The sequence below is a fragment of the Branchiostoma belcheri genome, unplaced genomic scaffold, assembly GCF_001625305.1.
Source record: "Branchiostoma belcheri isolate BF01 breed outbred unplaced genomic scaffold, Haploidv18h27 scaffold29, whole genome shotgun sequence".
In the NCBI taxonomy this organism is placed as follows: Eukaryota; Metazoa; Chordata; class Leptocardii; order Amphioxiformes; family Branchiostomatidae; genus Branchiostoma; species Branchiostoma belcheri.
This window is the reverse complement of record NW_017803898.1, coordinates 2948205-3092383: the sequence shown is the minus strand read 5'-3', so window position 1 is coordinate 3092383 and position 144179 is coordinate 2948205. Positions and strand designations below refer to the sequence as shown.

Here is a 144179-nt window from a genome sequence, read left to right as displayed (position 1 = left end):
CTGAGGTCGGGAGAATTTGGCGTCCAATCGGGGTGCTGGGTACAGCCTTACTGTCTGTGTAACCATTGGGATGAAACAACAGAAAACATCATTTATTTATTCATTTCATCTTATAAACACCTGAGTAGCTTTTACAACAGTAAAATTGTTGATTTCCAAAAGGGCCCAGGGACACATAAGCAGCACCAAGGACAGCGATACCAATTTACTGTGGACATCATTCAGTACCAAGGACAGGGATTGCAATGTTATTGTGAACATCATTTAGTACCAAGGACAGGTATTGCAACCATGCATTTTACTGTGTTACTGTGTTCCGACTTGTTTTTCGTCTTAATTTTTATGGAATTGTTTGTACCCTCTTTTCTCCCCCAATAACCCTGTAACCAATACGAATTGGGTGTTAGAAAGCTACCATACCATAAAGCAGGTTAATATAGAACATTGAGTTACCTCAGAGCTGCTTCTAACTCTACTAGTAGCAGAAGATGTGCTCTCTGTCTTCTTCTTTGGCTGTTTCTCTGGCTTGCTTCGTGGTTGGTTGTTGCTGACGGAAGAGGCTGTGCCGACAGAGTGATGCTCCTCTCTCCTGTAGGAACTCAGATGCTGCTCGTTCGATTTGTACCTCTGGTAGCTGGGCGTCAGAATGTCCTCCAGATCCTGAGAAGAAGAAGAATTATTAGCATAAGCGTCTAACGTTTGTTTGCTTGTTAATTCAAAGGAGGTAGAAGGTTAAACTTGAGTCCAGACGTAAGAGAAAGACTTAAGTTTAAGATCTGTTACCTGAGTGGCTATAGGACCACTATGGGTATTGTGAGAAATAGAAAACGTAAAGAAATATACTAGACGCATCCTACTGCAAAAGGCTGGATCATCATCTACATTAGACCTTAATGATTGAAAGAACAATTCAATGGGCAATCGATTGTATCCTCCGTGATCAAGATGTACAGTCGACGTCGAAAATTTGGAGGTATGTGTTTTAACCTTTCAAAAACAGTCACTGATTGAAGAATATTCTACTAACTGCAATCGTATACAAAATTCTTCATATCCCGTCTGTACAAGTCCTCAAATAACATTATCAGATTCTTCCGTAATATCTGGGCCAGACTGTACTAAATAAGTCTTAACATAATTTTATTGCTGTCATTGTGTGTATTTTTTCATCTGTATGTTTTATATGGGCGAGTTAAACCTGAAATAAAGAAATAAATTAAGAAAATAGACACCAGTAACTTTTTCCTGCCGTACCTCTGTGTGCAGAAGCTGTCTCATGGAGGCCAGCCTCCTGTCCAGCGCGGGGATTCCCGTGTCCCTGTTGATCTGGTACCGCATCTGCTCCTGCCGGCTGCGGGCAGGGTACGTGCCCCTCCCGAAGGACGCCGTCCCCGCGGCCCCGGAGCCCTCCTCGCTCGCCGCCGCCGCCGCCCTGGCGAGTCTGTTCCCCTCCCGGTACCTCTCCTCCGCAACCGCCAGCTTCCTGGTCGCCAGCGTCCCTCCGTCTGGGAACCTATATTATAGTTTGAAGAGAGAACTGTGTGAGAGGGAAATGTGTGTTAAGTGCCTTTCCCAAGGGCACAACGTCTGGGTGCATGTCCGGACATGTCTGGGTCCAACCCTGGGGATTGAACCTGGGTCTGCTTGCTTGACAGTCGGGCGCTCTATCCACTACACCACACGGATGCCACACAACAAAAGTACAGCGACTTTCATAAGGTCTAAGACATGTAGATATACAGACAAATATACATGGCTACAACGAAAATATCCTACGTACAAAACAATAGATAGGTCAACTAATACTACTTGTTATAAGGTCTAAACATTCTTTGATATATTTACCTATTTGTACACAGTAAGGGTTATTACCTTCTTGGATTAAATTAAATTTGATAGTAAGGCTTCAATATTATTTCCGGGAATCTATATGATAGTAAGGCTTCAATATTGTTTCCGGGAACCTATATGATAGTAAGGCTTCAATATTGTTTCCGGGAACCTATATGATAGTAAGGCTTCAATATTATCTTGAAAGTTCATCTGTTTTGGACGAGGGATTAAAGAGGTCATCTACATCAGGGCATTGCAATCATCTCTCAACAGAGACGGGGGGCGTCACAGACTTTCTGCAACCTATGATCCACTGCTCACGGGGTCACGTGTGTTATCGGCGTGACGTCACGATAGCGGTGGATTGATCATTCCTTGACGAAGACTGGATCCGGAGTTGTACAGTTGAAAATTTGGGTGAGTGCATCTTCTTGTGTTGGACATTACATTACAGATTCATAAGGCTTCAATATTGTTTCTCTTATTTTGGTCGTGTGATTATGTGTGTTATTTAAGTCACTTTTAAATAGATTTTTGTGTCAAGTTGTAATTTGCGTAACTTTATTTGATACCTTTGTTATTTCTGAGTTCATTTTGTTGTTGATTGGTTTTGTTTGGGGTTTTCAGCCCAGGAACCATTGAAAAACGCCATCGGGCCATATAAATTTCCTGGATAAATAAATAAATAAATGAATAAGTAAACAAATAAACAAACCTGATGGAATCGCTGCTGATCTCTCCTGCAAGTCGCCTGCGCGACATGTTGGGCGACACGGGTGACATTGACCTCTCCGGGTCAGGGGTCAGACGTGAGGGGTCAGGGGTCAGACGTCCGGTAGGTGAAGGTGACCTGACCCTCTCCGGGTAGACAGGTCGCGGAGGTTTGCTTGTGAGCCGCGTCGACTCGTCCAGGTGAAGTTCCAGATGTCTCGTCGGTGGTGCTGACCTTGACCTTTCAACCATGACCCTTTCCTCGGGAAAGGTTAAACTCTTTACCAAGCTTTCACCGCGTTTCACAGGTGCTTCCTCGATGCGTTCCGTTTTGGTCCTACTTTCTGCCAACCTCGCGTAAAAGTCGTCCGCGCCGCGACGACCTCTTGAAAGATGCGAATCAACGCTCTTGGATCTGTCCATTTGCAGGTAGGAGGGTGTGTCTTGTGTCTGTTGGCGCCCTGGTGGCCGCGATGCAATGTCAGAGTTTCCATAACTGTCCACAAGGGAAAGAGAATGTCGGGAGTAAGTGTCTTTCTCGGAGGGCAACTGTTTGATTGGAGGTTCGGAGTGGAGAGCTGATTCGTGATGGGCTAAGCTCACATTTTGAATTCTAGCTGGCTCGTGATTGGCTAAGCTAACATTTTGAATTCTGGACTGACCAAGCCAGGACGCCACGTTTTCGTACGGACCAGAACTCTGCAACGGTGCTGCCGACTTAGGAACGAAAGGCTCAGAAGCTGGTGGCCCCCTCTCCGGAGAAACCACCCGGACGTTCTGCGCGACCAGCTTGGGGGAGCTCCGGTCTGAGGCAGGTGAAGGCGTCCGCTGGTCGTCTGATCGCCGCAGCAATATCTCGTCCAGCAATTCCTGTGTCACTGACGTTTCTTCGCTCGTGGTCGACCTGTAAAAACACATGCTGTAAACCAAAACACATATACAGAAAAGGACTGCTACAGAAACTCATACTTCCCAAGAACAGTTTCGCATTTAAGTACCAAAATACCAGAACCAGCAAAGTTCAGAAAGAAGGTCCCCAACGCCCAAGAAACTCGATCTTCTATATTTCAGTATTGTTCAACTTACTTTAATCCTTATGTATAGCGGCATTAGATATTCCACACGTCAGTAATAAATATCCCACACAAGGAAACAAACAGAATTTTCTATCACTAAATGAAACATTTTAATTGTTAAAAAAAAAGTAAACCTAATTGATAATTGGATCACTGTATAACTGAATTTTGTATCACTAATGGGATTCAAACCAACCTGTCCGTGGAGTCTCTGGGAGAATCTAACGACACGGACGGTGAATGTTTCATCCCCGGCTCCATTCTCGCGTTCCTCTCATCCCTCTCGGCCTGAGCCTTCATGGCCTCCTTCTCCCGCACGAGCTTGGACAGGCCGCGCACGGGAATGCCGAGAACAGGCACGGCGCCGACAGGAACTATGCTGCTGCCCGGCAGAAGGGGCACGGACGGGGGGGAATCACCTACGCGGAGCTGCTGCACGTCCCACTTCCGCAAACGCCTCACCGGCTCCTCCTCACCCTTCCCCGTTGCCATGCCAACAGACCTCTTCGGCACAACAACATACGGTCCTGTCGCGCCGTTTGCGAAGTTCATCGGCTTGATGAGGCCACCGTGGCCGACTTGTGTCCGAGCCTCGAACAACTGCTTCAGCGCCTTGAACTGCGACGGGTGCATCAGGTCATCTCCGTTCAGCTTACCGTTCACTACCTGAGGGGAGGAATGAAAGAAAGAAAGAATGAATGAATGAATGAACAACTGCTTCAGCGCCTTGAACTGCGACGGGTGCATCAGGTCATCTCCGTTCAGCTTACCGTTCACTACCTGAGGGGAGGAAAGAGTGAGTGAGTGGTTTGTCGATGAAGGTTAGGTTAGGTTAGGTTTGGTTTGGTTTGGTTTGGTTTGGTTGGGTAAAAAAGTTATGGATCTATACGATAGGGCTAAGTTTCAAATTTTCAACTTTTTCCTACCTCTCTCCTGTCCGGAATGGGCGCCGTGTGGCTTCTCTTGCTGTACTTCTTCGGTTTCCGGTCCACCGGCTTCTGTGCCGCCTTGACCTCGCCGTAACCTTCGGTCGCCATCCGAAAGGACGTTGACCTCGGAGGGGCAGGCGGACCACTGACGTCATCGACGCGCCCTCTGTAGGGAACCTCCGTCGCGTAGCGGTAGTATCCTCTGTTCTGATTGGACGAGGAGCACAGCGTTTGTGCTGACGTCACGTTGGGATGCCTGTTGCTGTAGCTGGCGGTGTAGCCGGCATCTTGTGACGCGCCGCTCGTGTGGTACAGAGTCTCCATAGCGGAATCCAGTTCTTGTAGGGACCGCAGGTCACTTTGAGACTTAGACCTGAGAAAACAAAACAGTTTTGCTTCTGTAACAGATTTAAAAGAAAACAAAAGCAAACAAGCAAAAAAAAGGGGAAAGATGAAGAAAACTGGTCGCCAGGTCTTCTGTGTTGCCCCACCGGTCAAATAATTATACCGAGGGAAAGAAAAAGGATTAACGCGTGCATGATTTTCCAACATCAATAAGATTTAATCACTCTCACTATGCTTTATATAACATCTAGTAAAACCATACTCTTACAAAATATTGATAATTGATCACGAAAGAACTGTAGTTTATTTCAAGCGAGATTTGGTAATAAATGCTTATCTTCAAGATACATGTACAGAATATAGTCCAGAAACCTTTCCTGTGTAAAAAAGGTTATAATGACAACCGCAGTAGTGAAACAAGGCTTTAAAGCTGACTGACATTCAGTCTGCCGGGTTGAGCATCTGAGCATAAGATAAAGACTCACCTTTTAAGAGGGCCGATCCCTCTGACCTTGTAAGTCTGAAGGTCGTCTGTGACGGAGGCGATTTGCCTTAAAGCCTGTCGAACAAATGTCAGAGACGTCAGTGGCCTTTACAACTACATCTGGTTATGCCAAAATGTCACTACAAATGTCAGAAGGTGTACGGGCCATTATTAGTGAAATGCTTGGGTTGGCAATTTCAGTTTGTCGTTATATATTTGCAAACCATAATTATATTTCAGTCCATACCATATGGTATGGATGAAATATATTGTGTTCTCTCATGTTTCTTCTTCTGCTCCTCCTTCTCCTGCCACACAGTCAAAGGGATTCAACTCTGTCACTTTTTACCCAAATGACCTGAAATTTGACATGGAAGTAGAGTGGGCCAATACCAATGCCTTTGAAAAATTTTTTATTAATTTTTTTTGGGGCATTTTTCGACGAAAAAATGGATTTTTGGATTCTGAGCCCTGGTATTACAACCTAATGATCTGAAATTTGGTATAATAGTACATTGAACGTGAGTCTACAGAACAGCAGTCACATATTTGGCATACACCACTTCCAAATGACTCATTTAGGGGACTTTAATGGCTATTTTCAGCCTAAAAAAGGGCCAAAAGTGCTATACCCTAACGTCATACGTCAAGTGAGTGCAAACTATGACGTACCTCGTCTAACGTCCTTTTGAGCTGCCGCTTCTCGATTTCCCAGCGCAGGATCTCCTCCGTGTTGGCGTTGTGCTTCTGCGCCTGCGTCAGCCCCGAGCTGTCCAGCTGCTTCCGTTTGGGCACGGGGTCGTCAAACACAGGCGAGAACGGCCGGAGGGCCTGGAACTGTGTACGGGGAAGATACGGTAAGATGATAGGATTATCAACGGATAAGCTCCGTACCAGAGGTGTGGCCAAAAATTTGCAGCAACAGCAGAACTACGCAGAAGAATTTGGATCACAAATGGGAGAGATCCGCCCAAGAGGCGTGGTCGAAATAAGAATAATGGAATTGTACGCAGGGAAGATAGGGTTAGATACGGGAAAGCTCCGCATCAGAGGCGTGGCCAAAAATTAGTTGCTATTTTGGGTTGGCCTGGGTAAATGGAAGACTACGTCCCAATGGCGTCATCAAAATTAATACCAGTAACTAAAACAAATACTAAGTACAGTCAAACCTGTCGGTAGTGGCCACATAGGGAAATTGAAGAAATTTGTCATAGGAGACAGGTGGTCATTTTATGCAGCTTTCTTAATGGTTTCGTCAATAGGAGAATAATCCAGAGAGCAATAATGACCGTTTGGTCTTTATATGCGAAGTTGGCTACTACAACAGGTTAAACTGTAAATACAGGAAGAAGATGGTAACCCAAATGGTCTTAGATCTAATCTAGAAAACATTTAGTCACTGAAGCTGCAGTAAATACAGAAACACAATGGATCACACAGAAGCCTAGAGAAAAACAAAGCGATTAAAAACACAACGCATACATATGGTAATTATGATCATACTACCTCCCCTCCACACACACAAACACAACATAACGTCCTCGAGCTATTCTTCCTATGATCTGATTCGTGGTTAGGCTACCATGACCGAGCTATAAAGGTTGAATTATATAGACCATGTACCATTAGTGCTGTTCGTAACTGCAATACCCATAGGGAATATAACAAAGGGTGACTCATAACATTTCAATGCCAAGATATTACATAGAATAACAGACTAAATACACCATTGTATGACGAAGAGTCACGTTGCTAGAATACCCCTTACACACAATTGATGTCTATATAGATGCTAAACGGCGATTAGTGGACATTAAAACGCACAAAGTACCTATTTAGTCAGCTACGGTACAGCTCCCACAAAAACAAACACGCAGCCAGACATTACGGAGTGCTCATAAATTATTCACAAGGACGGAGCCAGACAATTTAATTTTAGAGTAAAACGTTTCAGAGGCTGAAAGAAAGGAAAATAGCGGTCATTAATATTAATGAGGCGACAGAGAGAGTAGGTTCCACGAGTCATACGGAGAGAGAGAGAATGAGAGAACGAGAAAAAGAGGAGAAGGCGGAGATGTTTTTGTTACGTTTGCAGAGTGTTGAAATGTCATACTTCCGGAGGCCTGGCTTGCCAACTGGTCTCGGTAGGTGGCGCTTCTTTCTGGTCAGTCTCTAGATCCTCTGGAGGTTGTTGGAGAGGGTCTTCGCCCTTCAGTGGCAGGGAAACCGCTTTGTGCGCTTCCTGGACCAGCTTAGACTGAGCCACGTCCACGTTAGCTGCGCCGCCTGGTGAGATATTGTCGACCTGCCAGCTGTAGCCGACGTTGCACACGCCTAAGTGTGCAGGTGGCATTCCTTCTATTCGTCTCGTCTGCTCAAACATCTTGATGAGTTCTTTCTTTCGTCTGTTGCCGATTCTTGTTTCTTTGTAATCGTCTGTCTCTGGGCGATCATATATGTTAGCAGAATCCTCGTCGTCAGATCTACATCTACTGTCAACCTCGTTGTTGGCATTTTCCTTAGAAACGCCAGGTTCTTGATTCTTAAAGGTTTCTTCTTCTTCTTCTTTCTTATCGAGCAGTAGGGGATTCGTCCTCCAAGGAATCAGGTCAGCATCTTTGTCGCCGTCGTTTCTGGTTGCTGAGTCGGTCCAGGATACTGCTTTGCATTTCGCCTTCTTCTCTTCATTTGGTGCTTCATCACTTTTGGGGATTCTTTCTTCGATGTTTCTTGTCATTTCATCCAACCTTGGAGCTTTCCTTTCATCCTCCACTCTCTCTAGGAAAACCTCGCGATCATGTATGCTTTCTTTGTTTTTGTTTGCAGTTTCGTCCAACCTTGAAGCGCTTTTTTCCTCATGGGCGACCTCACCTGCCCTCCCTTGAAAAACATCACGAATGTCCTCGACGAATGGCCATTTCATCAGCTTACTCTCCTTCCTAGTTTTAGTTTCTTCCAGCCTCGTGGTGTCTACTTCCTCGTGAGGGAATTCCTCTCCTCTCCCCTGAAAAACCTCACGAATGTTTTCCACGGAGGGCCACTTCATCATTCTACTCTCTTTCAGAAAAGGACTTGTACAGATGTCATCATCTTCTTCTCTCTCATCCAAATCCTTCTCAACATCACTCCCACCCTCAATTTCTATACATTTAATCTTTAGATGACCTTTTCGCTTTCCAAACTTTTCTTTACCTTTCGTTTCTAGTTCCTTCTTTCTGTAACGGGTTCTTCCTTCCATGCTTTCATCATCAGTCGCAGACATAGAGCCTGCTGAAGATTTTCGCTGTCCAAACTTTTGTTTACCTGTCATTTCGAGTACCTCCTTTTTGTAACGGGGTCGCCTTTCCACAGTTTCGTCGTCAGTACCAGACATAGAGCCTGCTGAAGATGTTCTGCTTCTTGGTCGGTTATCATGCAAACCGCTTCGTGTGTGCTTTGAGGTTGTCTCAAACTGTTGGACAATGTTTGACACAGTCATTGGTGTAAACACTTCGTCAGCATCGTCATCCAGTACTGGAAGATTTACAACTTTTGGCCGCACTCGTCCATACTGACTTGTGTCTTCTAAGTGTTCATCATCTGTTGTTAATGATTCGACACCTAACTCTTCTCTTAGACTGGTTTTATCCTCTTTGTAATTTGATGCCTTCTCTACAGTCCGTGTTTTGTCACGTGATGCTTCCTTTGGCGCCAAACTCCGTCGCCATGACGACAGTTTCTTTTCGAACTTGCTGACGTCATAAGGTTCTAATTTGTCCTTATTTGGACGTAGTTTGTCTAAAAGCCTTGACTTATCCGTTCTATCACGTACTGTTGGCATCATATAAACTACTGGTTCCATTTTAGCCAAATGAATATCCTTCTCTTTATGTTGTACTGGACGGGATGGTTCTCTCGGTTCCATTGGCTGTGGCGCTGCCGTATTAATGTCTGTGCTAGTCTGTATCATCATGGTGTCTTTACTTTTGTCTGATGTCACAATGGCATCATCGTCGTTCTTGATAGTATCTCTCTCTTCAGGATATTCTATGTATTGACTTGCGTCTTTCTCTAGATTCTTTGTAACCTATAAAATCGTAAGACCATGCATGTTACAAACACCTGACGTATATATAAAAAAACGTTCTATCTAGATGTGAGTTGAGTCCTCAAGAATGATTTTACCTGCTCATTATACGTCTCATTATGGCTACGACATATCATTCTATTCTATAATCATAGACCCAAAGAGTTTCATTTTGATTCCAACTGTTAATATACAGGTAAAATGGGACAAATAAAAATGCCAAGTGTTGATACTTCGTATGTCTATCATAATACAACTAGAATTAGTATCTGAAGGTATCATTTTTTGCTACACTGACACCAAGACTACACAACTGCTACACTTACCTCGTGTATCTGACTGCTAAACAGAATTCTTAATTTAATTCCAACTCTAAAAGGCGTTGGTAAAAAGTAACCAGAGAAATAAATAATATGGGTTGACACTCAGGGTAAATATAATACACTTTATGTTAGTATCTTTGGGTAAGTGTCAATATTTTTGCTACACTGACCCAAGGATACATAACTGCTGCACTCACCTCGTGTATGCGTGACTGCATGCTACAAAGCACCTGACGTATGTAAAAAATGTTCTAGAGTCCTAAATAATGATTGTTTCCTACTGTAAAAGGATGTGGTAAAATGGGATAGTTAATAGTAACTGTCACACTCACCTCGTGTATCTTTGACTGCTTTCTCAATAGAATTCTCGATTCAATTCCAACACTAAAAGACGTTGGTAAGAAGTAACCAGAAAAACAAATACTTTGGTTTGACACTCGGGGCATATACTTTGTGTTAGTATCTTAAGTGGCAATTCGTTTGCTACACTGACCCAATGATACATTATAACTGCCACACTGACCTCGTGTATCTTTGACTGCATGCTGCTGAGTTGCTCCTGCCATTGGTTCCTCTCCTCCTCGAACATGTGCATCAGGTTCCGCTTCTCTTCCTCCCACTTCCGCACCAGCTCCGTGCGATACACGTACGGATCGCCAGGCGGCGCACTCTGGCACCGCTCCATGTCCGGGTCCATCACGTCCGCCATCTTGGTTTTCTGTTTCTCCTCCTGCTGAATGAACAATGTACAAGTGTAATTTGATACATTGCCGTATGCTACAGCATAAAATATTTTACAATTTCAAATGGGTAACTTACTGTGCCGTGTATCAAAGTATAGTAGAAGGCAAAAATTAATGATGTGATGCTCGCAGTCATGATAATATGAAATTGTCTACAAATACAAACAATGTACAAGTGTAATTTGATATCTTACCGAGTGTTGCAGCATAAAACAGTTTACAAATGGATACATTATTATGTCGTGTATCAAAGTACAGTAGGATGGAAAAATTAAACGTCGTGATGCTTGCAGTAATCACGATAATGTAAATTTGTCGACAAATATCCAATACCGACTCGAGTGTTACAGCATATTATACAATTTTACCAATCATAATGGGTAATTTGTTGTGTCGTGTATTAATATATAGTAGTAGGGAAAATTAAATATTGTAATACTCGCAGTCATCATGATAAGAAAATTGTCTTCAAATACATCATTGAAAATATTCAGTGCCGGCAAATGTACCTGACACAACTGTACGCATCTAGAATAAACTGCAAGTCCATATTTGCGTTCCATGCCCTGAGCAGATGTAGATTGTAATTGTTCACTTCTTCATCTACATATTCTTAGGCCACACTCTCAAGTGTTTTAGCTTTATTTTTTAACTCTTTAGGTGAGATGGTCTTGATCTCATCACTAGTAGTTACAACAACCAAAACATCATCTACTTTCCTATGAAGCATACATTACAAATGCCATGTTGCTATATAAAGTTTACGACTTTTGATCCATAGCCAGGACACTATCACATTCGTCGTCCGATCGTGGTCGGATCACAAACTATTATTCTTTTTTTTTTAGGAAACTCGTACAGGTGTTTTCTAAAATTTAACTGTCTTTTATCCTTGTCAGTGGTTGTCGATCTATTACTGCTTGTAACATTTTACGCCTTCAAAATCGTACGAAGTTCTACTTTGATTGTGACCATGTCGTAAGCAATCAAATGATATTGGCACAGTTTAAAAAAATACGAGAAATTAACGCGATAAAAATTGTAATTTCTGTGTATTTCACGTCCTACCAGTTTCAATGACCTGACGTGCCCCCTTATTTTCGAGGCTGTTTCGGGATGTTTTTCTGTCGTTGCCAAAGTTGGTGCGTTTGGGACCGTAAAACGTAACGTAACACCATCCAACCGGGACCAAAATAACCCGCTTTGTTTTCATTCTGCAACACGCGAAGGTTTCGTGCTTTGTTTTTCCTCACCAATTGTCCTTGTAGTTTGGGATTAACATATCTACACATTATGTGCAAATTTTGGTCCTTTTGGTAATAAAAGCTTGCAGATAATTTACAAAATGAGTTTGTGTAGTTTTGACCGCTTGCTCATCTTAAGCCCAAACACGCTACGTTATATGAGGGCTTACAGGGGGGTAGTGAATACGAATTACGCAAAAATTTACGAATTACGCCGCTGATTACGAATTACGTCACATTCTCAGAGCTGATTACGACTTTACGATTTGCGGCTAATGTACTGATTACGAATTATGTTGATTTTGGGGGAGGCTGCCAACGAATTACGAAGTCTAAAAAGGCCTGATTACGCCTTACGAAAAAGGGCATGTAGACCCTCTCTAACGTTATGTCGACCATAACCTCAGCAAGAATGGGCAAAATGTTCCGAATCAGCAGACCGCGGCCCTTCCCGGAATGCGATTGACCGAAAACAAACAGCCATTGCTGGCCTCAGAAGTTCAAGTTCAGAGCCGAGGCTTTATATAACCGGTCCGCCAGCTGGTCGCGGTGCTGACGGTTCAAAACATTGGACAGGAGGTCTGTTATATAGGTTAATGGGGGAGGGGGGCAGAAGAAGTCGGTGGTTGTAGCCACCTGGCATGATAAAGACTGGGATCACCTGTTCGTACGTCACCTGTCAGGGATTGTACTGGTGTATGTTTGTGTGTTTGCATGTTTGTTACCATGTATGTATTGGTGTGTTTTCGTGTATGTTTGTGTGTGTGATTGTGTGTGTTTTTCTAGCTATCTGGTGTATGTGTGTGTGTAAGTTTAAGAGCGAGAGCTAAGCAAAGGAAGTTAGGATGTCTCTGTCATCTCTGAAGTTAAAGCTTTGTCAATTGATACTTAACTCTAATACTTTCTTACAACATTTGTGAATGACCAATTTGAATACATAAAAGATTATTTTAATTTTTTTTCATCTATTTTATTCACATGGATTTTTAAGCATTAGATAGCTAGGAAGCACTTGTTGTGCTCATGTGAATCCGCCTCAGATTAATAAAAGATTATTTGGCATTGAATGATACATTTTTATCTTGGTAAATAGTCTCCATAAAGTAATGACACCAGTGGGGTGATAAAAATACAAGTGAACGTAAAGGATCCGTATAAGATATAGGCCAAGGGCAGGGTGTGTCCGTAACGTTAAGATCTGAGCTATCTCCGTGTGTGTTTACCATACCGCCCTGATCCCCGGGCAGGTCCGCAGAGTGAGTCCGTGGCCTTCTCGCCGTGGGTGTCCCCCAACCCGAGCCCTGCACCTGTCCCTGCCGCATAGCTCACATAGGCCCGCGGCCGCCCCGGGCCAGAGAAGGGCTGTTATTGGGTTCAGCCTGTAGAGGTTACTAACCTCTGCGGTATGAGTTTATCTCGATTTTATAGATGTTTTCTTCTCTCAGAAATAATCAAATAAATCTCCGAGCAGATCTTAATTGGAAAACTCCTACATGTAACTTACTGGCAAGACAGTATCCAACTGTCTACCAAAGACACTGTTTGGTCTGTTAGATAAGATGATTTAGTCTTTATAAACAGTAAATGAAAATGTCAGAGAAATTTACTCTTACCTGAGGCTGTGTCGCCTTAGTCTCCACCTGTAAAACAAAGAGAACATTACAATATGCGAATTGAACTAGTCTATCAAGAAATCTATAATCGGTTTGAATGCTTGATCTTCAATGGCATTATCAATTTGTTGTTTTGCGGTTTTACCTAATTCATTTTCTAGACGTACAAATTTTTGTAGCAAGAAATTCAATTTTTTTAAAGTTTTTTTTCAATAAAATAAAGACACTTCAAATGACACTCAGAGTGAACTGACATAATTAATGTATTTTTTTTCTACATCTGAAACTTACCACTTTGATTCTCTCCTCCAGCTTTTGTTTCTCATTGTCCCAGGCGGACTTTTCCGCCATGTACAGGTCATGGATGTCCTTCTTCCTCTTCTCCTCATTCTTCAGCTGTGTCCTCAGATCCTCCAACAAACCCCGGAACTCTGACAGCAGCCCCCGACTCTCATCCACCTGCGGATAGATCAATTATCAATCAATCAATCAATCAATCAATCAATAATAAATCAGCTGGGTCCTCAGGTCCTCCATCAAACCCCGGAACTCTGACAGCAGCCCCCGACTCTCATCCACCTAAAGATCAATCAATAATTAATCAGTAATCAATAATTGATCCATAATCACCTGTGTTCTCAGATCAACCAATTATCAATCAATCAATCAATTTATAAATCAACCAATATTTAGGTTTAAATCAAGCGAAAAGTCTGTAACGTGAGGCTGAATTACACAAGGCACCACTGCAACTTAGGCTGCTGAATCATACATCGTGATCTTATAATTAATTTATGCCATTAAGAAATTAATTTAGCATGAGTAGTGTAGAGCATGGTTACACATTAAGACTAATAATGTAAACTACCTAGCCCCCATAAAGTATGTATTTGACAATTTGATGATGCCTTGGTCAAAATAATAGTTAAAATAAGAAATGGTGGTCGCAGTCAGCCAGAAATTGCATAATGGCAAAACAACATCGCAATAAATCATGCATTTTTGCAGCAACTTGCAGGCTCCTTTATTCAGTGTCTGCATTGACAAATGCCTACCAGGAGTTTTGTGCTGCTAAATGGCATTTATTAGAGCCACGCAGTGCTCGTAACGATTGAAACCAGAACCTGACCACTAAGTTCCCACAACAAAATCAGAGAGCAACGACCGAAGTAAACATGGTCAAAATCGGCTGAGGGAAAGTTATTCGGACGAAACTTGAACCTCCCCGAGTCTGCTGTTTTGCTGGATGTCAGTCAACCCGCTCAGGGCACCCTGGCAACGGTTCAAATGGACTCACCAGCCTGGTAAACAGACGGTGACATATGGATGTTCCCAAGCCTCCGTATAGATACGGGATTGAGAGGTTTGGAATTTTAATGAACGTTTATTGCAAATACTTGCCCGAGGGCTAATTGCAGTTACAAACAAAATAAAGAAAATACAGTGGCATGTGAAACTATATCTACTATACGTCTAGCATTAAATACAGTGGTATGTGAGACTACTTCTAGCATTATACTATATAGCATTATACTATTTAATGACAACGCAAGGATTTAAGAAAATGGTACAGGAGGACCTCATTTTGCCATTGATTCGACTCGGAAGAGCACGAAATTATATCAAATTTTAACCCTCCAGACCAGACGGTGAAATATGGATTGTGGAGGCTCTCAAGCTTACTTGTAGATACGGTATCTAGAAGGTTGGAATCTTAATGACCATGATTAGGACTGATTTATTTATCCAGTAATACGTACAATCACATGTGGTACACATTTTGAGGCCATGACAGCCATGTCAGGGGCTTAATTCCGGACCCTTCTTACAAATCACCAGCTTTTAAAATACTCCACATATAAATTAAAAAACGTAATTATGTTGAATCTAGAGTGTTAACGCCCAATTTCCCGATGACATACAGTCATTCGGCGTTTAAAAAAGCATGATAGCCAAGTGATTTATATGACTTATTGTAAATGGACATGAGAGTAAGGATAACAGGGCGTCACTTTGTCATTGCTTCGACGCTGAGGAGCACGAATGCGCATAAAATTTAAACCCTCTAAAATTACGGATGTTTCCATACTTCGGTGTAGATACGAGATAGACAAGATTGGAATGCTAATGGCTTTAGAAAAGCCATTAGAAGATAGGATTATGTAACAAGACGTCATTTGCCATTGCTGCGACGCTAAAGAGCACGAATGTATTTAACTTAAACCCTCTAAAATTACCATTGACGCAATGGAATGATTTTAAAGCAGCGGATCAATATATGGGATCTACACGCCTGAAATTAGACCTAGAGCGTTTAAAGGCAATGCTAGTTTAGGGCGTCATTCTGACATTGCTTTTAGTTATAGAACGTCAAAGACCACGTATATATATCAAAGATAAACCCCCTCTCTACACACACATCCACATAAAGAGAAATTTGGCTACGATGCCAAGGAAGCATGTTTTGAGGCTGACATACGATATGGAAGACTGAATTAGACAATACACCGGGTAAGGACAGTGACACTAGTGGGGATTCATTTTGCAACTACAGTGTTAAATATCAAGACTATTCAAAAACACAAACTCTTTGAACGTAGATTTAGTATCGAAGCAAGGATAGCAAGGATAGCATATTTCAAAACTGTATCACATGTACAGAATCTAGATTGTATTTAGACCCTGCAACAGTTACGGGAAATGGCACCATCACGAGTTCGTTTGAAGTCACTTCTTCAAACACAACAAAAAATATCACGATTGTGGTGTAGTGGATAGAGCATCCGACTGTACGCTAAGCAAGGAGACCCAGGTTCAATCCCCACTCGAAAGGCAGTTTACACTGCTTTCCCCCCTCGGTCAGAGGGATCCTGGGCCCTACTAGGGTTTGGGTTGGTGTTAGGAAGGGCATCCAGCGGTAAAAATCTTGCTCCAAAAAAGACTTGCATTTGATGCAAGCACGTCTAACCCCAGTTTCGGGGAAAAATGACGTTGGAATTGGATTCAAAAGTGTATATCAAAGATAGATCCTCTAAAAGTACAACTGGCAATCGAGCAGAGATAGAATGTCTCTCCGCACGATTGTGTTTCCACAACATCCGAGGCCTGACGTCATCTAGCCTGCGAAAAGGCCATGGACACGGCCAAACTCGCGTCTCGCTCCAAATGGAGCTTTTAACAGATGACGAACATCGACAGAGAAAGGAAACGATCTAATACAGCGAGAGAAAAACAGCCTCGGGAGCTTATATCTCGCACGAAACGTACTGACTCGTGATCTAAACCTACATTCCGTAACCGGTGGTTGTTGGGCAAACGGTCTGTGCAGCTTTTGCTTCGCACGCAACGAGCCTTGTTGTGTCCAAAACGTGCTAACATGTACTTCGCCATGTTTTTGAAACAAGAGGCTTTGGGACACTCTTTATGATATTTGCCTACGGCTTGCAATGAAAATAGAACATCACTGAAACAAGTTCACACAAACACGGCGATCAACAACTCAGCTGCGAAGCGAGTTGGAATCTATTTACCAGTTGGAAATGAGGGCCACTTGTTCATAATATGATTCGGCTTGCAACCGATACAACCAAAACATAACCCTAGTGCCAGACCAACTGCGCCGACAACAACATTCGCCACTGTTCATTGGCAACAAAGTGCACAAAAAGATGAAAATAAATAACTAAGCAACGAACCAAGTCATGAAAACAAATTGGAGATCTTCCGACCGAATGCATTTTTATAATGCGAATCTGTTTCAGAACACTTACAGAAAAACAACGTATTTTCCGTTCCAAGAACAGCAGATCCGACAACAACAAGCCGCAAAAGCTGACGATGAAATTTATAAACATGACTCGAGTCCACATCATCGCTACACCACAGGCAAAACAAAGATGCAGATCAACAACGAACCAATTCGAGATTTTTCTACCAGATGCGAAGAAGATATAGAATCATAATCTCTACCAGCGTCTTTACACTAACAAAAACAAATAAAAAACATATTTCCTTTTTGTTACCTGATGGCTATTCCACAGGCTCATCGTCAAGCCATTCTTCCCTTCTATCACCATCTTTGCAGAATCCTCAAAGTCTCTGCCACAAATATCAACCTTTACGGAACCGCAGGACCAAACCGCCGGAAGGTAGGAAGGCGTAACTCCAAATGACGCTCTCTCCTGTCCACTAACGCACTTGTATACGTCTGTCTAGTCACCCACCGGAAGTGATGTATATGGTCATCCGCTTTTTGCGTCAGTTTATACGTACGTGATGGTAACAGTCATGCTAAAGCTATCGCCCATGCACGGACACTGGGCAAGGTCGTGGTGAAGAGATGGGTTTAATACATGGGTTGGCTATACAGGGAAACTCGTTAAAAACGGTGTGAGACTGGGTTTGGGGGGATAGGGAGTTAACCAACATTGCTGCAAACGGTCGGCTCGCTCGACTGTGATGGTAGCTGGTTTCCTCCGTCCCTAAAAATAGGGGTCAGGTCACATTAAATAGCTTCGCTCGACCCTAAAATAACCTGTTATGTGAACTATGGCTGTGCGGACGGACCAACGCTACAGCCTTCCGGCCTGACTCACTGTTTCACCATCAGTAAAGGTTTCAAACCAAAAACACCTTTATCCACTGCATTTCCTGGAACTTGCAATGATTTCTACATACACAACATCCGGTGAACACAGGCAGTGGCTACCTGACACCTTTGTCTCACAGTAGCCTGTACGTCTGATACGTATACGTGCGATATGGCCAGACGGGCCGATACGTCTGGTATGCGCAGGGGAGGGGCCACAAGTTCATATCAGGCGAAATCCATGCTGGATCATTAATTAAAGAGACAGCTTCAGTGTCTTTGTTTACTTCTGTGCAAGGAGACCCGACCACCAGGTTCTGGTGATCTTGCTCATAAGACGCGGCAATCTTGTCGTGCCGTAGCATAGTGCATTGCGGAATGTTTTCAAATGAAGAGACGTCGTTGGAACACTCTTAATGATCGTTGCCTACGGCTTGCAATGGAAATATAACATAATTGAAACAAGTGCACACAAACACGCCGTTCTGAGGCGAACAGTAGGTTCCTTATGTTCGTGAGACGCGGCAATCGTACAGCCACGTCAACAACCTTACAGCCAAGAACTCCGCTGACAGATGACATAATTGGTGATTTGTCTGCTATTCGTCATTGCCTACCTTACATAATGACTTTGGATATGGAGACCTTATAACTCTATAACATTAGCGAACGTTCCAGGTTACATAAGAATAAACATGCTTATAATGTAAACAACGTAACAGCAATAAATCATATTCCACATCCGTATGTTGCATGCAAGATAAACATTACAAAATTAAGATTTATTTTCCAACAAATGTGCTTCAAACTACTCATGGCAAAAGATGTGTCCTTGCAAAATGTTGTCATTACACAACACAAAGCCAATGTACCTGTTAAAAGTCAACATGTCGCTATCAAAAGCGATGGCGCATGTGGTAGACTACCACAACTGTCCATAACTTACCAGATGCCCGTTGCCAAGCTGCTTAGACGATTGCATGTCACAGTACCCTCGCGTAGTACGCCCCTGGGGTGGTGAATCTCTCCCGAGGGGGGTGGGGGAAGGTCGCGTCGTTCTAACACGTCACCAGGACGTGATGTTCACGCGTTCACACACCGATATCCGCGGTAGGTATCCGTCCAGACCCACTGCGCATGCGAGGGTAGGTTTCACTGAACTGTAGCCTCTTTGTTCAACAACTTGTGTCCACATACTCTCAGCAACTTACGCAATCTGGTCGATATACCACCACCTGATGCCATTCTCCAAAAGATATCACCACCGAGGGTATCTAACTCCATACTGAGTTGGATAATGGAGGATTTGAATCGGTGGTTAGTCCTACAGTAGAACAGTCCAGGGGCTGAGAATGTCGTGCGTTCTTCGCATAACAATGTATAGATGGTGACAGGCAATGGGGTCTTCATCATCAAGGGCGAGCTCACTTTTAAACTACTGAGGGGTGTTCCAACATCGCGTGGAGTTATAACACTACACACAAGCCAAAGTATGGACATTAACAGTTGTGTAGATATATATTAGGAAGAGTTTTATACAAGGTCAAATTCTGTATTGCTACTAAGTGGGGTAAGAATGTAACGAAGCGATGTATAGAATAGCTGATCTTCCCTTGGGGCATAGTTTGGTTGGTTCCATGGAAGCAGCCGGGATACCGATATGTTGTTGTCGGAAGATAAAAATACAAACATCGGCTTCCCGTCCGCACAACACAAATAAACTTCAACTCAACCAACACTAAAGGCGAATACTTCCTATATAGAGCGACGTTGTTAAAGTTTGACAGTGATTGTGCAAGAAATAGATGCAGAACGTCAACACAGATGTTCAACATGACAGGGAAGCGGTGATACTTTGATACGAAAGGTCAGAACGGCCCCCCTCGGCGTGGCCTATATCTGTGCAACCACATATATACGATCTTTTTTTTTCATTCTAAACATCCAAATCAAAAACACAACTAATGATAACAACAGTACTGTATGGCTTTGCAGCGACAAGTTCTAGTATCTCCCAACCATCCCCGTACGTGGGTCTTTACCAGGTCCTATGGTCAGGACTTCTCTGGTAAAGTGCGTGATGCTATCGAAGTACTATCATAACAATCCGTGCGGCGTTACGTGCCCATATTGCACCCCCGTACATGTACGTACATGTGCCTCATTCAGTACTGCTCTAACAGACTACACAGACTAGAAGAGCACTCTGCTATTAGTATTACCCAGCTTGTACTATCTACAAATGTGTGGGTTTTTGTTTCTTCTTACCTCCCGAGCTTTTCTCTCCAGCTCTCGCTTCTCCTTCAGCCACGCGTTTTTGTCCTGCCCTCCGCCGTACAGTTCGTTACTGGTAGTCCGGTCGAAGACGTCCATCGCATCCTTTCCTTCGTCTTCCTCCTTTTCCTCGTCGTCCAGACCTTCTTTAAGACGGTTGTCGATCTCTAGGCTTCCCTTCTCGCTCATATCCATGTATTCATGCCCGTCTAGGACGCTTCCAGCCGCGCCTGACGCCGCTTCTCGTCCCGCTTGTCCTTGTTTTCCGCTCCCGGGGTGGTACTGGGGGCCTACCAAGCCAGGCGGGCCGCTCTATATTTGGAGAGAGAAGAAGAAACACATTCCAGAGGCAGTAGGCTCAACAGGGGCGGACTGGCGATCGTTCCCGCCTTGTACTATTCAAACACAACCTAAACATATCTAAACATACATGTCCATGGCCACCATCACAAAGAAGCAAAGAGAAGCAGAACTCATTGATTAAACTATAGTTACTGTATCACTGCTAGCGTGGGAAATTGTACAGCTGTAAAATAACATTTTGTTGAGACTTGTACCAACAGAAAAACACAACCCGCGGTCCGGGCTCTAACCGTACTCAGCGTTACAACAATAATAAAACAATATTAATGCGACGTGTAAATGGGTATTTACTACGTCCTCGGGTGTCAAAAATAAGACTCCTGAAAACACCGCAGTGTTTAATGTTAGCCTTTCAACGCGAGCGATAAGTGGTTAAAAAAACAACTCCTCAGCTCCTCAGTAAGAGATTTACAACCGTGATTAAGTCAGGGTTAGACTGTGGGTTAGACGCTAAGTCTCCAACAGTCGTCACCCTAACTCCCGACCCTACGTGCCTGGAGGTTGCCCCTGAGCCCTGACTGTGTATCCTGAGCATTCCGCCTCTTCCCAACCCCATACCCTAACCTCACCTCACCAGCCCCAATCTGCCAAATACAGACCTAGCACAGCAACACCAGACGCCAACTTCTAAACATATCTAAACATACATGTCCACGGTCATCCAAACATATGTCCTCCATCACAGAAAAGCAATGATAATATTCACTGAGATAGTAGACTAAATTTACTGTATTGGTGATAGCATGAGAAATTGTACGGCAGTAAAGTATTATTTTGACGCCTCCATAACAGCTTCTAAACATATTTGTTCGTACATGTCCACTATCATCTAAACACTATCATGTCCAGCATCACAGAAAATCAAGGACAAGTAAAAACCACTCAATAGACTAAGGTTACCGTATTGGTGCTAGCTCGGTAAAGTTTACAGCCCTAAAGTTTCATTTTGTTGAGACCGGTACCTACCCCAGTTGGTATGCCCGTACAATAAAGGTCTCCATTCATTCATCCATTCAAAAGCTACAGACAGACTAACCTCACAATACAGCAGAGCGACGGTCGTCATGACTCTTCACAACACTCAATATAAAAATCCTGTCTGCACTATACTTGGCCTTGGTTAGTCGCTCTTCACTAGTATATATACTCCTATCCATCTGTCCCTGTAACAAGGGTACGTGCTTCACATAGATACTATTTTCACGTTGTCCGCTTCCGAGGCCTGGCACCAATGGCTCACCCCCAGTTTGCCACGTTCTGGAGGTTACTGAATATCGCCGGAATTGGAAGACTGCAACTCGACTCGAGTCCTTGATAAACCTAGAGTTGACGGGCCGTGGTAAGGTATGCTAAACACTCTGCCATAACTTGATGATATTGAAGCTATGCTAAAGACATTACCCCTAGAGACACTTTCAGTACAATAGGTTATCGTGGCTGAGAGTGAACTTCAGATTTGATTATCTTCATGTTGAAGACTGGAGCGTTATGTAGGGTGGTCATCAGAGGGAGTCGCTATGTCAACATGTCCTGGCAGGAATCCCTGGTATCATGATTGCATTCTTGTGATATGGGCCAGCATTGACGTCAACTGTCGATCTTAAGGTCTTTGATTTAAGCCGTTGTCTTTATATATAAAAGATCATACCGAATGCCTATGGCTTGGCTTTGCTTAAAAGGCCAAGGATAAAAACTCCTCAAGAGTTGTGCACCGAGCACCATCTCTACAGACATGTGCATCACTACATAAAATTGCACTCATTATAATACCATCTTAAGGTCTTTGATTTAAGCCGTTGTCTTTAATAGATTGCACCAAAAATGTTCATGAACCTGCTTTGAAGATCATCAAGTAAAAGACCGAAGAAAAAAGTCCACAAAAAAGTTGGACCACCATGTCTACAGACATTATGGGCACATAATTCACATCACTACATAAGATCAATTCTCCACATTACAATTATATCTATGATCGGTCTATGATTTAAGCCGTTGTCTTAAATAGATTGCACCAAACAATGTGAATGGCTATGCTTTGAAGTTCATCACATTAACGCCAAGAAAAATAAAAACTCTTCTAAATTTTGGAAGTTGTACATCGACCACCATGTCTACAGACATTATGGGCAAATAACTGACATCACTACATAAAATCACTCTCTTCACATTACAATAACATAGGCGTGGATGGGTGCTTTTCAAGTGGAACAGGATTATCAAAAGGAATTCCTCCTCGGTACAATATAGTTACGTTTAGTAACTGAAAAAGAGATGCAATAGCGAGACTGAAACAGACAATGAGCAATAAAAATCTATCTTTAACATCAAGAAACTACAAATACCTATTTTTACTAGTTTTATCATGTTCAATAGCAAGTCTAGACGCAGAACTCTTTGAGCGCTATAAACTTTTTATCACTGAAATGGATCTGGTGAATGGTTGATGGTGTATGGATAATCCAAAAACTACATATCTAAAAAAACGGCCATTATAACCCTATACAATTTCCAAAGCGTGAATTGGTAGTTAATTATTTGCTTGATTCACACTCGTAAGATGAATATTTTTGAATATTTTGCGTTTTAAAAGGATTGACATTCAAGCAATCTAAGTAAAAAAATCAGAGAACTAACATTTTGAAATAAGAAGACAGTGTCCAATTATCAATTCACCTTGCTGTCTATCTATCTTACCAAACTTGTTGTTTGTCCTCCCCCAGGCCGCACTTCATTTCACACATAGATGTACAGCCGAATTTACGATCTGCACTTGTAAATACTCTACCCGGCACGTTTTAGTACGAGCTATGTCTGTGCTAGTATATGCAAGTGTTGGGCTACAAGTGGGGCGGCCATAAGCGGAAAGGGAGCCCTTCAAATCATTTAGGACAAGAGAAATACCATCTGGAGTCAAAATACCAGCCAGTTTTTAACATCCCAGGGTCATTGAACGCTCTACTTTTAAATTATGGTTTGGTGAAGAGTAGGTTGTCAATGTCATTAAAAAAAGTATGTTTTATTACATTATGTTTTCCTGATGGACATAACTGGGGCGCAGCATAGCCTTGTACAGAAGGCGTACAAGGTTACAATGTAGCAGACGTCCTCGTTGTGTCATTTTCAAGGTAAAAACAAAGCCAACAGATCACTAGTGCGCTTGTGCAGTTAGGTCTGCGTTTTGTCATGAGCTAACAGCTAAATACCCATGGTTATATCTGTCAAAATAAAGGCAACGTTAAAGCTATTTATATTGAAGATAAAAACGTTCGTTTGCTTTAAGTTTGCTTGTGCTTCAGAATTTTTTTTGCATGCTTGGCAGGTCAAAGATCGAAGAAATGTTATAAAAAGGTTATGTCATCTCTTGTGGTAAAAAAAAATCGTGCACAAAAAAATCACAAAAAAACGGAGGAGTTTTTACATTTTCTTTAAATGTGGCATAGTGTTCCTTGTAAAACAATTTGAAATAGAAGAATTGCCATCCATCCAACATAAATAAAATGCATCTATACAGAATAGTTTGTCGAACACTGACAGCGATAAAATATGTATCAGCCACATAACACTAAGTAACATAGCCTCGATGCATGAAGTCGAAAGATGTATGAGACAAAAACTTCCCTAGAAAGAAATACCCCCAAACTACACACTACCAGCATCACAGTCGGTTTCTCACGGTCTCATGTAGAACGTGCTAACATCTGTGTCAGAACGCAGGCCAAACCGCCCGGGGCTCGTGTCAGTTCTCATATCCGGGCCAAGGATACGGGCATCCAGCTGACTGCACGGCTGTTAGAGTACAGCTACAAAGCTACAGGCATCAACATTCGTAGATAGAAACGATTTGCCATACAAGAAGGCCTCTGTGCTAAAAAAAAACCAAGCAAGCCAGCATGATTATGATTTTTTTTTCGTAGATCCTGTACCTCTTAGATCCCAAAACTTGATTTGGTTTTTTAGGCAATTAGATTTACATATTAAAACTGAATTGAATATTTTCTGAAAATTTTACGTACTGTATTTACATATACGTATTTTTACATATTACTTGCTAATAGACCATTAAAATCCAATGTAGGGCCTATGTGTGCTATTCAAAAGAATCATAGACAAGTACCATTTGCCCTAATGATTGTTAAGATCTGGTAAGAAGATTAGGTCTTTATCATAAGAGTAACACTCCAGCGAAATGGCTTATCTTAAATGCACATTGGCAATGGTTAAGAATACAAGACCTACAACAGAAGTATGTGAAAGGCACGTACAGCAGTCTCACTGTTGATAACATGATCAGGACATCATACAACATCAATCATCTCATAGACTGACGTGCTTCTGGCTTCAACCCAAACCTACAGAAAAATTCGCTGCTTGAAAACATCTTACAGGCTTCTGTACCAAAAAACATGCAAACCAGCAAACAAGAGAAAAACTGAAAAGATGGTGGCTAGGATGAAAAAAAATTCTTTTTTTTGTAGATCCTTGTACTGCTTAGATTTTGAATCTCAAATTGGTTTCAAAGGTACTAGAACTTAGATAAGAATATTTAAACTGAATTGAATATTTTCTTATATTATTATTTGCTAATAGGCCATTAAAATTCGGTGTCGTGTATTTGTTTGTTACTTCAAAGAATCCTACCCCGGTACCATTCTTCACTGTGATTGGTAAGAGGTCTTTTATCACAGGTTTTTCACTCCAGCGAAATGGGTTACCTCAAACTTGACACTGATCAAGAATACAAGATCTAGAGCAGAACTATGTGAAAGGCACGTACAGCGGTATCACTGTAGATAACATGATCAGGACATCAAACAACATCAATCATCCAGTAGCCTGACGAGCTGCTGGCTTCAACCCAAACCTGCTGGAAACATTCGCTGCTACAAACCATTCCTCCGGCAACCACATTCTTCTTCCTTAACAACTAATCTCAATTAACCTTCACCATGTTCAAGGTTAAACCCTTCTTTGTATCAAAGAATCTTGCAGATGTGCCCTAGGATTCGGAATTTCTACCCTGAAGTGCCTTTTGGTGTGTAAGTAAAACTGCCAAAATAATTAATGGTGTTTTGTATCAATTTGAACTACATTTTTGTATGAACTCAACTAATCTGACTTATTCCCTCCCATGTTCAAGACTAAGCCCTTCTTTATACCAAAAATATTTTGCAGAAGTACCCGAGAATTGGGAATTGTTATCCTGGAGTGGCTTTTGACAGTGAAGATTAAACTGTCAGAATGATGGATGATGTTTTGAATGAACTTGAACTTCCTCTTTGTAGAAGTTCAACTAATATGAATTTCCCTCCCATGTTCAAGGCTAAACCCTTCTTTGTATCAAAGAATCTTTCAGAAGTGCCTCAGGATTAGAACTCTCTATCCTGGAGTGACCATTGACAGTGGAGATCAAACTGTCAAAATGATGGATGGTGTTTTGTACGAACTTGAACTAGATCTCTGTATAAGCTTCAGGGAAGCGTGGGGCACCAGAAGTCAGCAGGACCCTGCCGAAAACATGCCGATATAAAAATACAGCGTGCTCTCAGCAGGGAGCCCCGGCCAATGTCAACTCGCAACCATGGATTAAATGGTGGTTCAACTGTTAATGGTTGTTTATGTCAATTATTTTTATGGACAATAACTATATACTCAAGGAGTGTTGACACTTCTTTGTATAAGATGCCAGTAGGAGGACGAATTATACAGAGGTCATTATATACCGTAAATTTTATTTATTTGAAAAATAAATATAATAAATACAAAAATAAAAACATGCTAAAAACAAGCACAATGTTATTTCAAATTGTCATAGGATTGTTAAAAACAATTATATGTTGACTTCAAAATATGGGTATTGGTTATGGTTAAATGTTCTTATTGAAATAACAGGCGATTAAAATATCCTAACTTCTGGCTATCAACAAATAGAATAGTCACACCAGTCACCTCTAATTGCAAATTTATGGCCTTCTGTCTGTCCTAATAACATTAAGCATTACAGCTATATTGTGTAGATTAGACATATGAAGCTAGAATTTCTGAGCACGGTAAATATAAAAGAAATACCTCTTAATGTCGAGATACATGTTTGTTAATTTTTCCCATAGTGTTGTTTGTAAGAAATGTGTTTTTGTGCAGAGATATATTACAGTCAGCAGGATGCATGATGACATCCATTAATCATGTCCATTTTGTCTCTGTTAGGCAGCGTCATCTCAGGACACTGGATTTCTGAGAAGGTCGAAGACTAGCAACCAATATTGCAATAGCCATGCTATATGGTTATGTGCCGATAGAATGTATTATGCAAAATTAAGCATAGTCTATGAGCAATGACTTTATAACAGCTGACTCATCCCAACAACAATATAAAATAGCTAAATATTTCCATGAAATTTTTGGGGGACTCTTTCAAAGTGAAATGACCTTTTAAAGTGAAATGACTCTTTCCTATAATAGAGGGAATGTGCCATGTCATGGTGTTTTATAAAGCACTACGAAAGGCCTTCTGTACATCTGTTATTTTTTTTTTCTGTTGGTCCTTCCGGTGTTGATGTATTTTTGAGAATATTTCAAAGTAAAATGACCTTCCACGAAATAAAAGCACTTATTTTTTAAATTAATTTTTGCGGTAGAAAGTGTCCTGTCATCGTTTTGATGGGTCTTGTGTACTTCTGTTTTTTTTTCTCCTGTTGGTCCTTCCGAACAACAAAGCCCAGTCAACGCCTTGATTTGCGACCCCCTTGTGCGAGCTATGCCGCGTCACGTGACGTCCAGCTGTGACCTTTCACTCGTAGAACATCCATCAAAACCAGTGACGTATCTAGACTATGTGCACATATCCGGAATAACTTCAGAACCGACCTTCAAAGAAAAACCTTCAGTCGAGGCTTACGGAGATCAGTGCTTGCTGCAAATTGGGGCGTATGTGATAGCGTCATGGGAATTCAATATCTTAGATATTATCAAAAGAAACCAGTCTCCCATTCCAAGCCTAATATATAAAGATAACCTTAGTCACTCAACAAAAGTGAAGTTCCACAGTGATATACATAAGTTGCTGTTGTATCAGTATTTTAAAACTTCAGCACTTATTGCATTTCATGATATTCCTTTTTTTCATTACCACGTGCTGTATAATAGATGTGCATTATGTCCATCAAAGCAGGCAGTGCTTCTACCAATGAAGAGACATATAAAGCATTTTGTAGGCAGTTGGGCATTTGGTAACAAGCTCTTACATATATACGTTAGACTATTGCCTTTGCTAGGTTATTTTACAAACATTTGAGTAGAGTAGTGGCACTGATAACGTAGAACTCGAAAAGTTAAGTTGCGATGGAATTATCTAAAAGTTTTTTGTCAAATATTCTGATAAAATCTTGGATTCAGAATCGTCTTATGAACACGTCAATCACAGTTTGCGCGGGAATTGTGATTACCGGAATCTGACGTGATGAGATTAAAGGCTTACAGGCTCCCCACCCGTGTTGAAACATTCCTTATATCTGTGAGATCACATGCTGACAGACAAGCAGCACCGAGGATAAGGATTTTCTTTTTGTGTACCCTTTGTTCTGGTTCCGCGATTCCTGATAAAAGAGTGTACTTTTTAGGCCTATAAAATGTCAATATAATTGTACAAAATATCCTGACTAGATCTCTGAATAAATTTTTAAAAATGACCAAAATTGGAAAAATACTTTATACAAGGCCTTTGGCTGGTCATTGAAGGACAGACTCGTCCGTTGGTTGCAAACTGCAATGTCAAATCCGGTTCCTTCATTTTTTTCTAGCCACTCATAATGTCTGGTAGAGTCTTTGCTAACCTTCAAACTTGTTCTATTAATTCTCTCCTCTTTTTGTTTGTATTCTTTAGGAATTGTGCACATCTGACTTGGCCATCAGTGCCCCGCCTCACATATAACCTTCTACAGCAGGGCTGATAAAAGAACGGGGTGATTTACCAAACATTTGACTAATTCTGGTGACTGTAGCGGCGCATTCTCCACATGTCAAACATGGGACACTAAATCCCTCTAACCTCGCAGTGTCTTTTATACTGCAATCTTAAACGGCTTCAAGTGCTGGAACTTCATTGTAGTCCTTTTTATCTAATAAGTGCATGTTCTAAAACTGCATTGCTTTTATGCCTTTTTATGATTGGGCGGCCCTGGACTTATAAATGTTCTGCAAGCCTCTAGGTCCATTTAATATTGTTACAGTAGCTTCTTTGAAATCTCCACACTAAAGTATTTGAAGTACTGTGTAATTAGGTCCTAGATGCCTTTGAAGGTACAATTACCGTTTCCTGACAACTGATAATGCTTTCATCATTTTGATTTATGTACATTTTAAATCATCCATAAATTGTCAGCTCCCTGATATATTTAGCCTTTTATTTACTTTTAAATGGCCACACTAAACGACTTGAAGTACTGCAAATTTAGCTCTAACACCTTTGCAAGTACAATCATCAATAATACTGAAAACCAGAGTGTTCATATTCAGACAGTGTTATCGTTGTTTATGTGATAGTTGCCTCCTTGTCCAAAAACTCTTAACTCCTTTTAGTATTGAAATGTCAGGCAGTCAAGTACTACAATTCGGACCACTGGTCCATACGAAGCTGTAATTAACTCATGCCCCCAAAACGTGCAGAACAAGTGATGATTTTATAGAGATTTACGAGGTTAAGGCTGCTGCTGCTCCAACCATTATTCTTTAGCGACAACATGGAGCTATTTGAACCCGCCTATGATGTGAAGGGCAGGTATTTTGGGGACTGGTTATTCTGTGTTCAAGGATAATAGGACTGTCTCAATAAGGCCTTCTCTACATGTGGTCAATGACAATAACAGGTGAAAACTATGAAGAGAATGGTAGCAAATAGAACGGCCAATATATGAAAGAAAAAATATAAGAAGCGAATATTGTGACCCTCTGTGATATTTTACATGTACGTGATGTTTTTATGTAACATCTTCTCTGTCCCAAATTTCAGGTCAGAAGTATTTTAACAGTGTATCCATAATGTGAATATCTTCCTGTTGAACTAATGTAGAAATTATAATTATAATGCATCCACTACCGGTTCCAGAGCACCATGTACAGTGCAATTTGACCATTATGTGAAATAGCTAACTAAGAGTTGGACAAAGGAATAAGCTTGTGTCCTTAAAGCTGAAGCATTGACGTGATTCTAAAGGAATGTCTGTGACAGAAATATACTAATATGTGATAGAAATATAGTTATGTCCTTCAGTTAGCCTATTTTTGGTAACATATTTTCGTCTCCCTTTTTCCGGTTAAAAACATCAAGGATTTGCTAGTCTAGGAATTCAAAGCCATCTATGGTACGGGAAGTCCTATAGCTAGTATAATAACATGTGGAAGTTACTTCTAGCCAACATCCATGAAGGTATATGGTCATCACCAACTTTGATGAACGGGCATCCTTGTCATTTTCATTGTGTAAGGAACAACAAAATGGTGGGGTCGTGTAGCATAACGGCATTCGGCTCAGAACCAAGAGATTCCGGGTTCAAATCCTTCCATGTCATTATGGCTTTACCACAAAGTGGTGAAGACATATTGTGTTCCCTCATGTTTCTCCTTCTCCTGCCATTTCTTTAAATGGATTCATCTCTGCCATTTTTAGGCCAAATAACATGGAATTTGGCATGAAGGTAGAGTGGGCAAATACCCTGACGCGTTTTTTTCATTTTTTTTCGAAAACTTGTTTTATTTGTTTTTTTTTTTGGCCATTTTCAGGCAAAAAATATACATTTTGAGATCTGGTTCCCAGGTACTAAAACCAAATGACCTGAAATTTGGTATGGGGATACCTTGGACATATGTCTACAAAAAAGGCATTCAAGTTTTTGACATACACCACTTTAAAATTGGAAAAAATAAGGCTTTTTGGCTATTTTCGGACCAAAAATGTACATTTTTGGCTCCTGTGCCCTAATATTAAATCTGAATGACCTGAAATTCGGTATGGGGATACCTTGGACACATGTCCAAAGAATGTCATTCACGATTTTGACATACACCACTTTAAAGTTATGTAGAATAGGGCTTTTTGGCTATTTCCGGCATTGGAAGGTTCCATTGCTGCATGGGGGTGTAGACTATTGGCAGCCATCGTAGGATAGATCCATTTTCGGTATGGGGGATGTGGTGAAGCCATCTGCTGCATTTGCTCTCAAGCAAATGTCGGCCTTTCTAGTTAACCTTGTGTTCTTGGGAACGGCACTTTAAACGACTTTCCTAAGGTGAAAATGAGTATGCCAGAATGATTATTATCATGATCATGGGCATCAAAAGAAAAAGAAAAAGCAAACAAAAAATAGCCAAAATAACAGACATGCTGCCCCTTCAACAGGCGCCATTGGTGGTCAAAACAGTATTTATTGGTTTTGTCTGGGTCTTTTAGCAGGCGACAAGACAGAAATAGTAGGTCTGCTACATTTGAGAATGTTCAATACTTTTATTACACTGTGACCAAATGATCACATTTTACACATGTATACAATATTTTCTCAGCAAAATGAGTTGTAATTACGTACGATCTAATACACGTAGCTTAACATTTATAACTTATCTAATTTTTTTTTTAAATTTTCTTCGGTTGATATAAGCCAGAGCTATTATCATTATCATCATACTTAAAAATATTTACATTTTAGATAACTATAAATTACAGATGTATGGCTGTTCAAGTCATTAAGCAATGTCAAGCTTTGACAGAAAATGGCTATGTTCTTTTTTACGTATAGATTTGGAAATGTCATTGTATGTTTTTTTTTACACGTTATCAATTAATGGCTCTAGACTGGTGCTGACTGCTGATGCAAGGACGGCGATCCGTAGCACTTAGCCCCTTTTATACAAATTGTGTGTAGTGACAAGGAGGTAAAAGTACTGCATGTTTTCGTGCTAAAAGCAAACGGAGAAGGTGACACACACGTTAACCCTCACCTTGACCATCAGCTAAAGAATCTTGGGAAAACAACGAATTGGTTGTAAGGGGATACGTGTTTGACGAATGTTAAGTTTTGGAATGTGTCTGCACGTTTTCTGAAGGCCGGTTGCTCTGAATGTAGTGACACAGTCTGCATTTGCTACTAGTACCTTTAATTTCCGTCATTTTTATACAGAGTGGCCCATTAAGTGATTTCACTTCTTTTCAATGGGGCCCAGTTTTACACAACAAAAACAACAAGTCACATACAAACAGTAAAATTAGGACACAGTTAATAATGATAATGGCAATGATAATCATTCACTGCCATTAACCTTTAACGGTTAATCTTCAACATGGCACGGAACGTAGACATAGCGTTTCTATATCGATTAAGCTTAAAGCGATAAAGCAGCTGCCCTCTTCGGTTCAAAGCAAATCTTTGTCAGCATAAGATATCTTTATCCGGCATACCTTAAGCGAAGGCATTCGAAACATCACACTCAGATTTACCTTGCCGGTGGAATCGGCTCGGGTATCGTCTTTAGCTGACGTCACGTCAGAAGACGTCTTACAGTTTTTGTCCTTGAAAGCGTCAAGGTCATCGCTGACTTGCGTCATCAACGTCTCAAGGATCTTCTTCATCTCCGCGTCCGCCATTCTGCCTTCTTGGAGGGTTTCCTCGATGAGAGAAGCTCCGCCTCCTTGCGACTCTTTCTGGTACTGCAGCGTGGCAGGTGCCAGTGGATCTGGGAAGGCGAGTTTAGCAATGGTAGTGCACAGTTCGCGGAGTCGGTCAAGCTCATAAGACAGCTGAAAGTTCTGCACAGTCCATTCGATCTCTCTTACTTCAAGCTCGTCTTGAAGTTTCAAGTTTTCTGCAAAGAGGTGGACTAAGTCTAAGTGTTCGCACGGGTAGACCTCCACGGGAGGTGTTAGGAAGGAATGCTCGGGGCTTTCGGCGTCCTCTTGGGCGGAATTTGCGGAGGAAATTGTTTCTAAATGTTGGGATTCCAGCTCGGAGCCACCCACGCTTTGGGAAGTGTCAGCTGCTGCTTGATCGGTTTGATCTTCCGACTCTATGGCAATGATGTCGCTTCCTTCGCTAACACTAGTATAATTCTGAACGGCAATGAAACAGCTTTTACCAGATTCCTTACGATTGTGGCAAACGCAGCCTTTTGTATCATCTGGAAATACTTTGTTCTCATTTTGGAGGGTGAGGGCTTCAGAGGCATCGCTGCATTCAATAATTCCACGCGAGTTTTCCTCGGCTTCGGTTTCAGGATCTTCAGTCGGCGCCATTAGTTTGGAATTCTCAACACATTCCTGGAAAATCGCAGATTCCAGGAACGGACTTTTGTCTCTGTCGGCACCCGGCTGGACCAAACAAGCAGCAACCTCCTCAATACCCTGCACAAGGCTTTGCAGGGACGAAAATGTCTGGTTATATGTTTGAAGTAAATTCGGGGCTTCTTCTGTACTGTTTTCATGAGTTTCTGATGGTCTGGGGGTAGCGTTGATGTCGGTAACGTTGCCGCTGATTCTGTCCAGGAATGGTTCTATGCTGGCTATGTGTTGTCGCAAGCTGGATGTGTTTGTGGATATCGTTGCGCAATGATCGGAGAGAGACTGAAGTAATGTATGAATTTCTCCCTGGCGGTCTTGTATCTGTAAAACACGGAGAAGATAAAACGTACACGGTTAATTTTCTTTATAATGACGATAGCAACTTTTGAGATTGCAAATGTTTTAATTAGATGTAGACCACGGACAACGGCTATATTTTAGTAAAAGCTCTAAGAAGACTTTTTTGGCTATGATACCAAAGTGTGTGCTCACCAAAGTAAAAACCACCAACTTTAATTGCAACCATCATTATTACCTCATTGTTCGCTTCCTAGGTTTCTCCAAAAAGCACCCCAAAAACTATAACAGGAAGTCTTGACTCTGATACCAGAGTGTATTGTTTAAAAAGTGAAACTGGCAAATTTATTTTCAACAATTATTTTGTGACTTTTTACCTCACTGTTTGGCTCCTGAGTTTCTTCACAAAGCAGTCCGTAGTCGGCACACACTTTGTGCAGACATTCACAGTCACGCTGCAGTTCATCAACTAGGCGCACGGTGGCGTTCCAATCTGGCGACTCTTCTGGCAGACCGCCATTTTCATCTTTGAGGTCCGAAGTTTCTGCTGAGCAGTCCAGTAGCAATTTTCTCGTGTCTTCAATCTGCAACTGGGAAAAATATAAACATTGCAACATCATTTATTAACAGTAGATATAGATAATAATAAATATATGCACTATAACATAAATAAAACAGTCATCAAGGTCAGTGCATGCTGGTGTCGATATTCTGAACATATCAAAATCACATTTCTTGCAGTCACCTAAAATGAATGAAGAAAAAAACAAACATGACAAGAACCAAAATAAATATATCTTTTCAGTGCTAAGCTTACCTTAGCCAGTCTGTCTTGCAACATTTCTAGTTTTCCACCAATAAAAGGCACTTGCTTCAAGTCGGCATCAAGGACGACATTCAGTTCCCATGGTGACGAGGTCATCCCTGATGACGTCATATTCCGACAAGAACGTCCGCCATCTTGTTCTAATATCCCAGCATCCCCGTTTGTTGTAGAGTTAAAGTCTTCAGAAGGGTCAAGGTTCATCTAAAAGGTGTGATACAAGTAAAAAGGAACAAAACAAGAACAGAGACTCAAATGAAATATAGATAATACGAAGAAAAAGAAAGGTAAAAATATATTCTCGTAAATATGGTAACATGAAATTTACTATAACAAAAACAAGACGGATATAAAACAAATAATCACAATCGTAGAGAGATTTATGTAAGAAAAAGAGTAAAGAAGTAATAAAACTATCAACAAAACAACAAGCAGGGGAATGAACTGGGAAGAAGAAAGAAAATCATCATCAATGTTTCTAACTTCTAACTCCAAAAAACAACGACTTCGCAATTCGCCTCAAATGAGAAAATTGATAGAGCATACATATAGTGTTTGCTGTGCATTTTACGCATGTTGCTTACTGTGCTTTGTACACTAAGGACATACATGGGACTTAGACTCTGCTGAGCTTGTTGCTGAGTTTGAGGTAGCCCAGGGTCGGGGTTGGACCTGGGAATGCAGCAGGTTAGGCCACTTAGACTCGATTTCATGGAAGTTACTGGTTCAAAATATTCAATAAAGACAGATAATAGAAATGATTAATAATAGAAATGCTAAATAGCATCCTTATGGCATATGTGATTCATGTTGTCAAGTTCGGCAATTCAAAGGTAAAGCTTTAATAAAAAAAATTGTGCTCCCATTAAAGTGAATCATACAATGTGTGGTGGGATCAACAAAGGGTAAAGACTAAACATTTTGCTTGGAGACACCTACAATATTATCAGCTTGGAGTTGTAACCAATGAGGAAATTGTTCTGTTTAGAATTTTATTTGGCCATAATGTACATGGTTGTCATCAATGAAATCGAGTTTTGGCGGCATGTGTGTGATATGTGTAGGGGTAGCCAGATAGAGACATGTAGTACCATTAGAACTCGCTAGGTGTGCGATCCACGTCTGCTCTGCAAAGATCAGATTGAGGTCAGAGGTTAGTGTAGAGGTCAGAGGTCAGTAGGAGGACGAAAGCTCATTGGCTAACCAGAACAGACCGAAGAACGTTTGCTTGTACCATGGAGGTAAAATTTACCTCCATGCTAGTACTATCACCAAGGACATTATATAATGCCCTTACTACCACACATTTGTATCAAGCTTTGCATTACCTAAGTGTGTTCTGGACTGGGCCCAGATGTAGAGGTATTGCTCATCACGTGATGTGACGTACAAACTCACACGAGATTAAACGAGATTTTGTGTATCTAAAAGCTGCTACTTCCGCAGGTGGTCGTACAGAAACGCTAGGGTAATGCCAAGCTTGAAATATGACCAATGGAAAATTATAAAAACATCCACAGACGACAAACTACTGTTAAAAGACTTAGTACAAGTACATTTTGACAAAGATTGTTATTATTTTTTTTAGAATTCAGTTGAACAAAGTATAATACAGCTATGGGTAAACATGTATGTTTACGGACATTGAAAACACAAGATGAAGATGTTGAAATACAAGGAAGTACCAAAAGTTCAGAAAATTCTGTTCTTGTTCTTCTTACTTTGCTCTTGTCCTGCGCCATCATGTCCTTTAGGGATCTGCTTCTAGTGGAGCCCGGGGACTTCTGGGTATCTTTGGAAGACTTGCTCTTTTTCTTCTCGTCGCTAGGCGGCGCTGTGAGACCGCTGGTGTCACGGGCAGGCTGTTTCCGCCACCTGACCTCGTCTCCCTCCTTCTTCAGTCCCGCTTCTGTCTTGAGGATTCTCAGTTCCTCCGCCATGACAGTTAGCTCCTTCTCTTGCCGCTTGCAGACTTCATCTTTACGGTCTAGACAGCTTTGGAGGTACTCTGAAAGTAGGAGAAGCAAATTCAAGGAACAGAATAAGTTTGCCTTTGTTCAAAGAGAAGTTCCACACAAACACACACACAAACACACACACACACAAACACACACACAAACCTAAGTGTGTCTGTAGTTCCTCGATGTTCTGCTCCAGCAGGCACATCTCCTCCAGACGCTGGAACTCGCTGATCTGCTTTTCCATGTCCTTCTCCATCCGAGCGGCCGCCATGTCATGCTCGTTATCCTCGCAGATTCTCGCGAGATCCTCGTTCCTCCCCTCCATGTCCGCGAGTTTGTTCCGCAGAAAGGTGACCTCCTCTTCGAGTTGTTTCTTGTTGATGTCCTCTTTGCTGCCCGAGTCGGGCGTCTTCGCGCTCTTTGCACACTTTATTTCTAATTCGTATTTCTGAATCGTTGAAACTAAGATTCTGTTATCGTATTCCATTGCAGCAAGTTTCTGTTTTAGTATAGAATTGTCCTCTTCGAGAAGTCTCAGCCTCGCTTTCAGGTCCTGGCCGCCATCTTTGCCTCGGGGTCGAAGGTTACCTGCCTTTTTCTCGGCCTGATATCGCGAGACTTGGGCAGTGAGATTTTGGTTCTGCTCCTCCAGATCTGACACAGTCCTGCGCAAGACATCAGCCTCCTCTTCTAAAAACTGTAGCTGTCTCCGAAGTTCTTCCACGTTTTCCGGCATGTCGCTTTCCGGGTAGCTTGCTTCCGATTCGCTACTGGAGGCAGACATGTTTTTACACCTACCGCGGTACTTTTGTAGCTCCGCCCCTAGCTTCTCATTTTTCACTTCCATTTCTATTAATTTTCTACCTAGCGTTGTAGCTTCTTCCTCTACTAGTTTGAGCTTTAGTTTCAGCTGTGCCTCTTTGCTAATGTTGCTAGACTCGGACTGTTCGGCTTGTTCGCTTTCGCTTGATTCAAACTCGCCGTATTTTCTTTTGTATTGTTCTAATTGGAACTGTAGACCGTCCCTGTCCTTCTCGACTTCGACGAGAGACTGTCGCATGAGGTTGGTTTCTTCCTCTACTAGCTCGAGTTGCCGGCGGACGTCGGATTGCGCCTCGGCGCTGGTGGCCTGGCTGGCCGCCGAGGGGGCCTCCTCCGAGTCGGAACCTTTACTGTGGTTCTTCGCCTTCTGAATCTGAGGAAGAAAAGAAGATAAATGTGTAACAGTTTGTTTTTAGTGCAAGCTAAGCGTTTGGAATATCTATGATACATGTAATTGTAATATTCGCATTCACTGTGGCTCTTTACCTTCTGAATCTGATTGAAAAAAGAGACAAACATGAAATAATTTACCTTAATCAATTTCAACGTTTCCAAGAACACATTTTTTGTGCAAGCTAGTCATAGGCTTCTTGAATACATGTGTCTTAATGTACCTATCAGTTCAGTTCAGTTCAGGTCATCCTCTATGTACCTATATCATGTAGATTAATGGCACCACCAATAATGATATTAATGGTATTAAATTTGATTATAGTTATTATTCACAAAGGCCGGGCCTATATACCTTTACATTGCAATCATTCTTATGGTAATCATACTTAATGTATCTTGTAAGTTTTAACGACTTAGATTTGTAACAATTACGAAATCCACTGAATTATTTGAAGAAGGTATGTCTATCGTAAGGTGTTTGGAATATTATACACGAATTGCATACATTGCATATCAATCAATAGTTTGTGCTTATAAACCTGCATTTTTCCTCTGGTCTCTCAGTCACTGACGAAAGCTAGTGGATACTAGCTGAAACGTCTGACGTTTCCAAAATCATATCCAGTTGCTTGAGGAACTGCTTTTTGGCGTATCTTATTACCTGGATGTCTAGCCTTCATCGACGAATTGCATACATGTTTTGCATAAACGTTTGTAATGAAGTTACAACCCTGCAGTAACCTATTCTTCATGTAAATTATAGTAAATTGCCTTGGACGAATTCGATTACGTTTCCAGCTAAATGAATTATAACCGGCTTATTGTTAGGTGACTCGGACCTCGGCTACATGACTCTACTTTGGACGGCCCAAATATGGGCACATCTGCGAAGGCCACGGTCAAAGGAGCTTTACTGGTCTTCTGGAAAGACCAGCTAAGACCAATCCACTTGAAATAATGATTCATTCATTTACTTACTCATTTAAAGATACAACTTTTGTCATAGAAACTACATGAGAATCTATCCGTTAATGCAAAACAAAACATATAATTAAATAAGTAAATCAATGATATATTCTATGGTAGCTTAAATAATAACCTTATTGCACTACCATTCCGAAGCCAGGGCGAATTCGAAACATATATTGTAGAAAAAAAAACTGGTTCGAAATGTGGTCATAGATTACGGATTATACATAACTATACCTTGCCTATTTGTTCACCTAAAGGGCTTGACAAATACAAGAGAAGAAAAAATATACTACCAAGTGTCTCAATGATAAGACGTAAGAATTTTCTCTAAATGTTTCAAGCAAGCGAAAGCAACAGTGAAACTCTCTTACGTCCAGTACATACACTCAACATCCAAGGGCTAATTAGGAATATGTGTTTGAGCAATAGAATAGTATGCAATGTTGTTATTCATAAGAGAAGAAATAATAATAGTAGGGAAGACGTTGCTCTACCTGTTTCCTAAGTTTCTCGACCTCTCCCTTGAGGGCCTGTCGAGATGTTTCAGACTTGACGAGTTTGTGTCTAAGATGCTGATTCTGTTCCTCCACTCTGGACCGCTTCTCCTCTACCTGCTCCAACTCGTGATGCAGGCGGACTGAAACATCCTTAGCAACCTGGGGGAGAAACAGTGATATTCACTATATACACTAGTATATACACTCTGTATCTGTATGGTTGGTATATTCATGCAGCCGGACGTAAACATCTTTCGCCACTTGTGGGAGCAATTATAGGAGCATATATAATATGCTTAATGTGTGGCCTCGATCATTAGACGACATAATAACTGTATTGGGCCCTATTTTTGCTGGCAAAGGTAACAGGAACATAGCTTATTTGGAAAGAGTGAGTATTTAGTACCGTGTGGCCCCCAACGATGATTTAATCTTTTATCAACCCCAGTCCGGGTGAGGTGTTCAAAAATTTAAAGCACGATAAGCGCATCCTCACTAGAATTTAAGGTGGTCCCATACACCTTGGTGCAAGAAATCAAACCCGTCAGAATATGTCAGAAAAAATTATTGCATCGGCCGGGAATCGAACCCGGGCCTCCCGCGTGGCAGGCGAGAATTCTACCACTGAACCACCGATGCTTGTGCCAATCAGGCTGACAACAGCCATTGTGTATCAGATCTGTAACTCATGGGATTTTTTCTCTGTGCAACATGATATGCTGAAATACTTACGTCTCTTAATGTATGAGCTCACATAATTTGATCTTTGAATAGAAATATTTTACGGCAACAGCATTCAGTGCTTTGCTGACTGTACAAGTATAATTCTTTGCTGCTTCTCTGACTTGACTTGTCTGATCTAAAACCCATGGGATTTTTTCTCTGTGCAACACAGTAATACACCCACATACTTGTGTGTTAATGTTGTATAAGTTCACATTGTGCCTTTTGATCTTTGACAAGAAAGATCAAAAAGATGTTTTACGCAACAGAATTCAGTACTTTGAGCGACATCACCTAAGGCTGATGTGTTGCGATGTTTCCCGGTTGAACACACAAGTTATTACTTTGCGAGCCAGAGATAGATCAAGAACCATTTTCGTTGCCTCCAGAGACGAGTCCAATGTTCTATTAAAGCCTTTTATCGATCGAGGAGGCAATCTCCATGTGTGAACTTCGCCATTCATATATACGTCAAGGGGCTGGTTTATATGTGTGAGGAAAATTACAATTCATGTATCTGTCTATTCTTTCTTAGTAACTGACACGTTGATAATGAAATAATTCTTTAGAAAAAAATTGCATTGCCGAATGGAACAAGATTACGCCACAAAGTCTAAATAGCAAATGGTAGTTTTCACAATTTTTCTCCATGTTAAAATCTTTATTTTAAAAGGAGAATTACATCACCTGAAATTAATTAATGCCTGGAATAATTATTTAGGAACAATTTTGTTATGCTGTTTTATCTGGCATTTAGAATTCAAACCTAAGATTAGCAAACAGATACAAGATAATTTGGTTTCTCTACTGGCTGTTGATGGCTGATAAGTGACACGCCTGTAGGATTATAAAATGCTGCACCGTAGGTAGCCTTTTCTTTGATTTATCAGCAAGAACTATTGGTGAGGAAAAAATACCAAGTGAATTAACCCACAAAATCTAATCTAAAAATATTCCATGTTTAAAATCCGCAGTGTCTTCAATGTAAAATTTAAAACTAAATAAATTATGTCTAAGAAGGATTGTCTAAGACAATTTTGCAAGTTTACATCAAGGCAACCCTAATGATTTTAACATCCCTGTTCAGATTTGGAATTTAGAATTTAAACCTGCAATTGGCAAACAGATACTAGATGTATAGGTATCTTTTACTGACTTTTGACGGATGATACCTTCAGAATTATAAAAAGCTTCACCGCAGGTAGCCTTTTCTGTGATTTATCAGCAAGCACCAGGCTCGCCTAGGGGCAAACACAAACCGACATGGGGCCGCCTCAGGCCGCCATGATGGATCGCAGGTCATCATGGGAGATCTGCCTATGACGTCAGAGCGCTGCAGACGGTAAAGCCTGACTGGTGATAAGGGAAAATAAGACCCAACCGGATTCTGCGGCAGTGTTCAGCCGGGCTTGGAAAGAAATGACAGCTTTATCAATATTAACCGGGATAGTCACAGTGATCCTTTTTCGTGTACTAAAAGCTAAGGCATCTTTACGATAATCTTTGTCATGGTAGATTGAACTCTAGCTATATATAATAAGAACATAAACTTCAGTACTAATTGTTACTGATGGCTTTGATAGCTATGCCTCCTATTGTGATATATTTGGAACCCTTGAAAATACACTGTGTTCTCTTAGGAGCTGGATTGTGAGGTTTGTATAACAGGATGCACTAGTGATGGATGGAAATAACCTTGGTATCAGTTTTAGCATTACTTTTATTTGTGTCTGGGCTAGACTTTATTCTTGATCTTGAGATCAAGAAAACTGTTGTATTTTTCAGCATTTTGTTGTTATTTTCATTTTGGTTGCGAGTATGATAAATGACCTTGTTCTGACCTTGAGATCCTGTTCGATCTCCCTCACGCGGCTGTAGTTCCCCCGGTCCGCCTCGACCTGCTCGTTTCTCTTCTCCGCCTTGCGCAGGCGCAGCTGCAGGATGCGGCAGTTCCTGGATGTTTGTTCGAGCTCTCGCTGCAGCTGCCGGAACTGCTCAAATTCCTCTTCCCGAAACGAGTCCTGGGAATATAACATAAATTATGTTAATATTATGTTAATAAGGAGCCACCCGTTCCTGGAATTTTGACCGAGTATACATTTGAAATCTTTTTCCGAGAACAACTCCTGTTGATGTAAAATAATCAATGGGGATTTATTATTTCTGACAAGTTTGTCTGATCTCCCACTCAAAACCTCTTCCAGGAACGAGTCCTGGAAATGTGACATAAATTATGTTCATGAGGAACCACCAGTTCCTGGAAGTTTGTTCGAGTCCTGGAAATGTGAAATAAATTATGTTAATGAGGAACCACCGGTTCCTGGAAGTTTGTTCGAGTCCTGGAAATGTGGCATAAATTATGTTAATGTGTAACCACCAGTTCCTTGAAGTTTGTTCGAGCTCCCGCTGGAACTCCTTTTCCCGGAACGAGTCCTGGGAATGTGACATAAATATGTTAATGAGGAGCCACCAGTTCCTGGAAAATCGTTCGAGTTTCTAAGGAAGCTCTCGGAATGTCCAGCGAGTGACGTTTGTCCCACGATATTTCAGATATTTTTTTTTAGATAATAAACTATACACAAAGAATGTAATTTTCCAAATCATGAAGTCAATCTCTTTGTCATATTAGGTGATATTGACTTTACTATAGTGTGTATGGAAAAACGTGATCTCATTACTAAAGGCAGACAGACATGGCATCACGATGATACAGATCTATTAGAAACCTTTAGGGACATGACATCGGCTACATGCTTTTAGCTTAAGTACTTTTGCGGGATCAGGTCACGTGATCGTGATGGAGTAGCCCGGTAATTCCTCTTAGCTGCTGCAGGGTGAAAGGTCACGGGACGCAAAATCGATAAATGTCGTAAAACCGGAATATTTACGACATGCGGCAGGACCCCCGGGGTTCTAAGCAAACACAGCATCTGTGGTATCGATCTGATATTCCAAAGAAGTAGCGACATATTTTCCCCGAAACTACAAGGAAGCTTTAAGGCTTTGATTTTTTGTCGTCTATTTTTGTGTGTGTTTTATTGGAGTTTCGTCTGGGTTATAGTATTTTGACAGCCTTTGGTGTCATATTGGATACTCCCCTGCAAACGATGCTGTCTTGCATGTTCAGTTTTGCTTTCAAAAGTTGTTTCCACAAGGAGATCTCCCTTCCTGTTGATGCAAATATCTTGATGTCTTGCTAATGCAAAATTGATTTCTTTTTACAATAATTTCGAAATCGAAGATGAAGTCACGAAATCAAATATTTGTGGCTTTACAAATACTGGCAGCTGCTTCGCACAAGCACTTATTCTGGATAATGTAAAAGGAAATGCCCTTCGCCGGGGAATTGTTGCAGATTCTGTTTTTCTTCATTGTTGTTGCAAATGACATAATATCTTGCTTATGCAACATTTCCTTTTACAATTGAGAATTCAAAGAGGAAGTCACAAACTGAATGGCTTAACAAATACTGACAGCTGCAACTTGCAAACACTTATTCTGGATAATGCAGACGGAAATGCCTTTCACAGGGGAATTGTTGCAGCTCCTGTTTTTCCTTCCGGCACTGACGCCAGTGACTCATGTCTGATGTCCTCTATTCCCAGTCGTCTAGCGCCCTTTTTATCTGTCTGAACTGATTTCAATCAAACTGATCTTTCTAGGCACATGAGTACATGATTGCTTAAAAGGTACATGTACTAGGCACATAGGTATGCAAGAGGTTTTAAATGTGAATCTTTCAAAACAGATCAATCGGTCAGAAATCATTCAGTGCTTCAAGATTAAACAGATAGATAAGCACATCAATACGCTTAAAAGATTTAAGTTGTATGATTTGAAGACTAAATGCAGCTGTGGCTCCTTATAAACATGAACATGCCTGTCCATAAAGGGATCACAGATTACCCGTTTGCCTTCTAACATAGACGTAAATCCTCTATTCTTTTTAATCCCCAGTCGTGCCCACTCCATTTCATTTGGCCAAAGCGGCTTCAATCAACCTAATATACCCTGACAGCAGCTGGACATGTCCGGCTATGGCCGCTAATGGACAGTGGTGTAATTGTTCCGCAGGGATCACCAAAACAGCTCCATTCTGTCGAAATGTTTTTTTATCGAGTGTATTTTGAATTTAAACCATTCCAGGCAGTTCAATTAGATCATTTTCTTTATACGTCGATGAAGGTTAGACATCCAGGTAATACGAAGTTACTCAAGCAACTGGATATGATTTTGGAAACGGTCAGACGTCACTGAGTAACTTCCTTTTTGCATTTTCTTTATGTTTGAAAATTTCTTTTGACTATCTTGTGTAGGTATATCTGCTTGTCGTAATAGTCACGAGTCTAACCATGGAATTAATAGAATCATTTATCCTTATCGATCAGCCAACATCTGACAGCAAAGTGACAAACTTTAAAGTAGATAGAAAATTAAAAGGCAAAGAGATTTTAAATTATCTATCTAATATCGTATATCACATTGATATCGTTGTGCATGCAGGGATGTCTCTTGCTTGCAAATGGATTAATAAAATCCTATTCACTTAATGCCAAATATACACTGAATATCATCCATGTTAATCCATGTAAATACTAATTACGTGTAGCAGGTGGAAGAGACAGAAGAAAAATAAACACATCAAGAATTTATTGACTTTATCGTACATTCTATGCCACACTTCACATTAATATTATCGCTTATCATGCTTGCATATAGATAAATAGATTTAATGTAGACCGGCCATAGTCTCTATAGCATCTGTTATGTACTTCGGGCTTTTCGCAAGGCGAATCTCATCCATGTTAATCTTTGTAAATACTAATTATGTGTGGCAGGTGGGATGGAAGGACATTATAGTAGTCTAGGACAGAAGGAAAATAAACACATCATAAATTTTCGTATATTTTTGTATATACCATGTCGAACACCACGCAAACATACTCTTATCAACTTAGAGGTCTTTCTTACTTCCATGTACATTTTTTGGGGGATCATATGTGCTTCAGGCTTTTCTTCATAAAGCGAATCTCATCCATGTTAATGTATGTAAATACTGACTACGGGTAGCAGGTGGTCTGAATTTCTCCAGGGGGTGATGTGTATTTATGGTTCTGTTGGCCCCTGGCATTGGGTTGAATACCATGGGTTGAATATCTGGGCTGACCTCATTTCACAGAAAGACGCCAATTTACATGTGCATTTTGCTGCACGCCCTTTTTCCCGTTCACATATGTCACTTAGTACATGTACTTATGATCGTCGTACAACCGCAAACAGAAGGCAATCTTTGGGCAGTATTTGATAGCTGTACACAATGTAGCTGTATTTTTGTTGTAATAATATAATCATATCAATGTATAAGCTGTCTGAATAAGATGACCAATCTATTGTTGTTTAATTGTGAAAAAAAGATACTAATGGTAACTAGGTATTTGTTATATCCCCAACCCTGTGTTATATCCCCAACCCCTGCATTACTGTAAACGATGTAAGCAAAACTTCAAGAAAATTTTAAACACAGTAACAGAAATAATACATGCGTAACATTCTTATCTTTCTCCAGCACTCTCTACAATATAGGTACTCTCCTTGGTGCTGAATAACGATCCCATCACCGTCGAACCGTGGTCTACAATTCACCTGAGTTATAGACCACACGGGCTATTCACTTTTTCTGCTGATTTTGATTTATTCAACGTATTAAATTTCTTTGGAAATGACACAGTTGAATAATGTTAGCAACTGGAGCGCTCAATGATGGGTGCAATGACATACAGAGCGGCTGGATGGAAACTATACATGCCGAAGTTTATTCATTTCTTGTTTCTACCTTGAACCGTTTGTATTTCTCTCATAAACAGTGCACAGCTTCCTGCCCGTATCTAACTAGTAAGAATTCCATGCCTAATTCAAAGGCCATCTTTATGATATTAACACATACTGCTTCACATTAGCAGATTTCAATCAGTATTTCATACTTGGTGTATTTAAAACTACAGAAATAAGCCCCAAGATTAGTCCTTTATTTTATGGGTGCATGGTACCCTAACAAGAAGCCCAGGGTCCTTCCAGTAACCGTTTTCTATCAGAATGTTGGTAATTTGTGGTCCAAAAGGGTCAATATACATTGAGATAGTGTGGTTTGAACTTACAAGCGCTAAAACTGCATTGGATGCTTTAACTGGACGACCCACATTTCGGACAAACGTTAAAACAACCAGAGCACGACTTCCTGTAACATTGATTATACGGGGAAGGTCAAACTGATTAGAATGATGAAAAGCCCGTGGACTAACAAAGCGACTCCGAGACAGACACTACTGATAATGCTACTCGGACTCCGACATATCACAATCCACGTGTCTACAATTGTAAATCTACCTACAAGTTGGCGCCCATTTCTGATAGCAGCTAGAGTAATCAGAGGGCGAATTCCCGTAACATTAATTTCCAGGAAGTTCAAACTGATTAGAATGATGACAATCCTAGGCCTGACAAATGCTATTGATAATACTACTCAAACTAACATATTGAAATCTACAATTGTAAATCTACCTACAAGACGACGGACGTTTCTGATAGCAGCTACAGTAATCAGAGCGCGAATTCCCGGAACATTGATTTCCGGGAAGGTCAGACTGATTGAAATCATTAAAACTCTTGGTCTTGCACTAAGACCCCCTGTAGTTATAATGATTATTCGATGGCAAGCTATTAATCTACAAGATGATGTAGTTTTCTTGCTGTTTGATTCTTAATTCTTCAGCAGAACAGATTCCATTGATTTCCGGGAAGGTCAGACTGAGTGGGAACATAAAGCTCTTCGTCTGGCAAACTAGTTACAATCACAATTCGATGTCAATATATTTTTCTACAAGAGAACTGAAACGGATACTACGAGACCCCTCCCACATCTGCAATGTTTTATTCCACCTAGAGAGAACCCAGAGTACAATCAATCAATATAAACTCCTATTGAGTAGATCTGACCAGCACAAAAACTATTTCATTTTGAGAGCCGTGAAAGACTTCTGAATGTGCAATTGTATTGTAAGCTGATGTGTATTGTATATATATTGTAATTCTTAAAAACTTTTTTTAGTATCTGTAAAATTTCAACGCAATTCAGACGTGTTTGAAGTAATTCGGCTTGGAAGTTGATTTTGAATAAACGATTTGATACATAATTGTGCTACACAGAAATCTTGGAGAAGACCAACAGAAAGCTGATTCCAGTACCATTGATTTCCGGTATCAGACTGAGTGGGAACATAAAACCCGCCCGTCTGACTGCCCGTCTACATCACAGGACATTTCCCTGTTATAACGACATTACAATTGTACAACCGTTTACCATTCATGTGTCAGATCATGGAGCTAGAAAAGGTTGATCAGCTCAAGAAATTAATTTATGTTCTTGCAGGGGTCCTCCCCTAAAAGGCTACGGTCGGCAGGTTTTTCTAGGGTCGGTTGGGAAACAGGAAACACAACATTTCTTCCCTAGGCCTAAACAGCCCCCGTCTACATCACGGGACATTTCCCCGGTTATAACGACATTATGAATGAGGCAATCAGGTCCGTGGAGCAGAAAGGGCTGTAACTTCGATTTATGATAAGGATGCACCGGGGTGTACGGCGGGTTGTGTGTTATCGTGTATAACGGCACGTTAAGCCACTTTTAATGCTAAACCGCATGAAGTAAAATAGTAGCACGTTTAGGAAAAAGATCTAGACATACCAATCTATTAGATTAGGTTAGAAGAAGGAGGTGCAACTGTAGCCTTTGATAAGAAAGGGCTTGGAATCCTTGGATTATTAAAAAAGATTACAATTCAGTTGCCAGCTCAAAGCTTTAACCGGCTGCCCTCCAGTTGAGTATAATCACTAACTCAGCGGAATTAAAAAAAAATAAGGTTCCCTGATAGGAAAACTCGTATAGAGCTTGTGGATCATAATATTAATCAAGCTTACTAGTTCCTACCATTAAGAAGCATTCACACTACCGAAGAATACACTATTTGACACGATTAATAGTCACGTTTGCATCAGAACTAGGAGCGAGAATTAATTGGCAGGCGCCAAGCTCTCAGCTTAGAGAGATGACCCAGAAAGCATTCGAAAGATCCACACTACCAGAGATATACTACATTTTCTGAAAAAATTTGGAGCAACCAGCATTAATTGGCAGGCGTAAAGCTCCCAGCTTAGAGTGCTCACCCAGCATGGCTGGGTTATAATGAGGCTCCCTGATGAGAAATCTCCTCCTGGATCGTTTGGATTATTCTCAGGCACAGCGAGGTTTGACTGCCTGCGAGATCAAGATAGTCGCGGCATTTGTGCAATCAAACAACATGCAAAAAATAACTGCTACCTTTCACCAGAAGGACCCACTCTAGATTTCATTTGTTAAACACTTCTGCTACCAAACAAATCCTTGGTTTTACCAAGCAGCACTTAGAAATACTAGGCATGGTTCCTTCCTAAAAATTAACACTAATATCATTTAATCTTTGGCTCAGTAAAAGACACAGACTTTACAAGTCACATGATAGGATAGTGGCACATCCTATTGCACGTTATTTATACTATAGTAAATATCGCCATTCTCATAACATGTAATACAAAATGTTATTATTAAAGTCTTTCTAAAAGAAATTGTCTCTAAGAGAACCTAAAAACAAGCATCCCAGCAACATGATAGAAAACTAAAATTCCTGGAAAGTATAAGATATGTTATATTCCAGGAAATCACGAGTTCATCCAACAGTCGTGTGACTGACAGCGTCATGCCTGACCCCTGACCGTTGCCAGGCAACCCCGCCATAATGATGTCATCACCGGCGGCTGTTGACTTTCAATCAGCGTTGACGGTGACCTCTGTACCCCAGCAGTCAAGGCCACACCCCTTACCCCATTCCTGGAATGTGTGACATGCTAACAATGCGCTCTAATCAACAAGTAGCAGGGTATATGAGTGGCAAGCGTTATAGATACGATACCGGCAAAACAGAGCTCTTAGCTATAGATAACATTCCCATACCCACATAGTTTTGTGTCTACGTCTGGGTATTAAAATTCAATTAGATATTAGTAAACAAGATATGCAGGGCACTAGGTTAGGTTCTGACGTGTATCTTTATGTACAGTTTTGTTGGGATATTCAGTACATCTGGTTGACAAACTTTAGCAAAACATGGAAGATTTTTTTCCACAGAAGACCATAGAAAAATGTTCCCCTTACCATGGCTCACTTTCTCTGTCTATTACTGACCTTATTTTCGCCAAATTGTACTATCCATAACCCCACAAGAAGGCCCGATTGAAGGTGGTAAATCCTAACCCCTATCCTTTACACACTTCTAGTCTTTGTGTGAATCCACCCAGCTTGGCAGCCGTTCAGAGCCTGTTTTGTAAGATATATCGAGTCATTACTGCCTTTTGCAGCAGTGGGGTTTTCGGGTAATATAAAGTTACGGTTGAACAGTCGTAAACAGGCGGAGTAGGATATTGAATTCAGCCGCAGTGCGAGTCATCACACAGCAACGTAACTACAGAACTGGTTTTATTATTTGACTTATTTGGCTGTATAAAACATACAGTCCAGGCTACCCAACTTCACACAATAACTAAGGATGCAGGGGAATATCTTGTCATTTTATGATATTGAATTTATTCACAGAGCGAGTCATCACACGGCAACGTTACTACAGAGCTGGTTTTATTTGATATATTTTGGCTGTATAAACGTACCGCCCGGGCTAATCTTCAAACAATCACTAATGATGCAGAGGAATTTCTTGACCATTTTAGCTTTATTTTTTTTTGTCGCGTCTCGGCATCTAATAATTATTCTATAATTATGAATGAATTGTTGTGCTAGGTATAATTTGTTTTGCTTTGAACCAACCACTACATTTGCTGCATTTTCTGCATTCAAATTTAATTTCCTCATGCCACTGCGGATCAAGATTAATGTTTTCCAATCCACAACATCAATCTTCTAAAGCAAATATTTGCCTAACCTTCACTGTAGATCTCTGATAACATGTTCAGATTCCAATCTCCTAACAAATATTCCGCCCCTGCAGATGTTGGGGGAATTAAACACGCCCAGCCTGACTATTCATGCACAGTGGTAAGGCTGTGTTTCTACTAAACTGTGATCACTGAGTGACCCTGCAGGGAGGCAAATTAAATATGTGTCAGAAACACAGCGTTTTTTTCCTATCCCTTATAATTAGGGACTACTGAAGGCGCCCAGGTCTACCTATTGCTGCACCCCGCTTCGATCGTCAATAAGCGGTCGTAGTGTTATCCTATAAAGGCCAATATTATTTCTTTTTTTTTTCTAACCGATACACATAAACGTTACTTCTTTTAGGACCGAAATAAAGTAGGAAAATAGGAAATATTACATTTTTCCTGTCCCTAAGGGATACTATAGTGAACGCGCCCACGGCTGAGTATTCATGCAGCTCGCTAACGTTCTTTATTTATTATTAACTCTTTAATTTGATGAGCAATCTGTCATGGCCCTCGTGTAAGACCTAAAAAAAACTATATTTCTTGATCACTCCTACAAAAAATACCATAATATTTTGTAGGTCTGAAATCGGAAAAACTACATTTTTCCTATCCCTTAGGGACTAGTGAACGCGCCCGGGCTGACACTATCCATGCACTGGACATCGATAGCTGAACTACGTAATATGTATGCCATGTAATACGTATATACAGTGACCCTCCATGATGAGCTAATTTTAGTCAGCACAGAAAGAGGAAATACTACATTTTCCCCATCCCTTAGGGACACACAGTGAACTCTCCCCGGGCTGACTATTCATTCACCGTGGCAAAACCTGCACTGGACGACAATCGCTGGCTACCATTACATACAGTGACCCTACTAATTTTTTTTCAGCATTGAAATCATAAATACTACATTTTTCCTATCCCTAAGGGACACATAGTGAACTCTCCCCAGGCTGACACTATTCATGCTCCCCGCTAACGAGCGGCACCAGCCTGGCGGTGACGTCATGCGTGACATACCACGGCAATGAAACATCGCTCGTCACGACAGGCCTGAATACACGGGGGAGAATCATTACTGGTGTGCATGTGACATCAAATGAAATTCATATCATGACGTTTTCATAGTTTCCGGGTTACAAGCGTGTGAATCTTTGTGGGTGGCCAAGTTGCAAATGATTTGCCCTGTTTGGCAAATTTCTAGTATTTTTCCTGCAATTCAGAAAATCAACAATGAAATATCGCTTGTCACGACAGGCCTGAATACAAGGGGCAGAATCATTACTGTTACTGGTGTGGTGTTCAATAGAATTCACATCAGTGTGGTGTTCAATAGAATTCACATCATGTAGATTCTATAGTTTCCACTAGAGTGCAGTGTGTGCTGGTGTGTCAGGTCATGATTGGCTTGCAAATTATAATCACACTATTTGGCAAATTTCTAGTATTTCCCAGGAGTGTAATTCAGGAAATCGGCAATGAAACCTCGCTTGTCACCACAGGCCTGAATACAAGTTGCAGAATCATTACTGGTTTGATGTTCAATAAAATCTACATCAAGTAGATTCTGTAGTTTCCACTAGAGTACATGGTTGCCGGTGTGTCATGTCATGGTCGGGTAGTACGTCTTGCACATTATATCACCTATTTGGCCATTTTTCCTATTTGGCGAATTTCTAGGAATAGGCCATGACAGATCACAAACGCAGCATGATATAAAACGTGTATTCATGGTATCATAATGGGTTGTGCAAGACCAATTTGATGAAGCTAACAGCAGCTGCATAGTATGTATTTTATTGAATGAATAAATGAATGAAGATCTTTATTGTACATTTTGCCCCACTGGGCTAAAGACAGGTCACATATTGACATTATTTATTAAAGCGTTTGAGATCTTTCTGTCGCGTAACGCTTGGTGCATAGGTCATGTTATGAGTGTAATTATACAGTTGTAACGGTAATAAAAGGGTGATGAATAAAAAAAATACCTGTTCTAATAAAACAAGCAATGCTCCCAGAATTTCAATTCCACACTATCCTTTCCTTTATATCAAATTTATTGCGAGCAAACGAGCCACTATGAAGGTGCCGTGGTGAAAACAAAAAGGCTAACGTCCATATGCCCCCCTCCCCACATGCCCTTATAGAAATGTCAATGACCGTGACACCATCTGTTTTGCCACTGTGCATCTGTTCGTGTTTGGGAATTTTCCCTGCATACTTGTTTGATAACGTGGATACTATCGTTTATTTTGATAACCACCCTGTTAGTGGATACCATACCCTTTGTTAGCCTCCGTAGCAGGCTTATAGAACTGTGGGTTTGGTGGTCTTCGGCTGTTTTCTGATTAGCCTCCGTAGCAGGCTTATAGAACTGGGGGTTTGGTGGTTTTCGGCTGTTTTCTGATCAGCCCAGTTCTAAACGGGGGGTAATCAAACCAGGCCGGTTATGATGACTATATACAATCAGAAAATAGCCCATGAAGACCCCCAAAACCCCCCAGTTTTTTTTATGCTAAGGAGGCAAGTGTTATTTGGAGTTTAAAAAAAAATAGAAAAAATATCTCTCATGATTTTAAACCTCCTTGTCATAGCGTAGGAATAGCTAAACCATTAGACAATAGGGATTGTTGAAGTAAGAAACAAAGCAAAACAAAACACAACAAGCAATTAAAAAATCGTACAAATTCAAGCATGCCCTTTTTATATCTCTGAACGTTTAGGATAGTTCCCTGTGCATACTCTGCTGCGGGGTAGCATAGCTGGTGTTTATTTTAGCACGGTATAGATGTTATCAACCCCTAGGCTAGGTTATTATAGTGAACATGGTACAAGTAGTATTCTGAATTTGCCAGATATGTTTGAGAGAGCATTTGGTAATGATGCACTATATATCACCTCTATCAGATACAAGGCATAAAAGGCATGGAGCAAAATAGTACAGTAGGTTTGGAAGCTTTCAATACTAAAAAAAATACAAAGAATTATCAAGATCGAAATAATATATACATTGACGAAGGAAATAGATGATTTATTGTGGTGACCTCCCATGTCATAGAACGTCATGATTTTAAATTTTATGCGTTTTTGTGTCAATATAATTAGAGAAATTTATTTGATATTCACACAGACTAGTGTAGCATGTGTTAACTTAATGTGATATCGGCATAGAAAGAGCGCACGAACATATAGTGTCAAAGGAAAGTTCGCTTGGAAACCAAAATGCTCTTCATTGTAAGTAATTCGGAGTGACCCAAATTCCTCTGTGTATGCATCAAAGAGATAAGTCTCTTGGGACCTGTGAATACAATCTCTGTGTGTCTGGCTATGGATGTGGTGGATACCAGGCTAAAATAAGCCTATTTCTAGCAAGCTCTTACACTGGCCAACAATAACATGCTGTTGGATCAGATGTAAGGTATTTGTTTTGAGTGTAATAATAGTGCGCATACATACACATATACATATACATTTAGATGTGCATTGTAATGCGCATGTTGCTGACAGTGGTATTTTTTTCTATTTATCAATGCACAACAAAACAGTAACAAGGATAGTTTGGCGCTGTACTCATGCTCTAACTTTGGCCCAAAATAGTATGTTGTTGCAACGTGTATGGTATTTGTTTTGAACGCAAGTAAAGATATATAGAAAGCATTTGAGGATAATCGCATGGGAATCATAATGCGTATGTTGGTTGGTGAGAGGGTGGGGGGGGGGATGTCTTTCTTACCTGCATTTCTTCAAGTTCAAGCTTAAGTTCCTTAATCTCCGCCTTAAGACGGGCGTTCTCCTCCGCGACGTCGTCTCCCACCTTCCTTACGTCTTCGGGCGTGTTCGGGGATCTTCGATCTCCTTCGGGCGAGGTGCTCGCCCCCCCTCGGTCAGAATCGGGGCTCCTGAGGTAGCTGTTCAATTTCTCGTCCGACCCTCTTGTCCCTCTACTAGCCTGAGCTCGGGCTTTTGCGCGGTACCTCTCCGTTAGGTATATCCCGTCTCCTGTCTGCTTACTACCGTCTGTCTTCGCTTTGCCCGACCCTACGGAATGCCAGACGTGTTGTTTACCACTACCCCAGCTCCCTGCTGTTGTCCCTTTGCCAGTGTCCGTATTTAACGTTCTGGCACCGGCATCTTTTCTATAAACAGCCGGACTCTTGGTTATAGAGCGGGTGTATGTGCTGGATAGACCTAGTCCTGAGCTACGCTCAAAGTTCCCGCGTACGGACGACGTTTTGCCAATATGGCCTCCTTTGGATAATTTTTTAGTGACGTCGCCCGGTTTTACCATCACCTCGTCTGCACTGCGAAGCTTTCTCTTGCTGGCAGCTGAATTTTGCCGCCAGGGTTTAGAGCTGTGCGCGCCTGAGCGTGGCTTAACCCTAGGGGGTGGGGCGTCCGCATCCTTCCCCATTCCTCTTCTATCCACCCTCTCAGTGCTGCTGCTACCGTTCTCGTCTGCAGAGCTGGTTTCCAAGTCCGTGCTCGCTTGGTCCTCCTCCGGGTCTCCCACGCTTGATCCCTCGGGGGACAGCAGCATCGCTCCCGCTGGGTCTCCCTCTCCGCTACGGTTCTCCAAAAAAGGCGGCAGCTGCTGCGGCACCGAATTCCCAGCTATCAGTACCGGCAAGCCACCCTCGGGACTCCTCTCTAATTCCACAGGCATGAGGTTACTGCTGCCACCGTCTACAGCATCGCTATCCAATCCGTGGTCCTCCCTGGTCCTGAAGCACACCCTGCACCTGTCCTTGCGCCACGGTTGCGGGTCATATCTCCCACAGGCCGCACGCCTCTCACTAGCGCTGTCGCCCATTGTTTGTTCCTGCACACACAACAATGGCTTACTCACACACACACGCCCGAGCGCAGATGTTACCTGCTGTTACAAGCAGCCGCCATTGTAGGGAACGTTCAGGCACACAATGGGTCGGCCCAGCTAACCTGTGACGTCATCCGCGCGAAATCATTACCCATTCACGTGGGGGGCAGTCACACGTATACATATAATATATACCGTGTGCCTGACATCACGTTTGTACATGCACGTATAGCATATATGTGTATGATATACTGTTACGAACCTATTTATAGGAATGCAGTAACCCTTACTACGGTGTTCATTATATACATGAACAGATGTTTACCGTTCCTGGAATATGTTACAGGAATGCATTTCCTTACACTGGGCATCAATGCCTACCCATAGGTTATTACATGCACGTCTAGTGTATATATATATATATATATATATATGATATAACGTTACGAAGAAACTAATCATAGGAATGCAGTAACCCATTATATACATAAACAGTGCACAGTTGTTCACATTTTCCGGGAATATGTTACGGGAATGCATTTTCCTTTTCCGGGCATCAATGCCCAGCGGCTACACGTTTTTACTTGAACGTCAGGTATATAAGGTACTGCATCGTATATACATTACGGTTTATATATAATATAGTGTATATATATATATATATGTTATTCATCATATACATGTACATGTACACTGTAGAAATGTTTATGGTTCCTGGAATTTTTTACGGGAATGCATTATCGTTTCACTAGGCATCCATGGATGTTCACCTACACATTTTTACTTGAACTTCAAGTACGGTGTCTCATTGCATTCTGCTGTTTTACGAATAGAACAACCCCCATATATGACAGGAACCGTGTATATGTGGAATATATAGAAATACGGATTCAACGTTCTTAAGAAATTGTACCGGAAATTATCATTATTTATTTACAGAGTAGCCTTGCCCGCATGGACGCTTTAGAATGCCAAGTACAGTGAAAATATATAGAATAACGTTTCTAGATTTTTAGTCTGCGTGTTAAGAAACCTATATATCTCACAATGGCCCCGAAGCATATATTTAAATATTACAGGGAAAATATACGCGCAATCATTATGGATTCTAAGGGTCTTGTAAGGACGACGTTCGGGTGTACACAGTATATAACAGGTTCATTGTACAGAGATCAGTCCCGGTCGTTGCTCTTTTCGATGCAGTACAATGAACAGTGGACCACTGTTCTAAGGACTTGTATGCAAGTCATGAGCCAAGGATAGAAGTCGGGATTCGAACGCGTAACCTTCTGTCCTGGGAATGCAACGCGCTACGCCACCGGCAATGTAAAAGAGCTGGGGACTGGGATCGACAATAAGCCTATGTGATTAGTACTCCAAACACGTACGGTATAATGTAGCCTTGTTACCAGTCTCCATAGGCAAGCTCATGGGTTCCCCTTGTCTTGTGCTTACGAAACAAAAGACTGCAGGCCTTTCTAATCATAAACCATGCCCGTAGCCAGGATTTTGAAGGAGGGGGGGGGTCTTCCCACTGTCTGAGGGACCAGCGACCTTCTGACATGGCATTTCCTGCATTTTTAGAGGTTTTCAAAGGAAAAATAAGACATAATTTTTTTATTCAATGACAAAGTGAGCAGTTTTTCAACGATTCCAGGTTTGCTGGTGGTACAAATCAGTCCATCTTTTAAAGAAAAATCTTGGAGACCTTTAGACAGGAAGTGGACCTTTGAGCCTTGTTGAGGGTTTCTTCCTACCCCCCCCCCCCTCCCCGGCTACGGGCATGTAGACCAACTAGCGGCGAGTAGTACTCCAAGCCCCGTAGAGATACCGGGGAGCCTACGATGGTCTGCTTCCCAGGCTAAGTACAGGCCGTGTGCCCAACCATCTGAGCAAACGCATTACCATTTCCACGGCGTAGCTTTAGCATCAGTGGCCGGTTGGGTTCACGAATCTTAATGTTTTCCGGTTGAACTAAAATGGCGACACCCTCGCTTATTGCTGCGTTAGGCAATGGGGCATGGGTGTTAAGTGCTGCCTTAGACAAATAAAAGCAGGCACTCGCAACTGAGGTGAAGAATAATGAGTTTTTTTTAAGAAGCTAGTAATATTTTAAGGTTCGCGATTGAAGCTATATAAATGTGTTAGTTTTTTTTACGTGCAGATGTTTAAAACACATGCACAGACACACATGATACACACACACACACAGGCACACACACACACACACATACACACACACACACACACAGACTCACTCACACACACACACACACACATACACACACATACAAACACACACACACACACGCACACAACACACACACACGCATACACACACACACTCACACACACAGACACACACAGACACACACACACATACATACATACCCACACATAAACATACGCACACACGCATACACACGTCACCTGTGGCTCACGCACCCGACTTGCGGAATTTACCAGAAATGCATGGGTCTTCTTGGAGATTAACGGCCCCTAGTAATTTTAGCAACCCGGAGTGGGACAGCAAATACCGTGAAAGTCTTGTTCTGAGGATTTCAGCCTGTGGAAAGTTTGTCTTTTCTTGTCTCCGCTAACACATTAACTTTAGCACTTAACAACACCACGAAGGGATCCTATGAACAGGCACCTGACCCCCCATTCTTTCATCATTGGTTTATCTTAAACAAACACATAATTTAAAACACAATACTGTACAAGTACAACTTGGCAGCAACTAAGGCTGAATTGTGTGATTTAGAGGGTTTGACAATCATATAGGTAAAATCCTGAATGTCACACTGTGTATTAAAGCGGTGGATTACATATATCATTTAAATCATACATCTAACAGACTATACATGATTGCTTAACATGTGGACAAGGTATGGTGTGGATACTGTGGACAAGGTATGGTAGTGTGCTTCTGTAATATCGTTCGGTGTGCGCTGGCAATTGGTCAAGTTTTGTTTGTTATCTCATGTCATGCAAGTATCCAGTGAAGAACGTCATTGTGTTGTTGGAAACGACACATTGTTTATTTAATTAATACACCCGAGTTTACCATTCAATGGACGGCAAACACGGCGCGGGTGACAGAAGGTCATGGTTTCCAGTTACCTGATTTGTCGTGGGTACAATAGGTGTCAAATTCGCAATGTTTATGTGTGATACGCTGTGCGCCATGTTGTGACTTTGGTCGTTCTGGTTCAAGTTAGCGGATTCACAGTGCAGTTCACATCTGAAACAAAAAACATCCAGACACCGTTGTGGGTACCATCAGCAACAACGGCCTGCAGTCCTTCAAAGTCAGAGTCTATCGACATCTCCTTCATTGTCATTGGAACACTTGGCAGCTGTGAGCCATTGATCGCCCACTAAACTGTTTTCCTATGTGGGTATTGCTCACCATAGCACATTATATAAACAAAGCGGATTCACCAACACCAGGGACCCCAGCAACTGTTGTCTGATCCACTATGGCTTCAGGTAAGATGCAACATAAGGTGAAGCATAATGATTTTTTTTTCAAGTAGTTAGCAATATTTTAAGGATTGGGTGTACAGCTCTACGTACGTTCCAAGTGTTTACGTACATTTGTTTGAGACACGCACGCGTGCACACAAATACGCACACACGCACACACAGACACACACACACACTGAGACACATACACACGCACACATACATGTATACACATGCACTCATACACACACTCGCGAGCGCACACTCACTCACACACACACACATACAAATCACCTGTGGCTAACGCACAGGACTTGCGGAATTCGCCAGAAATGCAATTCCAAGACCTTTGCATGTGCGATATCTGCAATTCAACTTGCTCTCGCTAAATTTCATTTGAACCTATTAAATGAAATCACCCAAGCATGACAAGCCGTTCAACCTGTCCTTAGGTCAAATGTAAAAGGTGACCAAACAGGTTTTGTCACAGTTCAAACCACCAGTTCCTACAGGCTCAAGGTAAAGAACTTCTATATTTTCAAGGTTAGTTTGAGAAATACCTACCCAGTTATGTATTATTCTTATATTATAAGATACTTGCCCCCAAATAAAAAACTAAATTTTAATCTTGATAGACACCACGATACCACTCACGATTCAGTTACCGACAATACAGTCTAGCGTCTATATTACTTTGAAAGGGTATTGAAATCCGCTAAACCTATTATCAAGTTAAAGAGGTGCTTTGCAGGAGGCCATTGTAAAACATGCAGCCACAGGTCCGGTGTCAATTTACTAACTTAGTCTTAAGTGTACCGACGGCGGATGTTTTTACAGTGCTTTCCCAGCAATACAACCAGAGTTGATTGGCGGATGTTTTTACGGTGTTCAAATTTCACCCGGCCTTTTGTGCTGACTTCCTGGCTCCCATTGTAGCATTTGGGGCTATCATAAGATGTCTAGGTCTGTTTTTATTATTTTTTTCGCCCTGTCGTTTCATATTTTATGAAAAAAAAAATCCGAGAACGGACAGATTAAATTGGTATGGCCTTACCCTACAATACAATTAGAGTTAATGGCTGCTCCCATTCATAACGCACAGGGAAAGACGGTTCACAAAGTTGTGGCCCGTGATTCTGTCAATACGCCCACTGCTCTTGAATCCAATGTTTGTCTTTCGGCACTCCTTTTCCGCTGAGAACAAGTGAAAGGTGGGGATGTTTTTCTTTAACCCCAGCCCTTTCAAACTTTAACGGTATTTTAGATCGAGTAAACATCATTAGAGGAATGTTGTTCAAAAGATAAATATATCAAAAGCATCAAGTGCAGTTTTAGGGCATGAATACCTGATTTTTCAAAGCCAATATTCTAGTCATTTATTTACATACTGAGTTACAATGCAGCATGGAGCAAAATTCCCAAAATTCTGACGGAAAATGGTTACTGGAAGGGCCCTGGGCTGATTTTCGGGTACCACCCAGAAAGTAAAGGACTCATCTTGGGGCTTGTTTCTGCAGTTTTAAAAGCCCAAAGTATAAAGTACTGACTCAAATGTGCTAATGTGAAACACCATGAGTCAATGTCACAAAGATTGCTGTATTAAAAATATTTCAAGTTTTGCTGCCCTGAAATCGCACTGGATGTCTTTAAACGCATTGAAGAACATGGAATATTACACCGGTAGTGGGATCGTGTGGCGTAGCGGCAGTGTGCTCGACTCGGAACCAAGAGGTCCCGGGTTCGAGTCCTGACATGCCACCGATCTTGTGCCGTGATAAAGGCACTTTACACGACTTTCCTCACTTAGCTCAAGTGCAAAATTAGTATTGTCCTGTCCTGTCCTGTACTCTGCGTTGGTGGCGACATAAAATAAGTTAATATAACTTGAGTGTGCTGTCGCCATGTTTGGTCAAAAATGGTTGGAATAAACAAAACAACCCACCTCCCCCCTTTAGATGAGCGTCACCTTACGTCACGTTGTTGGCAAATTCCACAGAAGAACGCTGACGAGTCATACACCTGTCCTTCGCCAAATAAGGAGTTGGTCACGCCCCTGCAACTTCAGGTGTTCATTCAGCAGCACAGGTAGAGCAACGCGTGGTCTTCACGCCTCTCCTGTCTCGGCCTGTGTTCTTACTCGACTTTCACAGCCTCAAGGCGTGACAGCGAAGGTCTGTACCTTACGACGTTTGCCTCAAGACACTGGTGAGTCTTAAAGACGCAACAAGCTTCAGTTCGTACGATTTGAAACGCCTGGTGATAGAATATAGTAGCTGAATTGACTGTAATTGAGTTTAACCGTCTGCCAAGTGGTAATGTAAGTCCAATTGTATCTCGAGTGGGTCTTAGGTTACCTTTAAAACGTAGTACGGCCTCGAGTGGGCCTTATGTTATCTTAAATAAGCAGCACGGTCTTGTAGCTGTGTAAGAAAAGCAGGCAGTGTATTTTTGATCGGATTTTCTTTGATTGTTAATTTTGGTCGTGTCAGCTAGTAGCGCCCCTCCCCCTTCGACCTATCTATCCGGTATGATGCAATATAAACGCTGTACTGTGCCTTTTCTGCTTAATTTAAAACTGAATTGTGCTAAATATAACTATGATTATTAAGGACTAACAGGATTCTGTAACATTTATTGTTGGATTAGTTTAAGTACCTCAGTTTGAGTCCTCTCTAACAGTTGTAGTCTTAAAATCAGGCTTCACAGGTTGCACTTCAGTAATGACCTCAGGGGGAAGGGGCTTGAATCTGTCCATATTGTCTGTCTGTATATTTGGCTGAGTATCTGTCTGTGTCTGTATGCGTTTTTATGCGTTTGTCTCTCTTTGTGATGATTGGCATTGTCGAACATGCCTGCCACAAAGCCTTTTACAGAGGCTACGATCCGCCTTCCCACAAATGGGGGCCTGCATGCCGTTTTTCGTAAGGCGAAATCAGGCCTTTTTAGTCGTCGTAATCCGTAGGCAGCTTCCCCCAAAATCAACGTAATCCGTAATAGTACATTAGCCACAAAGCTATAAGTCGTAATCAGCTCTGAGAATTTAAGGTAATTCGTAATCGGCGGCGAGAATTTTGCATAATTCGTAATCACTCCCCCCCCCATACAGGCCCTCACAAATATGTGGTTCACCGACTTTGGCTATAATCTTCGAATTCGCTGACGTGCAAACTGCCAGTGCAGGTCGCCCCACACAGTACGTGACATGACATTAACCAGTCATGCGTAAGGTATTGGGTGGGGCGTCTGGGAACATAATGCCTCGACAACTTTACAGGCTAACATATAATCCTCTAACGTCTTCCATGGTTTACAGAAGAGAATTCAAACCCTTCAGACATAGTTTAAGACATAGTTATAATAGTTCTAGACAACTACCTTTCATCATGTAGACTTAAGTTACTTTATACTCTGTTTAAATGTTCATTTATGTTTGAAATTTGCAATTAGCCTCCGGGCATGAATTTGCAATAATCTTCACTGAAATTCTTTCTATCAGTTTGTATTTTTTGGGTCTACCACAAGGTGTTTTTTTGCTGATTATTTTGTCGGTTGATGTGTCTGTTTTTCTGCACTTTTTTCTGTCCGTGGGTTGCTGCGATTCATAATACACGCAATACAGCAAGTGTATATACCCTCATGCACTACTGCAAACTTTTGTCTATTTGACTAAAAAGGTCGAAAAGCAACATGAATAATGGGTTAAAGTCTGTCATCTCTGATTGCATCATTTAACTTTAAAGCAAAAGGTGATGCCAACCATAGAATGAAGATCTTGTTGCCCGAGGCACAAAATTATCTGTGTGTGTCTCTGTGACCTTCTGTAAATCCCAATATACGCAATGCAGCAAGTGTATATACCCTCGTACAGTACTGCAAACTTTTGTATTTGGGGCTGGAAAGGTCACAAAGCACCATGAGTAAGGGGTTGAAGTCTGCCATCTCTGATTGCATCATTCAGCGTTGAAGCACGAAGTGATGCCAACCATAAAATGAAGTTCTTGTTGCCCGAGGCACATAATTATGCATAAATGTCGCTGACTGCAAACAATGAACATCCGCAGGTACAACAGCTTCTGACAAATCGTGAAAATTCCTACACAGGATGTGGAAAGGTCAAATGGGAGGGATAGATAACAGGGCTCGAAATTCATTTTTTGGAAATAGGTTGACTGGTGCACCCAACCTAAAAAATTAGGTGCACAAATTTTTTTGGGTGCACCATATGACTTATTATAAGATAAAATAAGTAGAATGTCAGCAAAAACTAATTATGTTTCATTTCTAAAGAAAAGTACTATTGCCGTTCTTCCAGGGTGTTGTACACGTCGAAGTGTATCCGACATGGCGAGTAAGTCTGTGCGACTGCCGGAGCGAAGTGGAGCGGAGTTTGCTGATAAAGAGTTCCCGTTTACCAACCTGGTCCTGGAGGGGGGCGGAGCGAAGGGAATCGCCTACATCGGAGCTACCAAGGTAAGGCACTCAAGTAGCTACGACGTATTTTAACGCTACCACTTACACTGTTACACATAATGAGAGGGTAAATTAACAACGAATCCAATATAAAGGAAATACAGATGATAATTTATATGCGTGTAACATAATGTAAGAAAGATGTTCTTCTTCTTCAAACGAATAAAGTTAATGGCCTGGACCAGACGTCTGTCACCATGGTAACTAGCACTTTAGCAGACAGCCTGTGGTGTTGGGTTACATTATGTAGCAGGACAGAGTTGAAGGGGCTGGTCACCATATTATATATGAATGTGTTTGAGTAATAGTATTCAGATCAGCAATTTGTTAGGCTAGACCAATTGTGAGGGAAACATTATGTATTTGCTTTTAAATTGTTGCCTTTCTAGTTGAATTTTTTTTCTATTTCAGATCCTGGAGGATGCCGGGATACTGCAGAACATCCGTCGGTTCGGCGGGACCAGCGCAGGCGCAATAACAGCCGCCCTGCTGGCCTGCGGGATGACGTCAGAGGAGATGATGGAGACGCTGAGTGAAGCCGACCTGTGGGGCATTCTTATGGGTAACATCACGTTTCTCTTTTCTTCTTCTTCTTTCTTTAGTCTCTTGATCTTCCTTTCTTTACCCAGTACCTTTCTTCCCTCCTTCTTAGTAGTAATACTCTCTCTCTCTCTCTCTCTCTCTTTCTACCGTACTTATGGTTAGGGGGAGCCGTTTCTCTCTCCTCTTCTTTTCTTTTTCCTTTAGTCTCTCTTGCTCTTCGCCTGTCTTTTTTCCTTTCTTTCTCTTTTTTCTTAGGGTTGACCTTCTGCAGCTATACCAATCGCTTTGAACACATTGCCAAACGTCTCAGGAAGTTGCACTGCACGGAAAGTTGTATTTACCAAAGGTTGTAAACTCAGGTAATGTTTTCTATGTACACAGTATCTGGCTTTACAATTATGGTAGTAAATAAAGGTCAATTACAGCAATTTCCTTTACAACCGTTAAAATCCGGTATTATCGTATTTGACTGTTATTTACTGTAAAGTTCAGAAGTGTTTTTTAATCATCTTCAACATGGGCGCTTTTTTAGCTATTTTGTTTCACAAAATTCCTTCTTTCCTCTTTGCCTAGCATCTTCTTTAAATATATTTTGTGTCTTTACAGATGGCGGGAAGTGGCGATGGCCGTTGGAGGTTTTGGATTACGCCGATCTTCTTTTGTTTCGTTTTTTCTTTTGGATCAGATTTTGGATCGGATACTTCCTCTTCAACATGGGCGCTTTTTTGCTATTTTGTTTCATAAAATCCATCTTCTTTATTTTTTTTTCTAGCGTCTTCTCTAAATATGTTTTTGTGTCTACACAGATGGTGGTACTTGGCGATGGCCGTTGGAGTTTCTGAACTACGCCGCGTACGCCCGGCATCTGATCTTCGACATGGGCGCCAACCCCGGGGAGGAATTCCTGACGTGGTTCGGCAAAGTCATCGGGGACGTGGTCAAGAAACACGGTCTGGACGAAGACGTTACTTTCTTGGAGGTGGGTCTTACCTTTGATATAATTAATTTTCCGTCGTTAAGGTAGGTATGTACTAGTCATCCTTCCATCTCGAGAGATAATGGTAGCACTCTAGGTCTGGTGTTGTGGCCGTGTGCAGTGTCTAGTGTGGCTTATCAGCCCTATCTTTGCATGGCAGTCCCGGACACAGTTGGAACAACGGAAAGATGATCTATTTTGTTGATGTGGTTTCTCTATTTATCTTCCGTTTTTTAAGACCTGCTAATTAAGTGCTTCAAGTATATCAGAAGCAATACTTCTGTTTAGTTATGTAGCACCTCTCTAGGTACTGGACCGGATAACGTCGCATGCAAACTCTACCAACATGTTGAAGACTGGAAATTAAAGATGAACCACTTCAATTGTTTATACACGCCCAAAAGTCCTTCACGTAGACCTTTACGCCTGTTTTACGGTGTGCGTAAACATAGGATTTCGTACACTGATATAAATGAGTTTTGCCATGTTTCCGCTGTACAAGGTGCTTGGCCATGAGCTGTATAATTTGTGGCGTCGTGTGGTGTAGTGGTACATCATTGGACTATGAAACAGGGAGCCCCGGGTTCGATTCCGGGTCGTACCCGAACAAGTCCGAACATGCGCCCTGACGTTGTACCCTTGGGAAAGGTACTTTACACGAATTTCCTCACTTCACTCAGGTGAAAATGAGTACCTAGCTTTGGTTAGGGACGTCCCTCGGATAGGACGTTAAATGGAGGTCCCGTGTTTGGGAGAGCCACACCCCACGCACGTTAAAGAACCCACCACACTTATCGAAAAGAGTAGGGGACCTTCCCGGTGTGAGTGGTTCAAACCTTACAGTCTGGTCTCAGGTTTGACATCTTTGAAGAGGTGATAGTCACCTGTTATGTCAATCCTTCCACTAATGCGGTAAATCTTCATAAATAAATAAATAAATAATGTGATATGATAATATGATAATATGATACTAGAAAGGTAATATTTGCAATTGGAACATAATGTATGCAACATGATTGGTTCAGGTCATAGAGGTCACTGTTTGGAGAAGAAGAAGATGAGGAAGAAGAAACTGAGCAAAAACAATATGTTTTCCTTCGGTAAACAGAATGATGTGATATAATATATGTTTCAGCTGTACAAGGTTCTTGACCGTGAGCTGTGTATCGTGTCATACAACATACAATACGGGCGGGAGATGTACTTCCACGTCAAGACTACGCCGCTCATGAAGGTGAAGGAGGCCGTCCGCATGTCTATGTCAATCCCCGGTATGGTACTTCCTGATGGTCTTCTACCCTCGTCTCATATCACCCAATTTATCCCATAGTCTAGTTGTTTATAACCGCTGAGGCAGCACAAATGATCAGTTTTCTACACCAGTTTTTCAGTTAGGATCATGCTGGTTCTCTATCTGATATTTTCCTCTCCTCTTTTCTTTTGCCTGACCCTCTTTCTTCCGGACTGCGTTTTTCCTTTGCACAATGGTTTTGGCTAATTCCGATGACCGTGAAACGTGACTATATCACATGTAGACCCTTAATAATAAAATTGTCCAATTTCAAATAAAAAAAAGATTAAATACAAGCAAATTCTAACACTGCTGTACGTAGCCTAGTGTCTCTACTAAAGTTTCTTTTTTCTGAATCAGGAAAATTGATGGCCATACATAATATTTACTTACCGTGCTCTAAGGAGAGACTGCCTTCTGTTGTTCCCCAGTGGCGTTCCAGCCTTACCAGAGGGGCGGGTTTCTGCACGTGGACGGAGGTCTGGTCGCCAACTACCCCGTCTACTGCTTCGACGGTAAGAACTACTGATTGGGAATAGGGGACTTCTTATATTTATCAACATGTATACCTTGTAAGACATTGCTTGATACTGTTTGCATATCATTTGTCAAGCAGCAATGTAATAATTATAATGTGTTAACGTAAGGGTCTTGGTCAAAAAGCCTAGCCGGCCAAAATGTCTCACAAATTAAAAAAAATAGCCTTTTGTAAGCTGTCTATTTAAGGGTCCTAATTCAGATCATCAGGACCTTCTTTTGGGGAAGATTTTTGGTATTTGTTATGGTCAAAAATATGTTGAGTTGGCTGCTTTTGTGACTGGACTCCCATATATGATGTTTTTATGTATTATATAAAAAAAAAAAACTGACCATGGCCTGTCTTCGCTATTCCAGGCTGGTGGTTGTCCTTGAACCCAGAGGACACCTATAAGGCCAAGTTCGACGGGAAAACGGAACCGGAAGTCAAGGCCCTCATGAGCCCCGAAAATCTGCGTGATAAGCGTTTCAGCCCAGTGCAGGACAGCAATGGCGGGAAGAAAACTCTGGGGCTTATTCTGGTGTGTTTTTATCCCTATTTGTCATGATAGTAAGTAGTGATACCAAAAGATAGTATTAATAGTAGTAGTAGTTATGACAGCGGTTGCAATTGTACTATTAGGAATGATGTGTTTTCTAAAACCCCATTTTCTGAGGAAAAAGATGTATTATTTATCCCCAGTTCTTCTTAAAAAAATTGACCCATTTTTTCCAGGAAATTCTGTATAGTTAAAACCCACTTCTTTTAGAAAATAAATTCTGTATTGCTAAAACTTTCGGGGAATTTTTGTATTTTGAAAACTTAATTCTTTCGGGAAATTCTGCATTGCTCAACTCCAGTTCTTCCAGAAAGTCCTGTATTGTTAAAAATAGTTTCCCCTGGAATTTTTTTTCCTAGTGCTCATAATTTCCTGGAAATTCTGTGTTTGAACATAGTTCTCCGAAGACACGGACCCTTCGCCTTACGAGGAACAGTTGAGAGGTCGACTGACGAGGCTGGAGGAAAAAGATCCATCCGCCAAAAAGCAGCGTCCAGACACCGAAAAGGGAAGGTGCAAAACGTTTTTATTTGCTTCTGTCTAATTCAGTCCAAGTAATGACAATGAATGACTTGTTACCTTACTTACTTACTTTACTTACTTGTTACCTATAGGTTCGAAAGTAGTTTTAGGTGGCTAAAATATGTTACTTCTATGCAGGTATGGTTGCGTGTCTGAATTTCTGAGAGTTTGAAATATCTGATCCCTTGTTTTGATTTTTTAGTCATCCTTGATTGGCTTTGGGGAAAACGTCAGGATGAAAAAAGAGAACTATTATTGTTGTGTATGTCTTCGTTTAGTTGGGAAATTATTGGTACAGCAAAATGCTCTTGATCCTTGTCCGTGCTTAAAAAATCTTCAGTTTTTTTTTAACCGGTGCAATAGCTCAATTGGTAGAGTGCTCGCTTTGTAACCGGGAGGTCGTGAGTTCAAACCCCGGCCGGGTCATACCAAAGACTTTAAAAAATGGTACACACTTCTTTCTATGCTTAGCACTCAGCACATATGAGAAAAAGTGTGGGAAGGTCAAACACACAGCACTACCAGTGGACTAGCCCCCTGCTGTAGTGCATTGCACAATTGTGTGTCGCCCAAGGGTAACGAAATGGAGATGGGCACCACCCTACGCTCGGGCAAGAGCACGGGAGACCTTCTTCCTTCTCCTTTTTTTTACAATATTCTCTCTCTCTCTCTCTCTTGTGCATCCACACCTCTATTTTTCTCTCTCCCTTTATCTTTTGTTTTTGGTACATGCAGCGCCTACGAAAAGAACCACGCGCAAAGAGAAGAGTTTAACCAGCAGGAGAGGGAGAGGCTCGTGACTTACGGGAAAGGATTAGTCAAGATCGAGAAGATTTACAAGAACTCCACACCTGACACCCTGGAGGAAAACTTCATGAAGGTTTGTTCAGCAAAAAAAAAAATAATACTGATACTGTTTATTCACACTGATTGAAAACCATATACATTGTTGGCTGAATTGCACAAGTGATTACATGTTTAAAAATTTGAAAGAGATTAAAAAGCACAACATTGATGATTAAAATTAAATAGATTTAAAATTTTGTAGGTCGGTCCATTGAAACAGAGGTGGACTACTATTTACTAATCTTGGTTACTGAGGTTTATTGCCTGAAACAGAAAAGATTTCCTCAGTCTTTCAGTTCTGAACTTCGGTACGGAGATGTGGTTTCTTAATAATCTTGCCCTGACTGGGGACCTACAACATTAAGCCACAAACCCTAGGCTGTACCAGGCACACGTAGAAAGTGACCAAGCAGACAAAAATAGTATACAAGAGGATGTTCCTTGTATATTATTGTCATGTCTATAAAATAGTGTAGTATTAGACAAGTGTTGATAATTTCAGTAGAAGGATACCTACCTAATCAATAGATAGATTTTATATATAGTAGAAACTAGTTTGATATCATGCTTCTCTGAAGAACCTGCCATACATTGTACCCGTGACAGCTGTTGTGCAATAAATATTGATTTGATTTTGATTTGAATAATAAGAGTTATCTGAGTGGGTAGATAGTACAGTTTAAAACCACGGGAGCTGGTAGTGTACAGTCCTTTGCCGGCAACCCTATAGACGGCTTGGACAATACATACTTTTTCCAGCAACCTGGGGAGCCTTACATAGAGGCTGCCATAGCCCTACACATCCTTTTAAACAATCATTTTGCCGCGTGCTATGCCCTGGGACAGAAAAAAAATTATGATGTGAATTTTCAAATTTTGTATTTTTCAGGAATTCAAGGACGATGACTTCGAACCTTGGGGCTGGACCAAGGCCGAGGCATTTGCTGCATACTTCCCACATTTGGAGGGAAAGGTACGCTAGACAGTGTGTGTCCATGTGCAGATGTTTAGTTTTTCCCTACATTCTTCCGTTCAGTCTGGCACAAATGCACGTTCCAGCATACACGGAAACTATCCGCGGTCTGCTAACAATATAATAGGATTACGTAGGCTGGATATACGATAGCCCAATCAGCCCTTGGCAGTGAGGATTTTTTTTAACTCACTCTCACTCACTCAGCTCCGCATGCCCCTCCAGGGGGCGTAGCGCCTCTGCATACAGCCCTCGAGGTCTGCCTGTCTCCGGCTGCTACCCAGGTGATGTCCAGTCCTGCAGCCTGTAGGTCGGTAGACAGCAGGTCCGTCCATGTGCGCCTCGGTCTCCCTCTAGGGCGGGACCAGGTCGAAGGAGGCGGTTCTCTTACGAGAGAGCCTAGTTCAAGAGGTGGTTCCGCCCTGGCAATGTGGCGGAAGAGATTTTTTTAACGCAGGCTAGAAATGTCTACAGCGTTTTGAACTCTGTCATTTATTCAGGATCCCTCTGATGACGTTCTGAAGCACCTGATGGACAACTGGCTCGTGCTGGAAGCAAAGACCCTGTCCCAGGGCGAGAGGAAAGTGTCCAAGTCCTCGGAGTACTACGGCGCTCTCATGGACTTCTACGGGAAGAACGAACCCTTTGAGGTATGTGTGATAAAGCAAAAGCTTGCTCCTAAACATGCGATTCTTACCTACTTCCTACTTACTTATGCGATATTGTTAAGCTTATTTAGTATATAGTACTTATTTAGTTGTCTACTGTGCAATATTTGTTTCTCTGTTTTTAACACTAGCATACAATTCAGCGCCACTTACTTAGTTGCGCTGCCACATGCTAAAGATTGTACCCATCGATCAATCAATAAACAGTGGCTACACTAGCGGTCAGAGGTTCAATTCCTGACATAACTGGCTAGACGCTGTGACAATGCGCTTCTCTACTCGACTTTTCTCACACCACTTGTAAAATGGGTATAGTTGACTTTGGTTGGGGAGGTAAAAGGTGGTGGAAGGAGGAAAATGGACTTCAAAACCAAGTCCTGGACACAGTAGATTAACAACCAAATGCTCCTGCGACCTCAAAAAATTTATGGAGCTACTTTACATTTATGGCATGATACGGTAAAATCTAATAAACATGTCAATTGTTGTTACTAGGAAGAAGACGTGAAGCGGACCATCGGCATAGACGTTGACTACGTGGGAACCATGGACTTCGACATGGCACACGAGGACATGAACTTCCTCATGGACGTGAGTTCTTCTCGATTTGTATCTTTTATACCTTTCTATATAGCGTTGCTTTCCTGGCCGAAGAATCCAAGCTTTCTCTTGCAAAGTGGCGGTTATTTCTTTGTTTTCCAGCAGCAAAATGAGTTTTAGATTGAAATCAATTCTATGCATCAGACAGCCACATTTTACTTTTTATTGCCTACATTTGGATTGAAACACCACACAGCATATAGTAGAGTGGATTCATTCCTCAAGCTAACCGACATCTCGCACACGCAGTCGTCCCTCAGAAAGACATCTGGGGTCGCATAGTTCCCGTTTAGGAATCTTATTCGGCCTGTCACACGTTTTTTTTTTTTTGCTATTAAAACTAGCTCAGATTGAATATACAATATTATCGAGTATGTTCATATTTTTGTTTTTCTGTCTGCCCAACAGCAAGGCGCTGCAGCTGCGGTGGCATTCCTGAGGGAGTACCAGTCTGAAGCCTGACAACTTCCAACAACAAGTCCACACAGTCCATATGTTATTAGCAGTTAGTACAACATTCTTCAATCAGTGACTGTTTTGAAAGGTAGTCAACACATACATGTACATGTACCCCCAAATTTTCGACGTTCAATCAGTGACTGTTTTGAAAGGTAGTCAACACGTACATGTACCTCCAAATGTTTGACGTCTACTCACGTCTTGGGTATGGGGTGATCTAGTCACTGATTGGTGAATATTCTACTAACTGTTAATCTGTGCGCAAAAAAAGATCACCAACGACATGCATGTCAAGAAGGCTATGGTTTTGCTATGCTGCTTGGTTTTGCTCTGCTGTTTAGCGGGAAAGTTATAAACTCATGTGTCTGCCTGTTCTGTTTTCATTCATTTTTTGTGGGTGAATCGTGGAGATGAGAAGGTACTATAATAATAGAAATATATGGCTTTATTAACTGTTTCAGCAGGTTCTATCTACGAATCATTTTGATAAGGGAGTATAAAATGCAGTGCCAGTGGAATGACTTGGCAAAGTTTGGAAGTAGGAATGATTATACGTCAAACGTATACGTCATGGTTTATAAACCTTACTGCGGATTTGCAGCAACTTGAATAAAGCTTGTCGGTTTGCAAGACTTACCATTGTCTTTCCTTCTTGTAATCTAGAAACATATGAGGTTTGACTGTAAGCTAAATATGAAAAGTAACGCGTTCTTTATTTATTTATTTATTTGAACTTTGTCACAAAGACAGGACAGAGGAACACGCCCCCTGTCCAGATACAAACATACATGAATCTACAATACAAGTAATGACACAAACAAGTCATCACTAACAATGTTCTAAGAAGTAAATAATAAAACAAAACAACTGTAATAACTATGATAACTTTGGTACAAATAATACTAACAACAGTAAAGATGATAATAACGATAGCGGATTTTGCGTGCAGATTTTAAAGCAACTAAATACACAAAAACCTGCCTTAAAAAAACACAAAAACAAACACGCAAAAATGATGGACAATGATGAATATACTGGGCTAAACTCGGATGAACTTAAACGGCTTCGAAGCGTCTGGTTGATTTTGACATAATTTATGACTTGATCCGTCGCAGGCCGCCAGTCCTAACCTTTGCCATTGTTGAATCTACGTAACCTAGTAAGGCGCAAAAAGTTGTCAGACTGGTTTGTCGAAATCCCGAACCGCGACCCGAAGAAAGCCTCTCTTGCCACATGTTTACACTTTAAAGGTGGGTTTTCCCCATTATTTTGTCAATTATATTAAAAATTGTTGTCAAGCTATGTTTGTGACGGTGTTTTAAGTCCAAGTTAAGGCACTAATAAATATAAAAAGTGATTACGGACGATTAGGAAGGTGACGAGTTTAACAGGGCAAATCAAGATGGCGGATACAACACACCCCTTAATGTATAGGATTAAGTAATTACGGTCTGTGAGCTCTAATGAACATTTCTGCAGCATTTGGACTATTGTTCTCTTAATTATTATTCTCTAAAGCTGGTGTGTTACGCCGAAAGGCGGTTATACCGGCTATACAGATACCGATTATCGCACAGTATTTAGAAATAGACCGATATTTTCAGGTCACCGAGCCCTCAGGCTGTTTAACGTAACTGAGGGTTGGGTTTGATACAAAAAAAAAATTGCGATTTAGAAATTCGCGGAATTTTTTATGTTGTGTCGGCACATTTTGAAGGTAGAACATCGTAAGAATGGCTTCCAAGACTTCCGAGGTGCGACTTCCAAAGGCGAGCGGAGACGTCTTTGCCGGGAAGGAGTTTCCATTCACCAACCTGGTCATGGAGGGGGGAGGGGCCAAGGGCATTGCGTACGTCGGAGCAGTTAAGGTAAGCAAGGCTAGTCATACTTCGGAAATAAAAACACAGAACTTTTTAAACTTGAATTCCATATACAAAATCTTATAATGTTTACCGAAGGAAAACATATTGTTTGTGCTCCGTTTCTTCCTCTTCTTCTCCAGTGACCTCTGACCTGACCAATGACCTGATTTGTTGATGTCTGTCACCATGGTAACTGGTGTTGGGTTACACAATGGTGCAATTTCACGGTCTGCTCCGGACTCCTGTCACCATATACAATGTACATGTATGCATTGTGAATGTGTTTGAGTAAGAATTAACAAAGCAGGTCATACGCGAAGGTAAACATTATGCATTTGCTTTGCAATTGTTACCTTTCTAGTGTTTGTGATGATTTTTTTTCAGATTCTGGAAGACGCTGGAATCATGAAGAACATCACGCGGTTTGCGGGCACCAGTGCAGGAGCCATCACCGCCGCCATGTTGGCTGTAGGGATGACGTCAGAGGAAATCAAGAGGGAAATGAGCGAAGTGGACATGCTGAAAGTCGTGATCGGTGAGACTTTTCACATAAAAATATAAATTTTTCAAACATAAAAAAGTTGTATAGTAGTGCATGTTTTTGAAATTGAGCAATTATTATCTATCTATATATTCATATCCATTTATTATGACCTTTTGTTTCTCACAATATAGATACAGTTTATATATGTAAATTGTATACCTATTATTACATACAGCCATGTACTAATCGACAAACAGATCCTTGGGTAGCAAAATGCAGTATAAAATTGGCCAGGCAGTATCCATTCGCACCCTAGGGTTCCTGATGCACCCTTCGGTGGTGTATGGGCCGTCTGGCGAATGGATACTGGCTGGACAATTTTATACTGCTTTTTGTCACCCTAGGATCCGATTGGGGATTACCGTGAATATCTTTTCCTCCCCTGTACCCCCAGACGGCGGCGGCCCGCTGCCCGGCGTGTTTAAGAAGATCGGGATGGGGTTTAACGTCATCTGTGACGCCGGAGCCAATCCCGGAAACAGGTTCCTTGAATGGATGGGGAGCATCCTGCAGAAATACCTCGCAAAACATCAACATAAAGACCTGGGGAAAGACGTCACATTTTCTCAGGTTAGTTTTCTTTTAACTATTCCGTGGTATCGTTTGCTTGCTTTCTATAATTTTTTCAATGCGTTGCCTTTAAAGTTACTGTATTTCTAAACTTCTTTATAGATGTGTTAATTATGCAGTTTTCAATTCATGATTAAAAGACAATTTTGAAGAACAAATTATAAATTCTATCCTACTACTCGGAGCATCTTAAGAAACAATACCTTTGGTTACTTTGCTGTACAATCATCAACATATAAATATATAACATAAATTTACATGCAGGCCTTCTAAAATGATTCCATAAGAGGAAAAGGGAAAACACCACCTTCCTTCCACCTCTTTTCTAAGTTGTATCAAGCCAAAAATTATATCACCAAATCCCAAATGAGAACTGAAAGGCATTTATATTAGTAGATTTATCCCTAATTCCTACCATCCCTTCCTTAGTTGTACCACGCGTTAGGCCATGAGCTGTGTATCGTGGCGTACAACATGGAGTATGCGCAGGAGACGTACTTCCACGTCAAGACCACGCCTCTTACCAAGATTCGAGAGGCTGTGCGCATGTCCATGTCCATTCCAGGTACGTCATAATCTTCATGACGTCAAAAATTCAAAGAAATGAATTGTCAAAAATATTTTAGACAGCCACAGCTTCATACGTAACATACTTTTATAGGCTACATACTTTATACAACATAAATTATTCTTTATTATATGTTAAGTTGCCATTTGAAAAACATTTCGGATAGCCACAGCTTCATACGTGACATACATTATAGGCTACATACTTTATATAACATTATTTCTATTATATGTTAAGTTGCTGTTTCGTTTGTGACTTAATGTATACTTGTCTAGTTGTATTTTTACTAGTATTTATGGTAAAGGCCCCTGGGCAACCCCGGGTAAAATGATAGAAAATAAGATAAATAAAAACTGAAATTTCAGTCATTTGTATAATCATTTCTTTGAGGAACTTTCTTGTATTCCCAGTTGTGTTCCAGCCGTTTAAAATCGGCGGGTTTAAGTACATGGACGGCGGTCTGGTGGCCAACTTTCCTGTGTACTGTTACGATGGTAAGAGTTATCTCTACTGATTCGCTTTTCTTTCATTATGGGAATGAAACAAGAAATTTACGAGTTACGTATCGTAAGGACTACTTCTTGGAGGTGTAAGATCTTCGACTTCTTCTCTTTAAGTTGGCAACCTTCGATGTAGGTCTTCTAAGGGCAGAACAAGTATAAGTAAATGCAGAAACGCTGTAAGATAACAAAATATTTTTGCTCACATTACTAGTATGTAGCTGAACAGGGCTCATCATGTATTTTATGTGGATGTGTTTCATTAAGAATAAACAGTTAATTTATTTTATGTTCTGATATACCATGCAAACACTTTGCAGGGAATTAAGATTTCATGCTAGTAAACACATTGCATTTGCTTTGCAAATGTTACCTTTGCCCGGGCTGGTGGCTGTCCATCTAATCAACAGTAACAATCTAAAAACTAAAAAAAAATCTGTCTACCTCTCCCCAGGTTGGTGGCTGTCCATGGAGAAGGGCGACACGTTCAAAGAGCGGCTGGGACACATGTCGGATGCCGAGGTGAAAAAACTGCTCAGCCCAGAGAACAAGAAGGAGCGCTTCGGCGGGAGCAACCAGGAGCGGAAGGAGACCCTGGGAATGCTCCTGGTGAGGACGTTCTGCGTAATCAAATACTAAAAAAATCAGTTCGCTATAACTAATGATAATAATTGGCCAGGAGGATTAAGCTAAAGTTCACTTTCCAGGACTACTATATGAACGGCTAACTCTCCTTGCATACACCCCCTTATGCCGATTTCGTCTGTTCATTTTGCCTTGAAATTCATTGTCAGTGGTGTATGACTTACCTCAAGTCGACAGTTTTGAGTTGCTACGCCATAACGTGGGAAATCGATAGACAGACACATTCAGACAGACAAGACACTTAGTCTACTTCTCTGCCTTACAGCAAATAAATTTTGCATGCTTAAATTTAATGACACAATCAAAGCTGTGTGATTTCTCCGTCTCCAGTTCTCTGAACAGCTTGACCAGGAAGCGTACCAGTGGGTGTTCCAGGACCGGCTGACAAAACTGGTGGGAGAAGACAGCAACTTCGAGAGACGTCGGCCGGACACGGAGAAAGCGAAGTAAGGCACAGAAAATGTTTCCATACATAATACTCATACATACATGAATCAATCAGTCATTCGCACCATAATGGCGATGCATGGACGCTGCATACATGCACAGGCCCTCCAGTAAGTTCCGGTGACATCCAGCTCTTGTATGAATGAATGAAATATCTTTCTGGTACTTTTGCACTGTTGCAAAAGTGCAGGTAATGGCGATGAAACAAAAGTAAAATTACAGGTATTAGAACGTCATATCTTAGTAATTACTGCAGCTATACAAACTAATGTAAAATGATTTTTTTTGTTGCTTCAGTTGGGAATTTGATCCTTCGATCTTGCATTAGACTTATTTTCATTTCATTTATGTTGTTGGCCCTTTTCTAAATAATTTCTAAATTTCTTTTCTATAATGAAAATGATACATGAAAAAAGTAGGAAAAAGACAGTCAACCTAAAAGACATACGGAACGAGACATAGAAAGGGACGAAACTACACATGCCTACATGTAAACTATACTAATGATGCCATCGCAGACACCTTACTTGTGTAAGACCACAGGAATCTTTGAAAACCGCCAATTGGCGACATGTATATCCTGGTTAAATAAACAAACAAATAAACCTTTATAACCGCTCACAGAAAGTACTTGAAGGAGAAGGCAGAACGAGACAAGTTTAACGCCCGGGAAGTGGCCCGGTTCGAGGATAACCTCGAAAAGTTACAGAAGGTGAACGAGGTGTACAGTCGTTCCAACCAGGACAACCTGAAGGACAACTTCATGGCGGTAGATATATACACAAATAACATTATCTAATAATTTACACCTGTAATTAAAATTATTTTATAACTGTACAGCAATTGAATGTTTAGTGTGGCTCAGCTGGAAGAGGCACAGAATCTTTTTGATTGGGCAATGAACGTGTGGAGTGCATCAGCGAGTTTTGTATTTATGTCAAAGTTATGAGCTGGAGACCCCTGAAGCAGGACAGAAGCATGCCATAAACCTAATTGTCACTGTCATTATATCCCTGATATAAGTCGTAACTGATTTTAAAGTTAAATATTTGTTCCAGGTATTCGAGCCAGGCACCTTCCGAGCGACTCTAGGTGAACTGAGCAACGAGCAGGCTTTTGATCTACTGTTCCCGAAGTATAAGGGGCAGGTGAGGTTTTTTTACATGAGATCGATACTTACAACAAACGAGGGGATAACTATTTTTTGTTTGGTATCAACACATTGATCTCACAGGTACGCATCTTCAGTCCCAAAGTATAAATAGATTTATGACAGACTTATGGTCTAGGTCAGTCATTGACCTTATTTGTTTGGAGAAGAAGAGGAAGACGAAACTGAGCAAAAACAATATATTTTCCTTCTGCGAAGGTTAACAATAAACTTCATTTGCAAGATCATACCCGAAGGCTAATTGCTTGTAAAATCAAGTATAATACTCATTACAATACAGTAACAGGAGACAGGTAACAACTGTCTGGAAAAACGTCTACTTCTACTACTACGCTAGCTATTTTGGGGTTCGACTTCTTCTTTGAAGGCAGTGGATAATGAATAGCCCCACATTCTACATAATTAGTGGGTTTTGTGATCTTAGTAGAAATGCAGTTTTTTGCTAATAGGTGATCTTCTAAATGACGAAAGGTTGGAGAAATTATAACATTGTCCATTCTCTAACCAGGAGCGCACGAACCACCTTGTGGAGAGCATCATGGCGAACTTCGCGGTCCTGCAGACGTTTAAACACAAGGTGCTCGGAGAGAGGCACATCGAGGAGCCGCTGCAAATCTACGGCTCTCTGCTCGACTTCTTCGGCAAGAGCCGCGGCCCCACCGTGAGTTGTTTTGTTTTGTTTTTTTTATATGCATGATGTCAACACGAAATCTGTCTCAATGCACGCTGTCAATAGCGCAACTTGAAGAGCTTACGACAATACACGGCTGTGAGGGTACCATTCTAGGAAAGGGTATCAGGTTACCGGGGCTCCCGCGCGCGCTTTCTGTGGAGCCAGTCTCAACGGTAATTTTTAAAAATCTAGAATACTTGCTACAAAAACTAATTTACACTCTACATGTTGGCATTATAGGTATAAGCTTATAAGTAGAATGAAAACGTAAATCGTCATTGTTTATTACCTTTTCTTCATCAATCAACATTCTTGTCCTGCCAGGAGAATGACGTGAAGAGAACTATCGGCATTGACGTGGATTACGTGGAGACCATGGATTTCGACATGGCTCCGGAGGACATGAACTTTCTTATGGAGGTACGTACGCCATCTACCTACCAGTATTTTTTTTTTTGTATAACAAAATTCTGTTCTTAGTGCCTCTTACAAATCACATTTTGCTTGTTTTTGGCGTATGCACAATAACCACTTTCAAGATTATTGATGTTCCTTTGATGTGTTTTACAGCAAGGTGCCGCAGCCACCGTTGCCTTCCTCAAGGGCTACACTGACTAATGAAGATTCAATTAATGACTAATGCTAGTGATGTTGATTTTTTTCATTAACCTTACAAGCGAAAATACAATTCCTCTGTTTGTAATATTGAAAATGCTATAATGGGGTGTTCGGAACCGTTTCAACAATACTTAAAACGCCATGGATGTTTGAAACTCATCTTATACAAGGGGTGCCATTTGTACCGCACTGATTTTGTTTTACACTATTGCTCGACAAAGTATTCCTGTTCACAATGCAAAGTAATCAGGTACTTAAACATAGTAATAGAAATGCTTCAATCACATTGGGTCTTATGACATATGCAGAGGGTATGAAGCCAGGTTGCTGTTCTATTTTATATCCACATCCTCACTGCACTTACCTTTTTATGGAACGGGTACAAAGCAGTGTTGGTATGCGGTGAAACTCTGACGACAATACACGGCTGTCAGCTGTGAGGGTACAGTGCTACTAATTCCTAGGGAAGGGTATCAGGTTACCGGGGCTCCCGCGTGCGCGCTTTCCCAGGAGCCAGTCTCAGCGGTAAATCTATTCATAGCAATAAGAAACAATTTCGCAGGGATTCTGTTTGCCAAATGAAATAAAATCTGCACTGCACGTATACCTCAAATGTTTGTTTTTTTCAACGCTTACATATGTATGAAATTATAGGGCCGTGTGGCGCAGTCGGTAGCGCGTTCGGCTCGCATCCAAGAGGTCGTGGGATCGAATCCTGCCAGGTTGTATGCCATCCGCTCGTTCATCCATTAATCTCTTCTGCTTACCATACACTGCCTGGTCGACAGATGGCGCTTCATCCTCGGAAATCGTTGTTCTGACTTAAACCAGACTGATGTAGTAAAGCCAGAAGGAACTAGGTATCAAAACGTTCAATTTGATTAATCATCTTATAAATTAAGTGTGAGTAGATTAACTTGAAAACTATATACTTACAGTAAGTCTGATCTTTAATCAGTAAAGATACTCTCCAAGCAGGCAGTATTTTTGGCATGTTTTAGGCTTTTTTCGGGATTCCTTTTCGCACTGGAGTTGGAAAAAAGTGCAAGAAAGGAACCCCGATAAAAAAAGCCTAAACACGCCAAAAATAACCCCAAACCCAAACCTCTGCTTGGAGAGTATAAATAAGATTGGACACAAACTTTCTCCAAAACACCTCCAGTCTCTAGCAGGGAATGGTGTACAAATAAATAAGATCAATTGTCAAGATGCATTACTCCAAGATGCTGCTGCCTCTCTCTAAAAGCCCGCCATGTATCTTATCAACATTTTACACACTTAAGGTGTCAGACACTCCCGGTGACGAATGACGTCAAACTAGCAACTAGTCTTTCTACTTGTCAGTTCCTCAGAGGTTTACGACCAGCACTTTTAAGCCAGGACAATGGGCAATTGGTAAGGTCTAAATCGTAAAAAAAATCCTTTAACAATGCTTTAAAAACCTCTAAATACTAAAAAAGTACAAATCATATTGTTTTCTGCATATGGGTTAACATAAAGGAATTATTGTATTGAAACTGAGAATTGTATGTTACCATGGTGTTGGAGGCTGTAATGACTAGTTTTCATGCTGAGAGAGAGTACTGACTCCTTTTTGGCTGATTTCAAATTGAAAAAGAACCCTATTCTCTGTATTCTGTACACTCGACAACGAAAATTTGGAGCATGTGATTCTTACCTTTCAAACAGTCATCGATTGAAGAATATTCTACTAACTGTTAATTTTACGTGGCTGATGAACATCTTCAACGTACGAATCTTATTGGTAGTCATAGAAATGGGGAGGGGGTATCTTTTCGAGTCCCAATCAGCTCCTGACAGCTAGCCAAGAGATGGTGTGATACGGAATAGCTTCTCATTTGTTTTGTCTATACAGAGTACCACTTAGATCGTGCCATTTGTCAATTATGGTGTTAATGACATTATAAGGTGACAACACCCGTTTGAACATGAGAGCAAATGTTCATTTGGTACTTCGATTTGTATCCTCAAGTGAGTTTTGTGTTAAGCATTAGAATTTATCCACATATGTTAATAAAGATAATAATCATAAAATACTTCATGTTCAGTTCGTAAAATTCTATTTGTATGGATTTTTCCTGTGTTGAAACGAGTGCTTAGAGAGTTAGAATTGCCTTTGTTTGACGCAGCAATGGTGCAATTTCTGGTTCACTGATTGAAAATTATGGTTGTCACCTCTTAATGAGAATTAACTGAACCGAACTAGCTGGCAACAGGTCTAATTGTGAAATAATTACCAAATCCATTTGAAAGTTATTAGCATTCTACATTCAACTGTCAAATGTCCTGTTTCAAATAAGCTTCAAACAAAAATTAATGCTAACTTGAACACCGTACATTTTATTGGGATAATTTAGATTTCAATGACATTTCTGTTGTAACGTAGTATAGTATTTTTAGAAATGCATCACATTGGTGTGCCAAGTAGATGTACTTTTAAACAGATTACCTTACCTTAGACATTTGATATAACAGTTTAAACAGGTCAAACGTGATGGAACTATTTGTTACGCCTGTGATGCCTAATAAAAGATGTTTAGTCCTAGAAAATGTTGTTTCCAACTTCCCTCCAGAAAAAATATACTTGGTAGGGAGACTTCTTTTGTCTAGGCTGAATTTCTCCAACGTTGCATGGAGGACCGTTCTTGCTTTTGCATTGAAAAAAAAGGAATTTTCTTTTAGATATAACGGTTCATGGGGTTAAGAATTCAGGTGTCAAATCAAAAAGTTTTGGCCTTGCCAACGGTCACCTAATAAAATGGTGTCTTCTAGGGTCGGTGAAGAAACCGTAACACAGCCATTTTTCCAGGAATACCAAATTCTTACCCAGCCTTGAAGGCCAACCTATGGACGTGATGTTGTTTTGACCGCTACGATTAATTTGAAACCGGAAGATCTTGATGCCTTCTGACGTGGAAAACACGATTCGGAAGAAAAGGTCGACCTTCCAGGACCATGGATACAATTCCCATGGCGAATTTGTCTCATGTAATATCCATTCTTCTGATGAATGGGCAATTTTCCTGAAGACAATTTCATCCCTAATGTCAAAGGTCAGGGATACATCCCGTGACATATCCTGTATATTCCATGTTAACCCAGGGATGGCCAATTTAGCTTATTGCGTGGGTAAAGGTTAGACATCCAGGTAAAAAATAAACGCGCAAAAAACACTGACGAAAGGGAGTGGAACATACCTGAAACGTCTGACCGTTTTCAAAATCATATCCAGTTGCTTGAGTGACTGTTTGGGCGTAATTTAGCTTATTGTTGATTCGTAATATATACTTGTTCTCCTTATACATTTTGATTCAGAAAACTATATTTTAAATACATGAATACAAGAAGATAAAATGTCACCCAGCTACAGGTTTTGGATTATTATGTTTACAAGATTTAGGAAAGGTACTTGAAATGCTAATTTCTAACCTAATTTGGGACCCGTTACCTTCTAGTTTCTTGTATAGTTTCTACTGAAGTACAGATTGGGTCTTGGTTGGGAACTGAGTTCTTCCTCTCTTGTTGAGGCTACCTTTGGGCTATTAGTGTGTGATGAAGGACAGCCATGTGAATTGTGTGTCTTCCGGCAAAAGTGTCCCACAAATGGGACTCTGCCCTGCAGGAATGCAATAAGCAACATTCCAAAGGAGCGCTTGGCAGGTTTCAGATGTTATCAGAGCTACTTACTCCTTACGTCTCCTCCCACAGTGCCCATTAGAACCGTTAAGCCCAGAGCGGCTTCTGTGTCGTTTATTTAGAGAGTCAGGGCTTGAAATTAACGGTGTCCCGATGGTCACTTCTTCTTCTTCATTCTTCCTCTATGAGGTGCAGCTAGTGAAGTTTTGTCCCCAGTACAGTCTGTCAGTCATTGCGGACAGAAGTTCCGATCCTCGCAGACAAGTTTCAGACGACCCATTCTCCTTATTGCATCTGAAGACCAAAGTAGGAGTCATCCCGCTGGTCCTCTACCACGAGCCACTGGCTACTATAATATAGGCCGGGACAACTAAAAAGACACTTTGGGACATTTTTGTAGACAACAGGAAAATAATCAACAATAGGATGTCAGCCCCTCTTTTGTTTATCAGGCACACTTCCGGGCGCTCCAGAAAAGACCCCCCCAACATTTTTTGTCTACTGTGCTGCATTTATAGTGCACCTGGGAGTCAAAATGTAAGCAAAATAAAGCTGACTTCAAGATGAAGTCATACAATACGCCAAAAAGCAGTTACTCAAGCAACTGGATATGGTTTTGGAAACGGTCAGACGTTTCAGCTAGTATCCAGTAGCTTTCGTCAGTGACTGAGAGACAGCGACTGAGAGATAGTCACTGACGAAAGCTAATGGATACTAGCTAAAAGGTCTGACCGTTTCCAAAATCATATCCAGTTGCTTGAGTAACTGCTTTTTGGCGTATCGTATTACCTGGATGTCTAACCTTAATCGACGTAAGTCATTCAATACTTCCCAAAAACCAGGTTCAGGACAATTGAATTTTATCTTTGCGACAGTTTCGGGACATTAGGAATAAAAGTTAATTTCGAGGCCTGTAGAGGCAGGAACACTGTCTACTAATTTTAAGATTGGAAGCTCGTTACTGTTTACCGGGTCAGGATGCTGGAAGCCATCTTCTCTCCTTTTCCACCCATTTCTGCAAATCTAAAATGTCCTCAGGGATCTCTGCTCACAAAGCTATAAATCCTCACTAGGCGGCCATTTGTTTGTGTTTCCTACGCGTACGACTTCCATCACTCTGCAGTGTGTATTCCCGTAGGTGGCTTTAAGTGTGCAAAAGATTTAGGGTAACCCTGAAAGCTCTGACAGCCACTCTGCCTTTCAGATGTCCATATTACTCAAAGGGTGATCCTTAGCTTCAATGACTTTCACATCTGATTTTCAGGTCATGTCACCATTTTTTCGCCTTGCAAATCGGTAACAAAACATCTGCTGCATGCACTTCTAAATCCAGAAAACAAGCATATATATGTACCAAACACCCACCTCCAAAAAGACAAGAGAAAATTTAGTCATTAAACTTCGTGCTTACCTGTGGTATCCAGTCACAACCATGCGTATTGTCTATTGCTAAGACAAGTCGTGCTATCTGAAAGTAGAAGGCACTTAGTGAAAAGTTACTCACAAACTTAAGATGGATGATAGTACAAATAAAAGCACAGCAAGCTTTAAGTAATACTCAAAGGGGACTTGTAAATCTACATGATATTATGCTACGTAGAAAATTTGCCTCTCGAATTTCTATGCAGCTTTAAACTCCCGGAATTACACTGAAATCAAAGGGATGACTTTCAAACCATCCAGGCCCAGAATTATGCTTTAGTAGACCCCCGGCAGTAAGGATGTGATGTTATCTAACACTCAGGTCCCATTAACCTGCTGTTACTTTAGTCTAGTGCAGGCAAACAAGAGATCAGAAACAAGATAGAAATTAAAGAGTAGCCATGGGCAGTCAGGGTAATCCGAGTAGGGGGAATACAAGATTAAATTGGACGATAAAGAGCTATACCTTACTTCGAAAGCAAAAGAAAAACAGTACCTAGAAATAGCCATGTGTTTGATGAGCTTGTAATATATGTTGATAAAGGTTGACGTTTTACAAAAGTTGAATACATTGTAGCTGGTAATTGCCAGCATTTTTAAAAGTGTTACCAAATTTATTTGAAATTGAGCTAGAAATATTTCTGTCCAATAACTGCTGTATACAAGTCTCCAACGGCAGCTGTCTTCAGCTGGCGGACGAGAGCAGCGCCAGGCGGGCTGGCGTAGTGAAGGCGGACCTTGAGCGTAACCAAGTCATCCGGCAGCTCGCTGCAAGCATTCCAACCGGAACCAGCACGTCTCCCTCGATGTGGATCCGCTGGGGAAGACGGATGCCCAAGTGTGTGGGTCTCAGATTCGCAACCTGTTATCCACCTTAAACAAACCCACGCGAAGGCCGCCGTGTCAACTGTAACCCTCACTCAGGTGTAGGGACTGACACGGTCATACTACTCGGAAAAATCTGTATCTGTATATCTGTACATGAATCTGTATCTGTGCATGAATATGTACCTGTACATGAATCTGTATCTGATTGCAAATAAAGATATCGAGTGATTGCCATAGATAGATAGAGAACTGCTTTGATAATAGTCTAATGCTTTATTAAGTTATTTGTCCATTTCTCTCTATCTCTCTCTGTCTTGTTCTTGAAACGCAAATAAAGAATTAAATGCATGAACACACTGAAACCTGATTAACACTCTAGAGACTTGACAAATTGCGACTGTAGAGACATGCATCATTCTTATTGCTTGGGCAGATAGCACAGTAGTATAGCGTTAGATGGCAGATAAGATAAGACAACAAAATAGTCGGGTCTTTATACAACTCTGGGTAAAAGTGCATTCTGTACTATTTTGAGGACGTGTCCTTGTCTTACCTTTCTTCTGGCAAAGACAAGTTGACCTGTGAAAGATGAAGGTAGTGTGTCAAAAACAATTTTGCCGACAAAAGGAAGCAAATCCATCCATGCATGTGGCCTTGTGAGGTTCGCACCAGTAATGGTCGTGATGTACGGACACCAGTACGAGGTAGGTGTTAACAACGTACCTTTTTTTTTTATTTATTCCAACATGTAATCACCAGACGTGGTGACGACACACTCAAGTTTCTTCAACTTATATTAATGCCGCCACCAACACAGGGGACAAATACATGACAGGACAATACTCATTTACACCTGAGCTAAGTGAGGAAAGTCGTGTACCTCGATGAAAGGAACAAAACAATTTTTGCATCTCAAGCTATTCAACAAAGAATCGGAAAGAATTTAGAATGTACCAAGTGCCTCAAATGAGTCATGTAGAGTACATATTTTTGTATCAGGTAAATTGCTGTTGGATCTCTTTTCACTTTCGAAGAGAAAGGAACGAATTTGCGTAATTGAGCTTCCGTTATTTAATGAAGACAAACCAACTTCTTAATTACCCATAATGAGTATTCAAGATTCATGACTAATATACAAGGTGCACTGACACGGAAATTATGTCAAGAATATGTCCCAGTAACAGGGCCACATTGCTAAGGCAGGTGGATAGAATAATTCATAACAGTAGGCAATGTGTCAAATACCAAGATTGGAATCCCATTGTTTTACTCTCTCTGGGGTTTCAGTGATTCTAAGGCAGAACAGACGTTTCAATTCAGTTCATCTTCAGGAGGTGATACCAGTTTCTGTCCTGTCAAGCAGGACAGAAAGAAAATATGTTGAGAATGATGGGCACTAATACGAAAACATTGATAAGACAGGTGGATAAAATAATTCATAAAAGCCAGCAATATGTCGAGCACACAGAGTGCAATCCTCCTAACTTGTTCCACGCGTTTGTTTGTTTGAAATCTCTAGTAGTATGGTAAATTCCATAGTATTTTTCATGGAGTCCAGCAACATAAAATAAAATAATAATTATAGTAATTACTTTTAGCAATTATCATTATTTTTCGTGCAATTGTTTCAGCGATTCCATGGCGAAACATAAAGCTCAATTTTCTGTCAAGAATAGCAAAACGAAGCTCTTCGTCCTAAATTCCAACATCCTCCTCTGTCACCCCCATGAAACTCCTTCCTCTTCGCCCCCGCCGTTCTGCTTCGCCCCCGCCCCGTTCTGCTTCGCCCCCGCAAAAATCTGCTTCGCCCCCGTCGTTCCTCTACGCCCCCGGCGCAATTCTGCTTTGCCCCCGTCCTTCTGCTTAGCCCCCAATGGCGGCACAGCTCACAGTCGACACGAAAATCGTCTGCAAAATAACAATAAAGGCTGTGCCGCCAAATTTAAAGTAGCCCATGCTCCGGCAAACATTCTGGACCACCTTTCTGCCAAGTGGCGTTGCACAAATCCTTCCCATTCAAAAGTTTACCCCTACCTCACGGCCCGTCAGTGGTTCTTACAATTATAAGTACTGGCGTTTATAAGTACAGCCGTGAGTGAAATTTCCCGCCAGTACTTATAAACGTAAGAACCACTGACGGGCCGTGAGGTAGGGGTAAACTTTTGAATGGGAAGGATTTGTGCAACGCCACTTGGCAGAAAGGTGGTCCAGAATGTTTGCCGGAGCATGGGCTACTTTAAATTTGGCGGCACAGCCTTTATTGTTATTTTGCAGACGATTTTCGTGTCGACTGTGTGCTGTGTCGCCATTGGGGGCTAAGCAGAAGGACGGGGGCAAAGCAGAATTGCGCCGGGGGCGTAGAGGAACGACGGGGGCGAAGCAGATTTTTTGCGGGGGCGAAGCAGAACGGCGGGGGCGAAGAGGAAGGAGTTTCATGGGGGTGTCTGTTACCTTCTCAAAGGATACAGTTGACACTGATCTGCTGCAAACATTTCTATCACAAGGCAGCAGATAATGTATGGCACATCCTCTGTCCTGAGAATGACTCTATCGTAAACCTGTTGCAAGACTAATGTGGCCAGTCCTTCAGCTGTGGCAATCCATCGCGGTTGTAGCCGTTATATTCAGTAACTAATTTCCAACATCCTCCTCTGTTGCCGTCTGAAAAGACACAATAGACACTGGTCTGCAGCGAACATTTCTATCACAAGGTGGTATATAATATACGGCACATTCTCTGTCCCAAGAATGACTCAATTTGCTACAATCGTAAGCCTGTTGCAAGTCTAATGTGGCCAGTCCTTCAGCATGTGGTTGATGACTGTGGCAATCCATCGCGGTTGTAACCGTTATATTCAGTAACACGTTGCTATTCAATGCGAGTGGTAAATGTGAAATGTTGCCTATTGTTGCGTTATGAGAGAAGTGGTCAGGCTGACAGGCCACTATAAACCATTGGTGCGCAATGGCCGGATACATTTGGTGTGTTGCCAATATGCACGTATTACTTAGAGGCTAGTGTCCCTAGGAGAAGAGGCATTTGTCTAAACGATATTTGTCTAGACAGATTCATACAAATTGTACCAAGATATAGGTTACGTGGATCATATCCTAACACAATTTAAGCACAAAATTCAGGTAAATGTGAGATGCTGGTGTCGCTTGAAGAAGGGACATTTGTCTACACAGATTCATAGAAATGTACCATGATACAGGTTACAAGATTGAAAAGTCCTAACAAAATCAATATTCGAGCCGACTAACAAGGACGTCAAGCATGCTTGGATTGCCGAAGACGTCGTATTTACTGAAATGGAGAAGTACTTCAAGCTCGACCAGTAGCGCCGAGTGCAGACCTAGAAGCGTGGCAGCAGAAGTACAGCATGCCCGACAACGCTCCATCCAAGATGGTTGCACCGAGTTTCAATGACAACATAGCCAGTTTAAGTGGGCTTCGTCATTGAAAATTACTGTCAAATTCAGTCTTTGATAGTTCCTCCAGTTTCTTTGGAACACGGGACATCTGTAGCACTTCTTTAGCATGGTCTCTTGTTTTAATCTTTACAAAATGTACGTCACAGCATCTTCTTCTAGCCTGAGTGCCATCCTCAGTATAGTAGTTACCGCTACTCTCCAAACACAGACTGATGGGGAAGATCGTTTGCTGTTTATATATGGCCCGTTTTTTGTCGCTCTCACAACAACAAAATGGGTGGGTGTAGCGACCAAAAAAACACACAAAAAAAACAACAACAACATAACGGGTTATGTATAAAAAGCAAACAATCTTCCCCCATCAACTTCTGCTGGAGAGTAGTTACCGCCGGTTTCTCTGATAGTTCACGATAGACATTCTTCTTCTTCGGCCTTACCCTTCTTCTTTTGTCAATCTCTCGCCGCCAGTACAAAGATGTTTTGGGATGTCTCTCTGACTTTCCCATCCTTCATCCTGAATGTACGAGCCCCATTAGTTTGAGCACTCGCTGCCGCTCTTTGATAATCTGAGCGGGCGGTCTTTGGACTGTTCATTTGAGTATTGCTGTCTCTCCATTAATATATCAAATCATCAAATGGGGGTCTGATTCTGAAAATTACTGACAAGGACGTTGCGTTTTTGGGAAATACCTAGTTTGAACCCACGCTAGCGCTCTTTGATAATCTAGGCGGGCGATCTTCGGGCTGTTCATTTGAGGATTCCTGTCTGTCAATTTATATGGCATCAAATGTGGGTCTGATTCTTGACATTTCTGCCAAGGACGTTGCGAATTGCACTTTTACCTTCAGGGTTACGTTCGAAATTAATCTTTTGGAATAGGTGCACTGGTGTACTCAACCTAAACAAATTGGGTGCACTAAAAGATATTTTAGGTGCACCATATAAGATGGAATTATGTCATCAAAAACTATAATTATGTTCCACTAAAGAAGAGTACTATAACAATGATTGCATTATTTTTATGACACTTAGATGTTAAGAATATGCTGTAAATACTGTATATACAGTTATCATCTTTGCACCGTTGGCAAGTGCCTAGTTTGAACCCACGCTAGCGCTCTTTGATAATCTGGGCAGGCGGTCTTTGGGATGTTCATTTGAGGATTCCTGTCTCTCCATTTATACGGCACGAATTGGTCAAATGTCAAATTCCTGGAAATACGTATCGCTGTTGGGAAATGCACTTTACCCAATTTTCCTCACTACACTAAAATTGGTACCTGATTTTGGTAAAGGTAAAAGGTGGAGAAAGGACAAGGACGGGCTCCACATTTGAATATTGTATCCCTGACACTGTGGATAGGCAACCCACTTCCAAAACGGTCTGAAGAAAACTATGGGACTACCTGTGTTCTTGTATTTTAAACTGAAATTGTTACTATTTTAACCTACGTGATCTTAATGATGATGAATTTTAAATGATGATGATGTTTTCAATCTACGTATTGTAATGATGTTTGTATGTTAATAATTGTAAAATGTAAATGCAATTCAGACGTGCCCGAATCACTTCGGCACGTCTGTCATGTTGATGTTTGATAAAGATTTGATTTGATCTGATTTCTTTGTACGCCAACACCTAAGACTCCTACGGCATCTTTGGTAGTGGACCACGTCATGCAAAATTAAGCCATGAAATCTGCATTGATTACACGGCACTGCCTTACTCTTAATGTCAAGATGAAATCCACTTGTCATGGTTTAAATTAGACAGTTTATTATTATGCAGCTTGCAGCTAAGAATAGAACTGGTCCGGTGCCCCTACAGACATGTCCTTCAGATTTCATCCATATCCCTCGGGCAAAATTACATGCGAAACTGTTTTTCCTTTTTATTCATCAGTAAGCAGCACCATCACAATGGTGGTCATTGAAGACTAGGATTCTTTTTTTTTCTGCACAACTCCCAAAAATCTGATCGGTTTTGGCAGCTGATTTCTTTTACAATAACAAGTATTCTCGACGAGTCACGACGCTACTGGCAGATATACAGATTATTCGTTAAAATTTGGAAGTCAAGTTAAACAGTAGGTGAAGGGTTTAAAAAAGTCGAATCAGTTGTCATAACCGATGATATTGCTAAATAAAGTTTAATTAGATATTAAACAATCTTATAGAATTTTGAGTAGAAGTACAAATACATAAAACATTAAACTACGTTTTTCTAACTTGTCCATGGTTCTAACTGTTAAAGCTAATTTATTGTCATAAACTTTAAATTTAGCCACGTTTCAACCGTTAGTACGTAGCCCTATGGCCTCAAGAATATTCATCAACTCCTCACAAATTTAACCACTACAAGCAGCAATATGCAGGCAGAATTAGTTCTGGTGAGTGGATCCGTAGCGCCCGCGTACCACCCGACATTGCAACCCCTATTAACCTGATCAAACGCTTTTTAATCCGCCTACACCGACAGCAGTCCTCAGCGAAATGAGTCCTCGTCTGGCGGTGCAAATTATATCATCTATGGGCTGATCTAAAAGGTTCTGCTGAAGTTGTTCTGAAATATGCCATACTCATGGCTGTATTTGTCACTGATTTTATCGTTGCCTCAAGTTTAATTTTTTTTACGGTAACCATAGATATTGAATTATAATTAAACAATTTTGATAATGGCATTGCGCAACCTGTTTCCTTATTTATGTTTGTAAGAACAAATAATTCAGCCTGTTGGCAGCCAGATGTTAATTTGCAATACGACCAGATCTAGAAGGTTCTTTTGAAGTTGTTCTAAATTATGGCCTATCACATGTATCTCATTACCTCACTTCTTAACATTATATAAGATCATATTGTTTTCCTGGCTAAGAAATAAGCAATTTTAGACGCTTCTGTCAATTTAAAAAAAAGACTACAATCAATCAATCAAGACTAAGCACAGTGCTGACGTAATAACACTGAAAAAGTTTCCTAATTGTAGCTTTTTATCTACCACATTAATTGTTTTACTTTTTACGTGCGTCATTATTTGTGCCCTATTTCCGAAATAATCAAGGCAATTATTAAACAGACGCACATACTTCAATAATTTATTCACATAAAACTTATATCATGTGCTACCACTTTCTCCATTTCCTATACAATTTCCACGTATAGTTATATACGGCTATTACCATATATCACATACGATACTAGAATATATATGTTTTCTTTAATTTCTTCTTGGTCGAATTGCCTATAGTATAGTACGACCTCGAGATCACCAGCAATCATTAGATCACACACACAAAGCCATGTTGATTTGGTTGAAAAATATAAATCAACACCAGTTCAAAGAATCAGAAAAACAGAGTTTCTGAAGCGCGAAATGTACTCAACACCATCTACAGCGATGCGGCCTCATTCAGACGGACACTTGCTTCAATCATCATTACATTTAATTATTAATCAAAGCTAGGCTAGAAATTGTTTTGTCGAGAAGTATCATTCAAGAACAGTTCAAAGAATGGGATGTGCAAAATTGATGTTTTGCTGTCTTCGACAAAGGAACTCTATTCAGAAAGACAGGACATTCTAGCCTTGCTTTGATATATACCAAGGATACAAATCAAGAACTATGTCCTCACACCATCAACTAAAGTCCCAGGACATGAAGAGGTGATAGGAAATCTTGTGGTGTCTCCTAAGGCCATGTTGATTTGATTATATGGATGACATCCTCCGGGAGCCCCAAAACTGATGCGCGCGTGCGAATAAAAAAAAAGTTTTGCAAAAAAAAGTTATTTTCATTATGAAATCTACGTGGTCATGAGGGTTGAACAAATGGCACAGGGCATGGGATGTGGAATAATATTCTCTTCAAATTCATTTCTTTACATTTTTGTCTTTTTCGTTTATTTTTGGCATTCTACGATATAGCTATCGTTTTCAAATATATATGTATATATATTTCAACTTACGGTATATATTTGCAGTTGCATTTTGCAACTGTTTTGCAGCAGCATGGTTGAAAACTTTTTTTTTTTGGGGGGGGGGAGGTTCAAACTTCATGCACGCGCGGATGTGATCCATACAGGAAAGTACCAGGACATGAAGAGGTGATAGGAAATCCTGTGGTGTCTCCTAATGGTTGTTACGGGAGTTGTGAAGAATAAGTGGTGACTGTGTTAATCCTGCCATTTCATCATTGTCAATTCACAAAAGTAAGTTACAATGGCTGGAGACCATACTTCCACTGTACTCGGCACAAATTATGGCACCTTCTGCAATATAACAACTATGATACTTTGACTTTATTTGGATCCACATTTAGCTTAACAGCTATTTTTCCAGTTGTCCATTACATAGATACAACTGCCACATAATAACATTAACACATTGTAACAACACAGACCACCATACTTGCAATACATGGCATCCATTAGACACATGCAACAACTAATCTATCTTAACAAGGACTACGTAGCGCATCGTGATTTCTGGGCATATTAAGAAAATCACTGATGAAGAAAAATCCTTTTTTTCTCAGAAGAGCTATTGACGTCACATCCTATGACGTACTTGTAGATTTGACTCATCAACGCGTGCGGATCAATGTGCTCATTGGCCAGAGATCACATGACCAAAATACATTTTTGAGCGAGCAGCCCTGCCCGAGAGAGGGTTTGAAGCGCTCTATACGGCTCTGTGTGGCGCCCGCTACTCCATAAAATCTGCTTTTCAAGAATCATCCTACAGTCGAGCGGAATTTCCTGGAAGAGATAGAAAAGGTGAGTACTGAGCAGTATTTGTTCCTGACGGCTTTTCCCGATTTTTTGTTCAAAATGACATCATTTTAAACAAGATATGCTTTAGTAGAATTAAGAACGGTAAAGAATATGAGAGGATAGTCATCTCGATACAGTTTCCCTCGCTTCCGAAGAATTATCCTACAATCGTGCGGAGTTTTCTAAAAGAGATAAAGGTACGTATACGTACTGAGTTGTTGCTTACCTTTTTCCCGATTTTCTTCCCGATTGTTTCAGTAAAAACTGAAACATGTTTTGTTAAAATTAAGACATAAAAAGGCCAAAAATAAAAAGAGGACAGTAATCTCAATTCAATAGAAGGACGTTCCTGCGTACGCAGATTTGTACAAAACTCGGTGTTTAAAAAAACATTCCTTTATAACCCTTTAGCCAAGAAAGGAGGGAAGAACAGATCGCAGACGCACAAGAGCCGACTCCAGACATTGAAGACACGATTGGAAATTCCTGAACTGTTTCCTGTGGAAATTCCTGAACTGTTTTGAGCTAAGTCAAGTAAACCTTGAACACCCATCATGAACTCAAAAACCCCACAACCCAGCACCCTGATATTTAACCCTACTGAACTAAATAATTTAGACAATAAGTCACAAATTTCCCCACTGGATCCTGATACAAACTTTCTTAACGACTTTTATACTTCTATAAATACATCTTCCCAATATTATACTGCTGAATCCTTTAATAAATCTTGTAACATGTCCTGTTGTAACACTCTATCTCTGTTCCACTTAAATGTACGAAGCCTTCCTTGCCATTTTAATGAGCTCAACGAATATCTCTCCTCCCTGCACCAAAATTTTACAGTTCTTGCAATAACAGAAACATGGCTAACAGATGATATCACAGAAAATTATAGTATACCTGGTTATAATAGCATACATCACTGTAGAAAAAATAGATCTGGAGGGGGGGTTTCACTATACATAAGAAACGACGTATGCTATCAAGAACGACCCGACCTAGAATTTATCATCGACGACACAGGCACAAAGAGTATATCCATTGAAATAATTCCAAGTAACCCGAAGGAGAAAAAAACAATATTGAGCTGTGTGTATCGCCCACCAAATACCGACATTGCAGAATTTAATGAGCGCATAAAGGAATCTATGAACAATATTAATAGGGAAAGAACAACTTGTTACATTATTGGTGATTTCAATATTAATCTGTTAAACAACACTAACAAACCCACTACTGATCATGTAAATGAAATGTTCTCATCTGGTTTTTACCCACTTATATGCAAACCTACCAGAATTACACCCTACTCTGCTACCTTGATAGATAACATTTATACAAATTCTGTTAGCAACAATAATCAAAGTTGGCATCCTTATCACTGACATATCAGATCACTTCCCAATATTCCTTACATCCGATTTAAACGAGCCAGTAAGGCAGACAGACAAAATATCTTATCGTCAAGTTAACACAACTAACATTCAGAAATTTACACAATCCCTATCAGAAATAGTATGGACCGACGTATTAAACGAAACAGGACACAGAAAAAGCATATAATCAATTTTTTGGAACATACGGATCGTTATTCGAAAAATGTTTCCCAAAGAAAATTACAAAAATCTCCCAACATTCTCGCAGAAAACCCTGGCTAAGCAGTGGATTGTTAAAGTCAATACGCAGAAAAAACAAGCTCTTTACTAAATATGTCAAGAACCCGACGCCCTTAAATCACAGTATCTATAAAAAATACCGGAATAAGTTAAATCATCTCCTAAAAAATGCAAAGAAGGAATACTATCACAGAAAGTTCAATGAAGCCACCAGTAATATAAAACAAACATGGAACCTGATAAATGACGTTTTGAATCGTAATAAAAGTAAATCAGCTGGTCCAAACAAAATACAAATTGGTACCAAAACTACCGAAAATAAAGAAGAAATATGTAACGAATTCAATGATTTTTTCATTAATATTGGACCTACGCTTGAGAGTAAAATCCCAAAAGGAATACAAGACCCTCTTAGCTACATCACCTTACAAGTAAATTCTAACCTAACAACTTTTATACCACCAACCTGTGCTGAAATTACAGATATTATCAAAAACTTAAAAGACTCAGCTGCTGGTCATGACGAAATAAGCCCTAAAGTACTAAAGTTATCACTGCCCTATGTTATTGCCCCTCTAACGCATATTTTGTCTCTATCCTTGCAAAATGGAGTTGTTCCTCACCCACTAAAAGTCGCAAAAGTGACGCCTATTTTTAAAAGCAGTGATCCACTTAGCGTTAATAACTATCGACCAATATCTGTCCTTCCCTGCGTATCTAAGGTCTTAGAAAAACTAGTATATAATCGTCTTCTGAAACATTTAAATCAAAATAACATCCTATATAAACACCAATATGGCTTCAGAAAGGGCTATTCTACGTCTCTAGCACTAATACACTTAATGGAAAAAATCTCTACCGCTATAGATAACAAAGAATACACTATAGGAATCTTTCTCGATCTATCAAAGGCTTTTGATACAGTTAATCATTCCATTCTACTCAATAAACTAAAACGATATGGTATATGTGACACCGCAATAAAATGGTTCTCTTCTTATCTATCCAATAGACAGCAATACGTAACCCTTAATGATAATAAATCACAACTCAAAATGATAGAATGTGGTGTCCCACAGGGTTCGATACTAGGACCCCTACTTTTTTGATTTATTTAATGACCTCGAAAAAGCATCCTCAATTATATTCTTTATCCTATTTGCAGATGATTCAAATCTTTTTCTTTCAAACTCGAATTTTGATACGCTAGTAAACCTGGCTAACGAAGAATTGAAAAAGGTTATATCGTGGTTTGAGGCAAATAAATTATCAGTCAATGTTAAGAAGACATACTACCTTATTTTCTGTAATAGAAATAAAACCTACAATAGAAGCGTCAAAATCTTTTTAAAAAATGTGACCCTTTCTCAAGAGAGTCAAGCCAAATTCTTAGGTATAATCATTGATGAACGATTAACCTGGAAACCACATATAACTATGTTAGGTAAAAAAATTTCAAAAACTATTGGTATTATTGGAAAACTTAAACATCTTCTTACTCAAAAAACCATTATTACCATATACAATAGCTTAATATACCCATATCTAACCTACGGGAATATAGTCTGGGGATGCGCCTACAAAACCACACTACAGCCCCTAGTATTACTCCAAAAAAGATTTGTTCGTTCAGCCACCGGCGCCAGTTTCCACGCACATTCTGCACCTTTGTTTACAAAACTTAATATTTTGAATATTTTTGACATAAACAAACTTCATCTGATGCTATTTACGTTTAAATTCCTTACTTGTTCTCTTCCAGACACATTTAATGGTCTTCTAAATCTTAATTCCCATTTTCATACTTACCATACTCGACAAAGTGCCCATTTCCATATCCCCCTAGTTAGAACGTCCGTAGCCCAAATGAGTGTAAAATATAAATGTATAACTACTTGGAATAATCTCCCGCTCCACCTAAAATGTTTAACATCAATAATTAGCTTTAAACGAAATCTTAAAAATCACCTACTTTTCTTTTCCACCGACATTTGATTTCTTATTACTTTGATTTTATCTGTATAAGTTTGAATTTCCGTTTCTCTTTAAAATTCATTTATTTTCTTGAGTTATTGCTTCAATTCTGCCAATGTCTGTATTGCAGTTAAAGTTCTGTTAACGTTAAAGTTATAGTTTTTAACATATCATTTCTAATTAGCGTTATTTATCAATCACTTTTGTTATTCATGTTACTATTTGTTTTGTTACTATCATCATTTTGATCATATTGATCAAATTTATTAATTACCTATTGTTATTTATTATTATCATTTGATTTGTTAGCACTATTTCAGTTGTTAATTAATTTTGTAATTAATTCAATTATGTTTAGTTTTGGTTAGTATAGAGGAGGAGGGCTTAGCATAAGCTAAATAAGCTTTTTCCCTCCTCCTGCACCTGTTTTATTTGTTATTAGTGTATTATGTATAATTTTTATTGCTGTTGTGCAAATAAACAAACAAACAAACAAACAAACAAAGAATAAGGTTTATGCGCATACTTTTAGATATTTGCGCCATTACCATGTTTTGATACTGACATTATAACAAACTGTCGTTTACATGTACTTTGTTCTCGGGTAAAAATCTTATGCTTCACGTTTCGTGGACCGATGGTAACTGGTTGTAAATTAATTCCTTCGTAACCTTTTTCACAAAAAAAGAGAATATTGTTTATGCGCCTTCCTTTAGGTGTTCGTACCGTTACCATGTTTTGATACTGACATTAGGACAAACTGTCTTTCACTGCGCTGGCGAAAACATTATGCCTCAGGGTTCGTGGACTAGCGGTAACTGATTATACCTTTAAACCTTTTTCTTTCACGCACACACACAGAAAAACCAGAAAAGTATATGATCTAAACGCCCCCTTTAGGTGTTCGTGCCGTTACCATGTTTTGATAATGACATTAGGACAAACTGTCCTTCACTCCGCTGGCGAAGACATTATGCTCCAGGGTTCGCGGACCAATGGCAACTGATCAAACCTTGAAATTCATTCTTTCGTAACCATTTTACAAAAAAAGAATATGATCTAAACGCCTTCCTATAGGTCTTGGCCTTAGCTCTCATGCAGTTACCATGTTTTGATAATGACATTAGGACCAACTGTCCTTCACTCCGCTGGTGCAATGCTATGCTCCAGGGTTTGCGGACCAGCGGTAACGGATTGCACCTTCTAACCATAGGGTCGGGGGTTCGGGTCCCAACGCTTCAGGCTCATGTTAAATTCACAGATCCCGTGGAAGAGCCACTGTCCTGAGGGATCTGCATTTTATTGTTGTTAAGCGCTAAAGATAGATAATGATTTATTCCGTTTCAAAGACTGGCATTGACGAATGTCCTATTAAAACGGAAGCTGGAAAGGCTTAACAAGCAGAAACAAGTTTGCTTGCAGTTTCCTATTTTTTAAATTTAAAAAAATATACATGTGCAAATGCTAAGACATGGAAAAAAAAGAAGAAATACAAACATAAACTACGGATAAAAAACTTAATACAGTAATACATAATGAATTTACGAACTTACATTCATTTATCTGGAGTATTGGAATGGATATTTCAAGAGACTTACTTTCATCGCAAAGATAAAATATCTTTACTCACGAGGCCGTCAAAAGTTGAACATGAAAAATTTTCAAAAGTTTTGAAAATTAGGTTATACGCGATTTATTTCGCATTTTTGACCTAGTTTCTTGCACTGACGCATTTTATAATATCAATTGCGCTATCAATAAAACTGGATAAAAAGTTGAACATGAAAAATTTTCAAAAGTTTTGAAAATTAGGTTATACGCGATTTATTTCACATATCTGACCTAGTTACTTGCACTGACGCATTTTATAGTATCAATTGCATTATAAATAAAACTGGATGAAAAGTTAAACATGAAAAATTTTCAAAAGTTTGTAACATTAGGATTATACGAGATTTATTTCACATATCTGACCTAGTTACGTGCAGTGACGCATTTTTGAATATCAATTGTTGAACATGAAAAATTGTCAAAAGTTTGGAAAATTATGGTAACATCAGATTTATTTCGTAAATTTGAGACAATTTTGTGTGATTACGCATTTTATAATATCAATTGCATGATCAATAAAACAGAAACCCCGATCGGAAACCAATTGGAATCAGGAGGGATTGAATCAGCAGAGTTTCCTGACGCTCAGCTACAAATCTTTAAAACAAATTGCGGGGGGGAAATGAAGTCAATAAAATGAAGACAAATGTGATTTGGGTTGTCCTCGTTATACACAGCGCGTGTTACAAATCAAGCTTGATAAATTGCTTTCACTGAACAAAATCCCGCAGGTTATTCTGGTTGGCCACAGAGCAATCGTTACATCAAGTGGATTTGTTTGCCTTCTTTACTTGATCTAACAATCTTTTCCATTTTTCAGCAACTTTCCTTTTGCTGTAGTGTCGTTTGCATTATTTAAAAACTTGTATCTGATGTATTAGTTTACAGTTGTTGCGTTTGTGACACAATCCACAGGTTATTCCTTTTGGACACAGAGCAATCGTTTGATCAAGTCGATTTGCTTTTAGTTCTTTAGTTAGCTGGTCTTTCCTGTCTCAGCAACTTTCATTTTGCTGTTGTGTAGATTGTTGTGTCACTAACATGATCAAAAAGCCCGCATATAATAAATTCTACCACAGTTACTGCGTTTGTGATTGCATATTACAGTTACTGTACGTAATATAAATTAAGCATGGAGACTTTACATACAACCCAGATCTCCAGTTGGTCACAAATCAATTGATGGATTTGTTTCTTTCTTACGGCTTTTCATATTCTAGGAACACTCCTTTTTCTTATTTACCTTCTCAAAATGAGCCTGACATAAACACGTTTTGTCTGCATTCCATGCTGTCGGTGACTATAGCATATATATAACATAGATGCTTTATGTTGAAGTACTTTGCTACGGGATTGCATAACATTCAACAGGTCCTCTTTGGCTGATTGGTTGTATGCTGTACGAATGCACGCATGGAGAAGCCTTGCGCTTGTAATACATGCAGACCCAGTATCAAATTGTGCAGGGACAGACTACGCCTATTTTAGGGTACCATTTATCTGCAGAATGTAAATATACAACATCATGTGGACCCATCTTCTGTTCACCTGACACGACTGTTGGGAACTGTCAGACAAACGTTCCCTGCAGGGTGAAGACTTGGATTCTCTGGTTCCCCCCGTCTGCTACAAAAACCTCTCCTTCATCTGACACTGTAACACCACATGGATTCTCAAAATGTCCTATTTCTGATCCCTCTCCACCCAATGTCACCCTCTGAGGCTGATGCTCCTCTTGCTCTTGGTTACTGCCGTTCATATTGGCAAAGCTGACAACACATTTATCAAAGCCAGAACAAAAGGGATGCGTTCCGTCCATAGAGATAGCTATTTCCAGTAATCAACCTTCCGGGAATTGGCCACAACCAGTGTAATATATAAGCCTAAACTACGGGGGCAAAGCCCGCTGCTGCTGGGCCTTCCGGTGCGACATCGTTACCTGTAGTGCACACCGCTTCACAGGTGAGACAAATGGCGGACACTTTCCTGGAATCTAGCGTTTTCCTGCGTCTGTTCGGCCCCAGATAACGGACGAACGACATCCCAAGGTCAAGCCAAGGTCATCAGATGACTTTTGCTGTGAGACATGGAGCTAGAATGTGGTCAAATGGGACTCAATCATGGCTTAGTTTAAGACTATTCTTCTTTTACCAGTGTGGGTGGGTGTCAAAGACAGTATTCAGGTTTGGTCTACCGGGAGAAATTTCTCTGACATATTCACAATGAGTAGCAGACCTAAACCTAAAGGAAAGGTCATACCACTTTGTAAGATTATAGGATTTTCAAAGTTTAAAGGCAGAGGCAGGGGACATTACAAAGTTGATGAACTGTGAGATAGGGACCTGGAATGTTGTCAAATGTGACTCGATCATGGCTTGGTTTAAGACAATTTTCCACTAGCAACGTGGGTGGCAAAGGCAGATAGTATTCAGGTTTGTTCTACCAAGGGAATGTTCCTGGCATGCGCACAATTAGCAGCAGACAACGGATTGACAGAACTAAAGGTTAAATCTAAAGGGAAGAATCATTAGCACTTTGCAAGATGATAGGATTTGAAAGTTTAAGGGAAGAGGTGGGGGGGGGGTACAAAGTTGATAAAGGACAAATGACATCCCAAGGTCACGCCAAGGTCATCAGATGACTTTTGCTGTGAGACTTGTGGCTTTGGAATGTTGTCAAATGTGACTCGCTGATGGCTTGGTTTAAGACCATTCTTCCAACATTTGTGTGGGTGGCAAAAAAAGATATTATTCAGGTTTGGTCTACCGAGGGAATTTCGCTGGCATGTGCACAATGAGCAACAAGACACGCTTTCGCGGTTAGAACTAAAGGTTAAATCTAAGGAGAAGCATCATCATACCACTTTACAAGATTATAGGATTTTGAAAGGGAAGAGGCAGGGGGGGGTACCAAGTTGATAAAGGACATACGACATTCCAAGGTCAAACCAAGGTCATCAGATGACTTTTTCTGTAAGATATTTACCTGGTATGTGGTCAAATGGCTAGATCGAGGAAAAAAAGAGGAAATTTCCCTGACATATGCACAATGAGCATGCTAGCAGCAGACTACAGTTGATGGTTAGAACTAAAGGTTAGATATAATGGGAAGGATTTGCAAGATTACGAAGCAAGTTTAAACTGTCATTTTCAACAAAAGAAATTGGACTCAACCCCCACTTTGCAATATTATAGGATTTTGAAAGTTCAACTGAAGAGGCAGGGGGATTACAAATTTGATAAACTGTATGTGTTAACGTCTACAAGAAAGCTTGACTATGACAAATTTGACTCCCACGCTCTTTTTTTATTCCAACACTGGACTTGCAGACTGTGTCGGCAGTATTTTACTTTATTACTCAACTTGAACAGAGAAGTTTGAAAGGTTTTAAGTCGAGTATCTGATGACCATGGCCTGACCTTGGTATGTCGTTTGTCCGTATAATTTGCAATAAACTTCTCTATTAAAATGTCTACGTAAATACAAAACTCTCTTACTCAACCGCACTCAGCCAATGCTCTCTAGTGAGTGATGAATACATACTTTAAAACTTACACTTAACACTGGATTCGCAGTGGGTAAAGAAAAACGAGGTCCATATTGTCCATGAGCAGAGGTACTCATCTGTCCGTGCGGTAAGCTGTAAACAACCACTTCGGTGTGAAATGGGGGAACTTAGCCGGTACATGGGAGTACTCTGTTGCCATGGCAATAAGAAATGACTCAGATCACTTCCGCTAAATCAGTGCTGGAGAGCTTACTGTAATTTACTTTGAGTTACGTGATGCCAGAACACCCTGAACTTTGGTGATGCCTCAAAGTTGTTGATCTCCTACCTTATTCTTATTTTCCTTCTTTGTACATGATACATTTCTTGGAATTGAAAAATATGAAGGTTCCTGCACTCCTCATCCTCATGAGTTTTTTTTCGACACCATCCCTAAACATATACCGTATTCAGGAAATTACTGGTTGTGCGACACACTAGCTCCCTAAAAATGTGCTTTGAGTCTCTTCAAGAGAAGATAAACATTATAACTATCTTAAAGGCATTTAACATTGCTAGCAATCAGTTAATCATCACCATAATCATTTGAAGCCTTGTTGTGCCAAGACATAGTCCACTCCCTCTCTTCGAGAGCTCCTCTCTTCTAGTCATGTTTTTTTTTTAAATATACATATATATATATTCAGGATATGTACCCCTAAACCCTGCCATGTTATTTAATTTATTCACACATAAGGCAAATTCTTATGACAGATGATCTAACGCTTTCCATCACAAGTTTAAATCCTTCGAACAAATGTTTGAAAAAATAGTATCGACGAACTCGATAGGGAAAAGTTCGACAGCAATACTGACCCGAGTGGATCATCAATCAAAGCATTGCCACCATGACAGAACAATTCATACTGGATTCAGATGTGAAATGACTGTGCAACGTACTTCACCTTTGCCGGAAATTAAATAGAGGTACACAATTTTATAATGGTTTTAAGAGACAGCTAATCAATATTGAAACTTTTTTTTATTTTTAATCTTTCTACAAACTCCATTTTGAAATAGTGTGCCTAGCTGGCAGTGTGTTATCAAGAACACAAAGAACTGCCTACTGCGCCAAAAAAACTACATTGATTCCAGTAGAATATATAAGATTTCAACTTCAGTACATCACTCAAAACTTCTGTCTAACTGTCACGTTTTGACTGATTATAGTATTGTGTAACTTTGTCTTGTCGTTAACAAAGCATTCAATCACACTTTTGGTGACGAGGGGGCTTTTAATGAATGCCATGTTCTGACTGATCGCTGGAATTGTATTATGTCACTTTTTCTTGTCGTTAGCGAGGCATTCAATCACACTTTTGGTGACGAGGGGGCTTTTATGACTGTCATGTTCGACTGATTACTGGTAGTGTATTATGTAACTTTTTCTTGTCGTTAGCGAGGCATTAAGTTACACTTTTGGTGACGAGGTTGGCTTTAAATGATGAGGTTTAAATCGCAAACTGTTGGTGGTGAGACTTTTCGATGCCCCGTGGGGGACACGTTTAGTGAAAATCGTCGGTGGCGAGGGACGGTTTTCGAATTTTAAAAGTCAAAACGAAAAAAAAGGAGTTAAACTGGATTTTCCCTTTTAGATTTGGATTCTGTTATTGACACATTCACACGCCCTAGGGACTCAGTGTTGAATTGAGATAAGCTAGAACGGTACTTATCGTGTATTACATGGGTGTTTAGGGACTTACATTTATCTACTAAGCACCCTTAGGGCCATTAAAAAGAATCACATTCTTACTCCAACGTCTCTTTCTTTGATTGCAATTGACTATATAGTGATTGATAGTATCATTGCAGAGTTCATTCCTTGAAAAGTATTAATAGATGATGGTTAGAAAAATATCACGATAGGGTCATTAACCTGTGGTTATGTTGAAACGATCTTGCATGACATGTGCATAATAATTATTGTGGACGAAGTTACTATTGATGTTTAATAATATTTGTGGCGTGAAAAATCGTGTAAAATTGAGTTTCTATTGGTAATACGATACCTGAGTTCATGTGAAGAAGCATGAAATTAAATAGGTAACGTTATCCAAATATCAATAACACGTAATTGCATATATTCTGTTAAGATCCGGCTAAGCTTTGTTGCATGTATGGTCCAGTTGCATGAAGTAGTTGTTTGGTCCTCGAATTTTCCTAAATGTCCAGTAACTTTTTGTGTTCTTTGCTCTATGTCTTGCCGTATATTTATTTGAACTGTTTTTTTTTACTCCAGGATATTTGTTAAAAGTATTTCTGTGATCGTTCCGAGTACTCTTGCATTTTTTCACACGAGCAGTTGCACAAAAGTTTTTTTTCTTCTATTCCAGGAATTTTCTCGAATGTCCTGAAACTATCTTCGTTCTTTTAATGTACTTTAATGTACATTTTTTCCCGTAAATTTAGCTCTGCTGGCTTTTTTTATTCCTGGAAATTTTTAGAATGTCTTTTTGTGTTCGTTCCGGGGACTCCGGGTATATTTTTTAACATTGTCAAATTTTCTATTTTGGGAATTTTCTCAAACGTCCTGGTACTTCCCGTATTCTTCTCGTGTTCTCAAAGCTGCACAAAGCTATTTCCTAAATTCCTGGAATCGCCATAAGAAGTTTCTAGTGAATCTGTTGAATGTCTTTTTGTGTTCGTTTCGAGTACTCTTCTAAACTGTCAAATTGTCTATTTCTGGAATTCTCTAGAACGTCCTAGAACTTTCTGTATTCTTCCATGAACTATTGCACGATTTGCCATATATTCAGTTGGCTTCTTTTTATTCCCGGAAATTTGTTGAAAGTATTCCTGTATTCGTTTCGAGTACTCTTCAAAGTTTTCATTCCAGGAATTTTCTCGACCTGTCTGTATTCTTCTCGTGTTCCCTCACATGTTTTGCCGTCCGTCCGAGCAGTTGCACAAAGCTATTTCCTGATTCCTGGAATTGCCATAAGAAGTTTCGAGTGAAATCGATATCATAACTGATGCCTTCCCGCCGGGATCGCCCACACCGCTCAGCAGAGCTGCCCGTCTGGCGGGTTTTACTTCCTTCTGACTACCCGCTTAGCAGTTTGCTAAAGGGCAACTAGTGTGGGAATTAGCTCTGTTGTGAAGCTGTGTACTGTGATTTCCAACACAAAACACAAAGGTCAACTAGTGTAGTAGATAGCTAGAAAATACATCTACGTTCTTGGTAGAAGTCGAGAACTATAATTTTTATTTAAAACATTGAACTCGAATTTTTATTGTTCAACCCCTGTATTTTCCAAGATATGAGAATTAATTGTGGGGTCAATAATAAAAGTCTAGCGAAGGGTAAAGCTTGGTAAAGGTGTACTAAAGGGCAGCTAGTGTGGGAATTAGCTCCAAAGTTCTGTTGTGAAGCGTTCTTGTTGTGAAGTTGTGAACTGTCAGAGCCATTCGACTATATTTACTGTTAAACTGCAGTCTTTTCCAAGAAATGAAAATTAATTGTGGTGGTTAATAATACAAGTCTGGCGAAGGTTAAGGCGTATGTGGGCTACAAATGATTGCGTTTTTATTCGAAACATGTTAGGATTTTGTGTGTACCAGAAAATCCAGGTGTACTAGTACGTAAACGAAAATAAAATAAAAAATATTTAGTACATTCTATCATCATCACATTCTACCAAAGGCAATAACATTAGAAGGTAAACCGTGATGTACCCTACTTTAACATCACCCCTAGGAACTTGAAGAATATTCAAAAGTAAGCCTGACTAGAATTTGATGTATTCCATCCTTACATGATTGATTCTTACAGATGAGCTGAAAGGTTTAACCACGTTTGGTTAGGAAGTAAACTAAAAATAATTTTTCTACGTTTTATAAAAGGCAAAAAATCACCTACAGGAACTTGCAGAATATTCAGAAATAAGCCTGACTACAATTTGATTGATTCTTACAGATGAGTTCGCCGGTCTGGCTCGTGGGCGTCTTGGTGCTTCTCACGGCGATGCTGGAGACTCACAAACAAACTTTACTACTATTCTAAGTTAGAGCCTTAAAGTTTGTTGTGTGTAAAATAGGTTAACCACATGTGGGAAGTTAGTACGTAAACTACAAGAAATATTCAGTACATTCTATCATCACCACATTCTGTCAAGACAATAAAATTCTAGCCAAGGGTAAACCATGATGTTTTTGCTCCTCCCGGCTTCGATTTCTTTCATATATTTTGTACTTTACTCTAAAATCAGCCCTTGTAAGTTGTAGGAAGAATATCCCCTTAAAAACTGCCTGGAATTTGATGGATTGAAATTGATTGTTACAGATGAGTTCCCCGGTCTGGCTCGTGGGCGTCTTGGTGCTTCTCACGGCGATGCTGGAGACTGAAGCAGGTCTGAACAAGCTCTCTAAAGAGGACCGGCTGGATCGAAAAAAGAAAACTAAGCCGGAAGAATAAAAACACCACGGTTTACCCTTTACTTTTTTTTGTGCCTTCGATAAAACAAGGAAATCATTTGCGGAAGGTCAACCATTGCGTAGATTGTTGTAATAAAATTCTAACGAAGGGTAAACCATGGTGTACCTCCTGGCTTAGTTTTCTCGGCTTGTATATCTTGTATCCTAAAATCACCCACAAGAACTTGAAGAATATCCCCTTAAAAACTGCCTGGAATTTGATGCATTGAAATTGATTCTTACAGATGAGTTCGCCGGTCTGGCTCGTGGGCGTCTTGGTGCTTCTAGCAGCGATGTTGGAGACTGAAGCAGGTCTGAACAAGCTCTCCAAAGAGAACCGGCTGCATCGAAAAAAGAAAACTAAGCCGGAAGAATTAAAACATCACGGTTTACCCTTTAAATTTGTTGTGCCTTCGATAAAACGTAAGGAAATCATTTACGGAAGATCAACCATTGCGGAGATTGTTGTAATAAAATTCTAACGAAGGGTAAACCATGATGTACCTCCTGGCTTAGTTTTTTCGGCTTATATATCTTGTATCTTACTCTAAAATCACCCACAGGAACTTCAGGAATATTCAGAAATAAGCCTGACTAGAATTTGATTGATTCTTACAGATGAGTTCGCCGGTCTGGCTCGTGGGCGTCTTGGTGCTTCTCACGGCGATGTTGGAGACTGAAGCAGGTCTGAACAAGCTCTCCAAAGAGGACCGGCTGGATTGCTACATCAAGTGTAACCAGTGCAAATTGCTCTTCACTTGGCCCAAGCCCTTCAGCTCGACGGTAAGAGGCTCGGTTTGATTGAGTTTTCCCAGCTTCTTAGGAACTTATGTGGACGCTAAGAACTTACGTGCGTACACTGAGAACTTAGTAATACGTACGTGCTTAAGTTTTACTTCTAGCTACGTTAAAACCAGCAGAAACTTAGATCAATATAATGCACAGTCAACTTTTTTTTCCATTTGCTAGAGAGAGGGTAAAAATGCAGATACAGATATTTTAAGACGATCTGTTTGATTGCGTTTTTCTGGGTTCTTAAGAACTTGCGCGCGCACTGAGAACTTAGTAATCCAAGTTTCACTTGTAGCTACGTCAAAACCAGGAGAAACTTAGATCAATGCACAGGTGACTTTTTTTATTCAAGTTAGTAGGGCGAGCGTAAAAAAGGAAGAAAAATTATAACATCAAAATTTTTAAAAATCAATTATGATAGTAACCTAGCATTTACAAATATTTCTTCTATTGTTAAAATAACACAATTCGCCTAAGATGCAAACTTCGCCGAGTTTTTCGTTGCCAGAAACATACAAACTTTGATAAAAACACATAATGTTTAAGCTGCAAAGACCATTCTTTAAAAGGTCCACTAGACATGTACAGTCAAAACATTTACTTTCTGTTTCATTGGCATTTCTTAGTATATACATAGATGTCAATGTCCATAATTAAAAAAAAAGAGATTAACAAAGATAAGAGATTTCCTTGAAAATAATGAACTACCCTGTGTATTGTGTAAACCACCTTGACCTTTGTGAGCCACTCCAACTCCCCCCATCTGTCTTATTCTTATCCAAGAAAATCAAAGTTCGCAAGGTCATTGCCATACTTTTATTCTAGAAGATAAAGTCAAAACAATTCTTGAAGACTCATTGACGAGTAGCGATACTGGCAGCAATTAGAGCACAAGACAACCGGACAGGGGGCTTGTTACTGGCTTTTATCTAGTTCTTGAGAAATCTCTACCGGCAGTTGAAAGCCGGGCCCACGTCAACTTTCGCCTCCAGCCACTACCAACGCAATTATTTACCAAAAAAAAAAAAACTTATTCAGGGGCATGGAGTTCACTATGGACGTCAAGATCAACGTAAATATTCGACTTGATTGCTCAATGCAAGGCCAATTATTTTTGGCCACTTCTAGGCATAGAGCTAGAGGTACTTAAGTGAGTATATTGTAGTTATGTCAGGAGATGGCGGTGGACCTTTGTTTTGAAGCTTTGTGGATTGTAATCAGACGGAAAGCAACAGTTTGGAAGAGAGTTCCATAATTTGGAGGTCCGGGGAAAGAAGCTGTTGGTGTAAAATGACTTGGAGACAGGCATGTTGACGGTGTATTGATGAGAACTGGAAGAGAACCTAGTGGCACGCTAAAAGGTTCTGAGCGGCGGAACAAGAAGTGCAAGTTCTCCTGAACATCGACCGTACATATTGATTCCATACAGCATGTGGAAGCTGCAACATACTTGGCTTCAACTATCTTCTAGGTAAAGTTTTCTTCAAGTACGTCCAAGAGTATCAAACACATTTCAAAAGGACTGCTGGCTATCGACTTTCCACTTTGAAGAATGTGGATTGCGTATACGACTAACGCCATATTGTTTTTCAACAGCAATTTCCAAGTGAAAATGAGTATTGTCCTGCCCTGTATTTGTTTCTATGTGTGTCCCAGGTGCAATACACTGTCGCAATTTCAATAAATTTTAATATGGTCTCATTTCCTAACTGTTCGTGCGAACGGGAAAACTGGATGAATCAAAGAAATCCATGAAATGTATTTGAAAAAAGCATTTCTAGTACGTAAAACATCGTCATGCGTGTTTTACCTTTTACCTACTACTAGTCCTTTTTTTTTTCACACACAGTCTCCAAAGTGTATTCACTTGGCAGAAGGCGATTGATTTTGGCCGTTACATCATAACAGTTTTGGCCAGTTTATCAGCATTTACGTTTCGCAGAACACCCTTTCGGCAACTGGTCGAAAACTTGGCCTTAAAATCGCATTTATTTTGGCCGTTACATAATCTAAATTTTGCCTGTTTATCAGCGTAAGGTTTCGCAGAACACCCCAGGCAACTGGTCAAAAACTTGGCTTTAAAACCGCATAAAACACAGTAACCAGTTTCTACTCCCTAAGCAACATTTTATCCCCTGGCCTCTTCTTTTTGCCCTGTGGCCAACATCCTATCTAAAGGGTCAACTTTCTTTCCCCGGTCATCCAGCCTCTAGGCGTAACCAGTCATATCTGGGATACAGTAAAACCACTGGGCTCAAATTACTTCATTTTCTTTATCATTGTATAAACATATTGCCGAGGAATCAAGCCAACCAAAGCCATGGTGTAACCAATATCTAGGGCAACGACTTTAAACCTGACGTCAACTGTGGTATATCTATCGCTATCAGTTTCTTCGTAATACGGGTAATACAGAAGTAGAAGTAAGCTTTTTTTTTTGCAATTTTACACCATACACCTACGCCATACACCCACACGCCTTACGTTTTCTGGATCATATCATGGAGGTAAAAAAGAGACTTCCATAGTGTCTCTCTGGGCATAGCTGGAAGCAACGCATCATTTTAGCAGAGATAGACTTCAGTCCGTTTGTCACCTACTCACCTTGGGCTGGCCATTGGAACGCACGAATCAGTACATAGCACAAAATAATAATGCGAAAAGCGTTAAGTTTAGGAAAAAGTAGTCCATTTTAATGTAACACAAATATACGCACCTTACCACAGACTTGGAAATAAAACTCCAAACACGTAGAACTCACTACTAGCTGCAAATCTTTTGCAAAATTCCTCTAGAAGTTTGATGGTGTTTCTAGAAGTCTGTCTTCATTTATACCGACGGGGTCTGTTTGATTTGTAAGGCGGGAAATGATCTGTCAATCATCCACAAGACGTATGCTGATTGGTGCAGTCTTTCTTCCATTGTTATGGCGGGAATCGAGTTGTCAATCATCCACAAGACGTGTGCTGATTGGTGCATTCTTTTTGCCATTCTTATGGCGGGAACTGAACTGTCAATCAACCACAAGACGTATGCTGATTGGTGCATTCTTTTTTCCATCCTTATGGCGGGGACTGATCTGTCAATCTTCCAAAATCTGCATTCTGATTGGTTATAGCTCCCAATACAGAAGTCTGGCTGCATTCTATCTTGTTTTAATGAAAAGTTTATTCTAAATGTCGTGAAGAAATAATAATGTAAATGCGGAAGATATCTACTGTCACATATTAAGTGTCTATACTTATTGTTTAAAGTTTGTAGTTGCCAATGGTTGTAGTGGTTAAAATCTGTATAAAGATCACCTCAGCTTCTCACACGCGGGAACAACCTGTAACGTCAATACTTTCAGTACAAAGGTAGGTGATGGCAACGCTTTCTTATGGCCTCAGGCGATAAGTATATAATATACTTATCATGTAATGTCAGTACGCTGATTGGTTTTATGTATGTATGTATACGTAGACCCATATCCGTGAACGGTCGTAGGGGCACCATGGCAGCCAGCAGCATGTCTGGACTTGCGCCATGATGTTTCAGTAGGCTTATAATCTTGGTGGCGCCTATCTCCTCTCCAAGATTTTGGCTGATACAGACGGGGTTCGCCAGGCCTCCGTCCGGGTGAATGATGTTAATCACCCGTGTGGCTTATACAAGACGGAGGTCGCCAGGCCTCTGTCCGGGTGATTTGAAGTGAATCACCAACTCCATACAGTAGTGTTTGTACCATCGCACACCGGGGCATGCCCCTACTCTTTTTCGAAAGGTGTGGTGGGATGGTTTTATGACCTGTCCTGATTTGATTCTGAAGTTTCGGAGTAAAATGTCATAGTCGGTTGTCCGTACTAATGTTAGAACGTAAATATAATGCCTATTCACTGTCACAGATTTAATGTTTGTATTTGTTTGAAGCTCGTAGTCGCTAAGGGTAAGCTCAGATTCCCGCGCGCGGGAAGTCCTGTAACCCGATATGTATACCAAGGTAGGTGTTAGGATCCCCTTATTATGGCGGGAAGATTCTCCTAATCGTAAACAAGTGTTCTGACTGATTCACTCTTACTGCACGGATTTAAAACTAAAGTCTGGCTGGAACCCTCTTCTATGAGAAGAAATATTTATTCTAGATGACCACTTATATCAGTCAATAACTAAAATAGGTATTTACAGTCACAGATTTTGTGCTTATGATTGTTTGCATGCAGCTCGCAGTTCCCAGTAGTGATCCAAGATTCCCGCGCGCGGGAAGAATTGTAACCTGATATCATAGAATGAGGTTCTGGCGGGAGGGCCTTGTTTTGACGGGCAATACATTGTACATTCTAAGCTAATGCATTGGTCCTCTCGTCGTGCACTGATTTAGATCGATATAAAGTTTTTGTTTTCGTTCTCACACATTGTAAAGGCATTGAAGTAGACGTCCACCAAGGCGGTTCAAGGATTTTGCCTTCTACGTCCACAAGTTCAAACTTTGCAGGGTTCCCACGCTCAGGTCTGTCAACTACAGTTAAGTTTCCTCCTGTATTGATCTCCCCCGAGACAGTCGAGTTCACCACTGACAGGACTTTCATATTTCACAGACCACTTGGCTCTCCTTTCTGTTTTCCGCACGTCAAATTAGCTTGGGTATTGGAGCTGGCGTAAGGCTTATGTTATGAGGAACTTGGTCGATTTGAGTGGTTGTTTTAAAAGGTTAAAGACTTAGACATAATTAGGAAGATTGCCCCGCGACCCAACTTTGTGTGGATGAGTGATCATGTTTTAATGACAGACTGATTGACTACATGAAGTCGTCAGTGGGCCGAATACCAGCTATAGGGAATTACTTTTTGCTCATCTTTAAAGGTCTTACGGAATTAAGAACTCACCAGACATACAAAGACGTACTTAACTTAAAAATTACACGAACACGCAAAAAATGGTGCTTGTTTGAGCTTTCATTGTTCATGAAAAACTAAAATTGGTCTAAACGGCTTTTAACATAGACATTCGTGATACACAGCCTAACACAGCCTCGAGATGTCTCTGTCTAGGAAAGCCTTAGGGAACCATTATCTAGCATTCCCGTGACATTCAGCCAACTTTCTACTTAAGGACTGTTAACATGGCTATTCACAGACTTATCGGGACGCTTTGTTTCAGAATTGCCGGCAGCAGTGCACGAAGTCCAAGGAGACCGGAGACGAGATGTTTCTGTCCGGGAAGGCCTTTAAGGAGTGGGAGGTACAAATTATAATACGTCATGTACAAAAATTGTTTTTTAAGTATAAGCGTACTGTAATTCCTGATTTTATTTGTTCACGGTTCTGTTATGTTCACTGTTTTCACTGTCGCTTCTGTACCGTGAACTTTATTATTACAGTTAAAATAATATCTGGACTTTCTTTTTCCTGCACCTGTTGCCACTGTGAATATATAGAACCATGAATATGTCCATTTTTCTCAGACCATGAACATGAAGTGAATACAGTATTAAAAAATGCACGTATGTTTTTTTAACGTTTTCTTTAAATTTTAGTGTGCCGTCTGCATTATTGACATGTAGTTAGTCTTATTTTGAACGCTCATCTGTGTTGGTACATTGGTGATACATTGACCAATATAAATAGTATTAGTAAGCGTCCTCATATCTCAAGAGTATTATTATTATCATTATCATTTTTATTGTTATTAGGTTTGTCTGATGAGTCTGCAATCGCGGGCCGGACGCAGAAGATAATCCACGTCATCAGACGTCATATCCGGTAATGACGTCATCTGACGTCACATCAGACCAACGGCAACGAGACAACAGTGACGCTCACTTTCCATCATCAGTCAGAATTACTACATTAGTAGTTTTCTTTAAACAACCGTGAACGGATTTTTTTTTTATTTTGGTCCGTGTGGTTTCTTCTGTTTTAGTAGCATTTTGTTGCTAGTTATTTCCAAATGCTAGAAATGACTAGAGAACAGCTGTCAGATAGGCCAAAGGTCCCAGAAAGGTCTTTGAATGTCTGGTATAAGAATATATATTGCCTTAAGGGAGCTAGATGTAAAATTCATTGGAAAAATCATCGATAAAGTGAATACAACAAGGCTTTAACGAAACCGATTTCAGTGGTTCGAATTCTTGTTTGTAATAGGAAATTGAAATAAAAAGACTATAACAATCCAGTAAACACGGTACTAGTGTATTACAAAAAGTAATAATACTGAATTAGCATTTCAGTATCAATATTATGGACTATCCGTATCTAGTGAATGTATACGCAGAATGATCACATCCATCGATAAATATTTATTGTGTTTCATTATTGGTAGGTGGATTATGGTTCTAGGTGACTGCTATCGTATTGACGTACACGCTCATGATCATTTGATAATATTGTAATCATTCGTGTATTTTTTGGTCAAAATGTAGAGATTTTTGCATTCCCATAGCTTACTTACCCCAGTAACATACATAGCGATGCATCATATTAATGAATAAAATGAATGTATTTCTGGCTAAACTGATTCCGTTCTTGAATGTCGTAAGGTATTTGTTCCATGTCCACTATATTCTAAATACGTCGTGTACTATGGAAAGGCATGCTATATGACTTTTCAAACTCCACCCAGGTGAAAAATGTGTACCAGAAGACGGGTTGCCCCTACGGCCTGACAAAAGGACTACGTGGCCAACGTTACCTTATAGATATATTTGGCTTCGAATGAACCCAATTGTTTTAACAAACGAGAAGACATCTCTTTTATGGTACATCCATGCACGCTGAGTTGGATCAATCATCTACTAATCACCGATGTGGTGCCACGGTGTCCAGGTACCCAAGGTAAAGGCTGACATTATCATCGACACGGACCTCAATTGTATCTATTTCCGTTCTGATGTAGCAAGATGTCAGAGTGGAAAATGTCACATGAAAATGCCACGACGTGTGGCTAGGTGTGCGCCAAATGAAAATGATACAAATAATATTTTGTAAGCACTACAACACAAACATCACATTATTTTGCTAAATATGTTGTCCCTGTGACGATTTGTTTTCTAACAAAATCGTCAAGCCATTTCCCTGTAAATTTGATGATGATTCCCCTCGTTCATAAACCGTTAAAAACTGTTGATTTCGTGCATGCAGTGCAGGAATTCAGTATATCCGGCCAGGCATTTCGTTTTTGTGGTATATCAAGTACATGTATAATACACGGTATTATGTACTTGTGACAACGAATAATGACAGAATATATTTACAAAAAAGAGCTGACAGCATCACGAGTGACGAATTATATGGGATGACCCCCTCACAGCACGAATGGAGATGATTCTATTAACCAGGCCAAATAAAAAAGGGCATTTGCAGCAATGATCTGTAGTATCGGTGATAATAAGGCTGATACAAGGCATATATTTCCCATTATGAGGGCCATGCATGCTTTATGGCACCTTTATAAGGGCAATGCGAAACGGTTGTAAAATTGTCGTCAACAGGGAATGAGCCTTTTGACGCTTGTACTGGTAGATTGTGTCGATATTTCAAATATACGCCATTCCTCTAGTGCTGACGCTGCTGCTTTAAATTGTGCCCAAGAAAAAGAAATCAGTCTACTATAATGCACTATAGATGATTCATATTGAATCAACATGTAAAATTCCCAGCTATATTCCAATTTTGAGAAACTTGCATGTGGTAAGCATTTTTCACTAGACGGATCTGCAGTGTCTTAGAAAGTTCGTAGTACTATGAATTGGTCCCAAGAATAAGAAAACAGTCTACTATAATATAGATGTTTCTTAATGTATCAACGTGTGCAAATTTATGAGTTAGAAATGGCAGTACTGTGTGAACACGGTATTTTAAGCGTGACCCCAAACTAAACAAAGAGTGCTCTTTGAGAGAAATTAGAGTCCCGCATGCAAATATTTGTGGGTTCGTGTGGTGTAGCGGCAGAGTGCGCGACTCGGAACTAAGAGTCCCGCGTTCGAGTCCTGACATGCCACCAATCTTGTGCCCTTGTGAAAGGCACTTTACACAGCTTTTCCCTCTTAGCTCAGGTGTAAATAAGTATTGTCCTGTAATGTATTTGTCCCCTGTGTTAATGGCGGCATTAATAGAAGTTGAAGAAACTTGTCGTCACCACGTCCGGTGATTACATGTTGGAATAAAAAAATTAAAAAAAAGAAATGGAAGTACTGTGTGAACACGACATTTCAAGCGTGACCCCGAACTAAGAGTGATCTTTGAGAAATCAGAGTCCCGCATGCAAATATTAAAAGAGTCGGCCTGCACTACAGGGGTGTTTTCAATCATGTGACCATGTACTTTGTCCCCAGAGGACTTTGTATGTAGCAGTGGCCAAAACACTCAGGTGATCGAATTGTTATTGTCTTAATTATAAGTCCCATAAGTCCCCAACGTCTTGCTGTAAAAATAATAAACATTGGTCAAATTAACTGGGAAATACATGAGCTGGATCTTGAATTAGAATTTTTGTAGGTTATGAAATGTAATTATACGACCGACAAAAATATCTGATTCGTATACCAGCATAACTATTTGGCCAATTTCTACTGTTTTAAAACCAACGTGCTGGATTTAGTTATTGACTACGTGTTGACGATTTTGACTTATTTTGTGGCACATAGGAATCACCTCTAGGGCATAACACCATTACACAATTAGTACAAGCTGCGTTAGGTTAGATCAGACTGATAGTCTAAGCTTAACTTCTCACAGACCTCTTATTCAAAACGAGCCAACCTAGTAGAATACTAGTGGGGCTCAATTGACCCAGTAAAAGATAAGTAGTCTGACCTCGAGAAAAAAAGTTGTTCAACGGGTTACACAAAACTCACCATTTTGTTACCTCGGCACAGCAGGAAAAGGTAGGCGTTTTTTTTCGCTGCTCTTTGTCTGGTGTTTGTCTGTACGTTAGTCAAGGTTCTGCCATCTGAAATGTTTCTATGTAGTATCAGCTAAATGTATAATGTTAACAAACAGTATTTACTTTCCTGTGGTAGACATACAAAATGTATGCAGCGTATATGTAATACCGGAAGTGTTTCGGCCATCCATGCATTGAAATATCAGATAAAACGTTACAGCAGTTACCAAGACTGCAAAAACACATTGTGCATCAAATTTACAACGCATACAAAAGGATTTCAATGCCTTCTTTCTTATTTTTGTTATGTTTGTCCCTAATAATATAGGAATAACAATGGACGAGACTGTGTCCATATGTCTGGCCGTGTTAGCCAGTTTCGCCGTGTCCATGGGTCTTTTCGCCGCAGCGCCCAAAATCCTGAGCCGCCTGTCAACACAATACAGACTCCTGGGACCACAGAAACGGGCGCTGACTGACCATGAGTGAGCCACGAGTCTTACGCTACGTTTGTAGTAGTAGTAGCAGTAGCAGTAGCAGTAGTAGTAGTAGTAGTAGTAGTAGTAGTAGTAGTAGTTAGTAGTAGTAGCAGTAGTAGTAGTAGCAGCTATATATAGTAGCAGAAGTGGTAGCAGTAGTGGTAGTAGTAGTAGCAGTAATATTACTAATACTAGTAGTAGCAGTAGTAGTAGTAGTAGTAGCTATATATAGTAGCAGTAGTGGTAGTAGTAGTAGCAGTAATATTACTAGTACTAGTAGTAGCAGTAGTAGTAATAGTATTAGTAGTAGTAGCTATATATAGTAGCAGTAGTGGTAGAAGTAGTGGTAGTAGAAGTAGTAGCAGTAGTATCACTAGTACTAGTAGTAGCAGCAGTAGGTAATTATTTCCTAAACCATTTTCTTTCGTGCTCAGATTCAAGTCAGTACTCGTCAACATAGTGCTGGGGTCAGTCGGGGTTTATGTGTTCTTATTCGACCCAGAGGTTTACCCAAGACGTGTTAGGTGCGTTGTTATTCATTTCTAGAATATAACGTAACAATAACATAACATAACATAACATAACATAACATAACATAACATAACATAACATAACATAACATAGCATAACATAATGTAACACAACATAACATAACATAACAGACGTTGGCTCAGTGACAAGTTTTGAACTCAGTATTTTTTCTAATTAATGTTGGCTTTCTAATCACTAAACAAACCACTGCTACAACTACATACTAGGTACAACTGCTTACTACTGCGACATGGAGTAGCCGGCTACCTGGGTTACACAATTGCAGGTAGGATACTTTTCATAATGTTTCTTTAAGCATTTAAATGGATATATAAAAGATACTAAATTCAAGCACGGGTCATTAGAGTATGATTTGAAGGTAACTTGCGGTTAAAGTTGAAAGATTATTTCCAAACCTTATCTTTCACATTAATCAAACAAAATAGCACTCAAGTCCTTGTTCAGGAGGGTTTTATCAAAAAATTGTGCCAATTTCCGGATCTTTTACAACGTAAGTACTCTGCACGAATTCTATAAAATTTAATGTACAGGTATATCGGTTATTAGCATTAAACACTACGTCTAATTTCCAGACGCGTTTCTACTAGTGCGGTACAGACTACACGACACCAACGTGTTCCTGATCCATCACGTTGTGGGGACGCTCTGTGGGCTGGCTGGAACGGTAGTACTACTAGTATTATTAATGGTGATTTGTAGTTTTGTAAGTTGTACATTCGCCCAAACTTGTAGACAGCATGAAAGCATAACTATACAACCATATGTCCATATTCTCTCTCCCTCCCCCCTCTCTCCCTTTCTCTCTCTATATTAAACTTACAAACCAAGAATTCTGTAAATATATTATATAGAATGTAGATAGATTAATAGATGGATGATTAGGAAATGTTAACTCTTTATCTTTTTTCTCTCTCTCTTATATAATTTTAGAGAGGTATCACTTATGATGATTATTGCTCTCAAGCCGTACTATCTAATCCCTGTTCTCCAGATTTACACCTCAGTTCCGTGGATCATGTCAACATTTCTGTACTACGAAGCGTCCAACCCATTCGTACATTTCAGGTACTGCAACCTTATCTACACATAGTCATTGATTATACCAGCTAGGAAATAGAATTCTATCATTTTATTTTGTTGTGTCTATGTTTTTTTTTCTGTAATGTTTAGAACATCACAATTATAACTGACCAAGACCAACACATATAATTATTGTTTCAAGTAGGTAGTAACTTTTCTCTGAATAGATCTACTGAATCCGGGGAAAAATGTCTATTTCTATGTTCCTTTCGGTAATGTTTGAAAATTACAACAATGACTGACGTAGACCAAAACGACGGTTAAAAAGTTAAATTATTGAGTTAACGCAAACAAGTTGCTATTGGGTTTTAAAATGTCACTCAACAAGAATCCCTTTCATTATTAATAAACAAATACCTTCTCGTTCTTTCCCTACAGAGCTATATTAAGCGCACTTGGGATGAAGAAGACCAGACTTTACATAGTAAACGGCCTGATGATGATAGCAGTGTTTTTCCTGTGCCGAGTTGCCATCATTCCTGTATACTGGCGAACCGTCTACTTGCTCTACATCGACGGTTCTTTCCCACAGATAGACACTTTTGTGTACTATCTAATGATCTACGGGAGGCTGTTTTTTGATGTACTGAATGTTTATTGGTTCTCACTAATGATGAGGGCAGCCTTTGCCATATTTGTGTGGCCTAAACTTGACGCTAAAATACAAGACTAAGATAGAAACCATCTATTTCTGTATCCATCCCTTTTAGCACAATAAATACAACCATGAAGGACAGTGTTGTTTCTCTTGGTGGTTATTGTATAGCCAACGTGTTACTTTGGTTAGTTAGATGTTTATCAAAATTGTACCAGAATCATAACGTTACTGCGATCTGCACAGCTTTTATTTCAGGGAGGGGGGGGGGGTCAATCGCATGACTATGTTATTGTTGGCCAACTGGGTAAATGTACTTTGTCCCCATGAGGACTTTTAATGTAGCAGTGGCCCAAACACTCAGGCAATCGCATTGTTTTTGTCTTAAGCGTCACTTGTCTTCAACGCATTGTTGTAAAAATAGTAGGCATTGGTCAAATGGACGAAATAATCTATGAGATCGCTATTGAATTAGAATTCATTTTTGTAGGTTTTAATTTGTAATCATACAGCAGACTAAAGTCTCTGTCTATCTGGCCAGTTTCTACTATTTTACAATGCTGCATGTTAGAGTCAGTTAGAGACTGCCTGTTGACGGTTTTAACCCCGAGGGCATACCACACAATTAGTACAAGCTGCGTCAGGTTAGATCAGACTGATAGTCTAAGCTTAACGTACCCACACTGGGCTCTTATTTAAAAGCCAGCCGAGTCAGCCGAGTGGAACGGCTAGAGGGGCTTAATTGTCCCAGTTACAGATAAGTAGCCTGACCCTAGCCTCTACCAGGCTTCTGGAGGCGGCTGAAAAGAGTAAAAAATCGGCAAAATAGAGAGATGACATGCCAGGGGAGCTCTCGGTAGCGGCAAACTGTTCTATCCAGCAGACCAAACTCCCCTGGCATGTTCTTTCTCTCCATTCGTCCAATTTATACTCTTTCCAGCCGCCTCCCGAAGCCTCGAAGAGGCTAGGGTCAGGCTACTCGGCTAGAGGGGCTTAATTGACCCAGTTGAAGAAAAGTAGCCTGACCTCGAGAAAAAGTTGTCGAACGGGTCACACAAGACTCACCATTTTGTTACCTCGGCTGCAGCAAAAGGTAGGCATTTTTTTTGCTCTTAGCATATTTAAACTCTTTTGCCTAGGTTATAGTCACTTGAAATTTTTCTTTTTAGTATGCTAAATGTATAATGTTACCGAACAGTATGTCCTGTGGTTGGTAGACATGCAAAATGTATGCAACGTGTCACTGGAAGTGTTTCGGCCATTCATATCAGACAAAACATTACAGCAGTTACCAAGACTACGTAAACTGGTTTTCGAGACAGGACACATCGTCTATGAAACTTACAAAGCATACAAAATGACCCTGTAACGTTAATGTCTTATTTTGGTTCGTCGTTTTTTGACCCATATAGGAAGAACAATGGACGAGACTGTGTCCATATGTCTGGCCGTGTTAGCCAGTTTTGTCGTGTCGATGGGCCTTTTCGCCGCGGCGCCAAAAATTCTGGGCCGTCTGTCAAAACAGTACAGCCTACTGGGACCACAGAAACGGGCGCAAACTAACCAAGAGTGAGCCATGAGTCTTACGCTACGTTTGTATTAGTAGTAGTGGTAGGCTGGTTTATTAGATCTTAGCAAAAGATATACATGCCTCCTGGCAGCCGTGGAGGCTGGATTGTGAGGCCATTTCCAAAGGTGTCAGTCTAAAAAAGATTATACATTTACACTTATGATCGTTACAATACAATAAAATGTTAAGATTTGCTTGTTCAACATTAAAAATCTTGAAAGTTTATCCCAGACTTAGGTGTCCAGTCATTTTGTTGGGTGAGTTGTAGGGGCCGTATAGCAAGTTCTGTGCACGATACAGTCCCTTTGTGTTTACGATTGTCATGGTGGGAGACAATAAGTATATTACAGGGCTAGGGAGGTAGTTAGGTACATGCATATTCATATGAACTATTTTCATACATTTTCTTATACATACTCAGATTCAAATCAGCCATCGTCAACTTAGTGCTGGGGTCAATCGGGGTTTATGTGCTCTTCTTTGAACCAGAAGTTTACCCAAGACGTGTCAGGTACGTTGTTATTCTTTTCAAGAATATAACGTAACGTAAAATAACATATCCTAACATAACTACATTATATTATCCTACTAGATAACGATGAATTTTTATCTCAGTCGTTTTATGTATATTTCCAATCACTAAACGCACCACCGTTCTAAATACTAGGTACAACTGCTTACTACTGAGGCATGGAGTAGCCGGTTACCTGGGCTACACTATTGCAGGTGGGATACCAATTACTGTTTAATTGTTCAAGTATTATCGTAATGGGGATAGATAACTTGAAATAAAGATGCTAAATATTAGCACAGATCATCAATGTATAATACGTCGGTATTTGGTGGTTAAGATTCAAAGATTATTTCTAAATGTTTTCACTGTAATTAAACAAAACAGCACTTAAAGTAATTTCCAAGGAAAAGTTAGATTTTCCTTGTAAGATTCATGTAAGAATCATGTAAGATTTCTGGGTACCCTTGATAAACTTTAGGTGTACGGTGCAAAATGTGTTCTACAATGAATTCTTTAAAGTATAATATACAGGTACCTCTAATCTTTAAAATCGGATATCAACACGTCAACAACTTGAAATTGTATATCTTAACATCTTATTCTGCAGACGCGTTTCTGATGTTGCGGTACCGACTACACGACACGAACGTGTTTCTGATCCATCACGTGGTTGGGACGCTTTGCGGACTCGCAGGAACGGTACGCAACAGATGACAGAAAATTATTGAAAAGATTTTGAGTAGATAGACAATTAGATGGAATTATTTGCATACCCTCCTTCCTCTCTCTTTCTCTCTCACTTTCTCCAGATCCGACCTCTATACAGAGAAGAACTTTATTGCATGAAAATTGTACATGGTACAATGTATGGCAAACTACATAAAGAAAGTAAAAACAATAAAATAAATGTGCTGAATAAGACCTAATGTCGAATAAAACCTAACATATCTTAATTACTCAAACAATAAGGGATAGCATAGGTCTTTTAAAAAGTGTTACAATCGAATAGGCTAATCACAAGTTTTGGTATTTTTCTAATAGCAAAGCATTCTTTTATACATTTACCTATTTTGCGTTGTGGGGACCTTTACGTATAAATATATATTCGAATCTGTCTCCAACATCGAGACTCTTGAAATCTGTTGTACATGATTCGAGAAATGTATATGGGGTTAAGTTAAATACATAAGTATAAAATGTATTCGTAGATGACTAGTATCAGCTGTTGATTGTGATCCGTGATAACTGTTCCTGAATTCCTGTTCTCCAGATTCACACCTCAGTCCCGTGGATCATGTCAACATTTCTGTACTACGAAGCGTCAAGTCCTTTCGTGAATTTTAGGTACTGGTAGCGTTTGAAACGATATGTTAAAACGATAAGTTAACAGAGGTTTATAAGTACAAACATAATTAAAAAAATGAAGCAATAACTCCAGAATATATAAATGAATTTAAAATGTTTTACAATGTTACACAACAAGGTAGTTTTTTTTTTTCATTTACTATCTTTTCGTTCCGTTGTCTGCAGAGCTATATTAAGCGCACTGGGGCTGAAGAAGACCAGACTGTACGTAGTAAACGGACTGATGATGATAGCTGTGTTCTTCCTGTGCCGAGTGGCGATAATTCCCGTGTACTGGCGAACAGTCTACACTCTTTACACCGACGGGTCATTTCCGCAGATTGACAGTTTTGTGTACTACTTAATGATCTACGGGAGGCTGTTTTTTGACGTATTGAATGTTTATTGGTTTTCACTAATGATGAGGACCGCCTTTGCCATATTTGTGTGGCCTAAAAGTGACACTAAAATACAAGACTGACAGTTTTGTGTACTACCTGATGATCTATGGGAGGGTATTTGTTTGACGCACTGAATGTCTATTGGTTCTCACAGCTATCTAGTCTTATACACACACTCCTTCAGTTAACTATCTCCAATTGTTCATGATATCCAATTTTAATCTAATATGTAAGCAGAGTATGAAAACGCATTAGTACATAGTTGATCCCTGGATGAAGAGGATATTAAATAAAAAAAATATTAAATGTGTGTTGACATTTGTTTTGTAACTAATGTAACTGATGGCATGCATGGCCTGGATGTTTTTCTCTGTCGTGATTGTCTAGCCTAGTTTTACGCTGTTACCTTGCCCTTTTTTTCATTTGCAGACAAGAATGTCTGCCGGTGGATTTGAAACAAATATTATCAATTATCATGTCATAACTATGGCAACATTCAGGTTAACATTCAGATCTTCAATAACGTCGAGCTACAAATAACGTTAAAATCCTCTGGGTTAAAATTTTAATTGCTTCCCAGATTTTTGAAGCAACCAATTATCCTAGTATGAAGAATGTTGATATCTCTTTAGTTTGTTACTCAAAATAGTATTTTTAATGGTATCTAGGAAATGGCCCATATATTTGGCCCATGTTTTGGAATCTCGGCAAGACATGCAGGTTAACATTCTATCTTCAATGATGATGTGCTACAAAAAACGTTAAAATCCACTGGGTTTCGATTGTAGTTGCTACCCAGATCTTTGAAGCAACCAATTATCCTGTGAAGAATGTTGATATCTGTTCCATGCAACTCAAAATAGCATTTCAAGTGTTATCTTGGGAAGGGTATATTTGGAATCTTTGCCAGACATCGAAGACTTCTAGAGACTGACTGGCGACGTTTCGCGTGGTTGCACAGAAAACTTTGTTATTGATTTAAGCTTTCGCCCACAAGGAGACTCTCCATTCCACTGTGGAACAGAGATTGGGATGTTTTGCCCTTTTAACTCGGCTAACGAAATCAACTGAGACTCGCAATAGAGGCCAGGCGAAAGGGCGGATGGAGCAAAATTGCTCCTGATATTGGTTTTTGCCCTTCGGTTCTTCCTACGCTCTGCGATTCTTTCATTTGTTCCGTTTTTATTGCCCCCGCATTGTTCAAGAATATCACGACAGAAACCTATGAAATTCAAAGGATATATACCTTTAAGTTTATTGAGTAACAAATGTTGACATTGCTGGTCTGGAACTTATTCTATGGTGCATTGTAGTCAATGCATGTTGCAAGATACATCATGAAATAGCTATGCATTTGGATTACCAGTCACACTTTTTTTTTGCAGAAGTTTAAGTTAGGTTGTTTCTATGTTGAACTTGCCCTTGTTAACTGTTTTTTCACGTTATTGTAGTAAATGTTGTAGGCAACTGCACTATTTTGTAATCTGGATTCAAATCTATAGATCCAGTGTGTAAAGGTTTAACACCCGTTTGGACTCGACAGTGAGGGATTGCACTCCTGATCGGTTAGTGAGGTAAAGTCAGCATCCCAGTGTGTGAGTGAGCTTCATGCTTGTGCCTCAGACTTCAAACATCTGCATGTAAAATAACCCAACACACTTGTGAGAAAAAAAATGTATGCCTTAAGCTAAGGCAGTGTCTTTGTTATCAAATGGAGCCGTAGCGAAGCTGCATTTTTGTGTCGGTTCTTGAAAAACCATTGCACTTTGAGTGAAGAGTAAGAAGGAAGAGAAAATAATTGAATGTTGTTGAAATGTATTATATTTATTCTTCAATTCAGGCCCCCTGGCCCACATTACATACAAGAGCAGACAAACAAAAATTGAGACATGGTAACAAACACAACGAAAATCAAACTTGAGAGCTGAGTCAAGCCGTAGCGAAGCAGCATTGCATTACTAGTACAAATAGTTTAAAACGATACATGTTGCAAGAAAAGTATAAAAAGGAAAGAGTCGATGTCTTTGAGTAATACTTCATCGATGTCTTTGAGTAATTATTCTAAGCGAAATGACTTAAGATTTTCTTGCGAGTTGACATAAGTTACATAATAATGGGGTTTTGTAATAAATTCCATTTGATAGTATGGATAATATCATGTCCTAAAATCAAGATGTTATAAGAGAGCCCCGTAAGTCTTGTCGTTAGATATAGGCTTACGCGTGATTTCTTCTTCGACTTCTTTGGCTTCTTCACTTCTGCTTAAGCTAATGATAGAAAAAGAAAGAAAACAAAACATTGGAATCATACTTAAGCAATAAATAAGAATATTTGACTGAAATATCATTTCCTGCAGCCAGTGTATAAGAAAAGTTGATATGATTTAATGAGCAGAAATAATTCGACATATTCATATTTACCTTAACTTTTTCCTTCGCATATTCACGACATAAAATACCACCATGATGCACCCCTGTAAAAAATACAAACGGATTTTGAAAATTTCTAAACAAAGCCATAGTAACACAATAAAGGGTACCAAGAAAACTAACAGCATTAATGAACAATCATATGTCACATAATAGGCTACTAGTAGGCAATAATATAGTATAATACCTGTAGTAAACACACTCCTGACATACTTGTAGAGGCCCAGGGGAACCCAATTTTATCCATGAGCACGCCGCCGACTGTAGAGCCTATAAGGTATCTAAAAACGTAAAAGGCTAATTAACATCCTATCAATCACTATTCTAACCACTCACTCACTCTCACCCACTCACTCTCACTCACTCACACACTCACTCACTCACACTCACTCACACACTCAGTCACTCACTCTCACTCACACACTCACCCAGTCACTCTCACACACTCACACACACTCACACTCACTCACTTACTCACTCACTCACTCACACACTCACCCAGTCACTCTCACACACTCACACACACTCACCGACTCAGGCACGCACTCCTCACTCACTCACACACTCAGTCACTCTCTCACACACTAACGCAGTCACTCACTCACTCACTCACTCACTCACTCACTCACTCACTCACTCACTCACCCAGTCCTCTTGCACGGTGTGCGTCGCGCCTAACATGCGAACCAGTCTCTCCATATATAGATCCATAAATTCTAGCAACCATTTACAAAACTAGCAGCCTCAAATGGACGCACAAAAACACTTAGCCCTTTGGCGATTACAAACATGGATCTACTTTTAAAAAATAGCAATATAAGTCTAAGCTATGTTAAAAATATACAAAAAATAAACGTTCGTGTAATAAACCATTATAGATAGTTACCCAAGATTCATCATGAGGTCATATACACCGGAGATGACGCCATACGTTCCGAGGTCTTCTGGCATCCCAGCCGCTCTGACGTAACAAACAAAAATTGTTTAATTAAAAAAAAAAAATTAAAAATAAATTGCAACAACATAGTAAACGGTTTCATTACAGCAAAATAAATTGACATATAGACAATTGTATATACTCAATTTGGTAGAAATAAAATTAAGAGTTAACTTAACTCTAGTTTCAATAAAGATCATTTGCCAATTGGCAGAGCTTACGACAGTTTTGATATGTGTATACTCATATTAATCCCCCTTTTTTTTCAAACTGATTAAACCTAAAAATATAACATTTTATGTAGGTACATTTGGTTATCGAAAAAATTTTGTTAAAAATCAAACCAAAAGACCATGGTACTATGAGCGCACCTAGCGGCTAGCAGCAGTTCTGCATACGTCGGCACGATGGCGGCGGACTTGGCGATTCCAAAAACAACCTGAGCAACGTAAATCTCCCAGATCATCCTGAGGGAGAGATAAAAGAAGTCAAAATCTATGCGTCTTGACCAACAACTTTGACAGAAAAATAGTACCGTATAGGCTAGAGGTTTCTTTCTCAAGATCCATCCATCCATCCATCCATCCGTCCATCGGTCCCGTAGCTTATTAAATGCTACGTAGAAGTCAAATAAGTGCTGGCTTGGCCCAGCTGATCCAGGCCGATAAATAATGATATTTTTTTTTATTCAGCTATGGTTGTCCTTATCAGCTGATGCCTCCCATAAGCAAGCGAGCAACACGACCTCAATTTTCTGGTCATCTATTATTGTTATTTTTTTCATTCAGAATCACAGTGATGAATACAAATAAAATGACATGGACTAAGTGACTCAAGTTAGCAATTCATTATTTCGTGCACATCGTTCAGAAATAAATCAGAAAACTCTTAGAAAGACACAGACACAAACTCAAAACCTAGAAACAAACTCACCCTGTGGTACCATAGAAGGGAGCCGGGCCGAGAAACGTGAAGGCGAGAGCTGACACCAGAACACCGACTGTCATTTGCACTTTAGTCCATTTCTGAAAAGAGTAAATAGTAATCTGGCCACATATATCGTACGATACTTGTTTGACCATATTTTATCCCCGACGACATCGCCGTATATCAAGGAAACGTTGATCCTACTGCCACATGTTAAGGTCTAAGGTCTAAAATTAGGACAGGATTTTGAGACTTTGAATTACATTTTTTTTATGTAAAATCAACGTTTATTTCATAATACGCTTTGCTGGAAACGTTTTTACTAAATCACAAAATAAAAACATGGGGCACTTACCACATATTTATCTGCTAGCCATCCCCAAAAGGGTGATGCCAGCGCATGCGCACCGTTTCCTACCATGAAGACCACTCCGACCTCTGTCTGTGAGATCTTGAACTGCACATGCAGGGATGAAAAAAAAGGGCATAATACAATGTAGTGATATGTGTACATCACGTTCAACAGAAAACACACAAGATCGTTATGTGCCTAATGGAGGTAAAATATGATACATTACAAGAAAGGGATCCTTTTTTTCACTCACACATGTTGCTAGTTTTTTTCATAAAAAATATGACTGATGCCTGCAATACCAACCTTTCCCGTTAGGTGGGGCTCCAGTGTGGGGTCCAGGAATGCATAGATGAGGTAGACAGAAAATATGACGCCAGCTAGAAATGAAATATTGATACCGTAAACTCCTTTGCTATAATTTCTTATGAACTGGAGATCTATATTTGCATGCCATGTGATTAGACGGGGTCATACATATATACATTAACAAACAGTGCAGCATAATAGTATCTTATTCACAGGAAATGGCAGCTGGAATATATTGAGAATTTGACAAATTTTAATGTTTACAATCAACTCAACGATAACACAAGAAGGCGGGGGATCAGAAATATATACTAACCTACAATCTACAAATGATTTAAAAATAAAAAAAATACTAACCTACAACCAGTATATCCGGAATGGTAGCCAGCCGCGTCAGTGAACCAGACTTCACGTCGTCTTTTACTGAATATGGAAATAAAGTATTTGTGGGTGATACACAAAATACTCGTTAAGTAAATTCATGCATTGCTGTTTTAATATCAGTTTAGTACAAGAACAAAAATTATCTGAATGTTTAATAATTGGAATCCTTTTATTTATTCACTCTATATTAGGTACTTTTATATATAACGTTAACGACAAGTAAACAAATTCCAAATGTATATTCAACTAATTTAGATCACAACCGTTGTAAATGTGTTTAGAAAGCATTCCTCCCTTCACTAGCATTCTAGTATTCACGGACGTCGTCTGCCTCATTGTATGGCGGGAAATCCCCTGTCAATCATCCATAACAAGTGTGCTGATTGGTTCATTCACGACAGTGCATTCAGGGACGAAGCGTCATTCGTTTGGCGGGAACCAATCTGTCAATCATCCCAAACCTGCATTCTGATTGGTTATAGTTCCCAGATTCCCGCGCGCGGGAAAACCTGTAACCCGATATGCTGCACAAAGGTATGTGTTGAGATCGCCTTGTTCTATCGGGAAAAGTTCTGCTTATCGCTCACCAGTGTTTAGTGATTTGTTCAGTCATTCGGTGGGATTTAAAACTGAAGTCATTGGTTATTTTCTCTTCTTTGAGAAAAAATATGTATTCTAGATGGCCATCATTATGAGATTGTACTAGTACATTATAGAACTTTAGAAAAAGATTTCCCCCTTTAATCGAGCCAACCCAGATGAAGTTTGTAGTGTGTTTACCAGCATTTGTTGGAATGATACAGACGACAAAGGCGCAGGATCCCAGAAGCAACCCGGCTACTACGAACGGCACCAGGTAACCTCCCCACTGGAACAGAAAATGGACACAGTGAATGACCTTAGAACAAGTAGTATAAGTTGATTCATCTATTGTCTTGTATGTAGGTTAATTTCGTTGTACCTATGTATTTTTTCTGTATGCCTACACGTAGTTAAGACATTACGATAGTCGCTGTACTTTTGTTGTGCCAATTAAGTTTTGTAATAATGCTAAACACGTCGTTATAGCTTGGCTTAGCCTTCTGTGCAGGCCTCCGGGCGGGTGGCAGTTTTGATACTGCGTTTTGTAGAATTTTTAGCATTGTTGACAAATGCGATTAATAAAGTTTGCAGACAGGAGGTGACACATTTAGGTCAATCCTCTTTATTCCAATTACACTTAATCAAACTTTTAACTGCATGGTGTACAGTTATATATGTGATAGCAATTAATATGTATTTTACTAGCATGTCTAACCCAGTACCTCAAACAGCGCTCCGCCTGCAGGTGAAGCCAGCATGGTTCCCACACCAATGAATATCTCCATCGTGCCCTGAAATGCACAAAACGTACAGTGTATTTTACTATGCGCCACTTTGTATTAATCTTTATACCAGTCCTGAAGTTTTGAAAACAGCTGGACTTTTCCCAGTGTGGAGAATAATTTTCTTTCTTTTTTTTTCTTTTATTAAAAGGAGAAAAGGCCGTAAATATTCATGACCAATGCTAATTCAAAACTTACGCTTATTATAAATATCACAGTTACCAGCTCACAACATTGACGGTAAATATATACCATCTTTTATCAGGAATAAATGCAGGACTAGTAGCAATACACAGTTTCCAATCCGAGAGGCATTTGGACAGGTTACATGTATTTATACAGCCAGACTTCCTGTTGATAATTTACAAGGAAATTGAATAATGAATATTTTGTTCTTGAAGTGACTTAACTCACCATGACGGTTGAGACCCTTCCCGGATAGACCCGTGCGACTGTCGCCATGAGGGAGATCTCGAAGGCGGAGTAGCAGAAGCCCTCTACCGTGAAAACCGCGAAGCACAGACCGATAAACGGCCCGCCGGACGTGTAGCCACTCACTCTGGGAAGGGCACGAACATAGTTAGAACTAGAAAGGTGACATTTGCAAGGCAACTAACTGCATAATGTTTACCTTCGCATATGGCCTGCTCTGTTAATTCTTACTCAAACACATTCATATATAGAGTCAGTTGAGTTGAAATCCCCCCTGCTATAAAATTGCAATATGATGTAACTCAAGACTCGTTACCATTATAACAGACACGACATTGGTTCAGGTCTTCTCCAAACATTATGCTGTTTGGAGAAGAAGAAGAAGGCCAACATTGTTTTTTTTTCGACAACATAATAAATACTTTGGCGTTTAGTGTGTTTCTCTCTCTCCCTCTTCTCGCTCTCTCTTTCATCGTATCGTAATAATATACTAGTAGCACCTACAGAAAACATATCGAGGCTTTAACTGAAGCAGAACTCACCCAGTGAGGACCCAGACGCACATCCCGACCAGAGAACCACATAGGAACATGAACCTGGGACCCGTGTGAGAGATCTGGGGTGCAAAGAGATGTATACGTAAGTACCGAATAATCCCTAAACAATCGTGCCTATCCTTCAATGTTGTCTAGTTCTGCTGTGTGTCCTGTATGTAGATCGGTACAATGATCAAATTTATAACTGCATCGCATCCCTAAAAATGTCAAACCGGCCCCCTTTTCTAAACATTGTGGTATCACATACTCAAACATTTAGAAATTAGATAAGAACAGAAGAGTAAAGCTCAACATGAGAGAATTTTCAACTATCTTTACATTCGTTCTTTATAATAATTGGATCTAAATAAACTATGTAAAATACACATATATCGTTAGTTCTACCATTCAGCATATTTTGCGTAGACCCCGTGTTGTTTACGCGTGCAAAATAGTAATGTTTACTGAGAGCAAAGATCACACAATACATAATCACACTGGGCAAAGTATCAATTGATGATATAGAACGCAGGCCTTGGAAGGTCACCTGTGTCAGCAAGGTCTAAAGGTTATAATCCAAACTATGTGTAAAATCTGATTAGTCTTAAGAAGAGGATAGTTTTACACTCAAGTGTATGTTATCCGATTTGCTAATGGATCGTCATATTTGTGAAATTATATGAAATTTATCATCATATTTGTAACACACTCTAGGTGGATATAATTTTCCTAGGCTGGACTGCCAATAATATAGCCTTGGGAGAGCATTTTCCTAAAGTTGAAGGCATATAATTATCGTACCAGTTTCCCTATGATGGGAGCCGACAGGAAGGCGATGAGGGAGTAGTAGCCGAAGATGAAGCCAACAATCGTCTCCGATGCACCTCGCTCGGCAGCCTGGGGAGAGGGTGGTTTTAGGTGAATAAAAACTTTTTTCTCATTTTTTTTTTGTTTTATCAGGAAAAAAGGGGAAAATCCTGTATTTCAGGAGGTCTGACATTAAAATACTAGGGTTGGACAAAAGTTGCATATGTGTGTTTCTGCTGTTTGTACGAGTGCAGGTGTGTGTATGTTTGTATGTATGTGTCTGTGTTTTGTCTGTATGTGTGTGTGTGTCTTCGTGTGTGTGTGTGTATGTGTGTGTTTGTTTGTGTGTGTGTGTGTGTGTGTGTGTGTGTGTGTGTGTGTGTGTAGGAAGAGAGGGGTGTGGCTATTAGTATTTTTCTCACCTGACTTGGGAAGAAAGGCGCCATAATAGCAGACCTGGCGTAGCCCATGCAGTAGGCATAGCTCAGGCAGACAAGAACCTTCTTCTGGAACCCTGTCATGGGAGGGAGGACGCCATCAGAAGGAACAGCCGATGTTCTATCCGGCTGTTCCAGAAGGGGAGAGGTGTCCCCGGAAGAGCAGTGACGTCCGATGGTTTTGGCCTCAATGGCAACATCGGTCTCTTGTACCATCTTTTTTTTGTGTGTTTTCACTGTCAATTAGAAAAGGTATGGAATAATGGAGAATCTCAGTTCATGTAAGACGTAAGACATATTCTAATTGTGATAACAAATTAATAGTCTATATAATCGCACACACACACATACATACACACGCATATAAAGACATTGCAATATATATTCGCGCACACACAGAGGTATAGACACAGATAAGTACGGACACATAGTGATACCGACACACTCACTAACACACACGTAACAAACACACACACACACACACAACCCACAGACACACTACACTGGAGAAACTATAGAGAAAATTGTTGCCTTAGATAGATACTAGTAGCCGTACCTGTCAGGTGCCCCAGTCAGCTCCGGTGTTACCTATTACAGCCCCGGGTCCCCTCAAAAGTCATGTTTAGTCGGTTCCCAGTCACCTGTTAATCATTTTAAGTCAGTGCCTGGACCCGGGTCCCCCGAAACGTCACGTGTGGTGGTGGTGACACACACGAGTTGTTGTTACAGAACACAGTTACTTGTGACACACACATACATACACAGAAACATACATATCAGACATTGCAATATATATTCGCACACCTACACACACAGAGATACCGACACACGTACACACATGCATGCACACACACACACACACACAGACATCCCCCCAAAATACACCTTTCCATACAGACTTTTAGTCTCACCTGTCAATACAGTCCGTAGTTACCTGCCTCTGCTACAGGTACCCTCAAAAGGCATGTTTATCATGCTTATTCGGTTCCCAGTCACCTGTTAATCAGTGCCTGGACCCGGGTCTCCCCGAATCGTCACGTGTGGTGGTGGTGACACACACGAGTTGTTACTGTACAACATTGTTCCGTGCCGTGACACACGCCGGGGCATGTGTAACGATGGGTTCAAAGTTCGGAGTACGCTGGTGACTGGCCCCGGTGTTGAGCCAAATCCTTGAGCTGCGACATACGTGAGATGCCAGGTGTCTAGGGTTTGGGCTAAGGTTAGTATGAGTTAGGGTTAGAGTTGGGGTCAGGGTTAGACTTACGATTGGGGTTAGGTTAGGTTTAGTCTCTCACATCACGACTTAACCTAACCAAACCCTAACTCTAATACTAACCCTAGCGCAAGCACTAAACACCTGACCTCTCACGTATGTGGCAGCTCAAGGATTTGGCTCAACACCGCATGTCACGGAATGTTTACTCGGTGACATGTGATTATTTAGAAATCATACAGGCAAATAATACCACGAGAAAGGTGAGGGAATGTTGGGTCTAAAGGTCAACTTTAGCCTCCTTAAACTCTGACCACATTCAATGTACGATGCACCTGGCGATCGTGCCGTAAGTCGTACATTTAGGAATAGAAATGGTCTGTAGTTTAAAAATTAAACTGCTGGTATTAAGGATCGGGTCTCGAATAAAGACTATTGCATGAATTGGGGGTCTTCCTATAAAATTTGTCCTTTATGTACCATCATGGGCTGTGTGTCCCTGCAGTTTAACAAAAAGTCGAAAGGCTGCGCCAAAGCTAGCAAGCAAGGACTTCAAGCTCCTTCAAATAATAAATAGATGAAGCCTGTTTTCAGCGGCCTTCAATATACTTTCCATAGACATGTAAGCTCCTTTAAAGAAAAACGTTCGCAGAAATATACAAGTAACGGTAAGGCCTTTGCTCTGGTTCAATACAATATCAGTATTTTGTACGTCTGTATAAACGTGATACACGACATCTACTTGGGCATTGCTGCCTGGGTAGCCACTGTTTTATATTTATTGCAATTTCAAATTAATGACGACCTTTATTGCACATTTTTACCACACTTGGCTAAGTACAGGTCACGACAAAGCATGATGAACTGATGTATACAAAATAAAACTAGCTATTAGATAAATCCAACTTCTCGTCGCTTTTCAGTTATAATAGAGATAAAGGTACAGATACGTTTCTCCATGGAAGGTTTGCCTAGAATATATAATAAGTATCATTGCCATCTAATAGTCTGTGCAAGACCAGGTGGTGATAGGGTAATGCTTGTTAGCACGATCCACAGCATGTCTTTCGCTGATACGTGGGATTAACACTGCTTCATTCATCTACTGAAACGGGACTTTTGATCGATATCTATTACCTTCGTGTCCAGCAATGTCTTCTAAAGGAAGGGCTTCTGGACTTTCCCAAACAACACTTGACGTTTGGCTTTCCTTTTAGATCACATGATCAAACTTTACAAACTAATGTGCCGACTTCAGAATAATCACTGGCGCAGTGGCGGTCTTTTGAGGAACAATGTCCCACTAGAATTGGTGTAGATTACTGAACAGCGACTTTTGATCGATATCCATTACCTTCGTGTCCAACAATGTCTTCTAAAGGAAGGCCCCTGGACTTTTCCCAATCAACACAAGCCGTTTGGTTTTAACTATTAGTAGAAATTCGCCAAGCAGGTCTTCTGGCCTCCCCTGTCTCCTTGCGGAGTAGACTTGGGCAGATCCCAACCTAGTCTCGTGTTCTCACGAGACTAGGTCACTCCGTGATTAAGGTGTACAGTAGACATCAAACTGTTAACCCTACGTGACTGATGAACCTCTTCAACGATACGTTTGGTTTTCCTTTTAGCGAGTTGAGTAGGTCACAGAAGAAAACGTTACAACTAATATGCCGACTTCAGCAATGTGAATAATTACTGGTTAAACGACTCTTTTGAAGAACAGCGTCCCACTAGACCTGGTTCAGATTAAGCCTTATCTGTTCCTGACCCAAATAAACAGGGTAATCAGGAAACATCAATGGTTGTCATTAGTGAACCATGAGAGGAGCTCATCATACTCAATGCACGGGTCTGTGGAGCTCAAATTGACCTACTTTTAAACCACTGGCTTGTTGAAGTACTAATTAAAGTAATAAAGATAAAGCTATTTTCAACCAAGCGGCATGAATGATTAGACGATCCTCTTAGCAAGAATGAGTCGTCAACAAATTGGGGTAAGTCTTAAAGATCATCGGTCCGGCTACACAGGCAACGATATTGCTAAGTACTATGCTATCCACGTACGCCTTGTAAACGTATCATTTTCACATCTTTACACTCATGTTATTATATTTGCAACCAAGCAGCAGTAATGATGACATTACCTTCTTAACAAGAATAGATATCGTCAACAAATTAGAATGTAAAGACGATAACAATTCCACTAACATGTAAAAGCGATATGTTCACACTCATGTTATTGTAATTGCACCCAAGTAACAGTATTCATGACATTATCTTCTTAACTCGAATAGATATCGACAAAGTAGGATGTAAAGAATTTACGTAGAAAGCGTAAAACTGCTTATATTTTCACACTCATGTAATTCTCTTTGCAATCGACAAGCAACGATGAAATGATTTGTCTACACGCAAGAATGAGTAGTATTTCTGTTAGGATGTAGAGTCTGTAAGATCCTTATTTCAGCTACACTGGTCATAATACTTGTGCAGTTGTACTAAAGCATCCACGTAAAAGTGATATGTTCACACTCATGTTGTTATAGTTGCACCCAAGCAGCAGTAATGATGATATTATCTTCTTAGCAAGAATAGATGTCATCAACAACTTAGGGGGATGCAAATACGATGACAACTCTACCTATGAAATTTTTGAACCTTAGATAGTTTGCGATTTTCACACTCATGTTATCCTCTTTGCAACCAACAACGATAAAACGATTTCTCTACACGCAAGAATGGATTGTGTTCATATTAGGATGTAGAGTCTGTAATATCCTTATTTCAGCTACACTGACGTCGATAACTCCACTCTGTTGTCTGCCCGAGCTGTAAAGGGCGATGACCGCGTCACCCGCTTCCTGTGTAAAAACCAAAGGGTAAGACGTGATGCGATATTGTGATAGAGAAGTTTTCAGAAACTAGTAGGGGGATGAAATATACTTTACTTTCCTGGCTTTTGAATATGAACAAATCCAATTTAGGATCTCCAAAATTGACTGGAGGGTCTGCGCCGAGAACGAATCGACCAGGCGGGACCTATGCATTGATTGGCATGTCAATGATGTAACTCGTTTACTATGGTTAGTTGACAAATTCCCCTTTTCCCGCCCGTACCTTTGGCCGCAGCAAAAAAGCATGTAGGATGACATCGGCATATTATGTATGATGCCAATGATCTTACTAAGTTACCATGGTTGCATGGCCAGTACCTTTTCCCACAGCATACGTCCCTGATGGTGTACAGGTCAGGGTTCACGTACAGGTCAGGGTTCACGTACCTTTTCCCGCAGCACATGTCCCTGAGGCTGTCCCTGAACTGTTCCCCGAAGATTGTGTACAGGTCAGGGTTCACGTACAGGTCAGGGTTCACGTACAGGTCAGGGTTCACGTACAGGTCAGGGTTCACGTACCTTTTCCCGCAGCACATGTCCCTGAGGCTGTCCCTGAACTGTTCCCCGAAGATGGTGTACAGGTCAGGGTTCACGTACATGTCAGGGTTCACGTACCTACAGGTCAGGGTTCACGTACCTTTTCCCGCAGCACATGTCCCTGAGGCTGTCCCTGAACTGTTCCCCGAAGATGGTGTACAGGTAGGGGTTGACGGCGCTGTTCGCGATCAGCAGCAGCTCAACCGCCACCCGGGCCTCATTCGGGACGTCGAACAGACCGAACCTGTCATGGCGGCAAGGTCATGACCTTGTCGTTAGTGTTCTTACTGAAAAGTGTTCTGGGTTTAAACTTGGGTTTCGAACTACTCGTGGCACCTATTTCTTTACTCGATTCAGGTGAAATTAATTAGGTGAATCGAGTAGGTAACTTTAAATTTTTTTTAAGGAATATTTTTCCAACAACCCGAACCCGTCTGTCATGGCGGCAAGGTCATGACATTGAGGTTAGTGTTGTTTAGTATTTTCTGGGGGGTTCGAACTTCAGGCAGACCCAATGAAAAACAAACTTTACATCTATTTCATCACTTGATTCAGGTCAAGTTATCTAATATTCATTAGGTACATACTTTTTTTCTAACAACCCGAACTTGTAATGTAGGCAAAGGGATCTTGCCGTTAGTATTACCGATTATTTATTACACCTTACAGGTTAATAAAAACCAGCCAAGCAAACTAAACAAACTTTTTGGCCAAGTAGACGATGTTCTTGGGCAGCCAGCAGATGAGGAAGACCGCCACCACTGCCGTCACCACGCGTGCCGTCTTGTCCAACTCTCGCCGATTCCCGTTCTCGCCCTGCTGCCGCCGCGAGATCTTGCCCTGCGGCTGGTTACGGCGCATGTGCCACACGATGCAGATGTGCGTCACCGTGATGACGGGGAGCGGGACGATGAAGGAAATAATCGTGACGTAGATTTCTGACACGCGGTTCCAGAAGTTCTCGTCGTCCCCAAGCCCTGGGAACGCGTAGCTACAGTACCACCCGGATTCCTGCCACTGTAGTTGTGCAAATACCACGTACGGTACGTCGTTAACTGCTGCAAACAGCCACAGAAGGAAGCAAACAAACTTAGCCTTTCTTCTCGTCTTCCAGTCCAGCGAACGAAACGGCTGGGAGACGGAAAAGTAGCGGTCAACACTCATTGCCATGAGTATGAAGACGACATTGAACATGTTCATGCCTGCTATTAGGAAGTACACTTGGCACATAGCGTGTCCGAATATCCAGGCGTGGTTCACGATGTAAGCTGTCACGCGAAATGGCACCATAGTCAACATCAGTAGATCCGCGATGGCCAGGTTCAGTATGTAGATATAGGCGGCGCTTTTGGACTTGTGTTGGGCCAGAATGACTATTATTATCAGCAGGTTTCCAACCAGTCCTGCTAGAGTTATTATAAAGAAAAAGGCATATAAAGGCAGCAGACTGGGGCTTTCGAACGGGTCAAACTGTTGAACTGTTGTGTTAGATATCGTACAGTTTGGCGTTGGGTTGCCTGTGCTGACATTGTCCATAACTGGCCAACCGCAGAAGGTAGCGTTAAAAGCCATCGGTCCACACGTAAAGTTTTGACGTTACTTCGATAGATGTCTCTCCCACACACGCTACACGAAGGCTGTGTCGCAGACCTTGTCTTTTAGATTTATTTCTGAACTTTTGCGTCCAATCTCTGTGAATGCCAAACTTATGGTAACTTCAGAATCTAATTTACCCATCTACTTGCACCGTCTTTACCAGGCAGCTCCAGAAATGTCAACCGTCACCGTTGTCTTTGTTCGAAATTGGTTCTGGAGGATTCAAATGACCTCCAGTGTTACTCGTGGGCCTGGAATTTTATGCCCTATTCTCTACATCTGTGTACCATGTGTTAAGTGATTTCCACGCACCAGTGCCGATATATACCCTTATTACTCTAGGCTATACGTTAAAATTGCAATGTATGTGTTAGGGTAACTTAATTGGGAAATGGAGGGCCATAGCAGTCACCTTTGTTGCAGCCGACCGATGATGATGAACTTAATTGTAATGTATGTGTTAGGATAACTTAAGAAGCCAATGACTTTTTTTTTGCTTTCTTCGATTAACGACGAACAATTATGATTATAGTGCAAGGTGGTTGCCTTTTGGTTTGTTGCTGCAGTACCTGTTCCAATTTGCCTTCTCCTGTTTCAATCTGTAATAAGTGTTAGATGATGTCGCTGGTTTTGCCGTTTATGCTTCAGATACGTTGATCACATCTATTCGTTCCGCGTTTCAAATCGTGTTTCACGCTGTCTTAGTTAAGTCAATATTTGTCAAAGTCTGTGTCAAATGGTTCTGTCGACCTGACTTGTGATCCCTTGCTCACGTTCCAGTTTATGATATCAGAGTCTGCAATGTTCGTGGTGGATGCCGCCTTTGATCTTGTTCGTTGTTCCGATAAAAACAATGAGTTGCTACATCATCCGACGTTCCATCTCACGTTCCGGCAGTTACCTGTAAAGTAAGACCAATAGGATGAAATGTCAAATACATTAGTGAAACACACTTGATTGGTAGTTGTTTTTGCGCAGCTGGAAATGCTTTGTAACATGATACAAGTAAAAGCTTGTAACATGCTACAGTAAGAAGCTTGTAACATGATACAGTTAGAAGCTTGTAATATGATACAGTTAGAAGCTTGTAACATGATACAGTTAGAAGCTTGTAACATGATACAGTTAGAAGCTTGTAACATGATACAGTTAGAAGCTTGTAACATGATACAGTTAGAAGCTTGTAACATGATATGGTTTAAAGGAATTCAATGCGATTTAAGGGCAGAAAAAATTAACATCTTCGTGGTATTGACACATGCTGCTTCATAGTAGCACATTTAAATCGGCATTTCATACTTTGGGCATTTTAAAACTGCAGAAACATGCCCCAAAATGAGTCCTTTATTTTATGGGTGATACCCAAAAAAACAGCCCAGGGCCCTACCAGTAACCATTTTCCGTCAGGATTTTGGAATTTTTTTTGCTCCGTGAGGGTCAATTTACATTGGGACAGTGTGGTTTCAAATGAGTATGTGAATAAATGACTTTGACTTTGAAAAATTGGGTCTCCAAGCCTTAAAAACTGCATTGGATTCCTTTAAAGCTTATATAACACAAAAACAGATCGAAATCTGACATGTTTGACCTGCTTCTTTACTTTTAAAATCGATTGGGACGAACTGGGGTAATTGCTTTGCAAAGTTAATCCTTTGAAGCTGGTTCAGAAAACAAGAAACTCGATAACTGGTCTGCTAGAAGATTGATGAGGTAAAATGGATATTAGAGTTGTTGTTGTTGGCTTCTTAAAAGGGTCAAAGGGTCATAAAAAGGGTCAAAGGGTCATAAAGGTTAATGGCTTATAAAAAAGGGTAAACGGGTTATATTCAAAAACGGATGTGGCCTTCTCCATCGTGTTTAATGTTTAAAACACACGCCGATGACTCATGTGCCAGTCTACAAAATTTTAAGGCATTAAAAGAAACATTAAAAAATTGATAATGCAATAATGTTACCAACACGCAATTTGAAAGTGTCATCACATGAAAAGTTCAAACAAGGCCTACTAAAGCACATAAGGGTAATGAATACTTAAAGCACATACGATGTTACACATTTGTTTCTTTTAAATAACCATGTAATGTAAATGTATATGTAATTGTGTGTTGATGTATTTTTACGTATTCTTTCCTGGAAAAAAGCCGCCACCCTGGGTGAGCAGCTAAACGAGAGTTTTTCCTCAATAAACCTCAATAAAACATTATGAATCACCGCAACAAGTAACAAAGTATTAATAGAGCACTGCAACCAAATAATTAATGTCGACAGTTGTACAGTTTGATAAAGAAGTAATCATTATGAATCACCTCAAAAAGTAACAAAGTATAAATGGAGCACTGCAACCAAATAATTAATGTCGACAATCTTTGTACAGTTTGATAAGGAAGTAATCATCTCCAGACTGTATTTAATTTAACGGTTGAGGATAAAGGTTAGACATGCAGGGAATCGATACTCAATCACCTGAAATCATCTCCTGTGACTGAATTACCTAATACCAGCCCAGAAGAGGCTACTAAGTACCTAATACCAGCCCAGAAGAGAACAAGAAATAGCCATGCATTCAAGTACCAGAGTTATCAACCAAGAATTGAGGTGTTCAAGAATTCATTCTTTCCTAGGACTATCGCAGAGTGGAACTCACTGTCACCAAGTACAGTAGGGGCATTGTCAATAGATAGCTTTAAACAATGTCTAGAGGTAGAAGTTCAAGGGTTAGGTGTAACAAGTCGATCGGTGTAATATAGCCAGCTACCGCCGCGCCGCGTGCCTGCGAAGCTGGTGTGTTACGCCGAAAGGCGGTTATACTGGCTATACAGATACAGAATAAACATGTCTGAAATGTCACCTTATTACCACACTTACACACAGATACAATGTCATTAAAATGTGGTGTAGCGGCAGAGTGCTCGACTCGGAACCAAGAGGTCCCGAGTTCGAGTCGTGACATGCTATCAATTATCTTGTGCCCTTGGAAAAGGCACTTTCCACGACTTTTTTCACTTCACTCAAATTAAAATAGGCATTGTCTTGTCCTGTATTTGTCCTCCTCGTTGGCGGTGGCATAAAATAAGTTGACATAACCTGAGTGTGCCGTCACATGTCTAGTCATGAAATGTTGGAATGAAAAAAAAAATCAATATCGTCTTGTTGGAGCCCTGGCAGTAAGAAATTGCTCCAAGGTCAAGTATGTTATTTCCAGGTCTCGTTTGCACAAATTGCGCGCTCTCGAAAATCAATTCCCTAGCCCGGAAATAACCTGGTGATCTAAGGTCACCCAAGGCCAAGGATAAGTGTCACTAAGATTGTAGCAAGGGTACGACCTCTAAATCTAGTTTCTCTGAAAGCACCTGATTACCAGAGTTCACCCAAGGACAAGAACATTGTGAAGTTTCTGCGTTGGTATCAATCAATTTTTCCATTTCCTTCGGTGTATCAGCATCATTTTCCTGGAAGTCAGATGGCAAGGACTAAGGTCATTCAAGGGAAAGATGAAGTTTCTTTATAGTGTGATACGACTTGTACTTTCCGGAAGTCAGATCAAAAGGTCATATTGCATTTCAAGGGCCAATTGAACTTTCTTTTTCGTGTCATGATAATAATAATAATGAAGACCTTTAATGTACAACACTACCCACTGGGTTAAGTACAAAGGAATCGCTTCTGTATACAAACAAATATAACATCTGTGTCCATAATATCACCAGGGTCCATAATATCGCCACCTTGAGAAAAAGTTTGTTTAAAGATATTTTTACTGCAACATACCCTAGGTATATTTGAGGTGTGCAGAGCTGCATACCAAAAGTATGTTGCAGTAAAAATATCTTAAAGCACACTATTCCTCAAGGTGGCGATATTATGGACTCTGGTGATATTATGGACACGGATGTTACAGCATTAGGCTGGCGCTAGTGCTATAATCTACGTTATACTGCTGGTACTCACACGAATCTGCGTGCAAGTAGCGGCTTTTGGTCATTCCACAGTCACCAGCGTGTCACATAAAGAAGCAGGCAATCCGATTAAGACCTACATCCCCCTCAGCCCTAGATAATGATTTCCTGACCTTGGAGGTTCCAATCAGACGATTTAGCTTCCCGTTCCGGGAAGTGGGGGTCACGATTGGTCAATTCCCGGAGGCATGGTGTTTCCCTATTCATTGGAAACCCTTTCCCAGACACAGGTATCACATGCTTATACCTTTCCGAATCCAATTGTCAATGGGGTATATCTTATAAGCTCATTGGACGGCCAAAGTGTTAGGTCTAGTTAAAAGGTTTGTATCTATTAGGTAAGCTCTGGTTTTACGTCTCTTTGACGCTCTGTTATTCTAGCATTCAAGTGTTAAAAAGCATTTTCACATCTTCTGAACGACGAAGAAACTTTTGTTGAGTTAGGCACAGCTAGTTTATCATCAGCCAGATGTGTTTCTTGCACAAAGAATGCTATATTTACTGAACATTACTGGTTATAATGGCCGCACTTGCATTCAGCCTACGGGCTGGCATAGTTGTAACAATTGTTGTAAATGTATTTTGAAACTTGTCCAAAACCATTACTACCACATTCTGACCTCAATAGCACATTGCAACCTGCATGGGATGTACAACTCTACAATTTTGTACCCATCAACGGCTACTATAGGACTTAGTTATTGCTGTTTTTGTAGACTTGGTCTAGCCTCTGTAATGATGCAAAATCACCATGAGCATCTAAAATCCACGAGGAGACGAAAAGTAGTAGCGACAATCCGCAATCAACATTTTCCAACAGCAATTTCAAAATCCTTAGACCCATGCCGACCCTAAGAGCTGCAGCAACATATTGGAATACACTAACGACCGGCGATCTTTGCTTCCTGTTACCGTTACCAGACTTGCCAGTCATTTACTACCACATATTGGAATGTACTAACGCCTTGCGAAGTTTGCTTCCGGTAATCATTACCAGACTTCCCAGTCATTCACTACCATCTTTACAGCCCATTTTTCCTGTAGTGTGTTAACTCCAAGGGACATACGGGAAATTGTAGCGCCGATCTTTTAAGAGCATTTGCCAACTACAACCCAATGCTTCATTCTACGCACTCAGCATCTATAAGTGCCAGTGGCAAGGTGCTATTTTCTTCACTGACCGTAACTTAACAGGCATTTTCTGTCAACAATCGTTGGTGATGGGTTGGGGAAATGACCGTGTTAAATTGGTACTACAATTGCTACGTGAAATCGTAGCGAGTGTAGTACCGATCTTTTTTGAACATTTCCTGCGGCGTCTCAACTGCAATGTTTCATTCTACACAGCATCTGTAAGTGCAATGGCAAGTTGCCATTTGTTCACTGACCGTAACTTAAAACTGTTGAACTTTAACATTGCAAGGGAATACAACAACTTGTAGCAGCAATATTTCACTAACATTTTGCCAATCGAGTCCTCTGACCTGCACATTTTCTGCCAACAATAGTTGGTGATTGGTTGCCGAAATGGCAGTGTTAACTACTGGGGGAATATAGGAATTTGTAGCGCCGATTCCATAAGTGTCAATGTGCTGAATCATTGTGCATATTGTATATTTTCTGCCAACAATTGTTGGTGATGGGTTGAGGAATTCCGGAAATGACAGTGTGAAATCTTGGGGGAATACAGGGATTTGTTGTACCAATTTTTCATGAACATTTCCCAACGGCTTTCCAATGCTTCATTTTATGCCGCCTCTATATATAAGTGCCAGTGGCAGGGTGACCAATGATTAGGTGCGCTTTTCATTCTTAAGATCTTCTAAATCTATACATTACAAGCGCACACAACAACTTGTAACACCAATCTTTCTTTTAACATGTTACCATTTGAGTCCACTGACCTATACGTAATTTGAATTTGGATTTATACATTGCACGTTTTCCCAACAATTGTTGGTGATGGGTTCGGGAAATGACAGTGTTACATCCTGGGGGGATACAGAGATTTGAAGGGCTGTTTTTTTACGAACATTAAAAGTTTCCTAACGGCGTTCTTCCAATGCTTCTTTCTATGCCGCCTCTACAAGTGCCAGTGGCAGGGTAACATTAGATGCTCTTATCATTCTTAAGATCTTCTAAATCTGAAATCTAAATCTTGACAGATATTTCCAGAACATTTCCCAACAACATCCCAATGTATCATTCTATATAAGCCTCTATGTAAGTGACATTGGTAGGGTCACATTATGTTCGCTTATCTTACTAACATCTGGATCTGTACATTACAGGGGGCATACGTGGTAATAGTAACACAAATCTTTTTCTAACATCTGACTTTTGAGTCCACTGGCCTATAAGTACGGACTGCTGAATTTATACATTGAGCACTTTCTGCCAACAAATAGTTGGTGATGGATCGGTTGGGGAAATGGCTGTTAAATCCCTAGGGAAATACAGGAATTTGTGCGGCTGATTTTTCATGAACATTAAAAGTTTCCTACCGGCACTGGTGATGTGTTAAGGAAATGACAGTGTTCAATCCTAGGGGAAAACAGGTTTCGTACTGCCAATTTTTCAACGATAACCCAATGTTTCTTTATATGCCGCCTCTATAAGTGCCAGTGGCAGGGTAACATTAGGTGCTCTTATCATTCTTAACATCTTCTGAATCTTAAATCTAAATCTTGACAGATATTTCCAGACATTTCCCAACGACGTCCCAATGTCTCATTCTATATAAGTCACTATGTAAGTGCCAATGGGAGGGTCACATTATGTGCGCTTATCTTACTAACATCTGGATCCGTACATTGCAGGGGGCATACGTGGAAATAGTAACACAAATCTTTTTCTAACATCTGGCCTTTTGAGTCCACTGACTTATACGTATGGACGGCTGAATTTATACATTGCACACTTTCTGCCAACAATAATTGGTGATGGGTTGAGGAATGACAGTGTTAAATCCTGGGGGGGGATAGAGGAATTTTTAGGGCCAATTTTTCATGAACATTTCCTATCGACAGCACAATGCTTCATTCTTTGCCGCCTCTATAAGTGCCAGTAGCAGGGTGACATTAGGTGCGCTTTTCATTCTTAAGATCTTCTAAATCTATACATTACAAGGGCATATAGAAACGTGTAGCACAAATCTTTCTGTAACATTTTGCCATTTGAGTCCACTGACTTGTACTTAACCCTACCTAGACCGGGGGGGGGGGGGCTAAAAGTGCCCGCGGCAACTTTGATGTCACCTAGCGTCTGAACGGCTAGCCGTAGAACGGCCAAACTTGGTGACTTTTCCTAAAATATTGTTGGCAACAATTCTCTATCATTGGAATAAGATACTAATTTTTTGTGTTGCCATGGCAACGGGTTTCTGACAGGCATTTTTTTGCTAAATTTAGTACTTTTTTGTTTCAACAATAGAATTTTATGAGTTTTATGTCAAGTTACACATGGTTTCTAATATTAATAACATCCCATATAATTTTATGTAAATTTTATTATTAAATATGCATAATTTATACTAATTTGATGACGTAATTGGCCAAAATCCAAGATGGCGGACCATATCATTAGAACAGGTATATATAGGCTATTTGCATTAAAATTTCATCAATACTTCCATTTCTTTTTCCAAAAAAGGTTTAAATGAAGGTCTTTAGTATGTTTACAATGCATTTTAGGCTTTATCATGAAAAAAAAAACTATTTTTGAAAATTCAAGATTGATGATCCAAGATGGCGGCTACCTAAAATATGTATGACGTCATTTCATGACGTCACCGGTGTTGCTATGGGCAACATAAGACTTAGTACACCATAATATTCTGTCACAAACACTTTTGGTACAGTTATG

At 40.4% G+C, this 144179-nt stretch overlaps 6 protein-coding genes, 1 long non-coding RNA gene and 1 other non-coding gene across 8 annotated transcripts; 3 read left to right on the top strand and 5 right to left on the bottom strand.

Annotated features, from left to right (window-relative positions):
- Positions 1 to 35134: 35134 nt before the first annotated feature.
- LOC109472985 (protein SOGA3-like) lies at positions 35135 to 54321 on the bottom strand. The gene is made up of 6 exons (XM_019772848.1): positions 53171 to 54321; positions 41241 to 41420; positions 38674 to 38835; positions 36152 to 37187; positions 35753 to 36039; positions 35135 to 35158 (listed from the first exon to the last, which is right to left on the bottom strand). The coding sequence occupies exons 1-6, from the start codon at positions 54245 to 54247 to the stop codon at positions 35135 to 35137; spliced, it is 2766 nt and encodes a 921-aa protein (XP_019628407.1). The 5' UTR covers positions 54248 to 54321.
- Trnag-gcc lies at positions 39245 to 39315 on the bottom strand. The gene has a single exon. It is a non-coding gene; the product is annotated as a tRNA-Gly (tRNA).
- A 3115-nt stretch (positions 54322 to 57436) lies between the features above and the next one.
- On the top strand, positions 57437 to 111859 carry LOC109472998. Its single transcript, XM_019772868.1, has 26 exons — positions 57437 to 57745; positions 62034 to 62191; positions 62603 to 62753; positions 63541 to 63713; positions 64846 to 64981; positions 65433 to 65516; positions 65896 to 66059; positions 66475 to 66590; positions 67335 to 67479; positions 68335 to 68418; positions 68919 to 69068; positions 69582 to 69677; positions 71900 to 72013; positions 72392 to 72542; positions 72946 to 73121; positions 73551 to 73686; positions 74100 to 74183; positions 74644 to 74798; positions 75165 to 75280; positions 75906 to 76050; positions 76340 to 76429; positions 76961 to 77113; positions 77450 to 77545; positions 105638 to 105802; positions 110948 to 111028; positions 111480 to 111859. The coding sequence occupies exons 1-26, from the start codon at positions 57736 to 57738 to the stop codon at positions 111522 to 111524; spliced, it is 3174 nt and encodes a 1057-aa protein (XP_019628427.1). The 5' UTR covers positions 57437 to 57735; the 3' UTR covers positions 111525 to 111859.
- Positions 111860 to 114989: 3130 nt separating this feature from the next.
- LOC109472989 (transmembrane protein 56-A-like) lies at positions 114990 to 117628 on the top strand. The gene is made up of 6 exons (XM_019772853.1): positions 114990 to 115155; positions 115584 to 115673; positions 115908 to 115966; positions 116274 to 116365; positions 116693 to 116766; positions 117160 to 117628. Exons 1-6 carry the CDS (start codon positions 115007 to 115009, stop codon positions 117452 to 117454), a joined length of 759 nt encoding a protein of 252 aa, XP_019628412.1. The 5' UTR covers positions 114990 to 115006; the 3' UTR covers positions 117455 to 117628.
- A 1168-nt stretch (positions 117629 to 118796) lies between these two features.
- LOC109472984 (transmembrane protein 56-B-like) lies at positions 118797 to 121285 on the top strand. The gene is made up of 6 exons (XM_019772847.1): positions 118797 to 118945; positions 119368 to 119457; positions 119614 to 119672; positions 120068 to 120159; positions 120731 to 120804; positions 120991 to 121285. Exons 1-6 carry the CDS (start codon positions 118797 to 118799, stop codon positions 121283 to 121285), a joined length of 759 nt encoding a protein of 252 aa, XP_019628406.1.
- Positions 121286 to 123040: 1755 nt separating this feature from the next.
- LOC109472991 lies at positions 123041 to 123906 on the bottom strand. The gene is made up of 3 exons (XR_002140395.1): positions 123822 to 123906; positions 123626 to 123678; positions 123041 to 123472 (listed from the first exon to the last, which is right to left on the bottom strand). It is a non-coding gene; the product is annotated as an uncharacterized LOC109472991 (long non-coding RNA).
- A 610-nt stretch (positions 123907 to 124516) lies between these two features.
- LOC109472992 (MFS-type transporter SLC18B1-like) lies at positions 124517 to 130209 on the bottom strand. The gene is made up of 12 exons (XM_019772854.1): positions 130105 to 130209; positions 129677 to 129772; positions 128882 to 128955; positions 128322 to 128466; positions 127848 to 127916; positions 127324 to 127411; positions 126517 to 126576; positions 126157 to 126230; positions 125841 to 125955; positions 125505 to 125583; positions 124943 to 125038; positions 124517 to 124595 (listed from the first exon to the last, which is right to left on the bottom strand). The coding sequence occupies exons 1-12, from the start codon at positions 130201 to 130203 to the stop codon at positions 124517 to 124519; spliced, it is 1074 nt and encodes a 357-aa protein (XP_019628413.1). The 5' UTR covers positions 130204 to 130209.
- A 4632-nt stretch (positions 130210 to 134841) lies between these two features.
- Positions 134842 to 136335, bottom strand: LOC109472982 (delta-type opioid receptor-like). Its single transcript, XM_019772846.1, has 2 exons — positions 135467 to 136335; positions 134842 to 135007 (listed from the first exon to the last, which is right to left on the bottom strand). The coding sequence occupies exons 1-2, from the start codon at positions 136333 to 136335 to the stop codon at positions 134842 to 134844; spliced, it is 1035 nt and encodes a 344-aa protein (XP_019628405.1).
- Positions 136336 to 144179: the final 7844 nt, after the last annotated feature.

What these genes read in the sequence shown, in the direction of transcription:
- LOC109472985 (XM_019772848.1), bottom strand. Translation starts at nt 54,247, where the DNA reads ATGGGCGACAGCGCTAGTGAGAGGCGTGCGGCCTGTGGGAGATATGAC. An exon ending in AGATCGAACAGGATCTCAAG is followed by an intron (nt 38,836 to 41,240) that starts GTCAGAACAAGG and finishes TTTCTCCCCCAG; the next exon opens with GTTGCTAAGGATGTTTCAGT. An exon ending in GGAACTACAGACACACTTAG is followed by an intron (nt 36,040 to 36,151) that starts GTTTGTGTGTGT and finishes TCCTACTTTCAG; the next exon opens with AGTACCTCCAAAGCTGTCTA.
- LOC109472998 (XM_019772868.1), top strand. An exon ending in AAACTCTGGGGCTTATTCTG is followed by an intron (nt 66,060 to 66,474) that starts GTGTGTTTTTAT and finishes GTTTGAACATAG; the next exon opens with TTCTCCGAAGACACGGACCC. An exon ending in TCCTGTGTACTGTTACGATG is followed by an intron (nt 74,184 to 74,643) that starts GTAAGAGTTATC and finishes ACCTCTCCCCAG; the next exon opens with GTTGGTGGCTGTCCATGGAG.
- LOC109472989 (XM_019772853.1), top strand. Translation starts at nt 115,007, where the DNA reads ATGGACGAGACTGTGTCCATATGTCTGGCCGTGTTAGCCAGTTTCGCC. An exon ending in CGGGCGCTGACTGACCATGA is followed by an intron (nt 115,156 to 115,583) that starts GTGAGCCACGAG and finishes TTTCGTGCTCAG; the next exon opens with ATTCAAGTCAGTACTCGTCA. An exon ending in GTTTACCCAAGACGTGTTAG is followed by an intron (nt 115,674 to 115,907) that starts GTGCGTTGTTAT and finishes ACTACATACTAG; the next exon opens with GTACAACTGCTTACTACTGC.
- LOC109472984 (XM_019772847.1), top strand. Translation starts at nt 118,797, where the DNA reads ATGGACGAGACTGTGTCCATATGTCTGGCCGTGTTAGCCAGTTTTGTC. An exon ending in GTTTACCCAAGACGTGTCAG is followed by an intron (nt 119,458 to 119,613) that starts GTACGTTGTTAT and finishes TCTAAATACTAG; the next exon opens with GTACAACTGCTTACTACTGA. An exon ending in TTTGCGGACTCGCAGGAACG is followed by an intron (nt 120,160 to 120,730) that starts GTACGCAACAGA and finishes CCTGTTCTCCAG; the next exon opens with ATTCACACCTCAGTCCCGTG.
- LOC109472992 (XM_019772854.1), bottom strand. Translation starts at nt 130,203, where the DNA reads ATGACAGGGTTCCAGAAGAAGGTTCTTGTCTGCCTGAGCTATGCCTAC. An exon ending in CGCCTTTCTTCCCAAGTCAG is followed by an intron (nt 129,773 to 130,104) that starts GTGAGAAAAATA and finishes CCCTCTCCCCAG; the next exon opens with GCTGCCGAGCGAGGTGCATC. An exon ending in GAACTGCTGCTAGCCGCTAG is followed by an intron (nt 124,596 to 124,942) that starts GTGCGCTCATAG and finishes TTGTTACGTCAG; the next exon opens with AGCGGCTGGGATGCCAGAAG.
- LOC109472982 (XM_019772846.1), bottom strand. Translation starts at nt 136,335, where the DNA reads ATGGCTTTTAACGCTACCTTCTGCGGTTGGCCAGTTATGGACAATGTC. An exon ending in ATCGTCTACTTGGCCAAAAA is followed by an intron (nt 135,008 to 135,466) that starts GTTTGTTTAGTT and finishes CCGCCATGACAG; the next exon opens with GTTCGGTCTGTTCGACGTCC.